The sequence below is a fragment of the Vicia villosa genome, linkage group LG3, assembly GCF_029867415.1.
Source record: "Vicia villosa cultivar HV-30 ecotype Madison, WI linkage group LG3, Vvil1.0, whole genome shotgun sequence".
In the NCBI taxonomy this organism is placed as follows: Eukaryota; Viridiplantae; Streptophyta; class Magnoliopsida; order Fabales; family Fabaceae; genus Vicia; species Vicia villosa.
This window is the reverse complement of record NC_081182.1, coordinates 94,214,707-94,356,190: the sequence shown is the minus strand read 5'-3', so window position 1 is coordinate 94,356,190 and position 141,484 is coordinate 94,214,707. Positions and strand designations below refer to the sequence as shown.

Below are 141,484 nucleotides of genomic sequence, written 5' to 3'. Positions count from 1 at the left end.
AAAAATACTGTTCATGCTATTTACTTCCTTTCACTATTTTATATGTTCTTAAATAGTATTTAGTTATGGAAGTGTCTTACGACTCGCCAGATCTAGACCCATTACGGGGAAAACATACACGTTAATGCACATTGATTTGGTGATTGCTAACTACAACAAATTAATATATCTTGAATTAACAGATGCTCATTAGAACGAACAAACATGAAAACCAAACAAGGTATCTAACATCATTCAATGCGCTAAGCCACAAATCACAAAGACTATTGTAAAAGCGACGAGGGTTTTCACACCCAATGTAGACGATACTTCGTTGATCCCAAGAAGCAAACTCATAGCTCACCGTTGAACACCGGCAGTACCTCTGTGGCAAAGAAGCTTTAAATTGGAGAGATAACAAGCTTCAATTAAACTCTGGTGTTGCAACAACTCGCTAGTCATAAAAAAGGCAACACAACAACAATAAAGCGAATCCAAATGCATAACTCAAAGTTAAATTATGCTCACAACGATGAGGTAAAACTACTTTTATAAATATCAATTGTTATATCCAAGGAACTACGACCTATAAAATATTACAAGAAAAGAAGATAATAATAAAGAAATAAGAAAATGAGAGCTTAAGCCGAGGCACCCGAAGTCGAGGTACCTAAACCATCCTCCTAAGCACCCTCAGGAACAACTTGAAAGGTGTTTAACCCTTCAATAGGAATTAGAGAAGCAGGGCAGAACCTCCCCGCATATTCCACAACCCAAACACAGACTCCATGTACGACTTACATAGTCTATTGAAGGGAACCATAAAGCGTCACCCTTAGCTTGACAACCTTATATTAAAGAGTATTCAGGGCCTTGACATGAGCCTTGGCCTCATGTTAATGAAATTAATGATCCTTCTCCTCTTGGCGGGTTACCTAAGAAATGGAATTAGAGGCCTCTTGACACTGCTTCTCCTCCACTACAAGAGCGACCTCTAAATCAGTTACCTAGATAGCAAGGGTTAAGAGAGAGTCGTAAGTCTGTGCATCCTCTTGTAGAGGGTAAGCTAGCTCGACCCCGAAGCACCTCCAACTCCTTTTGAATGTTTAAGAATCTATATTCCATAGCTTCACACCTCCCCATCCAAGTGTACTTTTCCTTGTATGGATTATTGATAACCAAGACATTTCCTCGGCCAATAGCAACCAGAGAAAACAAAGAAGAGGCTTGGTACATCCTGCGAGTGATCTCATAGATGAGGTTCATATTCCCACCTTAGAAAGGATTTGAACTTTAGATATATCCTCTATAGACACCACCGTGAAAACTTCCTTAGGAGTATGGGAAAGTCGGGAGGAGAAAATGACAGACATCCGCAGGAAGGTAGGTGGTCATCTTCCCCAAATTATCATTCTCAGAAAGACAAGTCTTTTTAGGAATAAATCCTTCCTAAGGGGAGCATTGGTCTTCATCATGGCCCCTTTTTTAGAAATTGGGGATGGGGGGGTTTGCTCTACAGTCAAAGTGGACACATTAGTAACAAGTTAGTCAACCCCAATTGCATCATTTGAGGTCTTACTGACCGAAGTCGCAGTGATGGTCGAAATAGAAGCAGTAATCGTCAGAGGAGGATCCACATCCTGAATACCTTGAGCACTTACAAGGTCATAAAACATCTACAACTTGTCCATATTATCTACAAAATGCATCATGCAAGTAAAAAAATACTTTAAGACTTCTTCCTCACCAAAAATATCTTTTATTTCTTCCTGTCTAACCACACTCGTGATGGCGTAAGTATCAATCAATCTCTTCCTTACCTTGGTATAAGGTACCTCGTCGGGACCAAACCCTTATTTGTAACCAAGCCCGTGAAACCATGCATGCAAGTCTTCATTCATAGCTGCCTCGTCAAGAGAAAATCTATGGTTTAGTTCGGTAGAAAAGGGCATCCTGATGCAAATGAGATGAAAACCAATACTTCAAAAATATGATCTTCCAGTACGAGAAGACTCAGTAGGGGAGTAGGAAAAAATGAGATAGGTATCGGGCGCGAGAGATTTCACCCACAAGAAATGCCTCATAAAACTCGCCTTGGTCCGGGGTGAAGAGTACTTTCTTTGATAGAGCTAGGTATGCAGGCTAGTCCATCCGGTTTAACCCACTCTACATAAATCTGCATATTAAATGGTTTTGGTTGCCTAGTCGACAAATATTAATGGATTCTGATATGTTTCCCGAGACTGGCCTGCGTTAGTCTACGGGTAACACACAAGCTTTAACAAAATAAATAAATTACTTTTGTTAAAAAATTATTTAAAATAGTAATACAAAAACTAAATATATGTTTAAAACAATTTTTTATGATTGATTATTTTAAATTAAAATTTATAAGATGTAACTAGTAACAACAAAAACCCTAAAGGATATTTAAAAATAATTTTAATAAATTCTTGAAACTAATCATTTGTAGTATTTATGTACTTGTAGCTTAACTTTTTTACCAATAAACTTTATCATGGACACAATTATAAGGAATTAAAGTGCACTTAAAATTAAAAAAGAATTTCAGACACTTAAAATTAAACCTGCATAACACACAATCTAAATGGGTAAACCCACACATAATACAATTTAAATGGGCTAAAAAACAATGGTAAAAAACCTGTGCGATCCACAGCTTAAACGAACTGGTTCGCGGACCTTGATCCATATACTCAATTAAAGAAAGATATATTTACTAAAAAAACACCTTCTAGAATGACATATAATTACTAAAAAAAATATAATTACTAAAAAGGTTACAAATACTAAAAAAAACACCTTCTAGAATGTGATATTAGCGCGTGTTGAATGTTGATATACTTGATTGAAAAAAAATATGACTAAATACATGTAATATAGTACATATAATATTTAAGGACAATATATGAGGAATCTAGAAGGCCAATTATAATAAAACATGGAATTCTAACATGTAGGCATAACATCTCCCACATTCGACTCCTATAAATACTCTATCCCGGTATTGTCTCATCCTCGTAAAATACACATCCCCAATAACGACAGACAATAATTTTGTCCTAACTTTTCACCCCAACCTCCAATATTAAATCTCTTGAAAAAACAACCATGTGAGATTTTCCACCCTTTCAAGTAACTCATCTGCCATAGTGGAAGCCAAGAGGGGACTCATGGTCTCTCACACTACCATTACCACAAACAATGACACCTTGTTGATTCCAACATCACCATCCTTTAACCGTCTTCTAATAGACTTGTTAATCTCCTTCAAAAACCAAGGAAGGATATTAGCGCATCATCCTCTGAAAAAATCCTTGGGATATGCATATAGGCTCTAATAAAAAAAACCAAATCACATGGTGTTTTCACGAAAAACACAAATATGAAAATTATTTTCATTCAGATCCTTGACGGAAAAGATGTTGTTGATGCTCTAATCTACTATGCAGGTAATGATGTTGGTACCATCACTATGTCCTTGTTTGTGGTTGTAGTGGTGTGAGAGATTATGTATCCTCTCTCGATTCCCACCATGACACAAGAGTTACTCGAGAGTGTGGAAATTCTCTAAAGGTTGTCCTGGGAAGATTAAGTATAAAAGTTTAAGGAGAAAGATGAGGGGACAAAAATTTTGTCTGCCATTATTGGGGATATTTATTTTACGAGGGATAGGTTAATAATGTGATAGAGTATTTATATTTGTATCAAATGTGGGAGTTGTGAGATCTACATGTTTGCGTTCCAAATCTGATTGTAATATCCCTTTTAAATTTACTATTCAGTATTTAAACTAGTTATTTAATGATAATAAATACTTTTACACTAGTATGGATATACTAATGTTTAAAATTCAAATCGTTTATTTTAATAATGAACCAATAATTTGAGCATGATTAGCTCTGATAAAAACTAAAAAACCAAAGGCCTGTTGGAATTGGAAATAAACAGGAAAATCGATTTTGAGTAACCCACCGAATCTAATTTTTTTTATCAATAAACACTTCTTTTCTTATTCTTTTTTAATTGATGAGAAACATTGTTTATTGAAAAAAATAACAACTTAGTTTCTTTTTCACGTGCATTTCCAAATTCTACTTTCTCGTCCATGTCTTTTTCATGAAAAATGTTTAACCTTCAATATTCACGTCGGCCATAAAAAGTCTCAACTTCGGCAGCATGTCACAATCACAAAAGATCCAAAGAAAAAAATTAGGAGATATGAGAAATTAAGATTAAATATAATGAGCATTATTGTGTTATGAAGTAACATAGACGAATCGCGTGTCTAGTGCATCTAAAGGAAATGATTTTATATTAATATTATTAAGAAAAATATCCTTTGTAGTCCCGTAACTATACGCTGAGGTTTATTTTGGTCCCTCAATTTTAAAAACAATAATTTTGATCCCTCAACTTTTCATAATTACGTTAGTCCTTTCCGTCCAACTTTCACTAACAACGTCATTTATTTTCTGACGTGTAACCTTAGCGACGGAAAAAATGAACACTATATTTTTTTTTGAGTTTTAATCTAATTCTTAATCTTCTTCTCCAAAACTATTTAAATCTAACACCTAATTTTGAAATCTATAAGTTCAATAAAAAAAATTCATAAAGGAAATGAGGTGGAGGTTGAGAGACGAATATAAAAAAAAGTGTTAAGAAAAAGCAATTATTCACAATGTTGAACATGAACATGTTGCTGTTAAAAATATCGTACTTTTCTTCAATACAACACCTTAATCAAATTCATCTTCTTCAATAACAATAACACAAATCAAGCTTCTCCAACCATATTCATTAAACTCCTCGTCAATATCACCTCTTCATCACCAAACATCACCTCAACAACAACCTTCATCTTCTACAAATCTAACCAACATTCACCACTCAACAACATCAAATAATCCACAAAAAAAACAAAACACAAAATAATAGAAGAGGAACAAAAATGAGACAAGTTTTTTTGTCGCACAATCGTTATGCTCTTCGTCGTTCATTCCCGCCTATAGTTTTCTCTTTTGCTTCCATATTTCCTTTTGATTGTTTTGAGTAATTGAGAGATAAAGGGAGAAAGTGTTGATTTTTGTGTGTTTTGGTTGCTGTGTTGTTTATCATTTAAGAAAGAAATGACAATTCTTTATCTCCAACTCAAAACCCATTTTTTTAAACTCAACAAAAATGTGATTTTACTGAATCCAACATTAATTCCAATGGTTGCCAAAGTGATAATAAAAATCTTTGGTGACTTTCTACCAGAAGCATGTTGATGAACCCACCGCACAATCACTAACAAAAGTTTCCAACTCTCAATTGCCTCTGTTTAGCGTTTATGCACAGTCACCAACAAAAGTTTCAACTTTTATAACATAATCAAGGACCCATCAACAACTAAAAAACCATAACCCTAACTGCTCTTACGGTATATGCGATGGCTAAGAGAGCAAGGTGGAACAAGTTTAATGCTTCGGTAAGAAGAAGAATACGACGACAATGACCCACTACAAGAGTGACCCGCTGCAAGATCAATGGCTCTCCGATTTAACTCGTCGAGCCTGAGATTCTCCATTTTTTGTTGAGTTGAAAAAAATAGGTTTGGATTTCAAGATTCAATAATTGCTGGTTTTGATGAATTGAAGAATTTGAGAAAAATAATGGGTTTTGAGTTCAAGATTCAAAAAGGGGTTTTAGTTTTGGGGAAGAAGACGAAGAATTAGGTTAAAATCCGGAAAAAAAATATAGTGTCCATTTTTTCTGTCGCTAAGGTTACACGTCAGCAAGTAATTGTAGTCATTAAGGAAATTTGGACGAAAAGGACTAACGTGACATGTTTTGAAAAGTTGAGGACCAAAATGGTCATTTTTAAAATTGAGGGACCAAAATGAATCACAACCTAAAGTTACGGGACTAAAAATAGTTTTTTTTCCTTATTATTATTATTATTATTATTATTATTTGGGTTACTTGCTTAATTTATTTATTTTTGAAAAAATTAGAGTTTGGATTTAAAAAAAGTAATGTATTATACCTTATTTTTAAGAGTAAACGATCCATTATACTTATTTTAAAAATATTATTTACTATTTGTGAATTTTGTATGCAATAGTTTTTGAATTTTGATGGTTTTAATTTATAAAATTGAGACAAAATTATTAATATATAAAACTTGACAATGTAATTATTTATATATTAGTGACATGGTTAAAACATAGTTCAACCGATTAAGGAGCCTATAATTTCTTTTCTTTTTCTCGGATTTGTCATTAATGACCATCTCAGACGTGAGTCAGGAGTCAATTAGTTCTTCAACTTTCATTGCGGAAATATTTTGAGCTCCTTCAATGGTTGTAAACTTCTTGTGAAACCTCTTGGTTAGTGATCTTATAATTATTCTTACAAGAGTTTCATCGGACATCTTTTCACCAAGAGCAAAGAAATTGTTTGCAATGTGACGAAGACAACATTGAATTCATAAATAGTTTCGTCCTTACACATTTTCAACTTATGTGGTAATTAGTTGAATTCTTAATATAATAACTTTGAAGGCACCTTCATGAGCAAATTCAGTATTTTCTAACGCCTCATTAGCAATAGTGCATGTATAATAATTTTGAAGATATTTGTGTTAACTCCATTATAAATAGCATTAAGAGCATGCGAGTTTTCAAGCGCATTTTCATCTTCAACATGTGTCCAATATTTTTCAGACTTCACATTTTCACAATTTTCTTCAGTTGTCATCTTTGGTCGAGTGCATCCACTGATGACTGGTTTACAAGTCTTGTTGTCCATGGACTTGAGAAAAGAAACCATCTAAGAATTCTAATAGTCATAACTTGTATCATCAATAATATATGATTGACTAACATATTGTCATTCTATAGCTTTGTCCATCTTGAATATAATAGAATAAATATCCTAGAACTCACCCAACCATAACATGGTGTCTGCTCTGATACCAATTGCAATTCGGTCCAATCAACAACAAGATATCACACACAATGTTAAAATATTGTGTGAGACAATATGATTTGAAAAGAGTTATGAACAAATAAAAAAGATTAATAACATAGATAATTGGTAACCCAGTTCACTGCAACTCCACCTACGTCTGAAGGGTTGTATCCCGATGAAATGAAATTCATTAATTCAAGTAGTCAACAGTACACAACACTCTCATCTGAACTCTACTAGTTCAACACCCTTTTCCTAATACTACACATGAATTTCAACTCAAACTCCCCCTAAATATGAGATCCCCTTTCTTTTGCCAAAACACTCTCTCAAGTGTTTGCAAGAAAACATTTATATGTGTAGTGATTCCAATCACAGATACAGACGAAATGCTCTATCAATCTAAAGTAAGAAAGACTTTCAAGATAGATTATTACACAAGAAAACACGATGACTCTACTAGAAAAAAATACTGCGCTCAAATAACAATTCTTCAAAACACATGTGAGTCTTCAAACTGGGAGAACCATCTTCTTAAAATGGCAAAAATGATCTAGTAGAAAAGCCCAGTATAGTTTGATAAAAAATGAGGTGAATCTGAAAACAACAAATAAAATCTTCTTCCATAAAACCAAATATGATTTAATCTTCAATCATATTTGATTTAAAATACTTTTTCAAACACAATCTTTAGAAACTCTTAGAAAAACTAAAACAAAAAATTGTAATAAATGCCGAAACGAATCAAACAGACAATAATGCACGACAGTGTCAATCAAAGACAACATGTCTCACAACAAATCGAGACATATTGCTTAACAAGTTGCCTTCAATCAGAGACAACATGTCTCACAACAAATCAAGACATATTGCTTAACAAGTTGCCTACAAAAATTGGTCAATCACTTATAATAACACCAAAAATATACTTAAATAGTTTTACTTTTCTTTAAAACGACTGCATATTTTTAATGTCAATTTAATATGTTAATTTTTTTTGAATGAAATGAAATATGAGAAAATATAGTATTTAAAAAGTCAATCTATTTAGTCTTATTTTTAAGCCGCACAATTTTTTATTATATATATTTTTTCTAAAATTCATTTTATAATTATTACTTATTTCTTATTGTTATTTGTAAAATAAAAAAATATTATTTATAAACAATGGCCAAAAAGTGCACTTTATATTATTTATAAACAATGGCTCATTCTTTTCCCTAGAAAATATGCTATTTATATTATTGTTTGATCAAATATTATTAACGGTTGAGATTTAGGGTAAGTCTTTTAGACTTACATCTGGTGTCAATGGATCCTGACTCTATATACGAGTCAGGATCCATTGACACCAAGTGCAAGTCTAAAAGACTTACACCAAATTTCAACCGTTAAAATGATTAATCAAACAATCATATTAAATAAAATAAAATAAAAAATATATATGATCCATTCTTTTCCCTAAAAAATAGGTTATTTATATGATCATTTGATCAAGTGTTATTAACGATTGAGATTTGGTGTGAGTCTTTTAGACATACACCTAGTGTCAATGGATCCCGACTCTCTCTCCTCTCTCTCTCTCTCTCTCTCTCTCTCTCTCTATATATATATATATATATATATATATATATATATATATATATATATATGTATGTATATGAGTTATAGTGAACATGTTGCTAGTTTTAGGAGTTACAGTCAGTGCAAGGTAAAAACAAAGTCAGCATTCTGATAGCGTTAGCCTGGATAATCCAATTAAGAGAAAGTAAAAAGCAAGTCACGTTGAGAAACTAATGAATGCTGGAAAGCATTTATGACAAACTTCGACAGGATTTATCACGTCGACAAAAGATGATTTGTGTCATACCCCAAAATTTTCCCACCACATTTTACACTCTGGCTCATTTGAATATGAGACGCTCAAGACATGACTGACTGTACTCTCTCCTAAATAACAGCCTCACAACTAGGGTTTTGCCTTTCTCAAAGGAAAGTCAGGTTCTGATACCTCTAATGGACTCCATGGCTTCTCATATGATTCAAATAATCCTCATTCCAAGTTTCAAGCCCTGATTCAAAAGATTGCTCAATCAGTAGCTCAAACGACCAACAATCGACTGGTTGACCCAAAAGTCAAACTATGGTCAAACCACAGTCAAAACTTCTGATTTTTGGTCAACATCAACATTTAGAAGTAAAATTCATAATTTGATCAGAGGTTGATCATGATTCATCAAGAAAAAGTTCAGAAATCAACAAAACCTAAAGTTTCTAAATTAGGGTTTTCTAGAAGAAAGTCAACTGAACTTTGACCAGCCATAACTTTCACATGGAACATTAGAAATTTCCCGTCCAAAGCTCAATTTGAAGGAAATTGAATCCTCTACAATTTTGTCTCTCACATGCCAAGGCTAAAAAGGCTTCATTTAAGAGATATGAGCCAAAACATTACAGGTCCTTCTAAAGGATCGCAAAAAGTCATTTTTTCTCAAAGCTCATAACATGAACATGGAAGACTCAATTGAGATGAAATCAAAAGGAGCCTTTAGGGGACTCTTTGAGCTTTCTAGAAAGTATAAGAATACCTCCATATGATTAAAAATGAGAGAGATATGATTGGCGCAAGTTGGTCGATTTTTAAGAAAAGGGCAAAAACTTAATTAGCAAATTTCCAACTTTTTGAGTATTGGGCCTTTATTATTGAAGTACCCACGTGAGTTTAAGCCCAATGAGAGTTTGTTGGCCAAATATTAATTATTTTATGAATTTATTTCATTCATATTTAATTTTATTCAAATAAATTCAAATAAAATCATCAAAATAATTATATAATTGGTGCATTAAACTTTTTATGTGATTCAATACAGTCAAATCTCATCCAAGGGCCATGATTAAAAAGAAAATATGCATGAATTAGAATTGGAACAAAATTAGAAAGTTTGCATACAAAATTCCAATCAAATTTCCAAAGATTGATTCAAGATATTTTGGCAAGTTTTCTAACCTAATTCCAACCATTATATATATGTGAAGACATCTAGAATAGGGGAGGACGAAATTTGGAGGCCAAGAGAGCTAGGGTTCAAGTTCTTAACATTCAAGAAAAAAACATAAATTTCGTATGCTTCAATGAATCAACTTCATAGCCTCTAACTGATTCCAACCTACTCCTGAGGCATGATAGGCTATTCCTGAGTCCAGGTAATACATGATAGGTAACTGAATCCAAAACTCATGCATTATGATCACTATTTTCGTTCATGTTTTTTTTCAAATTCGTTTTACAAATACCCTTGCGTTTTAACGTTATTTTTTGATGATGATGAGTTCCTGGAACATCGTGGAAGGGATTTGAAGTGTTGTTGCAGAGCTTTAACGTAGGAATGATAGAATGCCATGGTTAGGGCAAGATCCATACATGGCGTCGGATTCGTGATTACAAAGATTTTCAAACCAAACGGATCCCATATTCTTGATCAGGGAGTAATTTTAAGTCAATCTGGCCCTTTAGTTTATTTCTTCTCGATTGTTTTCATGAAATTCCATGGTTGCAGAATTTTCCTAGGAAACGCAGCATTTCCGCAGGTAAATCCATGGCTAGATGCACAGCTAAATCCGCAAGTGCATGTGAAAACGATGATGAACAGTAGTGAGCCAGGCGTGGAACGATCGCATTGGACGGTCAGCAGCGTGTGTCTCTCTCATCACACGTGGCGTGTTTCTGTTCGTGGGTCAACCATTGAGTTCTCTCTCCCCCCATTCCATTGGACGAAGCATGATACAGGATGTCCCACTTTGACTTTTGATTTCAATTTAAGCATTCAGTAAGAGTTTTTTTATTTATTTAATTAGTGATATCTTAAGTACGAATTAAACATGCAGCACACTTGGCAACGGAAAGAAGGTTGCAACCACCACAACTTGGGTTCTATCAAGGGAGAAGACAATATTTTTATTCTCATTTGAAACACACAAATCCCATGCTTCGCGCGCGTGCCTCCTCACTATAGACCATCACGCGTAGACCCTTGGATCTCCAGCGATCAAGATCTAAAGGCCACCAAGCTACAATCCCATCATGGACTCCCAAGATCCTCACGCACCAGATCCAGCGCCCCCTGGTATGTTTCCTTTTCTTCTCAGCTTTTGTGTTTTGATTGTTTTTTTACTTTCTTTTTAATAAATTAACCACAAAGTTTTTTTATTTAATAATTAGAATTAGGTTATTTAAATCAATAATTAGGTTTAGTCCTTTTTTATTATTTAGTAATTAGGATAATTAATTTAGATTAATAATATAATTCTAATTTAAGTTAGTTTTTTAGATAATAATTAATTTTTAACTAGGGGTGTTCATGGGTCGGTTTGGGTTGAATTTAGCCAAAACCATAACCCAACCCGTACATGGTACACTGGTTTGGGTGAGGAAAAATAACCACCCACAATATCATTGGGTTGGGTTGGGTAAAACCACAAATTTGTGGGTTGGATTGGGTTGGGTAATGGGTTACCCAATATTATTTTTCCTTATATAGATATTAATGATATGTTACATTTTTTCTTAATAAATAGTTTAATATATTACTGTTGTTTTTTTAAACATCAAATGTCAAAATGTATAATGAAATTTATCATAAACATATATTTGTAAAAAGCAAAGTTACATTACAGTAAAACCTAGAATTGCATAAAATACTTGCAATTTATTAGAATTGACATCAAAATAATCAAAATGTGACATCCTAAATAAGTTAAAATCATTATTTACTAAATAAAAGATGTTCAAAAAGTTGAAATTGAAGCAAGCAAAATTAAAAACATCAAAGTCATCACTTGTCAAATTACAAAAAAAGAGAAAAAATATAGTCACTCAATAACCCATGGGTTTTATGGGTTGGGTGTGGGTTTACCCATAACCCAATTATTTTGAATGGGTTTTCATTTTCGAAAACCATATTCACCTAATAACCCGACCCAACCCACTTTTTTGGATCGGTTTGGGTGGATTTTACTGGGTTTATTGGGTTTACCCAACCCATGAACACCCCTATTTTTAACTTAGGTTTAGTAATTTAAATTAGTTTTAATTTTAGGTTTGTTAAATAATAATTAATTTATAATTTTAGGTTAATTAATTTAGGTTAATTAGACAATTAGTTTTAATGGGTTTAGGCTAGCCTTTAATCAAGGACCTTAGGAATGTATCAACAATGTAAGAGTTGTCTATTCAAACTGTAGGCTAAGGTTTTACTCTTAGGGTTTTTTAGCCATAAAGTTTTTTTAGCCATGATTTTTCTAAACTGCATCCGCGAATTCTCTTCTCATCTCCCACTCCAGTGTATGTCGCATGCCTTTAATTTTTGTTCATTTAATTTCCGCCTTTATTTAATTTTTTATTTATTTAATTTATTTGTCTTCATTATTTTTTAATTTTGTCTTTATTTATGCCATTTATTTTAATTATTTTACATAATTTCCGTCATTTAAATTCTAGAAGGTGTATAGGTCGCAATTATTCATTTTTGATGTAATAGTAATTAGGACCTTTTATTTTCTGCACTTTACTTTCCGCATTCCCCGATTTTTGGTTATGTACCCCCCTAATCCCGAAGCTTTGTAATAGCGTAGAATTTAATTTCCGCAATTTATTTTCTGTCAATATTAACTGCGTGGTTAGTAAAATAGGGAGTGCAAGATAATTAATCAAACGTAGCTCATTAATTCAAGATAAATATAATCGAATACAACCACCTACTTGTTGCGCACACTCATCTTTAGGGTACCCCTCTAGTTGCCTGTTGCCTTCGATTTCGATCAAATAGTCAAGTCCCTTCGAGCGTAGGGATATCTTAGCTTGCTGCCTTCGACTCAAAAATCACCATGTCCCTCCGATAAAAGATCATAGTCCCTTTCGAGTTGCCTACGATAAATATGATCCCGTCCCTCGATTAAATGGTGATAGTCCCTTCGATTGCTAAGGTATCATTACTGTTGCCTAAATGACTATTATATCCTTCCCTTAGACTACCTGTCTCTTTATGGCAAGGGACAGCTTATGGCGAACGATAACTCTCGATGACCCTTCGATGACCCGAACATCCAATTGAAAGACTTCCTACCCTCTTATGGTATGGATAGACCCTTTCGCCCGAAAGACTTAAAGAACACGAAAGACGATCTTAGGGTAGGTAGTTCTTAATTGCTTGCTCATATTCAAATTAAACTTTCAAAATACTTTTCACACTTCCTTTCAAATACTTTCAAACAAGGCTACGCTTATTTACAAGCTAAAGTCCTTAACGAAATCTTTTTAATATTCACACACGACACTTCAAACTTTTCAAAAAAATAAGTGAGCTATGCAATTAAGAGCCCGTGGATAACCATGGATGCAAAGGGTGCCTTACACCTTCCCTTTGTATAACCTACCCCCGAACTCAAAATCTTTCAAAAGGTTTTTCCTGTTCTTTTAGCCTTTCCTAAAATTGGATAAAATAAAAGTCGGTGGCGACTCATGCTTAACCGCGACATTTCTTTAAAAGTCAATTCACCGTATTACAATTTGACTAGCATGTTGAGCAATGGTTTGGAAGAATCTCAAGAAGAGATCCACGAGATTAGGATCTCTTTCCTCTAAACATGTCCAAATTCTCGAAAAGGATTTTGATAAAATGATTGGTTTTAATAAAGTCGTCAATCATTTAATAATTAGAATATTTTTGAAGTCTAAGGATCTGTTAGAATAAGAGGTGCTTCGATGAGTACTTGATCAGATATTCTTGAGAAGCAATTAGTGACTTTTAGCATATACGAACACGGGATAATGGACTTTTTAGCATTTATAAAGTTTGACGACTTGGAATCATTTCAAAAGTTTAAACTGCATGTTTGTGATATGTGTCTTCCTATTGGAAGTATAATTGTCGGAGACGGTTATTTTTAGACTAGTATAAATAGCAGATTCATATATTGTAATAAAGGTTGCAAAATTCGCATAATTCTCTATAGAAATAGAGCACCCGAATCAATGAGTGAAACAATTTGTGAGAAAATATATGAGTTTGCGTTCTTTCTTTTCATTCTCTTTATGTATCCTTAATCGAAACATATTATTTAATGTCATTTGTTGCATTTTTTACCGAGTACTTTCATCCAAGCCTTTTTATTATTAAAGTTTATCATTACTTTGTCTTCATACGAGACTCTACATTCAACTCACACACACATTTTCTTGTCCACGTGTTTTGCACAGATTGCTCCCGATTATTTTTGAGTTTATCTCACAAGCAAAGTAAGCTCGTGATTGTTCACTAAAAACAACGGCGAACAAATTGGCTCACCCAGTGGAACATATTTGTGCAAGAAAATTTAATTTTTTTACAAGTTAGTGTTATAGTTTATTCTTGGCTATTGTTGTTTGACATGAAAAAAAATTCAATGCCTGAATTTTTATGTGCTTGAGAAGTGGTAGGACTTTACCTGCAATAGATCCTCCAAAAAAACTTCCCTTCCTCAAAATAATCCTCTAGACCCAGAACCACCAGTCACATCGACCATTGATGCAACAAGGACATAAAATCCCGTTGGGGCAACTGGTACAATCCTAAGTCCACTAATGACTTCAACGTCATTACAACTGGTGGTAGTTTCGTTACCCCCAGTATCGAATATCCCAACCCCCCAAGGATACTCATGGTATTGTAGGGGATTCTAGACCCCCTTATGTCCTTAGTTTTACACTATCTATAGTTGCTAGAGATTACCCTTATGGCATGCCGACTGCCATGATGCAGGGTTTACAGAGCCACACTTTGACGTTTGCAGACAAAGTTGCAACGATAACGTCACCGCTGAGTCCACATGTGGCATCAGGTTATGCCATAATTATTCTTGGTCGAGTTGCACAACCGTAAGAAGGGATTGGTTATGTCTCTCTAGGTAGAGATGGCAAAAGAATTCGTATTTGCGGATATCTGTGGATAAAATTTGTCACAGATGTGGGTGGATAATTTAATAGATACGCGAACAAGGACATAAAATCCCGTTGGGGTAACTGGTACAATCCTAAGTCCACTAATGACTTCAACGTCATTACAACTAGTGGTAGTTTCGTTACCCCTAGTATCGAATATCCCAACCCCCAAGGATACTCATGATATTTTAGGGGATTCTAGACCCCCCTTATGTCCTTAGTTTTACACTATCTATAGTTGCTAGAGATTACCCTATGGCGTGCCGACTGCCATGATGCAAGGTTTGCAGAGCCACGCTTTGACGTTTGCAGACAAAGTTGCAACGATAATGTCACCGCTGAGTCCACATGTGGCATCAGGTTATGCCATAATTATTCCTGGTCGAGTGGCACAACTGCAAGAAGGGATTGATTATGTCTCTCTAGGTAGGGATGGCAAAAGAATTCGTATTTGCGGATATTTGTGGATAAAATTTGTCACAGATGTGGGGTGGATAATTTAATGGATACGCGGATCAAATACATGGATATTTAAAATATTTGTATGTTAATGGATATGGATGTGGGTTTAATGATATGTGTATTCGCGGATATCTGTATCTGTTAATAAATTATAAAATTTATTTAAATATCAGTAGTTTATTGCACTTAGTATTTTCATCTTTTAAAAAAGTAATCTTCTTATTTTCTTTTCTTTTTTTAAATTTTCTTTGAAGAAAACATTTCACATTCAATACAAATCTTAATTGACCATTTCATATTTATGCTTTTTCAATACTCCACACTTCACATCAACTATTCCACCGTTCAACCAACTAGTACCTCCCTTCCTCTGTTTAACTAGTGCATTTGTTCCTACTCTTCACTCGTCCGCTCTATCACCATAATTCACAATCACAATATCTTTTATGGATATTATATTTGCTTGTTATTATGTTTTGGTGAAAAACAAGGAAACTAATATGTTGAAATTTGGTTGTTAATTTGAGAGCAAATTGCATGGATGTTATGTGATAATAACTTTTTAGGTTTTTAAAAGAAACTGGAAATATTTTTTAAAAAAACTAAATTTAGAGAAAAATGTTATCCATGGATATCTGTAAATATTCGTGGATATCTTAAAACCCGCGGATACCCGCACAAATATGGGGCGGATACAAATATCATATTTATCTAACAAGGTGGACACAAATATCGTGTTATCCGTCCTCGTGGATATCCATTTACATCCCTACCTACAAGTATTCTAAACTTAACTACAAATTCCATTTGGTCTATGAGACAACATATGGATGAAAGCAACCACAAGATGGTAAACATGCTAACAAAACAGATGTGCAATGTGTTCAATCCATTGATTCAAAACACAAACCAGAGTAACCAACAGTTAGCCCATCAGATGGATAGGATTGATGATTTATTTAGTGCGCCCCATGAATATCCAATTTTGTTTTAACAGAGGCATTATAGGAAACCTAGGCCCAAATGATTTTGACTTGCTTATAAATAACCAAGTTGTGAACCTGTTTACCTTGCCAAATCCTAAGACTAGTGTACATGACATAAACAATTGGTTGTTTGATTTGGAAATGCCCTAAAATGAACCTCCACCTTCACCGGAAACACCCCAAATCTATGAACACCTTGATGACTATCTCTATGAGGCTGAATCTGATCCTGAAACCCCTCCTCTCTACCACCATTTTCCTTCTCCAGAACACCCTATTCCTTCATGTGCCTCTGCTGCTCTAGTGAATTTTGCACCCCCCCTCTTAATCATGCTACTGCTCTTAATAATTTACATACTGATATTACTAACTTAAGAGAAGAACTAACCACTTTGTGATGGACTTTCATGGATTTATGGACATGGTGATTGAGCAATTGGATCACATATATTAACATCTTTACTCTTCACATAGAAGTGGCTAAATGATTTTGAAGATTTACTTCTTTTCTGTCTCCCACATATAGACAGTGAGGACACTGTTTATGTTAGTATGGGGGAAGGAACACTAGATTAGATTTCCATTGCTTTCTAGAATAGATTTCCTGCTTTCTGTTTTTCCTTTCTAGATTAGTTTTTATGCTTTTTGTTGGCTCCCAGATTATTGTTTGAGTACTTCCATTATTTCTCAGAATTTTACTGAGCAGACAATAAAATTTTATTATTCAGTTAAAATTTCTATCATTGTTTCTGATATTTATAATTATATACATGCTTTGTTTTAAATGTTACAAAATTTATTATATACGTACTTGTATAAATATATTTGTATGTGTATGAATGATTCCTCTGTATGTGCTTGAATGATTTATCTATACGTGCTTAATTAATTTTGGAAAGAAATTTTTAAACTTTAGAACTGTGCCCCTCGTCATGCCTACCATGGCACTCGTCATGGGCTTCTTTAAGGCATGACGCTCGCCACACACACCATGACATCCCTCCTAGTGTGTCGTCCATCACATATCATGTGCCCCTGGCACAGACTAAACCCCTCAACGTGTTTTTTTGATATGACACAAAATCCTTCAAACTTATTTTCTTATCTTCTTATAGTAACTTTTTCATAAAAACCCACTAAATCCTAATCTTCCATAACTGTCTCACTCCCTCCATTTTCAAGCCTCCTATTAAACCCCATAATTACCCACTTTATGCAATTTATTTTCTCTCCTATTTAAGTACTCGTGAAACCCAAGCCAAACCCACAAACTTAGCTTCTGTCAATTCCAAAAACCAGACCCATATCCTCCTTACTTGAGTATCCATTATGTCTCGTAGAGCTCAACATCAGAACCAAAGGGGAGAATCTGACCTATCAGCAATTGTTTTTAGAAATGGTGAAGCAGAAGAATGGCAGAGAAAGAAGTATCTGACATTCTATCAACGTTCAATTACATCCACAAGGTATGTGGATGTAGCATGTCTGACTGAGTTGGGGATGTTAGAAAGTGTTCAATGCATGCTTCGTAATTCAAGTCTTACACATATATGTACACTGAACCACCCCATATATGAGTCTTTAACCTTGGAATTTATGAGTTCCTTCTCCTACAACACCACTGCTGATGAAAACATGTACCTCATTGGAGCCGCCAAATTCAGAATATTCAACACTGAATATTCTTTGACTCAAGAAGCTTTGAGAGATATGCTACAATTCCCACGCGGAGATGATGTCATGTATTGAATCCCTTCAGAAGTAGATTGGGTGACAACTGCATTCGGAATATGGAAAACTTTAACTGGTGAGCAAACTTCTAGTTGGGAGGGACTTTATGCTTCCTATATTCATAATCCGGCTATCCTCTATTTTTACCGTGTTCTGTCAAACACTATTTTTGGGAGAATGAACAACAACAAGGTGAATTTTAAGGAGATGTTCTTCTTGCATTGTATCTTCACACCAAGGAAGATCAATGCTATCTCATTCTTCCTATCACATATACAATCCATTTGTTCAAGGGGGACCAACCCTTTCTGTATTGGGGGGTTAGTTACCTCCATAGCACTTGCTTTGAACCTGGGGGAAAGACTAGAGAATTTGCCTTCATTGTCGGCCCAATTTATCGATATCGACAATTGTCGCGCTGGACACCTGATTAAAGCTAGAGAAGATGGAAAGTATAATCTCATTGTTCGGAATAGAGAAGTTCAAAGTATCATTTTTCCAAATCGTGTGCGCACCGATGCATAAAATATAGAAAATTGGCTTTATGATCTGGCTACCCCTGAACCTAATGATGTTGCATAAGATGATCAACCCGATGATGAGTTTGATGAGATGGAGCGTGGTGCACCAAAAGCATTTTAACAACAACACACCACACATTCCCCCTTTGAAAATGTCACAGGTACATCCTCTAGACGTCAAAGAAGAGAGGCAACAACTGACGACATCTTTGTTGCAATACTGCAACGCAATGCACTAGATGCTCAGTATGACCAAAGAATCCAAAGTATACAATCCCAACAGACTTAAATGATGCAGCTCATGCATCATATGCACCAAGAAAAACTTGATTATGGTGAGAGAAATGAGTGCAGAATGTCCAGCATGATCGACGAGATGGTTGCTATGACCGTCCATATAGATGGCCTTCAGGAGTACATTCATCATGTAGGTATACCCTACCATCAGCCTGGATACAATGGACGTGGACGAGCACAAGGGAAAGCATGTGGACAAGGACCCCAGTAGTGCGGATCCTGTTTCTAGCTTCCTTTTTTGCATTATTTCAAAACATTGGGGACAATGTTAGATTTTAGTGTGGGAGAGGAAAGTTTTTCCGTTTTATTTATTTATCGCTTTCTAAGTAGTATTTCCTTTATTGTCATTTCCCTTCAATAAAACATTTATGTACCATCGAATTCCTATATGAATGAATTTCTTTTATTAGTTGACTTTCCTACTTTCTTGAGCCATAACGAATTTTTTTTCCGATTAGATACATAACGTGGAACACTAAAAAAGTATATAGGTTGTTCACTCTTAAGATATGTTAGAAATACGAAAGTAAATTCAACAAAATCGATACCGCCTTGACACCCTAAACTCCCCCGAATACGCTAGACAAATTTGAGTACCTATTATACTGAAACCTTAAGCTTTAGTTTTAAAGTAACCCCGAGTAGTTTATATTAGCAGTCAACACCGTCTTAAGCACAAACTACGTAGAGAGTCGATGAATATAAGTGAATGATCCCAAAAATTTAAAAAGTTACATGCTTCAGTATTAGAAATTAGGGAATGCGTCAATTAAGTTAGGTGGCCCTCACCCGGTCACTTAATCCAACAGATGAGGAACCTACAAAAATATAACAAATAAACGCGTTGTCAGTTGGTTCAGAGGTGTCTGGCACAAAACTTAGTAGGGTAAACTACGGTCTGATCCCCCACAACTTGCAATTGGGTAAATAAGAGGAGGTTACCACATATATGCGCCAGAACCCCCGAGCTTAAAAGGATCATATTCACTAACTGACTACTCTACTATATGCGTGTAAAGATAAAGGGCTTAATGTGATTGTGCTCGAATGAAAATGAGTAAAATGAAGCGAAAAGAATTAGGTTGATCTATAATAGAATGATTCGGACTGGTTTGCATAAGGTGGGATTGTTTAGTGTCATTATTGTATCTTTAATGTTGAAATTGAGCTTATATTACTCTAACAAAAATGCCTCGCAACCACGTACTATTTGAGTTGTGTCATGTATTTGTATTTACCCGTATTTTATATTGATTATCATGCTGAGTATTTGCTTGAGGACAAGCAAAGGTTCAAGTGTAGGGGAGTTTGATAACACGAAATTACATTGCATATTCGACTCGATTCCCATAAATTATGTTACCGTTTTAAGTTAATTATGTTATATTATGTTGGTATTTTAAGTATGTTTCAGGTATTTGTATTCCACCAAGTTTGCATGATAAAAGAGGAAGAAATGGCTAAGAAATGACATGGAAATGGCACTCTGGCAGAAAATAACAGAAACATTCAGCACAGAAGACCGTGACGCCCGTCACAGCCCCCATGCTGCTCGCCAGAAGCATCAAGCATGTGTGCCCCTCGGCACACATGGTGTTACATTCGCCACAGCTCAATTATAATTACTTAATTACATGGTTTTCTCCACGTCTGCAACCAACGAGTTTGAGCTTCCTATAATTCCTCTATCAACTGAGTCTCCCGTATTATGCTCCATGAAGCTACGATTCCTATGATTTCTCAACAAAAAAGGGTTACAACAAGGGTCTAATATAAAAGGGAGGCAATTGGCAAAAAGGGGTCTCTTCCTTCGTTTTCCTAATTTTTTAGAGTGCGGAGCTTTCCTTATTTCCTTAGTTTTTAAGCAGTAAATTTACCTTTAAACAGTAATAGTTTCCTACACTGGGGAGCTATTGAAATTTTAAATCATAGTTTTAGGCTTTAATTTTTGTTCAATTTATATTTCCAAGAAGCAAATCCTGGCGATATTCTGTGGAGGATTGCGTTTGGTACTTGAAGTTCAACATTAATTCCGGTTTAAATTTCTAATTCCAGGTTCCTATTTAATTTATATTTGCTTTTTTTATATTTAATAATCATGATTGAATCCATGTTTATTTACTGTTATTATGTGTTTATGCTCAAAAATATGTCCGACTAATTTCCTTGATACTGGTATGTAAAGTTATAGAACCAAAGGGGTTCGATAATAAATTGACATAAATACCTATAAAATACCTTTCCGATTTTGGTTTCCAAAATTAATATTAAAACTGTTTTGTTACGAGAGTAAAAGACAACCTAAGGTTAAAATCAACACAATGAGAGTTTGAGATTTTAACCGGATAGTGGTAATTGAACATTAATTTTAAACACAGCAAGAGCTCTTTAGGATTAATTAGGCTCTGTTTGTTTTTAAAAGTATTCTTAGATTTTTAATGAGACACCGAGAGCAAACATTTTAATTTGAGAATATAGTTTGAATCAATAAACACGAGAGTGTGAGACAAGGGCTTTTAAATTAATAGTTTATACTGAAAGGTGTTTTTAGTAATTAAAAGCTATGCAAATGACTCACTAAATCCCTAAAGTCTGACGTATTGCATACTGGTGTCTTACCTTTGAAAATTTAACTTAAACTAAATTTAATTCCCGTTTCCTTCTAAACCGAAAAATCATTAGCTATAGCTTACATAGTAACATTAGATATAGTACTAGTTGATTACCAGTCCTTGTGGGTTCGATATCTTTTAAAACTACGCGATTAGACTATACACTTGCAGTTAGTAACCCGATAGACTCTTAAAGTTGCGATCAGTATTAACAGGTAAAGATTAAAACTTGAATTCCAATTCATTCATCTAAAATTAAATTACAAAATCAACTCACACATAGCATAAACTTGAATTCCATTTCATTCATCTCAAATTACATTACCATTTTGTACATTAAAGCACTTATAGCTACAAAATATTAAAAAAAAAATCAGGAATTCTTCCACTTCACTGTGTTCTTGAGTGTCATTTTAAGGCTTTCTAACTTGCTTTTGTGCATCAAATTTGCTTCTTTGTCTTTCAATTCTTCCTTCACATTGAACTATTTTATGATGTTGATCTTCGTTTTCTTTTTGCTATAATTTTCAACCTCTTTTTTTGCTTCATGATAAATATGTCCTTATCATCTTTCACTTCATCATGATACCAAGCAAAATAGTCACATCCATTTTTACTAGTCCCTGCGTGAATTTATGAAAACATTACACATTGTGCCATATTAAAATTGAAAGATTAGAAGAGAAAGCATACATTATAGTGTGGACATCTCTAAAATTGATTTCCAGAATTCTTAATTATTGTTGTCCTTCTAAGTATAGCCAAATTTCCATTACTTCTTCGAAGAAGATGAATAACCCCTGGATTCAGAAATGTTACAGTCTTTTCCAATTTCCACCATTACCATAATCTTTTGAAAACATAAATGATTTGAAGACAACGTTCTTTTTCTTCGTTCTCGAAATGGAGATGCCCTAATTCGTAATATGAACCTTAATTCGTAAGGTTGCAGAAGATGTCCTTAATGGGGTTGAAGAAGAACTAATAACTCTAATTCGTAAGATTGAAGAAGAACTTCTAATAATTTCAAAAAGAAATGCTTATATTTATAACATATCATCTTACGTGGTTGTCATGTCCAACTAACTAGGACAAAATGTTAAAAATGTTAACATCGTTTAATAAAAATGATTGGAAGGGATAAACTTCAAACAATTAATTAGGATATATTTGGATTGATGGAATGAAATGGGATGGGATGAGATGGAATATAATAAACTTAAGTTTCATTGTTTAGATTAATTAAAAATAAATAAAATCATTATAAAATATCCCAACCATAAAATAATATCTTTATTTCATTCTGTTCCATTTCATTTCGCTTCTTTCCACTCCCTTCGTTTTACCATATCCAAATAGAACCTAAAGTTGTGAGACCAAACTATTGGTTTTTAAAATTAAGAAAAGAAACCAATAATATTAAACCTTTTTATAATCCATATCAAAATTCCCATGGTTGTCATTTGACTCTGTTCTATTCTTACCAATACAATGGAAGTCACCGGCGAACCCATCCGGGTGCAATCCCTACTCCAATCGGGTTTATCCCGGGTCCCATCCGAATACATCCAACCCCCTCAAAACCGACCCATTCAAACCGATCCCAATGCCACCATCCCCGTCGTCGACCTCTTCCATTTCAACACCAACCATCGCGATTCAATCCGGGAAGCAATCGCTCGAGCCTGCAATGAATGGGGCGCCTTCCACGTCACCAACCACGGCATCTCGGCAACCCTCCTCGATACCGTGCGCCGCGCAGGCCTTGCCTTCTTCAACGAATGTCCCATGCCAGAGAAACTCCGATACTCCTGCACCGCCGGCGCTGCCGCGTCAGAGGGATACGGTAGCCGTATGCTGGTTTCCTCCAAGGACGAAGGAAACGACTCCGTCTCAGAGATTCTCGATTGGAGAGACTACTTCGATCACCACACTTTTCCCCTTTCTCGACGGAACCCTAATCGTTGGCCGGATTTTACTACCGATTACAGGGAATCTGTAGCGAAGTACAGTGATGAGATGAAGAATCTGGCACAAAAGTTACTAGCTTTGATATCAGAGAGTCTTGGGTTGCGATCCTCTTGTATTGAAGATGCTGTTGGGGAATTTTATCAGAATATTACTATTAGTTATTACCCTCCATGTCCTCAACCGGACCTAACACTTGGTTTGCAATCACATTCTGATATGGGTGCTATTACCCTTTTGATCCAAGATGATGTTGGTGGTCTTCAGGCTCTGAAAAATGGTGGCGATAGTTGGGTTACTGTGCAGCCATTGTCAGATGCTATTCTTGTTCTTTTGGGTGACCAAACTGAGGTACATAAACAGATCTCATCTAAGGGAATTTAGTATTCTAGGATATGGTAGGTTATAGCATTGTGTTATGATGATTAGTGACTGGTTTATGTGTTTCTGATAAATGATTCATTTATGAAGTTGAAGTTGTTAACAAGTTTGGTTTTTACTTTGACACCAGATTATAACAAATGGAAAGTACAGGAGCTGTGTGCATAGAGCGGTTACAAATCCTGATAGACCAAGGCTCTCTGTGGCAACATTTCATGACCCAGCCAAGACAGTCAAGATCTCCCCTGCATCTGAACTCATCTCTGATTCTTCACCGGCTAAATACCGGGGTGTTGTTTATGGAGACTATGTATCATCATGGTATACCAAAGGCCCTGAAGGAAAACGAAACATTGATGCACTTCTTCTGGAATCTTAAGTGTTTTCTTTTGACCTCATAGCTCAACATTGTTTATAGCACAAACCTTATTTTAGTGTAGAAAAGTTTATGTGGGTGAAAGGTAGCACATTATCATTGGAGAGGCCAAGTATTGATCCACCTTTTATATGGATCTAGGAATGGGATCCAATTGAAACTGAGAATAAAGAAAATTTGTCAATTTGAACAATATACTATTTTGCTCAAAATCAAAATTCCATGTATTGATTGATTGTTGCATCTTGTTTCTTGTTCGACTGCAAACTTCAGTTAGTAATATATTGGCAATTAATCTGGATTAACATGGCATATTGTGTCTCAATCTCACTATGCTTCGACCTTTGCAAGTCTCTTTTTGTGGTTCCAACATTGAAACCAACTTGTGGAGGTGCAAAGTTATTGGAATCTAAAATTTTTGTGATTGATGATTTAGAGTAAGATTTACATGTTCAAAAAGTTTTTCAGGTTTGGTTTTACCCAAAATTTTCAATTTAAGAATTTGGGCCGGCATGCAATTTAAGAATTTGGGCCGTCATTTATGTAAACCTTTGCCCAAACTAAGCCATTGACTAACTAGGTAGCCCTGTCTCAAGTTTACATACTCATCCATCCTCTGCCTACTTGACATGGACCAACAATGCCTAAGACCACAATCCAAGCTACAGGATCACCCATATACTCGAATTAAAACATTTAGGCAACTGCTTAGTAATTTTTGATCATAATAATTCATTAATAACTTTAATCATAATAATTCATTAATAACACCTGTTTATATTCCTTTCAAAAAGTTAAATCACTTTAAAATATTGTCAAAGTAAAGAGTTCTACCATCTCAAAGATCAAATTATATATTTACAAATTAACTTAGAGATATGTATCACCAGCAGAACTCTTTGTGAACTCTTTGCGTAGTTTGTAACTGTAAGTAACAAAATAAAACAAAATAACTTGTAGTTGTATCAGATAATACTAATATTCTTGTAGATGTTAATAGCAGAGAATGTCTTCCTCAATACTGAAAAAAATAAAGGCTAACACTTTAAAACCCGAGTACAAACACATGTATAAAACCACTAAAATTAACCATTCTCTTCACTCATACTCAAACCCCAGTAGATCCAAAACCACCTTCACCCCTAACAGTAGAATCCAAATCCAGAACCTCAGAGACCTCAGGAGTAATAATCTTCTCAATAATCAACTGAGCAACCCTATCACCAACCTTCACTTCAAAATCAACATCGGAGTGGTTGAACAGTATAACCCCAACCGGACCTCTATAATCAGCATCAATAACTCCCGCACCAACATCGATTGAATGCTTCCAAGTTAACCCCGATCTCGGTGCTGCAAATTGTTTAATTCAATTCAAAACCCTAATATTCAAAATTCTAAACTTTAAAATCTAAATAATAGTTATAGAAATTGGAAAGGGGAAATTACCAACGCGGGCGTAGGTTCCTTCAGGGACGGCGATGGAGAGATCGGTGGGGATCAGAGCTTTTCCTCGAGCCGGAACCTTGGCATCGGTAGCACTGGAAAGATCGTATCCGGCGGAGAGAGGGGAGCCTCTTGAAGGTATAACAGCCTTATCAGATAGTTTCTTGACTCTTAGAAAATGGGATGTGGGAACAACGCCGCTCACGTTAGCCATTGTTGAAAACGTTGAAGATAGAAACTGAACAGTGAAAATTGAAAACGAAGATGATGACAAATTTATAGGTTATTCTTGATATATAGGGAAAAAGAGAGCATGAGAATGTGATCATGACCATGGCGCCAAACTTTCCCGCCATGTTTGCTCAGTTACTTCTTCGCTCAAATAGAAAATGTTATTATTTTATAATAATAATTTACAAAATAAAATGACTTCTTATTTAGCCAATGATTTAATTTTCCCAATACTATTTTTTTAGTTATGTTAAAAAACTATGTCTTTTGTTAATCATATTAAATATGTTTTTGGTCTCTATAAATATTTCAATTTTCACTTTTAGTTTCTATAAAAAATATATTGATTTTTAGTCTCTATAAAATTACTTTTGCATTCACTTTTGGTCTCTCTATTAAAACTAAGTGCAAAAGTAATTTTATAAGAATTAAAAATTAATATTTTTATAGTGACTAAAAATTATTTTAGATAATTTTATGTTAAATAATTTTATAAAAACTGAAAACATATTTAACCCTCCTATTAATAAAATTGGGTGATAAGAAAGTGTAATTTAATAGGTGGGTGGGATATGGTATTTTCCTAGGGTAGATAAATGGGTACGAGTTATTTATTGGTATTCAATTTCTTGACATTTTATTTTTTACTATCTAATAGTATTTAATAGATATTTCCAGACAGTATAAAAAAAATTATACTCTCATATAACAATTTACTATGGTATATGCCCTCTTACCCAAAAAAAAAAATACTATGGTATACAATTAATTAAAAAAATTTAGTCTGATTTAATGGAATAGTCGTCATTAACTGAAAATATAAATCTTTTTTACACGCGTCATTTTTTTACACGCGTCATTTTTTTTATAGATTTAATGAAAATATATCGACAGTGTAAATCAGTTTTACATTGTTGGTAAAATTCAAAAATATTTGACTTTTTCTTTAAATCATATATAAAGTATTTATTTTTAAGGGTTGTGATGCACTGACCGTGTAAAAAAATTTAGACTGACAATGCACTACCTTTAAACTCTTTTTTTATTATGTAATAATGTAAATAAATTATTTATAGTTATAATTGATAAATTTTATGATAAAAAGGTGGTTGTATTTTAAACATGATTAAAACTATTGTCGTGTTTATTCATAAATTTTCCTTTCATAGTATAAAGCATTTCTCTTCAATATTATTTGGAAAAAAAAAAAAACCAAACTTAATTTAGTGTGTTTGATTTTGGGATAAAAAGTAATTGATTTCCATAAAATTGATTTTGACTCAATAAATAGGAATGTATTTAATTAGTCGTGAATCTGAAAAATATATTAAAAAAAACACAAATTTTCTTTTTGCCTTTTAAAAATATTCTTATTTTAAATATTTATTGGAATTAATCAACAAAATCTGCTAGACATCTATAATAAGATCAACATTTTTATAAACCAAACTACAATAATTTTAAATATATAATTCCTATATTATATATTTATTAAAAGATTGCAAAATTAATTAGTTAAAACATACAAAATAAAATTTGGTCGAGAAGATATTCAAATCCTAGACTATTAGAGATAAAAAGCTGCATACGTTATTTTAGTGTAGATTTGTTAAAGAGTTTCTTAGTTATCAGTTAACTTTAGCCGTTGATTATAGTTAAGTTCGTCGTTAGGTGTTATGTTAAACTCTCTTGTATAAATATTATGTATACTGATATAACAGTAAAATGAAATATACCATTTTTTATCCTTTTCCATTTTCACTCTCTACTTCTTGCTTCCACAATACTGAAGTATGATGAACTTACAGGTTCATCTTCATCTTTAGTATGGTATCATTCTCATGTTTCGATCATTCTCGCTTCCTTAATCAGTCATCTCTGATTCGCAGGTTAGGTTTCACCTCTCTTATGTAGCACACTTTATGACTATTTATATATTATTGTGTCACATGTAACTTGCAGTTAAAATTTTTGTCCATGCTGCCTAAAATTCCTGACTCTGCCACTGCCTAAGGTTCTTGCTTGCAAACACACTTTTAAAGTTTGGGACAAAATCCATCAGTATTTCAACGTCCAGGCGAAGGCTAGGGTTCGACAACGGCGAGTAGAACTCAACTCCACAAAGAAGGGAAACAAATCAATCATAAAATATGTATTGAGGATGAAAGCCATTACAAATTGCCTGTTTGTTTTTGGTGACTCTATCATTGAACAGGATCAAATATATTCAATTATACAAGGGCTACATGAGGAATACAATCCATTTGTCATGGGAATGCACGGCTGCCCCACACCTCAAACTCTATGTGATGTTGAAGCATTGTTGCATGTGCAAGAAGCACAATTAGACAAATTTCGTGAAGAATTGACTGCATCAAACATAGCAGCATATGTGGCTCACACCAGTCAAGAACATAATAGTTCCATAAGAGCTTACTCTAGTAATCGAGGTAGAGAAAGGTTCAATCGTGGTCGTAGTTGAGGTTGAGGAAGGTACACCACATGCAATCGTTCAACCTTCAACTATGTGAGAAGTATGGACAGGAAGTTACAACCTGTTGGCATCGCTTTGATGAAACCTTCATGCCTCCAAACACAAACAATACTTCAACTAGATCTGCAAATAACTTCACTCTCAAGCAAGAAAATACTTCTAAAGCCTCGCACTCTTAGACTACGGCTATGATGGCTACCACAAGTCGACCCTTTGCTTACACTGAAGAATACACCTTACCTTCAGAGTTAGAGTCTTAGGCTTGGTTCACAAACTCAGGTGCTTCCCACCACTTAACTTCTTATGCCTTTCTTTTACAGAATAAAAAAGTCTTATGTACGTTCCAATAAGGTATATGTGGGAAATGGCCAAACCCTTACTATACAGTCTGTAAGTTAATCCTTGATAATATCTTTCATGCACCCTTAATAACTAGGAATTTGTTGTTTGTTTCAAAATTCTACAATGATAATAATGTTATTTTGTAGTTCATGCCTGACAGATGCTATATTAAATATTACGCTTCTAAACAAGTCATTATTGAAGGAGTTTTGGATGCTAGTGTCCTATATTGTTTCCCTCAGCTACCCTTGGAGCTCAAAAGCTTTCACAACCCAAATAACAGCCTGAGTACTTCCAGTGGTATTCAAAGTTATGTTGCTCTTCATTCCAACTCTCATATGTAAGATACTTGTAATACTAGTACACTCTGGCATCATAGGCGTGGCCATGCCAAATTTAAGTTTGTTGCTTCTATACTCAAATTGTGTAATATTTCTTCATCTAATAAACATAATAATAACACCTCTTGTAATCTTGATAAATTGCATAGGCTACATGCTCCCTTAAGTAACACAGTCTATCAAAAATATTTTAACATGATATACACTGACCAATGGGGTCCAACCCCTAGTCTATCTAGTTTAGGGTACAAATACTACATAACCTTATAGATGGTCATGCCAGATACACATGGTTGTACTTTCTTTAACACAAATTTGAAGCTCAACAAGCTTTTAAACTATTTCATGTGTTTGTCTAAACCCAGTTTAATGTTATCGTTAAGTTTGTTTAGTCTGACTTTGGAGGAGAATTTCGACTCTTAACCAAATTTTTGACAAAATTTGGGATATCACAGAGACTCACTTGCCCATACACCTCTCATCAAAATGGATTGATAGAGAGAAAGCATAGACACAAAGTTGAAATGGGACTTACCCTTGTAGCCCATACTTCCTTACATGTAACATATTGGGATTATAATTTATCCACCTCTTTCATGTCATTAATAGGCTTCCTTCTTCCACACTGACCAAGGCTAACTCTCTCTTTCATGCCTTGTATGGTAAACAACCTGATTACTCTACATTAAAGGTTTTTGGGTGTTCCTGTTTTCCCCTTCTTAAACCTTTTAACAAACATAAACTCCAACTGAGAAGTTGGGAATGTGTTTACCTTGGAGTATCTCCCCAAGATAAAGGCTTTAAGTGTTTAAACAAAGATGGGAAAATGTTCATTTCTAAGGATGTTACATTCAATGAGCAACATTTTTCTTTTCCTAAATTATTTTCAACTAAGAGTGTTCCCAGTAATTCTAAGTCCACATGGTATCTGTCTTGTCCCATTATCCTCACCACAGAGCCATAACCTCACAACCGGATCCACCTACATTCTTCCATTGGCTCAACCTTCACTACCGCCACTACATCATCACTATTGCTTGAAAGAGTGTGATTGAGATTTGTGGTGATGTTGTTGCATTGTGAATGGAGTGATTGAGAAGAGGAAATGATTTTCGAAAGAAGTATGTCACTGTTTTTTTTTTATGAATGATGCAGTACTTTCATTTTACTTTATTTCAAAATTTTCTTGGTTACTTTATGAATGTTGATATTTTAATATTTTAATTGTTCTTTTGTTTAGTTTTTGTTATATTATTAATAAATATGTATTAATTGGTATATAGTTAGATTTTGATTTGCAAATAAATCCAGGTTCGAGTTGCTGGATTTGTTTTCATTGTGTTGAATTTCGGGAGTCTTAGCTTAATATTAGCTCTAGAATATGTTTGGACGCATAGTTTGGTTTCCCGACTTCTTTTAGAGCGATTCCTATATGAATTAACTCTAAGTTAGCTTAATATAGAGATAAATTAAGTACTTCAAGTTTCAGCTTACTTTTTTCGATTACTTTTAGTATTGTATATAGTTTATCGGGTTGTTGGGTTTTTCATTATGTTGCAACTGTGGATTTTTCAATATTATTTTTGTTCGGCTTCTTATAGAGTGATTCCTACATGAGTTCACTTTAAGTTAACTTAACTTAGAGCTAAATTTGACACTCCAGGTTTAAGTCTTTTGGCTTTCTCTTGGGCCTTCTAACAATGAGCTCCTTGTTGTTTATATTTAATCGACTAATTAAATCTTGTTTTAGTTAGTTGATTATGTTAATTAAAATTGATTAGTCTTGCTAATTAATTTTTATTATCTTAATTAGTTGGTTAAATTATTATTTCACGTGATTATTTGGGTTTGTATTTTAATCACTTTATTATATCCCAATCCAACAAAATATACCCTCATTCCTATGACGTGTAATAATTTTTCTGCTTTCCTTTATTTTGGTCTTATTGTGTTAGTTAATTATTAATTCAAGATTAGCATAAAATAAACCATTTTTAAAAAGAACAAAAATACACTCGATCCAACAACGAGCCTTTTTCCCAAATCAAGTCATAAATCAATCGCATCGCAGTGCTTGATCCAACATCAAATACCTTTCTCTGATCATTCAAATCTTTTCATGATATTTAGCACTTGATCCAACGTCAAGTTGCTTTCAAATCCCTTTCATAATAAACGGATCGAATGGACAAGCGAGAAGTATTTCCTACCGTTTCCAAAATTAATCGGATACGAGTCGCATGGCTTGGTCATTCGAATAATTGCGATCCAATCAAAGCACTTTTAACTAAGTGAGTCTAGTTCAACTCAATAGACACCAAACGAACGAGCGGGAAGTATTTCCTACCTTTTTCACGAGTATCTGAATACAAGTTGAATAGCTTGGTCATTTGATCCTCATCCATTGCTAAAGAGTTTAAGACTAAACTTGTCTCATTCTTTTTTCAATAAAAGGATTAAACGGTCGACCTGTAAGTATTTCCAACCTTTCCCTAAGTGTTTAAATACAAGCTGAATAGCTCGGATATTTGACACTTATATCCAAATAAAACTAACTCAACTAATTCAAACCTTTTTGCCTTTTGGCTTTTCATATTCAAAACCTTTTCAAAAATGAAAGACACTTCTTCGATTCTGCGACGATGTAAACAACACTTCCACATGTGAAGATCAAACATTTTCTACTAAACATTTTCCACTAGGCCGTAATGTTTTCCGTTTAAACGTGATCAAGTATATCTCACTAGAATCAACCAACCCACAAACATTTGCTACCTGGAACTACATAGCCTTTAATTCTCCATTGTACCTGGAGATACATATGAGCGAGATCCAAAGTCTTGTCAGGCACAATAGTAAAAAATCCAAAAGCATTTTCATTTCCTTTCTTTCTTTTCTCGCATAATAAGTAGAAGATCACAAACGACATAGGCTAACACTCATTCACAATAGTAACTGAATGGGTACATTGAGTACAACATATGTGAGAGGTGCTAATACCTTCCCCTTGCATAACTGACTCCTGAACCCGCTCTTGGTTGTGACAACCACTTTCTTTTGTCTCGTAGGTTTTATCGATTTTTCCTTTTCCTTCTAAAATAAATAAAGTTCAGTGGCGACTCAGTTGTATTTCGAGCATGCAATATGCCCAAGTATTTATTCACGCCACGACCGATCTTAATCGAGAAAAGTATAAAATTCATCACAAATTTTAATACCATAATTCACACCCTCTTGTGCTTGAAGTCAATTGTCCAATAAGAGAATGCGTGCAAGCTATAAAAAGATTTCACATGAAAACTATGTTGATTATATTGTAGATCACACAAATGTAGGGCGGTACGTGATACTTCATCGTAACGAGCTTTGCATGTTTCAGCTAGCAGCGTCTTGCAAGAAGAGAAGTGATACTTATGAGATAAGTTCGACAGATCCACCTCACAGTTGCACTATCACCAATCTTCTATAGGATCATGGTAAGATAAGCTTTTAATTAATATGTCGATATATTTTGCATCTTATAGGAAAGAACACATTTGTGAAGGTGATCATAATAATCTCTCATATCATTACACGATTCAACTACACTCCACCATACATGAAAGAATGGATTGGGAAGACTAAGGCAGTTGGACATGTATACGAAAATTGGGAAAAATCTTACAATGAACTTCCACAATACTTGATAGCACTTCAGAAATATGTTTTTAGAACAGTTGTAGTTTTAGAGACACTACCAACATATATGTAGGATGGAACTTGTGTTAATTGAAGTATAATATTCCATTGAATCTTCTGGGAGTTTCAACCATACATCAAAGGTGTTACGTTCTGCAAACCTATTATCCATATTGATGGAACATAATTGTGTGGGAAATACAAGGGGACACTACTAATGGCAGTTGAACAAGATGGAAGCAATAACATATTTCCAATTGTCTTTGCTCTAGTTGAAGGTGGGACAAGTGGAGGTTGAAGTTTCTTTCTCAAGAATATCAAAACACATGTTGCTCCACAACCCAACACATGTTTGATTTCAAACAGACCTGCATCTTTTGAGAACGCGTACAATAATTTTGTTAATGGTTGGAAAAATCCTTCTTCTGTGCATGTTTTCTACATAACTCATTGCACAAAACTTCATGCGGGAAATCAAAGACATAAATCTTTAGAAAAAAGTTGTGAATGCAGAGTATGCTTTAAACTAACCACCATTCATACACTACCATGAGGAAATACGATTAACAATTGCGATGACATTAAGATGGGTGGATAACATTGCAATAGAGAAGTGGACAAGGGAATTTGATAAAGGACGTCGATGGAGCCACATGAAAAAAAACTGGTGAAATCCATGAATGGCTTCTTTAGTGGCACTAGAAACCTACCCATAACAGTGTTAGTGAGAGCATAGGTTGGGATCACTGTTTTCTATCAGAGATAAAAAGTGGAGCTAAATGGTAACATCAGGGCAATTATTCAGTGAAACCTTCATGAAATTTATGAAGGGGGAACTAGGAAAGCTAACATACACATTGTCACAACATTTGATCGTCACGATTACAACTTCAATGTCAAGGAGACAAAGGACCACAATGAGGGGCGACTAATGAGATACTACCCGGTCAAAATACATAAAGGTTGTTGCAACTGCGAAAACTTTTAAGCCTTTTGTGTGCCTTGTTCCCATGTCATTGCAACATGTTCCAGTGTTTTTCAAGACTTACTCTTGCATCCATCCAGAATTTACAGGGTCGTTAACTTATTTAGTATCTACAACAATAGTTTCCAAGTGGTAACTAGTCAGAAATATTGGCCTACCTATCAAGGGGGCGTAATTTACCACAACAAAAATATTAGAAGGAACAAAAAAGTTTTCCCCATCAGCACACATATTATAAGCGAAATGGATAAACTAAGAAAATGGAAAGATTGTGTGGAATATGTCGTCTTCCCGATCACACGGAAACATTACCCCAATGTTGGAAACAAATTCTAGATGAGATTTAATTATATTGTTAAGTTTTTTGTAACCCTCGAATTTAATATGGATAATAACTTTTGGTTACAAGATAACGAGCACCAACACGTCTAAAACAACAACACAAACAACAAATAAAAACAACAAAACATTGCAAAATAACTAAGAGATTACAACAATCAAAATAATACCATCTGATGCAAACATCGCATCCTTAACATAATTATCATATTTAACTCGCACCTAAATACACTGGGTATTATTATCTTCGTCTGCAATAGAGATGTATGAAACAAGTCTACCAATATTTTTAATTCTTTCACCACCATTAATCTCCCCGTCTAAGCAACAGTTCAAGTGTCTCTCAAGTTGCTCTGAACTTTGGATGTTCAAAAACGCATCTTCATCGAATGCTCAGTACTCGAATAAATAACATGCCCATTTCTTTTATTATACATGTTAGAACAAATGAAGAAAATATTTTTAAAAAAATGAGTAGAGATGTACAGAAAATGGTAGAATGCACGTCTTTAAACAAAAATTCCTACTAAAAAATAATATTAAATATTACACAATTATATTATATAATAGATATTAAAAATTCAATAAGAGAAACTTACATTCTATTCTCTTAAATTCAAAGAGGCAACTTTAATTTAATTGGCGCTTTCCTTTCAAAATTAGATACAAACATCAATATGTTTTAAGTTCCCTCCACCTTTTATGAGAAACTCTTAATCCACCCCTTGGCCTTCTTAGCCACTCTTAATACACCCCTTGGCCTTCTTAGCCACCTCTAAAATCAATCTTCCACCAAACTTCGTTGTTTTGTCACGAGTTCGTCAGTGACCATCAACATCAACGATCAACAGACTCTAACTCCTTCAAAACTCAATTTAATCGGTAATTTTTTGAGTTATTTTAGAGTATTTCTTGTAATATAGTTAGAATATAATTTTAGGTGTAGAAATCATTAGATAGTTTTAGAAACATAGTTTAGAGACAATGTAGATAATTTTGTATGTGTAAAACAGGTGATCAAACCACCAAAAATGGGTTTTTCAATGGGTGGAACAGTAATAGACGTCATTGTTGTGTTTTGAAGCTTCATAATGTTCTGTATGTGCATCTACAGAACAAATGAAATGTTAGGTAGTTCCATAGATGCAGCTACAGAAAAAACCCAGTATTTTAGAATGTTGGGCATTTCTGTAGATGTATCTACGTAAATTTTCTATATTTGCACCTACAGAGTTAAAATTGATTTTTTTTATTTATTTTTACTTTTGTTTTTATAATTTAACTGTATCTAATTCGACTTTATTTGTAATACAATACAAACATTATGGACGACCAATCAGACTGGCTTATATCTGGGAGGAATACACAACATGCCTCTGTGCGACGTGCACGAATGCATATAGCCTCACAGGTGACATATGGCATATTCGTTCCAGCAGATGTAGCTGACACCTCTGTTCTAACATAAGTGATAGATGGGGCCACGACACAGACTCACCCGGAGCATAGTGGATAAATGCCTTCCACTTTTACTTCTTCATCTCGGGGGCGTAAGGATGACAATGAGGGTACTTCACAAGCGCCCTCCACCCGCATACATCGAGATACTTCTGCTCCTCTTGTGCCACCTCTAGGCGATGTTGGATCTCCTATGCTACCTCCTGATGGTGTGGACCCATTGCACGGGGAGGTTAGTGTTGATGCTAATGTTAGTGCTCTTGTTTCACCTCCAAAGGCTTATCCAGTGAGTCCTTTTGATTTATCCATGTTGACAGGGTATGCAAATCATACTGCCAGACATGTCTGGAACATAGAAGTAAAATTTCTTGGACTTATTACATTTTTAGTCCTTAGTGGAAATTTATTATTTCTAACTTTGCTTGTTATTAACCGTGTTTTCTTTGGAACTTTTCAAGATAGAGCTTCCCATGAGTTCTACAAGCACGGCGAAAGATTTTATCTATGCAGCAGCCTACAAAGTCGTGGTTCCACGATGTCCTCAGAGCTTCTGGGATGAAGGACCTATGTCAGATCGGGTACTCCATTATACAGAACAAAATGATGATGGAATATCCAGAGAGATAACACCCATAGACGTGCTCATTCTATCTACCTCATGGTGAGATTACTATTACTTTGGACAACATTACATGCCTCCTACATGTACCTATTTGGGGTATCCTCCTTTGTCACGGTAGGATCACGAAGGAGGAAGTAAGAGAGGCTTTAATTGAGGAGCTCGAGGCTGAGCCAGAGGATGCGCTTGAGGAGGTGGAGAGGACGCGCGGCGGACACGTGAGGTTTTCCTTCTTAACACGGAGATATGATGACGAGCTACTTGCAGTACAGCAGGCTGTTGGTGACCCAGTTGAGGTGGAGACACACAGAAAGCGAGTGCTTAGGTGTTACTTCTTATTTTTGATCGGCACTCAACTGTTTGTGGACACAAGCTTCACGTACACAGATGTCGCTTACTTGAGGTACTTTTTGGATCCCACACGGATCCATGAGTACAACTGTGGAGCGGCAACACCGGGGTACAACTACTCAAGACTCAGAGAGGGATGCATGTGGAAAACAAGTTATGTGGCAGGCAGCTGTTCACTCTTATTGGTAACGATTTTATACCCTTATACTTTTATTTTATAAGTTGTTCATTCTATATTTGTGATAATGTTTGATCCTCGTGTTTTTTATTTTCATTTAAGGATTTAATATTATAACACTTCCCAATAATCATTGGTTGGGGAGAGGTGGATGGCTACACTAAGGCCATGCCACATGCTCGTGCCTTTATCCCCCTTAGAGGGAACCAAGTTTCGGAGGACTGCATAGCTGCCGAGGACACCCGCTACGAGTGCTACGCTGCTCACTGTGAGAGGGTCTCGTGGGATGATGTTGCACTATATTCTCGAGTGTTCGCTATCTTTCGAAGCGCGTCATACGGCAGTTCGACTAGTGTCAGACGACACCTTGCTACCCTTTTGCCTCCGCTCCTATCAGGATGACCCTTCGACAGATAGATGAGGCCTTTGCAGACTTTGAGCATTACATGGTTCCAGACGAGGCTCGAGCGCCCATAGCAGATATAGACTGGAGCTACGCCGAGAGGTACATCACTTGGTACTTCACTGTGTCACACCCTTACATGATCGGCCTTGCAGAGGGATCACCGCCCAGACCAGATCATCAGGAGATATTGCAGACTCATCAGTCTCAGTTGGACCATTTAACACCCCTTACTAACCCCGCGGCAAATTAAAACAAGCATTCAGAGTACATGAAATAAGGGTGCCACAATTCATAATAAATAAACACCATCCAGTCATGTCATGCATTCACTGGGGTAATCATCATTAATTAAAAACGTTTCATGTTAACACAGGGGAAATTAAATCAAATGGACTAAGTTTAACATCTTTAAAACTTATCCTTCAACACATCAAAACATAACTAGAGTCATAAAACATAAACTCTAAAACGTCGCATCCCCAGTGTTACAACTATCAGAGCATGACACTTGACGCTAACTAAAAAACTGACTCATGAGCTAATCCTCACCGAGTCGTGTTAGAACAAGATTTGTTCTGATCAATTATCTTAGTTTTGATGATAACAATAATATGAATTTTGCTTAAGATAATATGGTACTCTAATCCAATGCAATTTCCTTTTCAGGAAATATATATAAAGAGTATGCATAATTCAGCGCTCAGAAGCTTTGTCTCAAAGGGTTCAGCATGCAACATCAGAACATGGTCTGGCAAGACATCAGAAGATGGTCGAAGCAGAATCAGAACATGGGTCTATGGAAGCATCAGAAGAACATGAGATCAGAAGCACTGAAGTTCTGATGGTATCACGCTCAGAAGCACTTCAAGGTCAGAAGATCAGAAGATGCTTTGCACCAAGCTGTTTGACTCTGATGATATTCAAACGTTGTATTCACAAACATCAGATCAGAAGGAAGTACATGTGGCAGGCTACGCTGACTGACAAAAGGAACGTTAGAAGCTATTAAAGGCAACGTCAGTAGACACAGCGTGAACAAGGCTCGAGGTAGTTGACAAAAGCGTATAACATTAAATGCGATGCTGTACGGAACACGCAAAGCATTAAATGCACTCAACAGTCATCTTCTCCAACGCCTATAAAATATGAAGTTCTGATGAGAAGCAATGCTAACGATTCTGAACAAAACAACTCATATTAACTTGCTGAAACTCTGTTCTATTCAAAGCTCAGAATCTTCATCTTCATCAAAGCTCACTACATTGCTGTTGTAATATATTAGTGAGATTAAGCTTAAACGTTAAGAGAAATATCACAGTTTGTGATTATAGCTTTTAAGAAGCAATTGTAATACTCTTAGAATTGATTACATTAAGTTGTAAGGAACTAGAGTGATCGTGTGGATCAGAATACTCTAGGAAGTCTTAGAGGTTATCTAAGCAGGTTGTAACTAGAGTGATCGTGTGGATCAGAATACTCTAGGAAGTCTTAGAGGTTATCTAAGCAGGTTGTAACTAGAGTGATCGTGTGGATCAGAATACTCTAGAAAGTCTTAGAGGGTATCTAAGCAGTTGTTCCTGGAGTGATCAGTGTGTGATCAGAAGACTCTGGAAGACTTAGTTGCTGACTAAGTGGAGAACCATTGTAATCCGTGCGATTAGTGGATTAAATCCTCAGTTGAGGTAAATCATCTCTGCGGGGGTGGACTGGAGTAGTTTAGTTAACAACGAACCAGGATAAAAATAACTGTGCAATTTATTTTTATCGGTCAAGTTTTTAAAGCTACACTTATTCAAACCCCCCCTTTCTAAGTGTTTTTCTATCCTTCAATTGGCATCAGAGCGCCGGTTCTAAGGTGCAAGCACTTAACCGTGTTTAGAAAAGATTCAGGAAGAGAAAAACGCTTCAGTAAAAGATGGCTGATGAAACTGCAAAGTCTACATCTACATCTGGCTCTGCTGAGCAACACAACGGTAACAATGGTTATACTAGACCGCCGGTATTTGATGGTGAAAACTTTGAATACTGGAAAGATAAACTGGAAAGTTACTTTCTTTGTTTAGATGGTGATCTATGGGATCTTCTGATGGATGGTTACAAACATCCGGTAAATGCCAGTGGCGTAAAGCTGACAAGGCAAGAAATGAGTGATGATCAGAAGAAGCTTTTCAGGAATCATCATAAATGCAGAACTGTTTTGCTGAATGCTATCTCTCATGCTGAGTATGAGAAGATATCTAACAGGGAAACGGCCTATGACATATATGAGTCCTTGAAAATGACTCATGAAGGAAATGCTCAAGTCAAGGAGACTAAAGCTCTTGCTCTAATCCAGAAATATGAAGCCTTCAAGATGGAGGATGATGAAGACATTGAAAAGATGTTTTCAAGATTTCAAACTCTTACTGCTGGATTGAGAGTTCTTGACAAGGGATACACCAAGGCTGATCACGTAAAGAAGATCATCAGAAGCTTACCCAGAAGATGGGGTCCTATGGTGACTGCATTTAAGATTGCGAAGAATCTAAATGAAGTCTCTTTGGAAGAGCTGATCAGTGCCCTGAGGAGTCATGAAATTGAACTGGATGCAAACGAGCCTCAAAAGAAAGGTAAGTCTATTGCATTAAAATCCAATATCAAGAAATGCACTAACGCTTTTCAGGCTAGAGAAGAAGATCCTGAAGAATCAGAATCTGAAGAAGAAGATGAACTGTCCTTGATCTCCAGAAGGCTAAATCAACTCTGGAAGAACAAGCAAAGGAAGTTCAGAGGCGTCAGAAGTTCAAAGAAATTTGAACGTGGAGAATCTTCTGATGACAGAAGATTTGACAAGAAGAAGGTCATGTGCTATGAATGCAATGAGCCTGGACACTTCAAGAATGAATGTCCAAAACTTCTGAAAGAAAATCCCAAGAAGAAGTTTCATAAGAAGAAAGGTCTTATGGCAACCTGGGATGAGTCAGAAGATGATTCAGACTCTGAAGATGAGCAGGCTAACTGTGCGCTGATGGCGACAGAAGATGACGGATCAGAATCTACATCAGAATCAGATTCTGAAGAGGTATTTTCTGAACTTACTAGAGATGAGTTAGTTTCCAGTCTAACAGAACTTCTGGAATTCAAGTCTCAGATTAGTCTCAAATACAAAAAGCTGAAAAAGCTATTTGAATTTGAAACAAAGAAGCTTGAGTTGGAGAATTCTGAATTAAAAGAAAAACTTTTAAAATTATCCAATAATGTTGGATCTTCTTCTGATTCAGAAAAATCCACTCCTAGTCTAAACCATATTCTGAAAGAATATGATTTAAGTTTCAGGAAGTTCTTATCTAGAAGTATTGGCAGAAGTCAGCTAGCTTCTATGATATATGCTGTGTCTGGAAACAAAAGAGTCGGCATTGGTTTTGAGGGTGAAACCCCATACAAACTTGAACCTGTTGATGAAATGAAAATCACATACAAGCCATTGTATGATCAGTTCAAGTATGGCCACTCACATGATATTAGGCACACTTCACATGCTCAAAGTTTTCACATAACACACACCAAAAAGCATGTGACACAACCTAGGAAATATCATGAAACTCACATTAAGAATTATCATGCTGTTCCTCCTATTGCTTACAATGTTAAACCCAAGTTCAATCAGAACTTGAGAAAATCTAACAAGAAAGGACCCAAGAAAATGTGGGTACCTAAGGATAAGATTATTCCTATTGCAGATATCCTTGGCTGCAAAAAGGACAAAGCACAACATGTCGTGGTACCTGGACTCTGGATGCTCACGACACATGACAGGAAGAAGGTCTATGTTCCAAGACCTGGTGCTTAAGTCTGGAGGAGAAGTCAAGTTTGGAGGAGATCAGAAGGGCAAGATAATTGGCTCTGGAACTATAAAGTCTGGTAACTCTCCTTCCATTTCTAATGTACTTCTTGTAGAAGGATTAACACATAACCTCTTATCTATCAGTCAATTGAGTGACAATAGTTATGATATAATCTTTAATCAAAAGTCTTGCAAGGCTGTAAATCAGAAGGATGGCTCAATCCTATTTACAGGCAAGAGGAAGAACAACATTTATAAGACAGATCTGCAAGATCTTATGAGTCAGAAGGTGACTTGTCTTATGTCTGTTTCTGAAGAGCAGTGGGTCTGGCACAGAAGATTAGGTCATGCTAGTTTGAGAAAGATTTCTCAGATTAACAAACTGGATCTTGTCAGAGGACTCCCTAATCTGAAATTCAAATCAGATGCTCTTTGTGAAGCATGTCAGAAGGGCAAGTTCTCCAAACCTGCATTCAAGTCCAAGAATGTTGTTTCTACCTCAAGGCCATTAGAACTCTTGCACATTGATCTGTTTGGCCCAGTCAAAACAGCATCTGTCAGAGGGAAGAAATATGGATTAGTCATCGTAGATGATTATAGCCGCTGGACGTGGGTAAAATTCTTGAAACACAAGGATGAGTCTCATTCAGTGTTCTTTGATTTCTGCATTCAGATTCAATCTGAAAAAGAGTGTAAAATCATAAAGGTCAGAAGTGATCATGGTGGTGAATTTGAGAACAGATTCTTTGAAGAGTTCTTCAAAGAAAATGGTATTGCCCATGATTTCTCTTGTCCTAGAACTCCACAGCAAAATGGAGTTGTAGAACGAAAGAATAGGACTCTGCAAGAAATGGCCAGAACCATGATCAATGAAACCAATATGGCTAAGCATTTCTGGGCAGAAGCAATAAACACTGCATGCTATATTCAGAATAGAATCTCTATCAGACCTATTCTAAATAAGACTCCTTATGAATTGTGGAAGAATATAAAGCCCAACATTTCATATTTCCATCCTTTTGGATGTGTATGCTTTATTCTGAACACTAAAGATCATCTTGGTAAGTTTGATTCCAAAGCACAAAAATGTTTCCTTCTTGGATATTCTGAACGCTCAAAAGGCTACAGAGTATACAATACTGAAACATTGATTGTAGAAGAATCAATCAATATCAGGTTTGATGATAAGCTTGGTTCTGAAAAACCAAAGCAGTTTGATAATTTTGCAGATTGTGATATTGATATATCAGAAGTTGTTGAGCCAAGAAGCAACGCATCAGAAGCAGAGCTTCTCAGAAGCAAAGAATCTGAAGATCAAGTATCAGCTTCTCTGGAGAATCTAAGCATTTCTGAAGAACCATCTGTCAGAAGATCATCCAGACTCATTTCTGGTCATTCAGAAGATGTCATTCTTGGAAAGAAGGATGATCCAATCAGAACAAGAGCATTCCTTAAGAACAATGCAGACTGTCAATTAGGTCTTGTATCTTTGATCGAGCCAACTTCTGTTGATCATGCTCTAGAAGATCCAGACTGGATAATTGCTATGCAAGAAGAACTGAATCAGTTTACAAGGAATGATGTTTGGGATCTTGTTCCTAGACCAGATGGATTCAATATAATCGGTACAAAATGGGTCTTCAGAAACAAGCTCAGTGAGAAAGGTGAAGTGGTAAGGAACAAAGCCAGACTGGTGGCTCAGGGTTATAGTCAGCAAGAAAGGATTGATTATACAGAAACCTTTGCACCAGTGGCCAGGTTAGAATCTATTCGTCTATTAATTTCATTTGCCACTCAACATAACATCACTCTCTATCAGATGGATGTTAAGAGTGCCTTCTTAAATGGTTATATAGATGAAGAAGTTTATGTCCATCAACCTCCTGGTTTTGAAGACTCTATGTCTCCTAATCATGTTTTTAAACTAAAGAAATCATTGTACGGATTGAAACAAGCTCCCAGAGCTTGGTATGAACGCTTAAGTTCTTTCCTTCTGGATAATGGTTTCACTAGAGGAAAAGTGGACACTACTCTCTTTTGTAAAACTTTTAAAAGGGATATTTTAGTTTGTCAAATATATGTAGATGATATTATTTTTGGAACATCTAATGCTACACTTGGAAAGGAGTTTGCTGAGTCTATGCAGGCTGAGTTTGAAATGAGCATGATGGGAGAACTCAAGTATTTCCTTGGAATACAAATAAATCAAACATCAGAAGGAACGTATGTTCACCAAACCAAGTATGTGAAGGAACTTCTGAAGAAGTTTAATCTTCTAGACTGCAAAGAAGCCAAAACTCCTATGCATCCAACATGCATCCTAGGTAAGGATGAGGTAAGTAAGAAGGTAGATCAGAAGTTATACAGAGGTATGATTGGATCTCTTCTATATTTGACTGCTTCTAGACCTGACATTCTGTTCAGTGTTTGTTTGTGTGCTAGATTCCAATCAGATCCTAGAGAATCTCATTTAACTGCTGTTAAGAGAATTCTAAGGTATCTGAAAGGTACTACTAATGTTGGCTTAGTTTACAGAAAATCTAAAGAATACAACTTAGTAGGATTCTGCGATGCTGACTATGCTGGAGACAGAATTGAAAGAAAGAGTACTTCAGGAAGTTGCCAATTTCTTGGAAGTCATTTGATCTCCTGGTATAGCAAGAAGCAAGCAACTATTGCTCTATCAACAACAGAAGCAGAATATGTCGCTGCTGCTGGTTGCAGTACACAGATGCTCTGGATGAAGAGTCAGCTAGAAGATTATCAGATATATGAGAGTAACATTCATATATTCTGTGATAATACTTCTGCTATATGTTTATCTAAGAATCCTATTCTTCATTCAAAAGCTAAACATATTGAGATTAAACATCATTTCATAAGGGACTATGTTCAGAAGGGTGTTATATCTTTAAACTTTGTGGATACAGACCATCAATGGGCTGATATCTTTACAAAACCCCTGGCTGAAGATAGGTTTAAGTTCATTCTGAAGAACATCAGTATGGATTTATGCCCAGAATGAGAAGATGAGAAGTTCTTATGTATGAGTATCTTCTGGAATGAAAGTGGATTATTTTTTAATCAGAAGTTCTGATTGAGATCTTTTAGAAATTATGATTCGGTTATTACTAACGTTTCATTGTCTAAGTTGATTCAGAACCTCTTTTAAAACAAAACAGCTGTAACGTTTTATCTCGGATGGTAAACCTGTCTTTACTGTTCATGGATAAGCGCGCGTGCAGTTGAGGGGACGTCTACTTAGGTAATTGTGCAAATCACGTCTTTTGTCATTATTATCTCTCCTCACGTCACGTAACATTAAATGCTTTTCATCATTTACTCTCTTTCAGTTTTCTTTTTATATTCTTCAAACGTTTCTTTTCCCTCTTATATTTCTCTCACTTTGCATCTGAATCTTTTATGCTTTTTGATGTTATGACAAAAAGGGGGAGAAAATATATGATAAATGATCTGATTAATATTATCAGTTACCGAGTAAAAAGACCCCACATTTACTAACAGAAGCTGCAAGCTTCATATGTTTTTAAGTTGTGTTGTTGCAGGAATCATTCAAGACCAACATGAGGAGCAACAAGATGAATCAAGTTCTTGGATTCTTGAAGCAAGCTGAGTGCTATGAAGCTTCAGAATGAATCAGAAGCAAGAAGAAATGATCAGAGATAGCTCTTGGAAACTGAAGCAAGCTGAGTGCTGTCAAGCTTCAGAATCAGAAGCACTGATAATAGAATTTGATCCAAAATTTGTCTATTTGCTCTGACAAAATTCTATTTGCTCTGATACATTATTTTAGCCTATATGGCTCTGATACATATCATGTGTTCTAATATACATTTTATGTTCTGACTCGTTCATGCTGACTTTTGTCGTTTAGTTTTTGTTCTGTAACATTTCAGGATGTAGAGATGCTCTGATGATGCTCTGGTACATTCAATAATGTTCTGATACAAATCTAGCATGAAGTGATGTTGGTAGAAATTCAAAGCTCTGAAGCTATCCGAGGGAAGCAGAAATCAGAAGCTGTGAATGTTCTAAAGATCCAGAAAACTCAAGTTCTGAAGCTGTCCTAAATGGAAGCAGAAATCAGAAGCTGTGAATGTTCTGAAGATCAAAGAAATTCAAGTTCTGAAGCTGTCCTAGATGGAAGCAGGAATCAGAAGTTGTGAATGTTCTGATGATCAAAGAAATTCAAGTTCTGAAGCTGTCCTAAACGGAAGTAGGAATCAGAAGCTGTGAGTGTTCTAAGGATCTAAAGAAATTCTAGTTCTGAAGCTGTCCAATGGAAGTAGAAGTCAGAAGCTATGAATTCTCTGAAGACAGAAGCTTATGTGATCGTCTCTACCGAAATAATCAGGGAAGTCTTTTATTAAAGTTCTTCGAGTATTTATTTCAGGGGGAGATTATTTATCTCAGGGGGAGATTGTTAATCTCAGGGGGAGACATATTCACATGCTTATGCTATAGCTGTGTAATTTGTCTTTTGCCGTCTGCTCTTTCTGATCGCAAATTCATATCATTTATATATGTTTTTGTCATCATCAAAAAGGGGGAGATTGTTAGAACAAGATTTGTTCTGATCAATTATCTTAGTTTTGATGATAACAATAATATGAATTTTGCTTAAGATAATATGGTACTCTAATCCAATGCAATTTCCTTTTCAGGAAATATATATAAAGAGTATGCATAATTCAGCGCTCAGAAGCTTTGTCTCAAAGGGTTCAGCATGCAACATCAGAACATGGTCTGGCAAGACATCAGAAGATGGTCGAAGCAGAATCAGAACATGGGTCTATGGAAGCATCAGAAGAACATGAGATCAGAAGCACTGAAGTTCTGATGGTATCACGCTCAGAAGCACTTCAAGGTCAGAAGATCAGAAGATGCTTTGCACCAAGCTGTTTGACTCTGATGATATTCAAACGTTGTATTCACAAACATCAGATCAGAAGGAAGTACATGTGGCAGGCTACGCTGACTGACAAAAGGAACGTTAGAAGCTATTAAAGGCAACGTCAGTAGACACAACGTGAACAAGGCTCGAGGTAGTTGACAAAAGCGTATAACATTAAATGCGATGCTGTACGGAACACGCAAAGCATTAAATGCACTCAACGGTCATCTTCTCCAACGCCTATAAAATATGAAGTTCTGATGAGAAGCAAGGTTAACGATTCTGAACAAAACAACTCATATTAACTTGCTGAAACTCTGTTCTATTCAAAGTTCAGAATCTTCATCTTCATCAAAGCTCACTACATTGCTGTTGTAATATATTAGTGAGATTAAGCTTAAACGTTAAGAGAAATATCACAGTTTGTGATTATAGCTTTTAAGAAGCAATTGTAATACTCTTAGAATTGATTACATTAAGTTGTAAGGAACTAGAGTGATCGTGTGGATCAGAATACTCTAGGAAGTCTTAGAGGTTATCTAAGCAGGTTGTAACTAGAGTGATCGTGTGGATCAGAATACTCTAGGAAGTCTTAGAGGTTATCTAAGCAGGTTGTAACTAGAGTGATCGTGTGGATCAGAATACTCTAGAAAGTCTTAGAGGGTATCTAAGCAGTTGTTCCTGGAGTGATCAGTGTGTGATCAGAAGACTCTGGAAGACTTAGTTGCTGACTAAGTGGAGAACCATTGTAATCCGTGCGATTAGTGGATTAAATCCTCAGTTGAGGTAAATCATCTCTGCGGGGGTGGACTGGAGTAGTTTAGTTAACAACGAACCAGGATAAAAATAACTGTGCAATTTATTTTTATCGGTCAAGTTTTTAAAGCTACACTTATTCAAACCCCCCCCCCTTTCTAAGTGTTTTTCTATCCTTCAAGTCGAACAACCGCTATCCTCAATCTGAAAATGATAACATGTATGGGTGAATCTCATCATAATTAACAAATGTTATAAGGTCATAAAGTAATAACATATCACAGTTGCATCGTTCACCCAATTGTTTCATAGACAGACATTTCAAAACAAGTCTCGCCATCACAAACAACAACCAACCCAACATCAACATTTACAACACTGGAATACACCCAATCATGTTATAAAATTATGCATATGTATGAACTGACACTATGCATGTGGTACCAACATCGTCAAATGGGAATAACCCATGATCGATCCAACATCATCAAGATACGGCGTTGCCAACACAGATTCCACACAATGAGAATCATGCCCTTTACTGATCCAACACTCATCATGGATACAACATCATCAATGACTATGAATGAATGCAACATATAAAACATACTTATACCATCATCATCATCATCAATATCATCATCATCATCAAGTATGTTTATATATATTAACATCATTCAAATACAATCTCATCATCATCATATAGAAAACATACACGTATTTGCACCCATCATCATCATCAATAAGAAATAGCATACATGTATTCTCATTATTCTAAAACCAATCAATCATCATCATATAGATTATTTTATAAGGTTCGTTTAGCTCGAAACGACACATCAAACGGACCAACAGTTAAAAAGTTATGTATCTTCGAACTTTTTAAAATATCCCAACATCAACAGCACGCGGCGCCATCTTGGTTCGCGACGCGAACTGAGCGTCTCAAAAATCCTTGGCTCGCTGCCAAGCTATTCGCGACGCAAACCTATGCACGCGGCGCGAAACGAGAAAAAGTCACGCCTTCGCGGCGCCAACACGGGTACGCGGCGCGACCTGTGCGTATCACAACTTCCTGGCATTCTGCTCATCTGCTCGCGACACAATCTATGTACGCGGCGCGAACCGGTGATTTCAGAAATCCCAACCTGCAAAAAAACAGCATTCTACACATCCAAAATGCCCTAAAAAACATACCAACACAAATTGCACATCAGGATACACAATTCAAGCATCAATTAACTCCATAACATCATACACATCACGAATTCAACAAAGGATTAAAAGTCACACAATTTAACCCAATCCATAAACCTATCTTATGACTCAATTGATACGAATTCCACATCCGTTATATGCTATTAACCCCTAACCCGATAATAGATGCTAATCAGATAAGTCCCCCTTACCTTAGCCAAATTCTTGAATTGGGTCTTCTTCCTCTTTGGTTCTCCTTCACGTTCTTCAGCTCCTCTTCTCACAACTTCTGGTTTTCACGTTCTAATTTTTTCTTCTCTTCTTGTTTTCCCTTATTTTATGAAAAACATAAAATTAGGAATGGGCTCCTTCACAATTAAACCCTCACTTTACTAATTCCACCGCATGACCCAATAACTTAACATTTTATATTTCTCCACATAATTCGATAAAATGTTAATTTCCAATAATTAATTTAAAACTCAATTAAATTAATTAAATAAGAATTTTCGGGATGTTACAACTATCCCCCACTAAAAGAGTTTTCGTCCTCGAAAACATACCTTAAGCAAAGAGTTCCGAATAGGAATCTTTCATCTGGCTTTCTAACTCCCAGGTAACGTTCCCTTCAGCTGGTCCTCCCCAAGCTACTCTGACTAAAGCTATTTCCTTACCCCGTAATTGCTCCAGTCTTCTATCTTCAATCCTCACAGGAAACGTTTCAACCGTTAAGTTGTCTTTCACCTGCACATCATCCACTTGGATCACGTGGGACGGATCCGAAATGTATTTCCTCAATTGAGACACATGAAATACATCATGCAAATTTGCAAGCATCGGCGGTAAAGCGACACGGTATGCCACCTCTCCCACTTTTTTAGAAATTTGGAACGACCCAATAAAGCGCGGAATCAACTTCTTTGACTTCAAAGCTCGACCAATAACTGTCATAGGAGTAACCTTCATAAACACATGATCTCCCTCTTGAAACTCAAGTGTCTTCCTCCTTTTATCATAATAACTCTTCTGGCGACTCTGAGAAGCTTTCATCTTCTCTTGGATCATCTTAATCTTCTCCGTAGTCTGTTGTACAATGTCTGGTCCAATCACAACACTCTCACCAGCTTCGTACCAACATAATGGAGTTCTACATCTCCTACCATAAAATGCCTCAAACGGAGCCATACCTATACTCGAATGAAAACTGTTGTTGTAGGTAAATTCAATCAAAGGCGGATAACTATCTCAAGCACCTCCTTTTTACAACACGCAAGCACGTAACAAATCTTCTAACGACTGAATTATCCTCTTAGTTTGTCCATCCGTCTGCGGATGATAAGTAGAACTCAATCTCAGCTTAGTACCCAAAGCCTTCTGCAAACCTTCCCAGAACTTAGACGTAAATCTCGGATCTCTGTCTGACACGATACTCGAAAGAATACCATGTAGACTAACTATCTTATCAATATATAATTGAGCTAGATTTTCCATCGGATAATCCATTCTTACCGGTATGAAATGTGCAGACTTCGTCAACCTGTCCACAACAACCCAGATAGCTTCACAATTCTTAACAGTTCTCGACAAACCTGAAACAAAATCCATCGATATACTATCCCATTTCCACTCAGGAATAAACATCGGTTGTATAAATCCATATGGCTTTTGATGTTCAACCTTTGACTTTTGACACGTCAAACAAGAATACACAAACTCAGCAATCTCTTTCTTCATTCCAGGCCACCAAAACAGCTTTCTCAAATCATGATACATCTTGGTAGCACCAGGATGAATACTTAATCCACTACGGTGTCCTTCTTCTAAAATACTTCTTCGAAGTTCAGCAACGTCAGGAACACAAAATCTGTCACCAAACCTCAGTAAACCATTCTTGTCAACTCTGAATTCACCACCCTTGTCTTGGTTAATCAAAGTCAACTTGTCGACTAATTCGACATCAGCCTTCTGACCCTTTCTGATCTCTTCAAGAATACCACTGGTCAGCTTCAGCATACCCAACTTAACACTAGTAGGAGTACCTTCACATACTAAACTCAAGTCTCTGAATTGTTCAATCAAATCCAATTCCTTCACCATTAGCATAGACATATGCAAAGTCTTCCTACTTAAAGCATCAGCAACCACGTTTTCCTTACCCGGATGGTAATTCAAACTAAAATCATAGTCTTTAAGGAATTCCAACCACCTTCTCTGCCTCATATTCAGTTCTTTCTGGTCGAAGAGATACTTCAGACTCTTATGATCACTGAACACCTCAAATCTCGACCCATATAAATAATGTCGCCACAACTTCAAAACAAAAACCACCGCTGCCAACTCTAAATCATGAGTCGGGTAATTCCTTTCATGCACTTTGAGTTGTCTTGACGCATACACAACCACTTGTTGATTTTGCATTAATACACCACCCAGACCCATCAACGAAGCATCGCAATAAACCACAACTGATTCTGTCGGATTCGGCAAAATCAAAATAGGAGCACTAGTCAACCTCTTCTTCAGCTCTTGGAATCCTTCCTCACACTTTACATCCCAAATAAAAAGTCTGGCCCTTCCTGGTTAGTTTAGTTAACGGCAATGCTAACTTTGAAAATCCTTCAATGAACTTCCTGTAATAACCCGCAAGACCAGGAAAACTACGGATTTCATAAACTGACTTCGGAGCTTCCCACTGAGATACCGCTTTTATCTTCGTAGGGTCAACAACAATACCATTCTTAGAAATTACGTGTCCTAGAAAACCGAATTCTTCCAACCAAAATTCACACTTTGACAGTTTGGCAAAAAGTTGCTTCTCTTTTAACAACTCCAACACAGTTCTGAGATGTTCCGCATGTTCTTCCTCACTCTTAGAATATATTAGGATATCATCTATAAATACCACCACGAACTTATCGAGATAAGGATGAAATATCCTATTCATATACTCCATAAATACACCAGGTGCATTGGTAACCCCAAACAGCATTACCGAATACTCATAATGCCCATACCTTGTTTTGAAAGCAATCTTCTGAATATCGTCATCCTTCAGACGAATTTGGTGATACCCAGACCTCAAATCAATCTTACTAAACACACATGCCCCAACCAGTTGATCCATCGAATCATCAATCCTCGGCAAGGGATACCGATTCTTGATAAAAACCTTGTTCAATTGTCTGTAATCCACACACAACCTCATTGAACCCTCTTTCTTCTTTACTAGCAACCGGTGATTTCAGAAATCCCAACCTGCAGAAAACAACATTCTACACATCCCAAATGCCCTAAAAAACATACCAGTACGAGTTTCAGAAAACGAACCACACATACAACACAAATTGCACATCAGGATACATAATTCAAGCATCAATTAACACCATAACATCATACACATCACGGATTCAACAAAGGATTAAAAGTCACACAATTTAACCCAATCCCTAAACCTATCATATGACTCAATTGATACGAATTCCACATCTGTTCTATGCTATTAACCCCTAACCCGATAATAGATGCTAATTAGATAAGTCCCCCTTACCTTAGCCAAATTCTTGAATTGAGACTTCTTCCTCTTTGGTTCTCCTTCACGTTCTTCAACTCCTCTTCTCACAACTTATGGTTTTCACGTTCTAATTTTTCCTTCTCTTATTGTTTTCCCTTATTTTATGAAAAACATAAAATTAGGAATGGGCTCCTTCACAATTACACCCCCACTTTACTAATTCCACCGCATGACCCAATAACTTAACATTTTACATTTCTCCACATAATTCGATAAAATGTTAATTTCTAATAATTAATTTAAAACTCAATTAAATTAATTAAATAAGAATTATCGGGATGTTACAGACCATACTCAGGATGTTCTTCCTCGTTGTCATGAGATACTTAAGATAGCGTGTGCAGACATTGATGATGGTTTCTTCCCTGAGGGGTCTGATCGCATGCGTATACTGGATACTATCATGAGGGTGGCAAATGGAGTATTTTTTACCGTAGATATCATGCCAAGACATGTGAGACACTTGACGATAGAGGCAGAGTGGCCAGTAAACGACGTGGTGGACGCAGATGTGGCGCGAAAGGCAGAGGAGAGGATAATGATGTTGTCCGGCATACACAATAGTGATCGTGGTGATTATTTTGATGTATTTTTATTACATTGATGTACTTTATTTTGATTATGTATATGACACTATTTGGATGATTTATACGATGTATTCTTTTAGTGTATTGTATACCATTGACTCTACATTACACTATCTTGATGTACTATATTTTTATTCATTATTTTGTTGTTGCACAAAAAATTTGAAATTTTGGAGTGAAATATAGTTGATTTAAAATATAACAGAATGTTCCGTAGATACATCTACCAAACATTCTATTTTTAAGACGTTCCGTAAATATACCTACGGAAGATTCTCTAAACACAAATTAATTTAAATTTTCTCAACGTTCATTATTTTATAATGCTTCCGTAGATAAAACTCTCGGAAAAAAAATTTGGCAAAAAAAATACTTCCTAATGTATATCTTCAAAATCATAGAGTAAAAATGAAATTTCGTCTAATACTTAAAACCTAAAAAAAAAAATAAGGGATTGAATTCATATATTCCCATCTTAAAGATTATGCAGATGGTCAATACATTTTAGATCTGTGTACGAGTTTGATTTTTTTATTGATTTTTAAAACATAAGTATATTGAAAATGATAGGCGAAAACCCATTAATTTGGTATTAAACCTGAATAACTATGTTATTTGGATAAAATTTTCTTCTGAGTGAGGTATTTGGCAGGTAGTAACAAAAAGTATCTCAGTATCAAAAAGGACAGATAAAAGGATTAATCAATCATTCATTCATTCATTCATTATAGTCAGACTTGAATATATTAATTAATTCAAATGCCTTAACAACACGCTCTTTCACCCTTTTCCCCTTCCCTTCATTTTCTCCCCAGGTCAGTTCTCACTCTCTTTCTCTCTATCCCTTTACTTTCTCAACCTTCAACTTCCACCATAAAAACCTCAACTCAATGGTGAAAGAGGGGTGCATTTAGTCCTTATCGGTACACCCCTATTTCTTCCATTCTATGCATTTCTCAAACCTAGTACCACTACTCGTTAGTTTTAATCAAGCGCTTTTTACTTTTCATGAATTTTGATGTATCAATTATCATGTCATGTGGGCGTATGGTTTGGTTCACAAGCTATTTGTGAAAAGTCTTGTGAAAATGAAATGGCCAAAGTATAATTAATGAATAACCACTTTTTGGTAGACACGTTTCCTAATTCAAACAGTCATTCAATTTTTAATTTCGTAAAGATAATTTTATAGTTTATTTATTTATTTATTCAGATTCCAATTTCCACCCTCTATTATTGTATATGCTTCCATAACCATTTTTTTTTAAAAAATTTTTATGCCTCTCATGTCTTTGATGCAGTTTGGTTTGATTTTGTGATTTTCAACAAGGGGATTGGATGGGAATTCCTTATTCTTTTGGGTTTTTCTCTGGTTCTGCTGCTGATGTTGTTCTGAGCAAAGAAATTCAATGGCTGGTGTCTGTTTTCGCGGGTATTATCTTCAGTTTTATTGTAAGTAATATGGCTTGTTCATCAATTTGTTTTATGCAGGAATTAGAAACTAATGAACTGAATTAGGATTTTGATGTTTTTTATGGTGGAGGAGCAGAAATGTTTTATATCATTTCAGAAATGCAGTCTCTTGATTGATGTAAGATGAGTGATAAATCAGATGAAGGAATTAATATTTGTCAATCATGTTTATGTACTGGAGTAATTAGTAATTACTGCTACTCGTTTGACATCAGTTATATGCTATGAAGCACGGACACGCCGAATTTGACCCTGACACGGCGATACCGATAATAATTTGAAAAAATGAATAAATTACATGTAATCACAAGTGTCGGTGCAGGTGTCCGACCCCGACACAAACACGGACACGCCTTTTTTTCGAAATGTCGGCGCTACATAGGTTATATGCCATTTTTTAATGTAGTTTGTAGAGTAGGTATAACTTCATAATGATGCTATCTATAATGTAACTCGGTATCATGTGGTTTACGGCGAAAAACATAAAGATATAATAAAATAATTGGAAGAGATTTGCACTGCTGTGCATTTTCTCATGAAATTACTGGTAAACATTTTCTACTTGATGGAGGGCCAATTAAGTAGTTGTGGGATATCTATGGACTGAAATTGCAATTGTGCTTGTTTTACAATTGAAAAGGGTATTTGGCAATTAAAATCTAGTGCCTTTGATTACATCAACATATTTTTTGTCTGCACTTTATATTCGGAACTTCAAATGAGTTAGTAAATATTCCTTTATGGCTTTTATGTCCAATTGGATTGGGCTTAATAGACGCCTGTAAAGTCACTCTGAGTGTAACTTTTTATTGATTGTGTCTTGGTCTAGGTAGAGTTGAGCTCTGACTATTTTGTTTTTACAGATTCAGTTTCTGAAGCTGTGGTAATATGAGTTAGAGTTTGAATTGTTAGGTCGAGATGCACATGGTGTTCTTTCATTTCCTTTTCTAGTCTGTTCTTGTTAAATATATGTCCCCTTTATCTCAATTTGCAGATAATGCGGAAATATTTCTAATCATATTAAGGTCATTTTATTTAATTATTTTGAAATTTGATCCTTTTTAACTATCTTCTTGAAGGTTTATAGATTGACTGCTACTTTTAGTTCTCGGTTGTTCGCGGGATACAGAAAATTGACCAGTGCTGGGAAAGTTGAATGGAACAACAGGTAATTCCTTTTGTATAATGAGTTCTGTTTTAATTGATTTTGTCCATAATTGACATTTACATTAACTTTAGTAAAATTTTCAATGCAGGGGATTCTCAACATTTCATGCTATTTTTGCATCTTTTGCGTCATTTTACCTCTTGGTCTTATCAGATCTCTTCAAGGATGATTCACAAGAAGAGAAGCTTGTTGTTAATAGATCATCTACTTTCTCAAATTCAGTATTGTCGGTAGGTTGATAAAGATAATGCAAAGTTTGATTTGGCAGAAAGCGACATTTTTAGTTCTTTTACTCTTTAACTAGTTTAGGAAAAAATGGTACACATGAGAGAAGTCATAAATTATGCAAGCCTAAAAGGTAATTGTATTTTAATTTTGAAAATGATATTGTTTGCTGTATCTTTTTTCTCAGAAAAGAAGTAGCTTGTAGTGAATATTAAACCAGTCATTATGCGGATAAACCCATCATATTCTGGTGGTGCATTCATAATGTCATGTTTCTGTTATATTTCAATCTTGCAGTTTCTTTTTGTTAGATATCTTTTATCTCTGTTATTTTCTTTAGTAATATTATTTTTAGGAATGATTAAAACAACGATTATTCAGTTGGCTTATTTGTTTTTTTCACCTCTCTTTGTACAGTTTTCTACTGGCTATTTTCTAGCGGATCTGGCAATGGTGATTTGGCAGTTTCCAGCTTTGGGAGGTCTGGAATATGTAAGTCAAAAAGATATTGTGGCCCATTTACTTTGTGAAAATGTGTTAACATTTTAATTTCCTGTTTTCACTTTTAATTTCAAAATTGCATCAATATTTTCATTTTCCTGCTTTCAAAGTTTTGTATAGGATACAGAAAACAATGCAAAAATGTCACCTTATTTTCATTTTACTTATTGTTTTCAAAATCTGTTTAGCAAACAATGAAAACAGAAGTCATTTTGGCCTATTGATTTCACGACTTTTTATCAAAACATAAAGCAGGAATCAAAATGAAAAAAGGTGGTGCTTCTGTAATTAAGAGTGAAACATGAAATCAAAGTAGAGAACACTATCTCAAACCAAACACGTCATTAAATTGTTTTTTCTTTCATGATACATTGTATTCTATATCTTAGTTATGTGAGCTAACTTCATTCATTTAAGGTTCTGCACCACGGACTGTCAATGTTTTCAATCATCCAATCTTTGCTAAGTGGTCAAGCACAGATCTACATCTTAATGGTTCTTTTCTCCGAGAGCACAACTCCTTTTGTAAACCTAAGATGGTAAGTCTGTTGTCAAGACATCCATTCGCTTCCATGTACTGTTGTCAACATTGATTTATTACATTAGTTACATATATACAGGTATTTGGATACCACTGGTCTTAAAAGCTCAAAACTTTACATCTGGAATGGCGTTGCATTGTTCTTCGGGTGGTTGGTACTGTCTATTATACTCTTGCTCTCAATTCTAATTCCATTATAGCACCTGCATTAGTTGCTTATGGCCATGCTTTTATTGTGATAGTTTCTTCATTTAGTTTTCTCTTGGTTCTTGACGTGCTATGTTCTTGCAAAAGGCGCTTGCAAGTAGCAAAGTGGCAAAGATAATTATAAAGGATTATCAAAAGTGCTCTGACAAAACGAATACCGCATGTTGCATACTTGGATAGGAAGTGTTAACAGAGATTCTTTATACTGTGCAGATAGCAAGGATTTTTCTGTTCATGTACTTGTTTACTCACATGTGGATCCATTTTGATGAGGTGTGTATGTTCTCTGTGATTATTCAACACATACATATATAACTTAGCAGTTTCCCTGTGATTGTAATGCAATGGTTAAGTTCAAACTTTTTCTCCCCGATTTCAGGTGAAGGAGGTCTTTCCATTAGGTTTCTACAGCTTACTGGTGGTGCCTCCAGTGTTGGCAATGATGAATTTGTTTTGGTTCTGGAAGATTGCCAAGGGTATGGTCAAAACTCTTACAAAATCAAAACATAGCAAGTGACGATCCTGCTACATTTTCTGCTGCTTTCTACTTGATGCATGAAATGGTCATTGCATTGCTTCAGTACAGATACAAATTACAATACTTGTAAGATTTGTTAGAATTGTATATTTGCTCTTACTGAATTGAATAATTTTTTTCATGATTGAATTTATTCTTCAATGACTATATTCTATAAATTGTCTGCATCAACGGGGTGAATGTCATGTGAAAAAGAAAATGACTTAATTTTTCAACTTTAACTATTACATACATAAGTGTGTTATCACTATACTAATGTATTTTACTACATAAGCAAATTAAAAATTATACACAAACGCATAGGCAAATTAAAAATACTAAGTTCTTAACAAATTAATAACAAGACAACTATGAAGTTTCCCAAGACAGAAATATCAAGATATAATCTTGCAATTATTCATTTGGTTATATGATTCTTTATTTTCAAATTGTAGTTGTGATGGAAAGTACTATAGTACTTTACTAAAGGTCCTATCAATTGCCCTCTTTTGTAACTAGTGTTCTATTATTTTAATATGTGAATTGAATGTGTTCAGTGAGTGAGTGGTGATGATTGTGTTGTCGGTGAAGTCTGAGAAAATCTTTGTAGTACAAGAAAACATTTACCGACGTGAAGATGTTTTGTAAGCAAATAGAATACAAGGCTATGTGGCTTTCTTGTTTTTATGTCACCTTTTTAGACTGAGACGATGTCAATTGCAAAAAATGAAAATACAGAATTTCAAGGACAATATAAAAAATTGCTCATATTATCGAAAGACTAGTTGTCCGGTTAAAGATATACTATTTTTGTTCTTAAAAATACAATGTTAAATAAATCATGAGTGGGCACTTCCTTTAGCAAGAAATATGCTCGATTTGAATTACTAAGCGAGGTTATTTTCTGGGTTTTCTAACATGGGTGTTTCCGCCTTGACGTTTCTCTAGAACGTTGCCAATAGCTAGGTTGTTAATCTCAGATAGCGGCGTGTAGCGCCGGACCTCTCAAATGCTATAGCGGCATAGCAGATAGCGGGATGACCGCTATTGTGAGCTTTTAAAAATCAAGGTAAATACTTAATATGAAAACATAAATACTAAAATAGGTTCCAACAACATACATAAATACTAAAAATAGGTTCCAACAAAATACATAATGAATAACTTAAAAACAAAAGTTGCAACATAGATAAACCAAAAGTTGCAACATAGATAAACCAAGCATAATGACTCAAATTAGGAATGTACTCAAAATAACTAAATCAAATTCTAAACGTAAACAAAATGACTAAATCACATCGATCTCATCTTCCCTTCAGAAGGAGAACTTGCTGTGAAGAGCAAAAGTGGAAGCGTGATATAAAAACAATAAGGGAGAAGGAGAACGACTGTTGATTTGAGTGAAGAGAGAGAATGTAAATGACCTAATGTCTCACTTTTAGCTTTTATATTAGTGAAATAAAAGGGAAAAATACAAATTTTCCTTTAAAATAAATTCAAAATTACAGTGTTGATCTCATCTTCACAATAGCGGTTTGTAAAGCGCTATTGCGCCGCTATTCCACCGCTACGCTTACACAAATCGCGGCTGTTATTTCCGCTATTTCATATAGCGGTTAGCAGCCCAAAAGCGTCGCGGCGAGGTCCTCTACCGCTACGCTACACCGCTATAGCACCGTTATAGCATGCTATTGACAACCTAGGCCAATAGGTTATTGACACTAGAGAATGACAAGGGTGAAAATCAAGTTTGGAGAAGTTGTCTAAAGTCGAGCAAAGGGTGAAAACCCTGACGTCTAAAAATGAGAAGTTGAAATTGAAAAATACCTTGCCGATACAACCAATAAGAGTCTAGAGGTAAAAGGATTGATGGTGAGAGATTGAAGAATAATGTAGAAGAAACTATTGAAAGTATTGGAGTAGAGATCATGAATCTTCGACTAAAGGTTGAGGAGTTTGAAGCTCCCATGGTGGTGAAGCTGCAAGGGGGAGTGAAGATGATGTGGTCCATCAACTACTCTATGTTAAGGAAGGTCGATGACCTAGACTCTACTACAACTTTTTAGTTTGTCGTCGGGCTTTCTGAGGTTGTTGTTCAAGTAAAGTTGATCGCTCATGAGATTGATGTGTCTTAGATGAGCTTCACAAAAGATATCAAAGACGGCCTAATGGTTGACGTCACTGATGAGGACGGGGTTGAGGAGAAAGATGAAGTTACTGTTGAAGAGAAGTTCAATGTTGTAGGTGAAGATGGTGATCCGCACCAACCTGAGGAAGGGGTTGAGGTGATTGGTGAAATAGGTTATCAACCAACTCATTGCCATGAGTCTGAGATGTTGGTAGCAAATTGAAAACCATATTTGAATGATGTAGGGCATGTCACTTGGGTTTCATGCAAACAAGTTTGATATTTACCTCAACATTTGAATGATGTAGGGGAGAGGGGAAGCAATTCCAAACACAAAATGAGGTGAATTTTGATATTTAGTTTTTAAAAACTTTTTGTAAAATATTGCTCTTTAGTTAATTGATTTAATAAAAAGGTTAGAAGGAGAGATTTAGGTAGTGGAAAAAGTAAAAAGATAGAGTTAGAAAGGTCACATTAGATATCATATTAGTTTTGCCTAAAATCACGCGTCATACTCCAATCGCAAGAGTTTTCTTTTGAGATTTTCACTATCAACAGATTAAGCTTTTACATAGGTTCAACCCAACAACTTTCCTTACAACAAGATTTTTACAAATTTAGTTTGCAACCTCCAAGCCAATTATAAGTCCATAAGAGGACTAAGCTTTTGAATAAACAAATTAAGCAAAAATAAATAAAATCACGCAACTCTAAATGTGAGGTTTTCACTCTCTCAGCACTAAGATAATGTGAAGTTAATAAGACAATTTTTAGAAGGAGAATGAGTGATATTAGAAGAGTAGATAAGAAAATATTTGCTTTAGAAGTGAGCTCATCACTTCTTTATATAGGAAATATTTAGCTAAAAAAATCAACAATCCATGGGTCTGATAACTATCTAATCGATTAAAAGCGAAAAGTTAATTGATTAATTTAAGTCACAAAAGGAAACCCTAATTAAAGTTCACTCCTTAATCGGTTAATTGGCCTGCTAATCAATTATGAGGCCAATTCGCTTCTTAATGGATTTGAAGAAATCACTAATCAATTATACAACTAATTTAACTTTCCTAATTGATTAAAATTGCTTCTTAATCGACTAAGCATGTACCACAATTGGTTTTTAATGAAAAATGGATTAAGAGATTAAAAAGGTTTTAATGCGTGTGTGCAAGCCCTAAGTACTTTAGGACTTACTCTTGCTTATTTTACATTTAACTGATAAGAATGACTAAAAAATATTTTTCCCTCTATCTATTTCTATAGCTCCTAATTCATCTGGTACAACTCCAAAAAAAATTTTAAAGAAGTTTTTTCTTTGATAAAGCTATTCAAAAAAAGGTTTTAGTGTGTGTGTGTGTGCTTATAGCCATATACTTTTACGGAAAAGTCTTTTGCTTACATAAGATCACTAACTAACCTAGGAGATTAAATCCTTCTACAAGCCTTTTGCCAGATATTATCTTTCGTGTTGAAACTGCTTGAGATCACTTGAGACTTTAGATAATATACTTTATTTGCCTTCCTTGAATAGTCAAGTTCCTCAAACCATAACACTTGGGTTTGCATCTTTAACCGCTTAAGCACCATGCTTGACTTTTCATCAATTGTCCTTCTTGTTGACCTTATGATTGACCTCATGGTTGTCATTTACAGTTGTCCTTTATAGTTGTCATCATCAAAGAAGATGCCTTGGTTAAAGGTATGTTACCTGCAAAACATGGTTTCACATTCTTCCCTTTTTTTGATGATGACAACGCATCTCTCAGGAGAGGTGGTAAAAGAAACAATACATATATTTGGAGTGATAAAGCTCCCCCTGAGCTAGATAGAAATATACCCCTATGAGATTATACTCCTTCCCCTTTGTCAAAAAATGCAGGTAAAGATGTATTGCGAAAATGAATATGCAAAACAAGGGCAATTTAGGCATTTATGAAGGGAAAGCATCACACTCATATTATTTTTGAATTTGAAATTAAAAGCACATGAAAGAAAATAAATGTGAAATTAAAACATAATCTTTTGCTATAAGTGTCATAATTCTTTTTCGGTTTTTGACTTAATTTCTTTCACATCTTTGGCTATTATTTGGAAAATTTCCTAAACTTGCTTAAAGTATATGTTTTCAGTCTCCTCTATTTCTTCTCCTTCTTCTACCCAATCATCTCTGAGTTTAGAACACTTGATATTAATCTTCATATGTCTGATGTTGGTGTTATTTATCATGTTATTTGATGAAATTAACTTTTCCCCTAGGAAGTCAACCTTGAAGACTTTTAGGATTGTGGTGATCATTGTCCATATGGTAGATATGTTGATGATTCTTCTTTCAAAAAGTTTGTGTGATGAAACACTCATTCCACCTAATTTGTTGGTATGTTTTGTGTTAGAAGCCAAAGAGAAGTAATGTCACTTTTGATGACATGGTTGTTGTTTGTGTTCCTTGAGAGCAAGATTCTTGTCAAGAGGTAATGAAGGATTTTGACTTTTGATTTTAGGAGGGTTGTTCTAAAAGGAAGTTTTCTCTTTTTCATAGGATTCGTTACCATAAAGTTTAGAGCTACACTTTGTTTGAAATTTTTAGTCTTGTGGGTTTCTCTGTTTTGTAAGAAGCTCTTAAGTTAATTCAAAGATTTTTCTGAAGCGTTCTTGCGAATGACAATCTCTACTCCTTTGACTGAAGTTTATAAGGAGGTTCCTATGAATTTCAGGTTAAGATAGAATTCTCTTACCAAGTTTGGGAATTTTTCTGAAATTTGGGTAAAATGTTTCTTGAGTGAGATGCAAGAAGAGTTAGGGAATGATACATATTTATAGCGTGACTTTCTGAAGCATTTGAGCATGTGAAATTAAAGATTTTGATGGGAAGATTGTTTTGTCTAAAATTTATATCCAAAGTTTCCTTATTTGAGTCTTCTAATGAATTATATTTTTCTTCGAATTGATTAGATTTGTAAATCTTTCTGTTTTTTGCGAGATCTCCATAAATGTTGAGATTTGATTTACTCGGAGCACAAGATGTGCTTGGATTTGATATGAAAATACGACTTCCAAGCTTTTCTAATTGATTGTTCTAATCAATTAAGACCTCCCTTTTCAGCTTACTTGGTGCTTTTTGGGCCTTGTGCTGGATTTCTGTCTTTATGTTCCCCTATTTATCTTTATTTGTACCTTTTGCTATAGAACACTAAAGAATCTCATTTTTATGGGTTAGAAATATTTTAATTTAAATAAGAAGATAAATAAAATAGTTATTTTAAGGGGTTAATTAGATTTTTCTGATTATTTCAACCTTAGAATAATTTTATCTCTTTTTACCAAGTACTCTTGATAAATATTTCCCTAAAGGGGAGGACACCATATGGTGTATCCTTCATCACACATCATTGGATGTGAGAGTTGGTAAATTCACATGATCGATAAGTCCATTACAGACGTACTCCTTCAACTGATCATTTCAGATTGTCAATTTTGAGATGCTTTCAAAATATACTGCTTTGATCACAAAGGTTGACATTCATCATCATCATTTATCTTTGGGATCAAAGTCTTCAAATCCTGTATACTCCCAAAGTATATTGATACTTTGTACAACTTCTTTTAAACAACCATTTAGACTTCAAGTTGCAAAGCATTCTTACAAAACACTTAAAGTTTCACCTTTGGTGTCCATATCATTTTCTTAGGCCCAGGTGCATTAGTTACAGAAGATCTAAGGTGATTACCTTTAGATCTTTTCAATTTAAAACAAAATGGTTTCAAGTGTCCAGTTTTCTTACAGTGAGTGCGTTTATATACTAGATACTTCTTTTTCTAAGATCTTCATTTTCAGATCTCGAGATCGCATTTTCATCGTTTGGTGCCTTTGAGCATATTCTATCTTTTGAAGATGATTCTTTCATGATTATCCCTGAGGCTGATGTATCTTCTCCTCTTCTTTGTTGAAATGTTGAAGAGATTACTTCATCTTCTTTTTCATTCCTTGAACAAAAGGATCATTCGCCTGATATTGATCGTTCAATGATTGAGTATGTTCTTTTGAAGAATTGAACCAGAGTTGTTTGATAGAAGCAAGTTGCAAACGATGATTCTCCGGTTTGGATTTGTTCATCTTTAACCATTTGAATAAACTTGTTCATCTTATCTATGATTTCCTTCTTTCTTGATTCTTCCTGAAATTCGTGAAGGTTTCCATCTATAAATTTTATAATTGGATTAATTCTCCAATTCTTAATTCTTAGAAATTTTTTAGTGAAACAATTTCTAACACAAATTCCTATATTTCTAAAAATAGAAGATCATCCAAGACTTGTATATGTATCTTTTTCACCTCTTATGTTCATCTTCTCTAGCTTGATACTTGGAGAAACTCCATATATCTTTTCCATAGTATTATCATCTAAAGACATTATTATGAAATTCTTGATTTTGAGATCTATATCTATCTTTTTATTTTCTTCTTCTACCCAGAGAGAATATGGTTTATCCACTATTTCTTCATTAATTTGATGAGAGGGGTAAACCGAACCTTTTATAATTGTTCCCCAAAATTTTTAATATAAACTTTCAAGAAAAAGTTTGAATCTAGCTTGTTAAATAAAAAATTGCTATTTTCAAAAGATGGTGGTGAATTTAAAAAAGATTTTGTGTAGGAAGTCATCTTCCTCACGAAAGGATTAGTCTTTAAAGAGCAATTAGGCTCTGATGTCACTTGTTGGACTTAAGACTTCACTCACAAGAGGGGGGGGGGGGGGGTGGTGGCTGAATTGTGTGGTTTGGAAAAACATGGTTTTGAAAACTTATGGCATTTCAAATCAAAGTTTAAAAATATTTTTAAAAGTTTAAGCAGCGAAAATTAAATAACATAAATTAAATAGTTAAGGGGAGAAGAAGAACACACAAAATTATAGAGGTTCGGTCAAATCAAAAGGACCTACCCCTCTCTCCAAGACTTGGTCTTGAGAGTTTCCATTAATGCTTGAGATCTTTTATTAGGAAAGACTCACGAACCCCCTTATACAAGAAAATAATGGTTGTCCTTGAGCCAAAATATTACAAGACGGTAGATATGTGCGTTTATGTCTCTTCTCCAAAATATTGGTGAAAATGAAGTGGCCAAGCTTCATTCCCAACCGCGAATTGAAGCGGTTAGTCTATTTTCCACGAACACGAAACTTGTAGCGATTAGTCTTCAAGTTCCAAAAATCCGAGCTCAATAACTTTGACTTTAACAGGATAAACCATAACCTCTGAGATTTTAACTAGACTAATCTCAAACTTAGAAATATTTTACTATCGGCTAATCTTCAACCAATCTTGATTTTAACCGGCTAACCAAGAACCAAAGGAAGATTTTTATAACGGCTAATCTTTAACCAAAATAGAAACTTATCACACAATCTCCAACCAAAACTTTTATCGGGTTCAATTTCTAACCACAAATAATCTCTAAATGGACATTATTCAACCAAGGTTCATATAAACGATATCCTTGGTGAACTTTTACAATCATACCCTTCCAAAATTACACAGATAACCTCACTCACAAAGAGATTTTCTTCACTAAAGCATTTGGTTATAACATGTAGTGAGAGAAAGTAAAAAATAAAACGTTGAGAGAGAGAGGGGGGGTGTGTGTCAAAACACGATTCTGGATAATTTGAAATGAAAAATGAAGCATCTATTTATAGGCAAGCGGTGTGCCAAAAACAGAAAAAAGTTTTTGTATGTGTGCTTATAGCCATATACTTTTATAGAAAAACACTTTGCTTACATAAGATCACTCACTTAATAACTTAAGAGATTAATTCCTACAAACCTTTTGTGATATTATCTTCTGCGTTGACACAACTTTAAATCAGTCGAGGCTTTACATTATGCACTTTATTTGTCTTCCTTAAATAGTTTATCAAACCATATCACTTAAATTTACATCTTTAACTGCTTAAGCATTATGCTTAACCTCATGATTATCCTTTAGACCATTTACAATGGTGGGTTTATTTAAACTCAACACCACAAAAACAAGTGCAATGGGGTGCGTAGTGTAGTGTTGAGTGTGTGTTGGAGGAGAGAGATGTTGAGAAAACTCAACACCATGTAAACTGACCAAGGGGATGACGTGGCAGCAATTGGTTGGTTGAAGGCTGGCGCGTGTGGGCCACGCGCTGGAGTGAGAGTGGGCTAGATCATGCACGCGGAGAGAGAAAGGGAAAGGTGATAAGTGCAGCCACGTGGCTGGTCTTGATTGGCTGGCCAGATTTTTATCCATTTAATACTTTGAACTCAATTATTTCGTTGCAAATTAATTTTTTTTTTATACCAAAATTCATGATTTTTTTTCTCTATAAATAGAGACTTGGTTCATTTGATTTGGACACAGAAAAAAAAACTAAGTTTTTCACTATCTTTCTCTATTATTATCTTTCTATTAGTGTTTTTTTTAAGTTAAGTGTCTTTTTTTAGTGAAATGGATCCCAATAATCATTTTAACACTCAAAATTCTGCTAATTTTCCATTTAACCAAAATTCCAACAATTTTCAAAATCCCAACAATTATCAAAATCCCAACTATTATCAAAATCCAAATCAATTTTCCAACCAACATCCTCAAAACATACCTAGTTTTGGTTTTCCACCAAATTTCAACCAGTCATCCTCTGTTCCAAACTTTCAACCATATTATGGATCTATGCCGAGAAATCCATCTCAAACACCCCCGTTTAATGGTTATGTGACAATGGCGAATGCAAATTTTCTAAGTGGTGGTGTACCTGAATTTCCCGAGTTTTCAACACAACTAACTATTGGTGGCATGATAGTTTCTAATGAAGTCGCTCCAAATTCAGAGGATTCAACTCCTAAGAGCAGGAAAACTCAGCAACCAGCATGGAACACTGAACAAAATTTGGTGCTAATTAGTGGGTGGATTAAATTTGGAACAAGCAGTGTTGTCGGGAGAAACCAGAAAGGTGAAACATATTGGGGTAAAATTGCTGAGTATTGTAATGAGCATTGCTCATTCGATCCTCCGCGTGATGGACCTGCATGCCAAAACCGTTTTAATTATATGAACAAAGTGTTGGGTAAATGGATTGGCGCTTATGATGGCGCTAAGCGTATGCAAGGAAGTGGTTGGTCGGAGAATGATGTTTTGGCAAAAGCGCAGGAATTATATGCATGTGGGAAGAATGTTAGATTCACTTTAATGGAAGAATGGCACGCTCTCCGTGATCAACCACGTTATGTTAGTCAAGTAGGAGGAAATATTGGCTCAGGAAGTAGTGGATCTAAGAGATCTTGCGAGAGTGATGCATGTGGATCAAACACTGTAGAATCCAGTGCTCGTCCTATAGGAAGGGAGGCAGCTAAAAAAAGGGTAAAAAGAAAAGCAAGGAATATGCCTCGGAGGTGGTGGACAAAGAATGGGATGAATACAAAGAATTCAAGACGAAAGAGCTTGAACGATTGGACAACATAGCCTTGATGCAACAGCAGGCTAACAATATAGCCTTGGAAAAGACTAAAACCAAGAAAATGAAGATGTATCTAAAGCTAACTTCCGAAAAGCATCTAGATGACCGGAAGAACCAGCTGTTGAAAAAGTTGGAGGCAGAACTGTTTGATAATTAATTTCAATGAAGTATTTGTCAGTGTAGTGTTTGCTTTAATTATTGTTGTTTCAATATGTCAGTGTAGTGTTTGCTTTAATTATTGTTGTTTCAATATGTCAGTGTAGTGTTTGCTTTAATTATTGTTGTTTCAATATGTCAGTGTAGTGTTTGCTTTAATTATTGTCGAATCTATATGTCAGTGTAGTGTTTGCTTTAATTATTGTTGTTTCAATATGCCAGTGTAGTGTTTGCTTTAATTATTGTCGAATCTATTCCTTATCTGATAATTAACTCTATACAATAAATTATTTCGAATCCGTCAGTGGTCCACCACCCAATTCGAATCTATTCCTTATCTGATAATTAACTCTATACAATAAATTATTTCGAATCCGTCAGTGGTCCACCACCCAATTCGAATCTATTCCTTATCTGATAATTAACTCTATACAATAAATTATTTCGAATCCGTCAGTGGTCCACCACCCAATTCGAATCTATTCCTTATCTGATAATTAACTCTATACAATAAATTATTTCGAATCCGTTAGTGGTCCACCACCCAATTCGAATCTATTCCTTATCTGATAATTAACTCTATACAATAAATTATTTCGAATCCGTCAGTGGTCCACCACCCAATTCGAATCTATTCCTTATCTGATAATTAACTCTATACAATAAATTATTTCAAATCCGTCAGTGGTCCACCACCCAATTCGAATCTATTCCTTATCTGATAATTAACTCTATACAATAAATTATTTTGAATCCGTCAGTGGTCCACCACCCAATTTGAATCTATTCCTTATCTGATAATTAACTCTATACAATAAATTATTTCGAATCCGTCAGTGGTCCACCACCCAATTCGAATCTATTCCTTATCTGATAATTAACTCTATACAATAAATTATTTCGAATCCGTCAGTGGTCCACCACCCACATCCATTTATATATAGGGACTCATACATCCATTTATGTACCAATATCCCAAATCCCATCCAATCTACCTCCAATATCACAAAAAAATGGATCCATCACAATATCATTTTGATATCGCAGCCTACAATCAAAATCGTGAAATTGAAGAAAATTATATAGTCAATCGATTTAGAGAGCGTAGAAACAAAATATCGGAAGATAATGCACCTCGTAGTAGAAAATATCTCAATAGAGATCATGCAGCGGCAAACCAAAGACTAATTGACGACTACTTTGCCAATGAGCCTACATATGACGATGCAATGTTTCGTCGTCGGTACCGGATGAAAAAAAATGTTTTCCTTCGAATCGTTGGGGACCTTTCAAGTAGTGATAACTACTTCACCCAGCGAGTTGATGCAGCCAATAAAGAAGGTATATCACCCTTAGCAAAATGTACCACAACAATGCGAATGTTAGCATATGGTGTGGCAGCAGATGCGGTCGATGAGTACATCAAAATAGGAGGTACTACAGCATTGGAGTGCTTACGTAGATTCTGTAAAGGAATCATACGCTTGTACGAGCAAGTGTATCTGAGAGCACCAACCCAAGATGACTTGCAAAGAATACTGCATGTTAGTGAAATGCGGGGGTTCCCAGGGATGATTGGGAGTATTGACTGCATGCAGTGGGAGTGGAAAAATTGTCCTAAAGCATGGGAAGGACAATTTACTAGAGGGGATAAGGGAACCACCACAGTTATTCTTGAAGCAGTTGCATCTCATGACCTATGGATCTGGCATGCCTTTTTTGGATGTCCGGGAACGTTGAACGATATAAACGTTCTAGACCGGTCACCAGTGTTTGATGACGTGGAACAGGGAAAGGCTCCAAGTGTGAATTTCTTTGTGAATCAACGTCCATATAATATGGCATACTATCTAGCTGATGGTATCTACCCTTCTTATCCAACTTTCGTCAAATCGATTAGACTTCCTCAAAGTGAACCCGATAAATTATTTGCAAAATTTCAGGAGGGATGTCGGAAGGACATCGAACGTGCATTTGGAGTGCTCCAAGCTCGATTTAAAATCATCCGTGAACCAGCTCGCTTGTGGGACATAGCTGATTTGGGTATCATCATGAGGTCATGCATCATATTACATAATATGATTGTTGAGGATGAACGAGATTCATATTCTCAATGTTGGACCGATTTTGAGCAATCTGGGGAAAGTGGATCTAGTGCACCACAACCATACTCGACCGAGGTGTTACCCGCTTTTGCAAATCATGTGCGTGCTAGATCAGAGTTCCGTGATCCAAATGTTCATCAAGAATTGCAAGCCGATCTAGTGAAGCACATATGGACAAAGTTTGGAATGTTCCGTGATTGAATTATTTGTGTGTTGTATTGGATTTTAAATTATTTGTATCGTACTAATTACGTTACTTGTGTGTTGTATTGCATTTTAAATTATTTGTAACGTACTAATTACGTTAATTGTGTGTTGTATTTTAAATTAATTTAAGATGATTTGTATCGTATCCAATTATTTAAATAAATTTTGTTTTTATTACAAAAAATTAAAAAATAAATTATTAAGTATTTATTATTTTAATTTAATTTTAATCGATAATTGTAATTTTATGTAATCATAAAAATAAAAATAAAATTTAAATAAAAATATGAAAATAAAAAGTGGTGGGGTAGAGTGTTGAGTGAAAAACCATTGGAGAGGATAAAAGTTGAATGGATGTTGAGTTATTAGGTGGAAGAAAGAGAAAGTGATGTGGAGTGTTGGGAGTTGAAAAAGTCGGTGTTGAGTTTTTCAACCATTGTAAATGGTCTTACAATTGTCATCATCAAAAGAAGATTAATTAACATGTGACAAGCTTGCTTTATATAACCGTTATCCAATCAAAATCATTCCGTTAAAACAAATCTATTCTTCTCTCTCAAACTCCACCTTTCTTGATTCCATTTCTTTCTCATGACATTCTAAAACTAACTTATCGGTAAAGTTTTCAAGCTAGCTCATAGAACTAGAAAAGTAACTAAAATAAGACCATCTTCTAGAAAGAAAATGCGTGTATTTTATTTTCGCGTTGTCGACGTGGGTGGTCAATTCAATTCAATTCAATTCAATTTGTTGGACCCATCCACGTAACTAACACGTACTATCGCCGTTAATTAAATGCCGTCAACTTCCATTTCTCTCATTAGTTAGTGTTAGTGTCCCACTCGCATTCACCACCCACCCACTCACCCACTTAACGGAATTCTAACTCCGTCAACTTCCCCCACCTCCTCTTCCCATGCTTTATCTTCTCTCTCTTTCCCTTTTATTATTCCATCTATTTTAATATCATTTTTTGTATTATGTTATAAAAACGTTTCACAAAGATTCTTCTCCTTTTTTTTTTTGAAGTTGCTACCTTTAACATCGATTTCAGTGCCCGGTGGCTTTTCAGTGTTCTAAACGAAAAAATAGAACAAGGGTTTTTGATTTATTGGATTAGCATTACTGGGTTGGTTTTGATTTTCTGTTTTGTTCAACATTTTGGATAAAGTTTCAATTTTTACTTTTTGTGAAAATAATGTGGGGTAGGTGGCGGTGTTCCAGTGGGGGGTTTAGATCATTGAGCAAAAGGGTATCTTCTATTGTGAATCTAAGTCATGGTTATGAGGAAAAGGTTCATCCTTTTGGATTTGGTCCTCATTTGTTAGGTTTAAGGGGTGCTGTTACAGTGACATGTGGAAGGGGAAAAGGAGTTGAATATTTGTCAGGTATGATGAACCAGATGAAGAGGGGTTTTTCATCATCTTCCAATGTTGGAAATGGAACTGAGGAAACTATAACATTCTCTGAGGCTAAGAAGCTTATGAGATTGGTGAATGTGGAGTCACTTAAGATGAAACTTGGGATGGAAGGGAAGGAAGTTATTTCGTATGGTGAGCTTCTTCAAGCTTGTGAGAGTTTTGGTATTGCCAGGAATCATGATGAGGCTGCTACGTTTGCTAAGGTTCTTGATGAGGCTGGGGTTGTTTTGCTCTTCAGGGATAAGGTTTATCTGCATCCTGATAAGGTGTCTCCTTTAACTCTTTCAATTGTAGTATCTTTTCTTGTTTTTTTTCTTTAGTTAGAATTTTATTTATGTGTTCGTTTATGATTGATATAAGAATACAATTTGTATTATTCCGTTGGCCTGTCGAAGGCTTGAGTTCTGAGAGTGTGCTTCTCTGGAGGTCTGATGTTAGAAATCTACGAGGTGCTAACAACTCTCAATGTCTCATATTTGAAATCTGCTAGGGGCTAACAATTTATGTGTTAGGTTAGTGCATAACGAGTTTTACTCTGGTTTTAAATAAGTCCCCCAAATGAACACTGGGATTGGTCTTCTTAGATTAGTCGGTCGCTAGGCCATATACCAAGCTTTCAAAATAAATACAATTTATGTTTGTGGGGCTCATGAGAAGATCTAATCTATTACTCATTAGTATTTTTTATCGACACTTGATGTCATTTTATTGTTCCCTTTCTTGCTTTTAAGTGAGAGGGTCCATTATGGCCCTTATGACACAACCCTTTTTGAATTGGGAAATAATTGGATTAGCATTGGACAATTTCAATACCTTTGAGACCAAACACGTTTGAGGTTTTTTAACCTTAAACAAAACATTCACTACATGGTTGGATTATGTTATGTAGGGCATTCTGTTAAAAAGGGTTTGGCAAAAGGTTTCAACCTTGATAATTTCATGAATCACCCTTTAGCTTAACTCCATGATAATGCCTCATTCTGCATCTTTGTGTCTGCTTCAATTTTCAAAACTACATATATTTCTTTATGGTTTGTTTGGTAGGTTGTCCGACATGAAGTATTTACAAGGAATCTGTCTATTATGTTAAGTCCTAGAAATTGTTTGAATAGAATCTTATTTTCCTTATCAGCATTTTCTTAAATTTTCATGTTTCTAAACTTCAGTGTTTCTGTCTGTTTGGCTATTTTCTGTGTTTAGGTGGTGGATCTGATTCGAAGAGCCGTTCCACTGGCACTAACTTCCGACGATGATCCTATGAGGGACGAGTTAAAGAAACTGCAAGACAAGAAAATAGAAATTGACATGTTGGCACATAAACAGGTGCGACGCGTCCTTTGGTCTGGACTAGGATTTGGCGTATTTACCGTCGGGCTCTTCTTCCGGCTAACATTCTGGGAATTCTCATGGGATGTAATGGAACCTATTGCGTTTTTTGCGACCACCGCCGGATTGGTTACCGGCTACGCCTACTTTTTATTCACTTCAAGAGACCCAACTTACCAAGACTTGATGAAGAGGCTGTTTCTTTCAAGGCAGAGGAAGCTTTGTAAGAAACATAATTTTGATGCAGAGAGATTCATGGAGCTCCAGTGCAAGTGCAAAACACATATACATTCTAGTACTGTTTTGAAAAATAGCACAGGGTTTGATGTTGATCTTGATGATGCTTTACATAGAGATTAACATTTTGAGAGTTAACCTTGTTCCACCTGTTTTAACATTGGTGGAAGAATGATTAATCTAACCATAGTTTTGGGTTATTAGTTAATACACAGATCTTTCATTTTCATGACCGTGCATAATAATATATTAATGCCATATGCAACCATTACTTTTCTTCAATTTCTTGATATACTCGTTAAAGAAGTAATTGTTTTGTCTATTCTTTGAGGGTCACTGTGGTAATTCTGACCTGTTGCGGGTGCAACTATTTAGAATCTTTGAAATATTATTATATCTTGGAGATTTATGTTTTCATTTACTTATTGCCATTAAAGAACAGTTTTTCTAAAATCTTAAGATCACAAGAATAGATTTTATAACTCTTGCTTTTATATTAAAAGTAATGTCATCAATAAGAGGTCTCTAACTAATCTCGACCATCATCACTCTGACAACTTTTGATCACCATTTTCGTCACATTTGGCCAACCTTGTCCATCACTATGATGCCTACTTTGACCTTCTGATCACCATTTTCGTCACATTTGGCCAACCTTGTCCATAACTATGATGCCATCTTTGATAGGGATGACAATGATATGAGCCTAAAACCTTTGTCCATCATGAAGAAAAAGTGCAAGAAAAACGGAACCACCCATAATTATTATAAACCACCAGGCAGGACCCATTTTGTCACTCATAATTATTATCAATAGTTATCTCCTGTCACCACTCTAGTTATCTTCTATCACCAATTCTCTAGTTGCGGCAACCTGCGATTAGAATTCCGACCACTATGAAGCACCACTCTAGACACCTTCAATGTCATTCTAACCAACCACTTTGGCTATTGCAGCCAACATTTAAGCCACTAGTCTGTTTGGTACCTCCGACTATATCAGTTATCTGTTGACCATCACCACTTATATATACCCTTGCTACCTTCTTTAGACCACCACAACTTTCAACCAGGACAAATTTGGTGCTTTAACTCAGAGAAAGAGTACTAAGTTTCAACTTATAACTTAAATATAGAATCAACTCAAATTTTAAATAATTTGTTTTCAAATTATAAAACAGAAAATCAAGGATCATTGAGATTATCATAGTGTTAACTAGGTGACAACAGCTTTTACAAAAAGAAAGTATTACACATTTTTAAGATGAACCAGGATGAAACATATGGTCGAATCAAGATAACCTTACCAAACTGTTGAACCGTAAATTTTGGTTACTAGAAGCATTTAAACTGATAATTCGCCTAACGTTTTAGTAACAATGCAAGGAACCATTGAAAAACACCACTTTCTACTAGCATGGTTACTATAAAGCCTATGCATCAAATTCTTTACATAGCCCTGTACACGTTACGTTTCTTATATATCGAAAAGTCACACTCAAGGGAACTTAGCAGTTCAACAATGGAATCTTCATTGGACCCATTGAAGTGCTCCAACATATCAGTCAAAGTAGCCTGAAACCAATAAATTACATATATATTACTACAAAACAAAGGATATAAACAGATATCATAAAGCTTTTAATCTGAAATATGAACAAATTCTCACTAACCCCTTCATCAAGGTTCTTCAGCCACTCTACAACAGAACTCTCTGTAGCTTTCAATTTAATTATTTTTACTTCCTCTGTTTCGCTGACTTTCAGTCGTTTGCTTGTTGGAAACTCTTGTACCTGGCAAACATTGACTGGTCCAGAAGGTACCACTTCATCAGTTTCCTTTATACTTTCGGTAACAACGTTAGCTTCAAGATGATTTTCTGTGTCGCGTGTTACTGAAGATGGTTCTGACAAATTTGATGCATTGTTTACAGCTTCACCATCTTTCCCAGACTGGTTACTTTCTAAGGATACTCCACAGGTTTGCATTGTTAAGTAAGCCTTGATGTGCGGATACGTTATCTGCACCATGGAAAATTGTTCAATCTCAACCTCATCAAATAATAAATCCAAAATCAGAAAATTGATGTCTAGATTGAAATGCATTGGCCATATTTGCACATCAATGATCAAGAGATGTAATGAAATCAAGAAGGCCGTAGACTTTAACTCACTTCTTCTGGCAATTCATTTTTTATAGGCTTCATCTTATCAGCAGATCCAACTTTTGCAATAGCACCCCGAATTGCTGATATGAAATCTTGTTTCAGCCCTATCGCCTCGCAGAATCTTGTCCAATCAATCGGTAATCCTTCTAGGGCAGCGTCCAACAGATACTGAACAACAGTTTGTTCTTGAATAGGAGCTGCTCTAGCTGGAAAGTTCTGAGATTACAAATACAGGGGAGGGAAAAGGAAGAAGTTATGCATAATAAATGTGAAGCATAGATTTTTAATAGTAACAACAGATTAGTAAGACATACCGCAATCCTCTGAATAGAAAGACCTTCCTCATGCCACATTTTCCATGCGTCTAACTTTGCTCCTGACAACTTGGTTGATTTGATTGATACTACCGGAGATACTTTCCGTACTTCATTAGTTTGGAATACCGGTTCACCATCCAATGATAGTTTTAATTCTTGTGATAGTTTCCGAATGGCTTGAAGAAAATGGTCTCCATATGTTGTTACTAAGTGCTGTACAAAATGGCTCAATGTTTAGTATTTCAAATGTCAGAATTGATGAGATACTGTTTTTTGCTGCAGTTATATCAAGACATGTTTACAGGCCAAAAGTATTTGACAGTGCAGCCTGCTCCTAGATGTGATTAACGATCATTAGAATGACAAATATGATCAAGAGATAGCTTATTCAGAGATCTAACTCATGTTCATACTGCACAGTACCATAACAACTTCTCTTCTGTGAAATCTATGGAGTACAGTAATTTTACTAAGTATCTCAAGCTATAATTACTGACAAGAACTCGAGTATTTAGCACAATAGGAGTTTGATACACAGGAGCATTCAAGGGAATGACTCACGGAGCAGTTCCATAATATGAGTATTTACCAACCATATTCACAATTCCAGTCTTAGTTCTGTATTTTTCCTCTTTATCGAAAACACAAAAACTTCAATGTACCTGATTCACACCATCAATATTTGCTAGCCGTGCTTTTGTAGATGGTCTTGTCAAGGCAATTTTTCTGATTGTTTGATCACCACATAGAGCATATCTACAAAGGTATAACAGCTTCATGAAGAAATTACGGATCAAAGAAAATGTAGTAGGACAAAAATGCAGTAGGACTGGCTTTCCTGAAAGTGTTGTTAAAAGATAAAATAAAACTTACGGAGCTGTTCCAACACTTCGTGCAAGATTTAATCTTTCTTCTAAAAGCATTTGGTAGAGCTGCCCCTCAGCCTGAGTAGAGAAGTACAACACAGAATTAGAGTGGACATAGGGATAACTAGGGTAGCGGTGCAACTTGTTGCTTGTTGGCCTTCTATTTCTGTATAAACTTTAATATAAATTGAAACAATAAAACTCATGTCACTTATTCAAGAAGCTTCATGGACGTGCATAGCATGGATTGCATGAGTTTTGGTCCACGAAGGAGCCACTTCTATTAACCATTAATGTATAATAAAATTAAAAATAATAATAATAATAATAATAATAATAATAATAATAATAATAATAATGATGATGATAATAATAATAATAATAAGTGATTATGTCACATTATATCAATGGTTATTGTGTATTAGAAATTGATCCATGGTAAATCAAAAGTCGTGTAGTCCATACTACTATGCTCTCTCAAGCTTCATTGAGGAGAAAAGGAGTTGAAAAAACATAGCACCACTTCATTACAACCTCTGAAAAACCTCCAGATTCTGAAGCAGACAAAATTTTGATTTCTTCTGCGCTTCTAGTTTCCTCTTCTGCGAGCTCACCAACCAATGGCAAAACCAAAGGAGGTTGATAGTCTGGTCTACATGTGGCCAAAAATTGTTCTCCTTTTGAACTGACACTGGTTCATAAAAGAACAAGGTTTATGTTTGATTGTAGTTTCGGTTATGAAACATTACATATACAAAGAAACTAAAGGAACATATTAGATGGGTTTAGACACTGGAAAACTAATAATAACAATGAAGTGCAGAGACTTCAAATAATTGTTATGATCTACCCAATAACTGGCGTACCTTACATTTCTGTACACGTCACTAACAAACTCCTTCAAATAACCTGTAGAATATTAGTCAAGTCAATCACATTTTGATCTCACAAATTCCTTCCACACAATAGTTCAAATTACAAGGCAAAAACATAGGTTATTTAGATGAAGCAGTAGTAAATGCAATTGCTCCAGAGAATTCAACTATTCCAGAAGCATAGCAAGATCGTCAATTGATGAAACTGTTTGACCATAAGCTATGACTGCAACTGAGTAAATTATTTCCACTCAAAATACCTAGAGAAATCAATTGATGTCCAAGTGCTTTCCACCAATTTGCTTGGTATGCTTTCCCAAGTCCATGAAGTGGAAGCTGGTCATATTGAGCTTCCATTATTTTCTTTGCCTACAAGCCATGAGTAAATACAACTATCAACCGTTGGAAGGAAATGAGGAAATTTAAATTTTAAAGGCAACAATCATTGTTGAATGGAAACCTAAATAAAAAGCCTAGTGATATGTTCTTGTAGAGTACACCAACTAGAAGATTAAATAAAGCTGTGATAACATACAACGCCACATTTGACAAGGCTTTTTAAGTACATCAACTAGATAAAAAGTCTTTGTTTCAATAACTAAGGATTTGAATATGGTCATCTACATGGTGTATGTAAATCAATAAGAACTTTGGCTTCAACTGTCACTTAGAATAACAGGATGTAGGATTTATAGTTTGTTGGTCCCTGTATATCATGTGATCTTGAGCTAAGAGAGCCTTTTTGTGCAGTGGAATGATTGTAATCTTCGTTTAAATAGGACTACTAGAGTTTTTTGCACCAAATATCATGTGATTTAAAGAAACCCTTTTTGTGCAGTGGATAATTGCAATCTTCATTATATTTTAACGTTTTCTCAATCATGATATGCTAAAAGACAAAATTGAGAGTGCATAATGAAAAGAGCAAGAAAGTAGAAACTAATGCCACCAAAAAATAACTCAACTGGATAAATTAGTTTTAAATGATCCTGAAACACTTCCTACTTTTAATTTTGAACAACTTACTCGAGAACCGCGCAGGATGTCAATTGGCATATTAAGGCCCCATCTTCCCTTGCATGAATGAATGCAAGCCATTAGAAGAAAGGCTTCTTTTGACATGTCGCGATGTTGCTTCAAGACTGTGCAGTTATCACAGTTTCCTACAGGCAAGATATAAAAGAAAATGAAACAGAGTAAACTAACAAAGCGGAGAGTTTTTCCCAGGTGAGATTGCTACTGGATTTTGAAAACTCCAATAACTAGCTAATATATTTATCAGGGGGTTTCAAGTTGACTTTTATAGTAACAACTTTGGTGCATGAAATATGTGTACTTTGACTTGAGAGACTGTTGGAATTAAACACACTATTCCCTATTTCTATAAGGTCAATTGTAGAATTTGTGTAATTCAACTTGAGTTCTTATTTTACAATTGTAGAATAGTATCAAAGGATCCAAGAGAAATGCAAACCACATCTATCAGCTGCAAATTTTTCTCCAAAGTGTTCTAGCAAGAACTTTCTTCTGCAAGTTGCCGACAAACAATAGTGTTGAGCGTTAAGCAATGACTCCATAACAGCTTTTTTTTGGTTTTCCTGGTACATTGGAAATCCAAAAAAATTACGAAGAGAATAGGGACAACTCGTACACAGGAAATATGCACATAGTCAGCAAGTTCAAAGCTCACACACACATACACACACCCACCGATTTTAAATCTCCAGCATAAAAATCGCCCTTTGAAAAGTCACTTCTTGTGTAGTAAAGCCAACAAGCAGAAGCTATACCATCTCTACCACATCTCCCGCTTTCCTGGTAGTAGGACTCTAGATTTTTAGGGCAGCCATAATGAATCACTTTTCTTATATTAGGTTTATCTATGCCCATGCCAAAGGCAATTGTAGCCACCATGACTTGCTTTTCGTCTCTAACAAATAATCTGAAAAAGTTAACAGTCAGTTATGATAAAAACGCATCAAGCCTCCACACCACAATGATCAAAGCAGGAAACCGATTTATATTCTTAAAATATTTAAGACAAAATACTTGCCTGTGAGACTCCTCTCGTGATTTTCCATCCATTTGACCGTGGTACATTCCAGCATTAATACCAACGTCCATAAGTGACTTATATATCTATATAAAAAATATCAATATCAAATTAATACAAAAGTAAAAGCTACAGTTCATACACAACAGAATTTAGACAATGGAAAATCCAAATAGTGATGGCCAGAAACCCATAAAATATAGACAGAAGAGCAATTGAACAAAACAAGGTGTATACTGAAATATTGTGTAAGGTCCGGAACAAATAATACTTGCTTGGCAATTTTATTCAACAATAACTTTTTTACAGATGTTAGAATGAATTTTACAAATAGACTGAAATGATGAACAATATCTCCCATATAATACCATGCAAGACTGCTTTAAACTATTGTGCCTAAAAACAAAACAAAATCTTGAGCTACATAGTTCATTAATGTGCACAGAACTCAAGATATACGCAATCGGCAATAATACATGATTTCTTTTTTATTAAAATTGAAAGTCGACTAGTATTATTTTCAATACAAGAACAAGATAAACAATTATCTAATTTTAGGGTTCAAGTGAACGGTGACATGATAGCATGGTAACACTACTTTTGGTTTCACCTCTAACATTTCTAGCATATTACCTGTTCTACATCTTTGATTGTTGTGCAGTAAATTATAGTTGAACAACCATTAGCAACTTCTTTTGAAATTTCTTCCACAAGCTCATCAATAAAATATTGTCCTTTGTTAAATTGCTTGACACCATAGAAAAGATTCGGGCGATCAAATGAACCAACAACAATATAAGGATTATTCAACTTCAAGGAATTGGTGATGTCAAACCGAACCCTGGCAATATGGCACATAAATGAACACAGGTGAAAAGTTTATTTATCCAATTACACTAGTTCACTAGTACATGTAAAGAAAAAACATCACGTAAGCTCATTGACTCAATTTTGAATGTAGAAGTATCAATATATCTAATTCTTTTTTATAGCAATGCTAATTCTTTTCCTGTAATATATGGATAAAATTGTCTAGTAAAACAGCAATGATATGTTTTGCTAACAGTCAAAACAAATATACTTACTTTTCAGTAGCCGTTGCAGTTAGACCAACATAAGGAACATCTAACAGAACACCACGTAACTTGTCTAACTGCTTGTATTCTACCCTAAAGTCATGCCCCCATTCTGATATACAATGTGCTTCATCAACAGCAAAAAGACTAATCCCTTCCTTTAGCAAGTTGGACCAGAAACTGCATAAATAAATGACATAAGCTTAACAACGGATCATAATTAAACAAGGCCCGGTGTGGAGTAAGATCAATGAGTGAATCCTGAAAAGATACACCCAACTAACAATTATAGTTAATCATTGACATACTTGAGCACTATCATTTTAACCACAAGTAAACACCACCACACCAAAAGCATTCGACTCATGAATCAATTGAAATGTCATTATAGAGTCATTGTAAAATACAGACATCCATGTGCATGTGTCAAAAGGGATGGACAACAACAGGAAAACAAGAAAGGAAACTCCAGGTCAAAAACTTCAGCTCCAGCAACTGATAAACTCAAAACACTATGGTCCCTAATTTCTTAGCAAAAATAGCATTTCTTCATAAAAGAAGGAAATTTACTTTAGTCTGATTAGAATTTTGAAGCAACTTTACCGTTTTCTAGAGTTATTCCTAACACTTTGCTCTACCGATAGGCTACTTTATTAATAAAAGCACTATGGTAATTCAAAATAAGGTCATAAACTACACAGATGAAGGATTATTCCATACTATACCTGGTAGGAATTGTGCATGCCTTCTCAGGAGTCATAAACAGAATATCAAATTGGCCACGCTCAGCTTTACCCTGAATAGTATAATCCTTCTGAGCACTTGAAAGATATTCAGCTTTGATACCTCGCTGTTTCAAAGCCATTACCTGTTTTCCCATTTTTACCATATTAGACAATCACACTAATCGTATTCAAAGCTACATATCGCCATTGAAACCATAGAAATGCAAAACAGAAAGATCAATCCAGAAGAATGAATCAACTCACCTGATCTTGCATCAATGATATTAAAGGGCTTACAACTATCCCAGTCTTTTTCACAACCAACGGAGGCACTTGATAACTGCTCAAAATGAAAAGTGTCAACTCTCCAATTTAAGCAATTAGCTTCAAGAAAAAAAGAAAACACATAGCAAGGGAGTGATGATGCATTTTGCTTACCATAATGACTTGCCACTACCAGTAGCCATAACTACCAAACAATCCCTTTTCTCAATAATTTTCTCAATAACCTCTTGCTGATAAGGTCGAAAACTCATAAACCCGAAGTAATCCTGAAAACAAGATGCAAATATATCAGCATTGAACAATCTCATAACACTCAAATACTCAAAATTGATGGGCCAAAATAACAACTTTTTCAGTGCGCATTCAAAAATAAATCCCTAAAAATCTAAAAAAAAAAAAAAAAACTAAACTTTTTTGAATACCCGCCTAATAAAGTGGAAACTAAAACGAGGGTATGAAAGCATTGTAGCAACAAATAGAAAGGTGTAATGGAAGTGACGTTGAAAGGTTTGTGTGATCATTTTTTATTAAGAAAAAGAGAAAAATGGGTAATGAAGTTGAGAAATAAAGAGGGGTTGAGTAATAGGGTTACCTTGAGAACGGAGAGAGTGGTGTTCATGGTGGTGGATGAAGGAGGAAGACAACGAGTCCGAAATCGAGGGCGTTCAATTATCAAGTACTGTCACTGATACGGTTTATTAGAGTACACACACTCATACTCCCGCCAATTCGTGTCTTGGGCCTGGGCCTTGTTGAAGCTGAATACGGGCCAAATTTACCTACTTGATTTTAGGGAATTTCTCTTTGCCCCCTTTTAGAGCGGGACACACTTCTGAAAATTTTAAAATCTCTTTGAATTTATTCGGAGATGCATCTCTGAACGCATTAAATATCATTCTTTAACAAAATTTAGTTCGGAGATGCAACTCCGAATTTTTATGAGGTTAGTTCGGAGATACATCTCCGAATAGGCCCCTAAAGTCATTTCACAGCAACTTGATTTAAATGATTTATCATTTAACCACTCAATGATATTTTCGGAGATGTATCTCTGAAATTTCCAGCGAGAAATTGAATATATGATCACCTTGCATGATCATCTCTCCCACATTGTCCTCATATTGATTCAACGTATAAAACCGACAAGTATAGGCTTCTTGAAACTGTTGGTGTTACTTCTACGAAAGAGACTTTTCAGTGAGATTGCCTATCTGAAAACCACAAATTTAAAACCTCCTTCGGAACCAGTTAAAATTAAAGGTGCCCTTAAAAAGGTAAAACCGACTCAAGATGACAATTCAATAAAGCGATCCCAACATAATTTGAACATGTTGATTCACATTTCCCGAATTCTCCAACTTCGAAATCTCTAAAAAATATGCACAAGGATGATTGAATTAGCAAACCACCTCCTTCACCACTGATGTTGAAGATTCAATTCATTGAAGAAATGCCACTTTTTTATGCGCAAACACATTGAGCGGATTGTGAATGTTATGGATGATGGTACCTGGCTTGTTCGCTAAATGAGATGAGAATCAACAACTTGTCCGCATAGCCCTTTTGAAAAAGTTGACGACGCATAGGAAATTCTATAAAAAGTTATACCAGACAAAAAATTAATTCAATTCAAGATGCTTGTATTCCTTGTGTTAGCGGTCCCGCACCGTCTTCAAATGCATATGATAGAGTGTGCATAGATCTGACAAGATATGGATTCTCAGAGACATTTTTTCATTTCGAAGTGGTCCACTTAAAGACCCTTTCGGATGCAGCATGTGTATAGGGTGGTTTTCAAAATCGCTACATTTTGTTTAGGTTTATTTGAAACCTGGGTGTCCAATACCAGCTACATCGTTGGAGTGGACGACACATTCAACAAAAGAGGATGGTAGAGCTCACCAAATTGAAAGAGCTTGAAAGAGAATCAAATCATGAAAAATCGAAGGCAAAAACAATTGTAGAATTATGCGATATTGGATCTTTTGATACATTTTAGTTTGTAATCGATACACTTTTTGAATGTATAATCGTCAACGATGTAATCTTGATACGACTTAATACATAATTAAAATATAACCTCATCAATGATGGTCTAATTCTAAATTTTCTGGTTTGCTTATGGTTTACATTGTATGCGCTAGTATACTAAGTATCTGGTTTAATTCTGGTACATATATATTTTGGATATACATATATGAATTAACCTCGCGTACTTAGAAAATACAATCAGCGACGTTTTCGGATATTCATCCCTGAAATCACCATTTTTGTAAAAAAAAAAGTTGTGGTTTATTCAGAGATACATATCTGAAATGTAACATGATGACATGATAAGGTTTCTAAGGTCCAAAGTGATCCAATACTTGTATAAATAAGGTGTCTCTCAACCAATTTTTTTTACACAATACACAAAAACCAGAGAATGAGTTCATATCCCCACATTGCATTTGTGTATTTCAATGGCGAGAAGCCGCCACTTTCATTTAGGGTTACTGAGGAAACGTCCCTCGGATATATGATATCCAAATTGAATACTCTCATGCGCTTTCCAGAATATTGCAGAGTTGTCAAACTCGAGTATTGGTCACCCTCGTTTGACAACGAAAGGGAGATACATTTCACCAACTTTGAACTGAAGAGGGATGAAGATTTAAAGGTTATATGGTGTGTTTTCCCCCGTTATATATCAAAGGGTCTGATTGAAGTGGATGCGAAGATTCAAAGATTCATTGTGGATATAATCATTATGTTACAACGTCCCGGTTATAACAATATGTAATGTTGAATTTATTTTAATGACTATCTATGTAATGTTGAGTGTTTTAATTTAATGTCAAGTTGATGTTGGTGTTTGCTTCGTTTTCAATTCGATGATACTATCGTGTTTTTGGACTTTGTTTGATTTATAATATCAGACAATTTCAGAGATACATCTCTGAAATATACCTTCGCAGATGCATCTCTGAATTAATTAAAATTATGAAATGGTAAATTTAGAAATGTATCTCCGAACTTAGGGGGACGTCTTTGACTTTTCGTCAGGGGTCTGGGAGAAGGTGACAGGGTGTAAAGAGAAAATTTCAAATTTTACCTCATACCCACAACAAATATACCTCACCCCCATGATTGACACAATTTTTCTATATTGTCCGTATATGTATTTATAGTTGAGATTAATTTACATTCTGTGTCAAACTTAACACACTTAAATATTTCAATATTTTTTTTTTAAAATGATGAATTAAATCAATTTGACAATTGAATTAAGACTTATTATCAAGTAAATCAAGTTTATAAGATTTTATAGAATTTAAAAACTAATCGGTTATGAGACATTACTCTTGTTTTAATCGGTTAGACGAAGTGTCTAATTTATTAGACAATTGAGTTTTGTTTTTTTTAATTGATTAGAAAGCTTTTTAACTGTTTAAATACTTGACCGAATTGGTATTTTTTAGAAGTTTTAAGTAAAAATAAGTGTTCGAAATACATTTAGTGTATGTGTGCACCACTTTAGTACTTCAAGAACTATTTTTGCTTAAATTACATTCAGTTGATTAAACACCGGATAAAATGTTAAGCGCGTGATGAGGCAGACTTTCACCATTTCACAATTTTAGTTCCTTTCAATTACTTGATTTAATTTTGTTTAATTCTTTAACTGAAATTTTGAACACTTTGTATTGTGCTTGCTTCTTGACTGATGGTACTTTTAATTTATTCTTCCTTAATCCGTTATCATCATGAAAATCTTTGAAAAAACATTTACATGGAAAAGCACAAAACATATTATTAAAAAAAAAAAAATTTAAGAATTTATAGTATATATATAAATTAATTATAATTATAATATTATTTTGATATAAATTTACAAATTGAATTAACTTTTCGATTGAAAAATGCTACCCAAACAAAACACAATAACTTTAGTTTATTTTACCGTAAAAAAAAAAAAAAAACAACTTTAGTTTATTTTCACAACCATCCACACATCATGAACTTCATATTACTTGATTTCACCCATGACAGAGCAATACCAAAACTAGCCTAAGAAGAAACACACCAATTCCAATTTCTTGAGTTTTAAACTTTCATAATCTATATTCAAATGACATAAACAATTACTATCAATATTTTCTTATGTCAATTTTCCAAACAATTTTATTCCTTTATTATCAATATTTTCTTATCCAGATTTACTAACTCTTCATATATTTTCTCTTGCCACTTTCAAAGTACAAATTTCCTATATTCATCAGCCTCTTTTGCCATTTCTTCAAGGCTCCTATCTTTCCTCTCTATATCCACCTCTAACTTCTTTTTCAATTCCTTCTCCTTTTCATTTATCTGCATCATTCACACACAAACATTAACATCAAATAAAACTCACAAAAAAAAAATCAAACTATTAAAAACACATAAAAGTAATCTCAAATTCTCAATCTTACCTCATCATAAATATCATCATTGTTTTCATAATCACTATTTTTCCTAGGAAGAATATGAATATGAACATGAGGAACTGATTGTCCAGCATGAGGTCCATCCTATGGTTTGAAAAATTGGATCAGTCATAAAATCAACACACATGTCATAAATTATTTTTCAAAATTTCTTACTTGGATACAAAATGTAAGTGAGGATGCATTATGATAACTCTCAAGTTGTCTACCAAGTTTATGCGCTATACGCCATAACTCAATATTCTCATCATCAGTAAGATCAGCAACGCGCTTCACTTCACGCTTTGGACATATAAGAACATGTATAGCTATTGTTAACTCAAACAAATTCAGCTTCACAGAAGATATTTTATGCCAAATATATACACATAAATTTTTATACTATAGATTAAAAAGGATATGACCAGTGACTGCGGGACGAAGGTTGACAAAAGCAAAAGAAAGATCAGTTGTATGAAACACTGAACTATGATGGATCTTGTAAGATCCAAAATCATAGAATTCAACAGCCATATCTGTGTATATTTACCATGAAACTAAGATTATTTTTCAACAAGGATGAAGAAAATAACATTTGATGATTACAAAGTTGATGTTAGTTATTTGTTTACCTTAATGGAGTGAGCAATAAAGGAGATATACAAGAACAACCAGTAGCTAGATGAAGAGAAATTTGGATTTGGCTTTGGAACTTATAGAAATTCTATGTTTTTCTTGTTTGACCATTCTTTTAGAAAGAAATAATTTCTTGCTACTTACTCCATTGTCTTATCCTATGAATGAGATTATTAAAATTTAAGAAGTCTTGTTAATAATATTTAAAAATGTATGAATGATAAATTACAGGAGTTGTTAATTAGGTCAACATTCAACAATTGTTTATATAGTCTTACTATTTGAGGTTGTTTACCTTCCACTTAAAATAAGTCTGAAAATGTGAAAACTAATCCCACAGTAATATCATGAAATTGGGAGATTTTAGTTTCTTGTAATGGAAGACACTTGACTTTTTATAGTGTTATAGGTTATAGGCATCATTTTCTTAGTCTGCATTTTCTTAGCTATTGAGGTTACTTCGAAATTAAGTTTCACAGAAGATTGTTTCTTGTAAAAAGTCTGAGACTAAGTTCCACAGAAGATTAGTTTTTGTATGACATGTAAGGTCAAGTACAATTCAAAGTTCTAAACTAATGGGATAAGTTTTTCTGTGGCCATAACACAAGGAAGTGCATCAAATTGTCTATACTGAGAAAATCGGAAGTTTGCACTAAACAGACAGAATTCTAATTCTATTGCTATCTATCTATAATGTTTACAAGAAAAGTTTTCTGTATTCCTCTGCCTCTTGTGACATCTCTTCGGCACTCCTGTCTTTCCTCTCCTTGTCCAAATCGAGCTTTTCCTTCAATTCCTTCTCCTTTTCGTCCATCTGAATCAATTTCAAAACGGAAAATAAAGAATAAGTAATGAGATAGAGACCAGATTAGAATCAACAGCATGGCATTTGAGAGAAAACAATTATCTTACTGCATCGTATATCTCGTCATTCTTCTCAAAATCACCACCTTTCCGTGGGACAACGTGAATGTGAACATGAGGTACTGTCTGTCCTGCTTGGGGCCCATCCTGAAGTGCAGAAAAATCAGTAAGCCAAAGTGACTGAAATTGTTAAAGCAGAATGAACTTAAAACAGTTGGTGAAAGAAAAGGTTAAATGGGCATATTTCACTTCAATCTTACTTGGATGGCCAAAGTGAGTGACGAAGCCTTGTGGTAGCTCTCAAGCTGCCTGCCAACTTTTTGTGCAGTGAGCCATAAATCAGAAGTCTCCTCAGCAGTTAGATCAAGAAAACGCTTAACTTCGCGCTTTGGACAGATAAGCACATGTGAAAACTGTTAAGGCAGACGTTTCCATACTCCTCTAGATTCAAGCTTACAATTTTACACTGAAAAATAAAAATAATTTTACGCCTAATCCTAAAGGCTCTTAAGCACTTAACTGGGAACAGAAAACAAATAAACTTATATGCACAACAAATGTATCTGCAATTCCAACAATATATGCAAGACACAAACGGATCCTTTATACTTCATATCAAACAATCAACTACATGCATACATCCCATTAAGTATCAACAGCTGAATGTATTCTGCAGACCTTTATGAAACCATAAATCAAAATCAACATTGATAATATGAAAAGGCTTCATAGAAGAATCGCTAATAGCATGTTTGGGAACTCATTTTCAACCTTTAAACTAAGTTCGACTGAAGCATGTGTAGTCTATTGTAAAATAAAGGTGTTTGGTTTGGTAGTTTCAAATTAAAATTGATTTTGAATCCAAACTTTGATTTGATAATAATTGATAAAGAGTAGTGGACCGATAAACACTTAAAAGACCATGAATCCAGTCTCACATAAATATCGACCCTAGCCCCAATACAAACGGCTCACAACACCAACGCTACCCTCTAATGAGCCTAAAATCTGGCCAAGGCCCCTGATCCAAACCTCAACAGGCACTAAGATTTAATATGGTTGTCCTAACCCAAAAGGAAACCCGGATGCCTCCACGTCTTTGCTCGTCAAGGAGAGAGCGCGACTAATAGCAATCCACTGCCATGTCCTCGCTTATTATGAGGGAGGCATTACAAATTATATTCCGCAATCACAGGCCAAAAAACAAGTCTCAGAGCAACTAAAAATAGAGAGCTCAACATGAATCCCAAATCATCTCATTCTTACTCTAACATTTAGAGTTCTAACAATGGTGCAAAGCCATATAACCCCCTCATCCCTCAAACCCATACACCACCTGTCCTTGATTATAGCACATTGCTAGCAGGGTCCCTTACCCTGAGTTGAGCGGGAACACTAAAATTTACACCAAAGTTAAACTACAAGTGCCAGAACACGGGGTTGGATTTCTTAGTCTTAGCACATGTTTGTGATAGTTAAAAATTACTATTTTTCCAACCAAAACAGTAACACAATACGAAATAAACCCAAATAAAAGATTGATTCAGTCTTTAACTATGAAAAACAACATCAACCATACAACACCAGCAGTGTATTATTGAAAGTTGAAACCCATAAAAAAGGATATGACCTGCAAAGATACAAAACCGAATGACATATCAAAATGGGTCATTTTTAATCTCATAAAAGACAACAATTTCATAAAGAACACAATAAAAAAGACACTTTTTTTAATGTTGCACATGAGTGGCCAAACCTAGTTAACTGTCTTAGAGTGAATCAATGACATAAAAGATGAAGAAAAGTTTGATTTGAATAAGCAATGAGATAGATTGTTACCAGGGAGAAGAGGACGCAGGTTAACCATAGCATAAGAGAGATTGGTTGAGTAGAAGACTTCAGTGTGGTGTATCTTGTAGGGTCCAAAAGTGTAGTCTTGTGAAGCCATCTGCATAGAGAGAGAAAAGGGAGTGAGAGGAGAACAAGGAAGGAGAGAGAAAGTGGTGAATCGATAGTTACCTTGATTGAGGAAGAGGAGATTGGTCGGATTCGTTGGGATGTTGAAGAATGTAGAAGTAACAAACGAGGAATTTGGCCGAGGGTGTGCAATAACATTTGTACTTTCAGAAACTCTGAAACTGACTTCAACAAAAAAATAAAATAAAAACACTAAGGGTGTGTTTGGTTGAGGGAAGAAGTTGTAAAAAGAGAAATAGGTGAGAAAGAATGTGATAAGAGTACAAGAGAAATAAAATAGATTTGATATATTGTTTGGTAGAAGAGAAAGAAGTGAGAAATAGAAGAGAAAGAGATGTGTTTAATTTATAAAATGACAAAAACACCCTTCATATAATTTTATGTTATTTAAATGTTATTTTTTATTTTAATTTAGTTAATATAATCTTAAATAATTAAATAAGATAAACTATTTGAATATATATATATATATATATATATATATATATATATATATATATATATATATATATTTGATACTGTTAAATAGATATTGTTAAATAATAATTTTAATATAAATAAATTTAATATTTAAAATTATGATACAGCTCATTTAATTTAATTTATATTTTAATATTCATAAAATAGTGCATTGCAATTAAATAAATATAAACATGTGCTAGCTATATAACTGAAAAAAATTAATGTACTGTGGCATCATGAAGAATTTTCATTTTTCTGTATTAATTGAAAGGATATAATTATTTTAATTAAATAAATAAATTATTTTTTATTTTTTAAATTAATTATAACTGTACAATATTTAATTAAATTAAATCTTCTATTCCCCACTTAGGATAGAGCGGAAATGATTTTAGACAAAACCATATTTCTATTAATTATAAATTAGATTTAAAACCATGTTTTATATTGTATTAGACAAATAAATGATATAAAAAAATGTGGCACAAAACACAAATAGGCTTTTTAAATTAGAAGAAGGGTATTATAGATAAGTTAATAAGAGAAGTTAACGTGATGACTTTCTTCGCATTACAGGAGTGAAATAGAAATCTTGTGGGCCTCATGAATTTTAGATCTCTCTTCCCTCTTTCTTTTCTAACCAAACAGGAGAAGTATGACACTTCTCTCATACTTCTCTCTTCTCTAACTCTCTCATCTCCAATTCTCTCATACCAAACAAGTCCTAAATCATTTTCTTTTCCAAATTCCAATATACTCCTTAGATCTTAGGTAATAATTAAACTCGTTTTATTTATTTTTTTTGATTAAATTTAAAATACACTTATTTATTATATATCAATCTCAATTCACTTAATTACTTAATTATTTATTATTAACCCCACTCTTATGTTTGGATAGACTAAAATGAACGGAGCTGAATGGAGTAGAGCAGAATAGAGCGGAACGGAACAAAATAAAGATGGCGTTCCATTGTTTGAGTATTTCATGACGGAATATATATATATTTTGTTATTTCCCCCAAATCGGAGGGTATAAAAAATGATGGAAAGTGGTGGAATTGGATGGAATGCATTCCATCCGGTTCCGCTCCATTCCATCCGTTTTTAATCAATCCAAATAATGGAATTTAAGTTAATATCATTCCGCTCCATTCCATTCCACTCTGTTCCATAAATCCAAACGCACTCATTCGCCATGCGCGTTGTCAAATATGCCCCCATTATTCCGTAGATGTATTTTTGGAAACACTTTTTATGTTTCAAAGTTGTTTTGTTCCGTAGGTGCATCTACGAAAGACTTTCATATATGCATCTACGGAAGCATTTGATGTTATATTCGTGTCAGACTCTTCTCCTCCCTCATTCTTCACTATTCATATTCTCAAACTCTCAATCTCTCTCAACATCAAAAATCAAAATCCACCAAAGTTGTTTTTTTTCCTCTCGAGTACGACAGTGAACATCAACATCAACAATCAACACATTCCAACATCTTCAAAACTCAATTTAATCAGTAAATTTTTGAGTTATTTTTTAGTTTTCCCGTAATAGAGTTAGAATTCAATTTTTAGGTGTAGAGATGATTGAATAGTTTTAAAAACATAATTTACAATGTAGGTATTTTTTTGATGTGTAAAACGAACGATCATGCCACCAAAATGAGGTTTTGAAGTGGCTGGAACAGTGACAGACGTCATTGTTGCGTTCTTTGTGTTTCAGAATGTTCTGTAGATACATCTACGGAACAAGTGAAACGTTAGGTAGTTCCGTAGATGCATCTACAAAACAAACCCAATTTTTTGAAATGTTAGCTTGTTCTGTAGATACATCTACGAAAGAGTTTTGTATTTGCATCCATGAAAGTAAATTTGTTTTTTCTTTTCTTTTTAATAACCAACTTATATCTAATTCGATTTTATTTATAATATAATACAGACATTATGGCCGACCATCCAAACCGCATTATATCTAGGAGGACTGTACAACATGCCTCTGTGCGACGTGCATGGATGAAAATGTTGTCACAGGTGACATATGGAGCCTTCGTTCCAACAGATGCACCTGATACATCCGTTCCAACAGAGGTACATGTTACATCTGTCCCAGCTGAGGGGCCTTCCACATCTACTACCTTAGCTCAGAGGCCTCAAGATGATGGTGAGGGTTCCTCACAGACGCTCTCCATCCGCAGATGTCGCTGAGACACTTCTTCTACTCCTGTGCCACCTTCGACCGATGCTGGATCTCCGGTGCCACCTCCTGAGTTGCACTAGGAGGTTGATGCGCATGAGGAGCCTGTAGGCTACCCAAGGGGTCCTTCAGATGGATCCATGTGGACAGGGTATGTTGATCAATCAGCCAGACATATCTAGACAACGAGGTAAAATTTCTAAGATTTATTACTTTTTTTTTGTCCTTAGTTTCTGATTAATTATTTATAACTTTGCTTATTACTAACAATGTTTTCTTTGGAAAATTTCAGGATAGGGGTCCCTAGAAGTTCTACAACCATGGCCAAAAGATTGCCCCTCTCGTGCAGCCTACTAAGTCGTGGTTCCAGGATGTCCCCGCAGCTTCTGAGCTAAAGGACATGTGTCAGATTAGGTACCACACGGTACATAATGGGATGCCGATGGTATTTGTAGATAGGTGGTACCCAGAGACTTCGTCATTCCATCTGCCACATGGTGAGATTAGCATCACGCTTGATGACATTGCCTGCCTTATGCATATACCTATCAAGGGAATCCTTCTTGGTCACAATAGGCTAACCAAGGAGGAAGCGAGGGAGGTTCTTATTTCTGAGCTCGGGGATGATCTTGAAGGTGCGCTTGAGGAGGTGGAGAGGACCCACGACGCACACATGAGGTTTTCCTTCTTGATGCGACAGTACGAGGTCGAGCTCCTTGCAACACAGTAGGCTGCTGGTGACCCAGTAGAGGAGGACATACACAGGCAGCGGATGCTGAGATGTTACTTCTTATTTTTTTAGGCACTGAGCTATTCGTGGACACCAGCTCCTCGTACACAGATGTTGTTTACCTAAGGTACTTTTCAGATACTGCACGTATCCATGAATACAACTGGGGAGTGGCTACACTGGCGTACAACTACCATATACCGGGAGGGCTGCCTGTGGAAGGCAATGACTGTGGCTGGCAGTTGTTCCCTCTTAGTAGTAACAATTTTATACCATTTTACTTTTTCTCAAAGTTGTTCATTATATATTTGTGATAATGTTTGATCACGAAGAGTTATTTCATACTCACTAAGGGGTTTGTCAGACATATCATTTATTAGGGCAATGCAATCTCTTTATAATTTGTCAATATTATTTTTGGAAGAGTCTAATTCAACTTTCATGAGATCATAATCCATTTTTAAACTTTTCATATATCTGAATTTATCTTGACAATAACCCATAAGTTCTTGAATAAAATAAAATAAAATTTGAACGAGATAGTTTAGAAAATACTTCATCTTCTTCTTCAGAATCTGAGCCAGAACCTGAGTAAGATCATGTGTCTGAAGATGTTGAAGAAGCTTGACTTCTTCTTCATCTTTGTCATATTTTTCTTCTTTGTCAAGTTCATCTCATGTTGCCATGAATTTTTTTTTGACCTTATTTCTTAAGCTATTTTTTTCTGAAAGCTTCCTTTCTTTGGTTGTTCCTTTTGTAACTCTAGAATTCAGCTATAAAATGACCAAGCTTCTTGCAAATGTAACATCCCTTTTGATCATATTTCTCAACTTTGGAGCTTATTCTTATGAAACCATTTCCTATGCTTAAGAATCTCATGTTCTTCTAATTGGCCAAATACTGAAATCTCTTGATTATGAATGTCATTTCTTTATCTTCTGATTCTTCTTCAGAACCTCCTTCAAGAGTAGGTTCTTCAGATTTCCAATCTTGATAAGATTTGGCAGAATGATCAACTGACTTCAAAGCAAGAGATTTTAACTTCTTGACAAGTTCATCTCCAATCAACTCCATCTCATGACTCTGGAGATTGCTGATTAAGCTTTCTATACTCATCTTGTTCAAGTCTCTAGCTTCTTGTATTGTAGTCACCTTTGACCTATACTTGGCAAGAAGACACCTAGTAATCTTCTTCGACCAATGAGATAATGACCCAATACTCTCGCAGATTCGACGAGCGGTCCGATTTTTAAAACATTGTCTTAATTAAAAAAAATAAGAAGCATGGGAAGCAAACGAAGGAAGTGTGAATAGTAAGAACAAACAAATTTCACTGGGCTATTAGTGTTTTTTAATTGTAAAAACGGCCCAATTCGAAATTGTTGCTACTCTATCTCTCTCCAATCTCTATCCGAGTCTCTCTCCAATCTCTATCCACTTTTCTTTTATCTTGTAAAACCAAAGCACTGGTTCTGTAGTTGCAGTTCTTCCTCAACCAAGAATGGCAAACGTAGCAGTTATGGCTACCACCACCAACACAACCACCACCAGCCGCTGGAACATGTCTTCTCTCCGCTCCGCCTTACCTTCCATTACTCCTCCTTCCGCTTCATTAGTCCGCTTCACCGCATTTCCTCCTCCTTCTCCGGCAAAACTCCGAATTTCCAAAATCAAACCCAAATCCCTACTTCCTCCATTCACCGGTCTTCGTCCTCTTCCTCTCTTCGGTTCAGGTATACAATTGATTGATTACAGGGGAAATTGAAATTCTATTATCATTATATGTTTACTCTATAAATGTAGTCTGTATGCCAATTACATTCTACTATTAATCTATGTAGCATGTACACTTAAAATGGAAGGTGTTTTTGCCTTTCCCTTGTCTGATGACATTTAATATCCATATCAGATGTGTTCTTAGAGTCTACTAATTGCAAAATTTTGTTTTTATATCCATATCAGATGTGGAAATTGTACTGTAACATTTCTGCTGAAGTTGTTTCTTAGTTAGTTTAGTGTGTGAATGAAATCTGATTTCCCATAGTACCCATTATCTTTTGAAATTCTGCATTGAGTTAACTACTTATTATATGCTATTTGAGCAGAATTTACTGGCTTTGATCAAGGTTTCACTGTTATTAGCAACGGTGGTCGAGTCTATGCCATGAGACATGGAAGGAAAGTGCCAAAACTCAACAGGCCTCCTGATCAGCGTAAGGCACTCATTCGAGGCCTGACAACTCAACTCCTTAAATATGGCCGCATCAAGACCACCAGAGCAAGAGCTGATGCAATTAGGAAATATGTTGATAAAATGATCACTCTTGCAAAGGATGGATCTCTTCATAAAAGGAGACAAGCCCTTGGTTTCATCTATGAGAAGCAGGTTGTTCATGCTTTATTTGCAGAGGCTGAAGAACGTTACGGCGAAAGAAATGGTGGGTATACCAAAATTAGAAGAACTTTTTCAAGGCGGGGTGATAATGCACCTATGGCAGTCATTGAACTTGTGTAATTATTAGTCACTGCGTTTATGAGTTGCAATTATTAGCATCTGCACTGCAATATTGAGATTTGTAATGCTTCCAATGTCCAACAATTGATTCTACAGTTTTTCCTATGTTTAGTTTTTTTTGTATCTGTAAGTTTTATGTATGGACAAACATTGGTTCATAGATTCACTTAATTGTATGAGCTCGACATAAATGTGTCTGCGAAAAGTTTACAAATATGACAAACATAGTGTTATCATATTATTTAGAACTTGACAATCCATAACACAATTCAAATGAGAAACTAGAAGTGAATTCGGTGAATAAGTGACTAAAATGGATCTGATTTCTTTGGTATAGTGGAATTATTGAAAGCTTCATCAGTTCATCTTAATGGTGAAATTGATAAAAATTATTTTCAAAAGACTGAAATGAGAAGAAAAAAAAAGAGCACAATTGTCAAGGACAAAACAGTAAGCACTCATTTATTATATACAATTTTTTTAAGTGAAAAAAAACATTATTAAATTATTTAAAATTAAGAATAGAAGTTAGATTTTAGATAACTAGATAAGGTTGTTCCTGATATCTTCCAACTTTTGACCCATTCTCTCTTTGCCAATTGCCATCCTTTCTATACTGTCATTACTTCTTCTCCTAACTCTCTCTCTACATATTAAGTAACAGAAAAAACCTTAGTGGGGTTATCTCATCACAACAACAACAACAGTAACAAGAAGAAGAACATCACGATGCTGGGTATGGGAACTCTAACGTTCAGTTCATCAACTGCAATGCTAGCTCAATCCACTCTCACTTCTTCCAACAGAAACCACATCCTTTCCAACAAAACCCACTCTTTGCCAACCAGTTTGGTCTCTTCCACCAACCAAAAAAATTTCACCTTACTCTCTTCCTTCAAGAAACAAACACCTTTTACCACTGCTGTTGCATCTCTTCAATCTGATAACGTTAGCTCTTCTGATGCTCCTGCTACCAAGGTTTTTTTTCTCTCTAATATAATCCCACATTATTACTATGTCTTGTCTTGTGTTCAATATTTATTTATTTTTCTTACTAAGTTGTTGATTTTGATTAATGATGCTGCAAAGTAGTAACATTTGTAACTTATTTCTCTAAATGTTTGATGTATTATGAGTAGGGCTTGAAATTAGAATGTCATTTCATTCTTTCAAAATGTTACTTCAAAACCCCTCACGGCGTTGTCATTTAAAGACGCATCATTGGGTTGAAGTGAATGAGTGTTGTATATAAATTATCCATAGCCTTAATTTCCAAGCAATGCGAGACTATTTTGCCCAGACCTAAACTGTTGCCCCCTAGTCGTGGCTAAGAGGCATGGTCTGAACTTCAAGTTCCTACAGACGACACCACTGTTCTACCAGGGAACTAGAAATAATCGGTGAAATGATGAAGTAGGATCTTGATGCGGCTTAAGAAAAATCATTAACATCATTCATGATTTATAATGTAATTTTCCTATAATCTACTAACTACGAAATTCCTGATTTGAACCCAAGTGTGAGTAGAAGGTCTAACTATATGTGTCAATCACAATTGGTTGATCACATGATGCTTTCAATCAATTTAATACCTAAAGTTGTCTGACAATGACTAATGTGATTGAGTATTTTCAATTTTAGAAATCGTTATAGAATTTAGTTCATTTTAGCATCGGATTGCGCAACTACTAATTTGGTGATTCAATCGTTTATGAGCTATGCAGTTAACTCTTGTTCTTGATGATTTATAAACATTGGATTCATGTAGCAATTATTGAGCTGGTTATTTATGGTAGTAATTCTTATATTTTGTTGTTGTTGTCGTTGAGAAGGGGTTCAACAAGTACTATTTTATTATTGCAAATGCAAAATTTATGCTGGATGAGGAGGAGCATTTCCAAGAGCAACTATTTGAACGCCGTCGCTACTACGGAGAGCGTAATAAAGAACAGGATTACTGGCTTGTCATTGAGCCTAAATTCTTGGACAGTTTCCCTGACATTACCAAGAGATTACGGAGACCTGCTGTTGCGCTCGTGTCAACCAATGGTCCATGGATCACGTAAGAACATCAATCAATTCTTCATTTTTCAGATGCTAGCTTTTGATGTTTCAAACAAGTTGTAACTCTGCCGTTGTTTGTGTTTTGGCAGATTCATGAGGTTAAGACTGGATCGAGTTTTATCAGGAAGTTTTGAAGCTGACAGCCTAGAAGAAGCATTGGCCTCCAACCCCACTAAGCTGGAATTTGAGAAGCCTGCAAAATGGGTGGCGCCCTATCGTAAATATGAATCTGGATGGTGGGAAAGTTTCTTGCCCTCCGGACAGAAAGAGGTGACATCGTCGTAAGACTTTTTTTCCATTCTGTTTCAGAAACGAGTACTCATATCATAGATCTTTTTTACCAAGGGTTTTCGCTAATGTAAAACTGGATGTAGTTTATTTCGGTTAAATTTTTTTTAGTTTTGTAATTTTTGGAAGGCAGTATAATCATTTGATGTTGAAGTGTGATTCTTAGAATATAAGTTCTAGGTATTGTTTTTATGCCTCAAATGAGTGAAATATAGACATTGATTTTGCTTGAAAGCCCCCAAAGCATGTTAGATATTGCATGTTTTGAACAAACTGACTTCAAAGGTGTTATTTCGATTATATAAAGCTTGTGTAAGGGATGGATACTTGATGTGAATCTATAAAATGTACTGGTTTACACTTTTTATTCATCGGCATATTGAAATCATACAAGCTTTCGTCATATCATTATACAATGCCCCTAAGAACTCAGGAATCGAGTCAACCTATTGATAGGGACTTGAGTCTTTGGCTTTCTTAATACAGATGTACATTGTAGTTCATTTTCTACATTCTTGCGCCCTTTTTGATGAACACGGGTTCGAGGTAGAACTGTGTAGCAACATCGCTGTGGTGTATTAATTTGAATCCACACCATATATTGTGTTACGGTGTTACCTCTATTCTAGATGGCCATCTTGCAAGTGCCAGGACTTCCCAAAAATTTTCTTCGTCACCTCTGCATATCGATTATTTAATTCAATAAGCGCCTTCTCAGAAATGATATCTATAATTTCTTGATTTCTTTCATACACTGCTGGTACTGTCATCAATGTCACAGTTGCTACATCAACAAAGCAAAAGAGAAAAAAATATTAGTACTAACTAGGATTGATTGTCAGTATTATCTTTATGTGGAATCACACAGTTAAGGAATTACTCAATTGCCCCAGTTAAGAGATTGATACTGTTGAATCAAGTTAAGGTTTTGTTTCAATGATATTGATCTCTTTACTGTGGCAACTGTGGTTTCCCTAACTGCACAGAAACCGAATTTGGCTTGTAAGGTGACAACCCTGTAGGTAGCTAGCTGACCTATGTAGAAGATTGTTGAAGCAGCGAACCAAGTGCCAAGAAGGGAAACAACTCCTAATGTCCATGTAACCTGGCGATAATTTTCTTGTCAGGTAAAACCGAACGATACTGTAACAAGATGTCTAGTAAAACTTAAAAGAATGCTGAAAAGTGCACCATAAGAAACTTCTTGAAATCTCGTCCGGAAGCTAGGAACCCGAATGTTATGAGTTGTTTGTTAAGTATTTTTGTCATTGAAATAGCTGTATTAACAAGCAACCCTTCTGGTAAGATGAGTGCTGATAATTTAGGTGGAGTTCTGCATTAAAAAGAAAATAACATCATTCATTGGAGTAATTGAGATCGCCTTTGCATACATAGTTAAAAAGAGAGGGGGAGAGAAAGAGAAACACTTCAATACTATTTGAGTATATGTATAGTGATCTCGATAGTACCGACACATGAAAAAAGCAGTGTTTGTCGGTGTCTGGATCCGTGTCAAACACTAAGATTGACATGTAGTATGTTAAATTTGTTTATTTTTTCAAACTATTACAGATGTCAACATGTCAGTGTCAGTGTCAGATGCCTAGGCTTTGTTTGGATTGATGGAATTGGATGGAGCGGAGCGGAATGGAACGAAATAAAATGATATTCCATTGTTTGGATAATTAAAAACGGATGGAGCGGAGGGGAAATGAGTGGTATGGATTCCATTCCATTCCATCACTTAACACCATATTCCTTCCCCTCCGATTTGGGCGGAATGAACAATTTGCCTTATTCCGTCATAAAATTTCCAAACAATGGAATGGTATCTTCGTTCCGCTCCGTTCCATTCCGCTCCATCCCACTCCGCTCCGCTCCATTCCGCTCCGTTTATTTTGTGATATCCAAACATAGCTAGTGTCCGTGCTTCATATATACTGATTGATAGGGTGAATTAAACTCACATGTCAATGAAGGAAGTTAGATGGGTCCAGAGGAATAGCATTGCCAATAGGATTACGAGAGAGTCACAAATGAAACTAATTAAAGTGTATTCCATCCTCTTGAAAATAATCCATATGACAGTTACACCAGCTAGAATGCTTGCTGTGATCCTCTTCTTTCTCCACAGTATAATATCAGCAACTATAAGAAACAGAAACTAAAGTTTACCGTAAATTTCATCGCAACCAAGACAGTTGCTGATTCACTTTAATTTGCAACGGTTAGAAAGGCGAATCCAGTTCTAAAGAAAACAGACAGATAAACACAGATAGACAAACACAGGAACACAATAATGTAGAAGCATGCAAAGCGAACATACCTATTCCAGAACCTAGGACAAAATGAAGAGGCAATTTCCGGGCAAAGAAGCGGTTCTTAGCAGCAGAGAATACAAAATATTTCTCAAACACAGTCTCAAATTCTGAGTCATCATCATCAAGTTCTCTATTATGACCAAGAAAATCAGAGTCTGCTACATCCATGAATTCAACATGATGAACCATTATTTATATCTTTCTTTTTCTTCTATTTACGTTAGATCTTTCTCTAATGCTATAAATATAAGTAAAACCTGTATATACAACAACATTTCTATTAAAAACACTGACATTTCTAACAAAAACAATGTTACAACAGTATATACCACAAGCATTTAGAAACGAAAAATGTAAAATCATATTGATGTAGAACACGCACACTGGATTAATCAATGAAGAATGTGACCTTAATAAGAGATTTCTCTTTTTCTGGATTCGTGGTTTCCTTGTCTCTAAGCTATAAGCTACAAATCTCAGGGGCCTGCACAATGAAACAGACCCCTCAAAATTCGCATGAAGGCATGCATGTCTTACTCTAATCTAATTATATAATAGGATTTTTTTTTTTTGACAAATATATAATAGGATTTTAATTATACTTTTTCAATTATGTAAAGAAGTAATTTAAAAAAAAATATAAATTGATAGATAATGGTGGATAAGTTATGACAATTTCTTTGTAGACCCTCTGAGGGGGAGAACCCCGCTAAAAACTCCAAAGTTTTTTTTTTTTTTTAAATTTTTTTCAGAATTCAGAGATACATCTTCGAAAATACTTATTTTGTGGTGTTTTCGGAGATGCATCTCCGAAAGCACTTAAATTTCAAATTAAACGTTGGATTTTAACATTCAGGTGTTTTTTCGGAGATGCATCTCCGAAAAAAACTGCTCTTACAAATTTTTCCTCCACTATTTCATCATTTTCATCCAAACCAAAACATAAACCCTCTCCAAAACCTCCATCATTCTCAATCAATTTTTCGTCTCCAAATCAAGTTTCAAGCGGTTAATCATACTATAGGGAGCATAGTAAGCTACAATTTAAGGTAAACATCATTCATTTAATCTCTTATTCCACTACATTGTTGCTGATTTAGGATGAAGAAAACTGCGTCAGTTCGGAAGTACATTTCCGAAATAAAAAAACAGCTTTAACATCATTTTTGTATTTTAGCATATGTTAGGTATGGAGCATTCGGACAACATTGTCGCCGATGAGTTAGAAGTTCCGGAAGAGGTCAACATTGATAAAGAGTCGGTTAACGATGTTAAAACCATTACCGTTGCGGTGGATGTTCAACAACAATTTACAAATGATATGAGTTTCGCTTGTCGTGAACAATTACTTGATTGGGTTCGAAGTGAAGCTAGTAGACTTGGATTTGACATTGTGACATTAAGGCCCAACAATAGAACTAGTAGACGGAAAGCTTTTGTCGTGTTGAATTGCGAGAGGGGTGAGAAGTATGTACCAACAAACCGGGTGTTAAAACACGATGACACGAGATCGAGAAAGTGTGCGTGTCCGTTTAAGTTGCGTGTGACTCGTAGGATTGATGATTTGTGGCGTTTTAGCGTCATTTGTGGAGTTCATAATCATGCCTTGGAAACTAAGCTACACGGACATCCAGTTGCGTGTCGGTTGTCCCGCGAAGAGAAGGATGTTATTTCGAAATTATCGACAATCAAAATGGCGCCGACAAACATACTTGCCGATTTGAAGCGAAAAAAACCGGATAGTGTTTAAAATATCAAGCAAGTATACAATGAACGACACAATCTTAAAATCATGAAAATGGGCCCGAGGTCGAAAATGCAACACCTTTTGAAACTTTTGGGTGATAACCATATTTTGGACTCATCCCGAAAGTATCAAATTGTTCAAGATATTCCCAACCGTTCTTGTAATGGATTCGACGTACAAGACCAACAAGTATAGGCTTCCGCTTCTAGAAATTGTTGGTGTAACCTCCACGGACAAGACATATTCGATTAAATTTTCTTTTTTGGAATGTGAGAAAGAAGATAACTTTACATGGGCTTTGGGAATATGTAAGTCTTTGTTGGTTGATCAAAAGAATATGCCTAGTGTCATTGTTACCGATCGAGATAATGCTTTGATGAATGGGGTCGATACCGTCTTCCCGACATCGACCACATTACTTTGTCGGTATCACATAACGTGCAATGTGAGAAGTAAGCTCAAACCCGCGGTTGGCACGAAAGAAAGAAAGGATGACAACAGTAACATTATCAAAGCTGGTGTTGTGGTGGACAAGATTATGGCCGCTTGGAGGGAGATTTTAGATGCGCTTTCCGAAGAGTTGTATACCGAGAAAGTGGTAGAATTCCGTACTTTGTGCGTTTCTTTGAACACTTTTTTGTCATTACGTCGAAAGTACGATCCTTGACAAAGTAAAAAAAAAGTTGCTTGTGCTTGGACGGATCGAGTAAGACATCTTGGTTGCAGTACAACTAACCGAGTTGAATCTGCACATGCGGCGTTGAAGAAATGGTTGGGTGATAGCAAGGGAGATTTGTGTAGGGGATGGGACACCGTGAACTAAATGCTTCAAAATCAACATAATGAAATTCAAACATCGTTTGGTCGGAGCAAGACGGTTATGGAACACCGGTTTAAGGGAAAAAATCTATACTCGCAATTGATTTACAACATATCCCGTTCGTGATTGAATTTTATTTTTCATGAGAGGAAGCGGGCGGAGACAACGAGTCCAGATAGTTCAAAATGCGGGTGCACAATTAGAAAAACCTACAGGCTTCCATGTGTTTGTATACTTTCTAAAAAGTTGAAGTTAAATTCCCCGATACGCACGGATGAAGTAATTGATCATTGGAAAAAACTCCATTTTGATGATTTCGAGCCGACGAAAGAGGGTGGATCCAAAATTACCATCTCCGACGAGTTGGAAGAGATAATGGATAAGTTTTCTAAAGCGGATGACACCATGAAATTGCACATAAAAGAACAATTGCAAAAAATTGTATTTTTCGGAAACCACCGATATGAAACCGCCATCTCAACTGGTGAAAACCAAAGGTGTGCCTAAAAAGCCGAAAAGTACCCAAGAGGACACATCAACTAAACGAGATCCTTTTTACTTTAAACATGTTGATACATTGATCCCGGATTCACCAACACCAAAGTCCAAATGTAGTGCTAACAAATGAGTCCGTATTTCGACGTCGCCGCGCACACCTCCGATCAAAAAACCTCCGATGATCTACATTGATGAGATGCCGCTTTTTATGCACAAATATATTGATAACATAGTTGATGTTGGCACCGATGGTAATTGTGGGTATCAAGTCGTTGCCGGTTTGCTTGGAAGAGGAGAAGAAAATCACACACTTATTCGACGGACACTTATCTCGGAGTTGACTTCGCATATGGACATCTACGGCCGACTTTATGAAAATCAAGAAAACTTTGATAAAATTCATGACTCCCTTGTTCCATCACTAAGCGGCCACGCCCCGGTTTCAAAGTGGATGTCATTCCCTGAAATGGGCCATCTTATAGCAAGTGCGTACGAACGGGTGTGTGTGTGTCAATTTGACGAGATTTGGATTATCGGAGACATTTTTTCCGCTTCATAGTCGCCTGCCTATGGACGCGTCTAGCCGCATCATTTGTATCGGGTATCTAAGATCACACCACTTTGTGCAAGTTTTTTTGAAACCGAGGTGTCCTATTCCGGCTACTTCTTGTCAGTGGATGGCACATCATACAAAAGAGGCGGAAACTTGGCCGAATCCTTTTATTGAAAGAATGGCGGAGTTTGAAGATATGATGAAGCAAGAGCGTGAGGAAAATAGAGAGCGGTCTAAGAAGTTACCGGTTTTAGAACTAAGCGGCGAGGATTGGTTCAGAGCATTTTAGATTTTACCGGATATTTTTTGTAATGATCGAATGTGTGTCATTTTTTGTATATATTGACGTATAGAATGTAAAATTAAATCAATTCAATATGTATATAATATACCTATATTTAATGTTGTCATTGTTTATGTTATGCTCATTACATGTGCTTGTATTGGTTCAATTTGTGGAACAAGTCAAAACAGACTGCACACATCAAAAATCAATTTTCTGTTCTGTCTTTGCTAAATTTGGAAGTACATTTCCGAAAATTTAATTCTTCAGGACTGTTTTCGGAAGCGCATTTCCGAAACATCCACTGAAAGCAAGATAAGGTTTGTTGGGTCATTATTACTCCAATAAGTCTATAAATAATACACCATACCTTTTCATCAACATCAAGCCACAAACAACAATGACACAAACCTACCCCCACCTAGCTTTTGTCTACTTCAGCAGTGGTTACCCGATGCCGTTCCAATTTCGCTTCTCTCGCGACACTCCATTCGCGGAATTGTTTATTCTTGAATTTCTATGGTTTAAATGTTTGTGAAATACAATATTTACCTCTTAATCCAACTCTATCATCTATCAAACATTAAGCCTAGACATGAAATTAATGGTTGATATTCACTTTGTATCGGTTTATAAATGTTATTTGTGTTCTTCAATCGGTTGAGAAATTATCGGTTGAACAATACGGTAAAACTTGCTATAACGTTGCGGAAACGAACGGTATAGATGAACGATACGTGATATTATTGATTGATAACGAATTCATATGCATAATCATAGGAAGACATACAATTTAGGTTGATGAAATCAAGTCTTGATACTTCTTTAAAACCTTAGAACTTTCCTAATTTTAATCTTTGCTACTAAAACTTGTGAATAAACTTTGACAAAACCAAACTCAAAGTAACTCTAGCTCACGACACTATAAACTGTAGAACGGCGGTAATATCACACCAATATCTGTGAAAACGATAAACTAAAAGTACTCCAATATACTTTCAACACATATTCACTTACGTTTTCTCGCAACCCATAATATACCAAAGGAACTCTGTTTCCAATATAAAACTAGTACAAAAACATTATGAAACCAGGTTCAAGTCTCTGTAATTATTTTATAGACTAAAACCATAGATAAAGTGCTTTAGACACTATTTTCACTAATAACATAACATCCAATAGTGAACCTATGTTTTGTCCATAGTTTATAGTTTCTTTACTAGGAGCTGGACTCCATGGTCAGGCTTCATTAGAAGACCCTGAACAGGTGAGTGCACATATCTAGGAGAGAGTGAGAAAGAGAATTTAGATAAAATGAGAGCCATGAGCATCTTAAGTTCAAGAATGGCCAAATTCTGTCCAAGACAAACTCTTGGGCCAACTCCAAATGGCATATACACATGTGGATGTTTACAAGCACCTACAACACCATTAGCAAATCTTTCCGGGTTGAATTCGTATGCATCATCTCCCCATATATCAGGATTCGTATGCAAACTTATTATCATTATCCAAATGTTAGTGCCATTAGGGACATCAATGTTCCCAAATTTCCTGTCATTGAAGACGTGCCTTGACACTAAAGGTACAGGTGGATAAAGTCGCAAGGATTCTTGCACAACCATTGTTAGCTGCATTACATGTCACAAAAACAAGTTCAATTAGTTATCATCCATTTTGAGCATAATGATGGACTGAAATAATATCGAGAATGAAAATTTTCCTTACCTGTTTCATATTTGAAAGCATATTAAAATCAGGTATTCTACCCTCGCAAATTTGTAGTACCTCAGCACGAACACGATCTTGCCAATTTTGATTTGAGGCCAACAACATAAGACACCATGTAGCTGCAACTGCAGTTGTTTCAAAGGCTGCCAGATATATATTCTTACAGTTGTCTATAACAATATTTTCACATGCATCTTGAGTGAGATTACTTTTCTCAATACCTTCAATAAGCATTTGCAACATGTCCTTTTCATAACTAGTTTTTTCCTTTCTTTTTTTCACTACTTCGAGTATCAAACTTTTCACCTCTTTTTCTAATTTCCATGCTTTTATATTAGTCTTTGTAGGAATGTACCTGTCATATTATATGTATACACAAGTGAATTTAATTGCATTATTTAAAATTTTTTCTCAAAAGAAATAGTTTTATGGCTACCTCATGCCAGGAATTGCTGAAGCGCGATTTTTCCAAGAAAAAACTACTTCTTCGAGAGCTCCAAGTTTTAAGAAAATCTCTTCCCCCTTGGAATAATCGCTTCCAAAACACGCTCTTGAAATAACATTCCCAGAGAATCTTCTCATGTTCGCATCAATATCTATATCTGCAACTCCACCTTCTGCCTCTATTTTACTACTCCATAAGTTTAGCATTGATTCGCAAGACTCACTAACGATATTCACCATTTCCTTTGGACGATATAAGTAGTAAAATTTAATACAAATCCATTAAAAGAACAATGTAAGTATAAATAACTAAGACAATATTATTATTGTTATTTACCTTAACCTTCTCCATGTATAATTCTGGAGCTAAGATCTTTCTATGATTTGCCCATGTAGTTCCACTTGCTGTTAAAATACCATCACCTAACAAAGGCTTAAGTAGTTTCTTGCGAGTCGAAGGCATCCCCAAATCGAAAGAAGTGCATGTGGTGAGTTCTTTCACTATGTCTGTTTCGTTCACACACAATACTTGTATGGTTCCAAGAGAAAACATGAACAATTTACCTGTTTATACAACATATAAGAACTAGGTGATTAATTCTAAGATAACCATCACAATGTTACACAACAAAAGCCATATTCAAACGTACCATATTGCTCCCTCCATTCTTCAAATTTTGGAAAGACAAGAGAAGCAGTGTTGTGAGTGACAATAGATGGAGAATTTGGAGTGGTAGTAGGAGTAGAACGAGGACGAGCTTTCATTACATCCAATAGATTTCCAAGAAGTATAGTTGGAGGTGGACCACTTATACCTTGTTTGCTTAGCTTAGAACGTAGCACGTTTGGCTTATGCACCAAACTGGTGTACAAACGAAATAACAATGCAACAAAACCAATAAACAAGATGGATGTTAAAAACTGAGAGTCAAATTGGAGCTTCATTGCTAGAAATATAATTTGCTCTAATGTTGGTATATGAATTTGGAAAATGTGGATGCAGTGGGCTAGTTATATAGTATATGTGGATCTAGCCAATGCTAACATATACTAAGAAATAAAAATAGACATGTTAGTTTAGTGTTTAATTTCTTCATATTTAATATAAGCCACATGTAAGTTAAGATGATTAGATTAATAGACGTTGATCCATATATTGTGCATACCATCTATATATTATAGTTTATGTATTTAAATGGTTGTTTTTAAACAAGAACATGCTCCCATACGAACACTAGAACAACAAACGTTAAAGACACTCTATATAATATAAGCAAGTACAGACTAATATTTTTTTCTCATCTAGATATGTTACCATTGTTTAATTTTCATATTTAATATAAGCCACAATGTAAACAAGGATGATTAGATTAATAGATATTGACCTTCTATTGCGCACATATACACTTATATAAGGAAGAACAGAATATTTTTTTTGGTCTCATCTAGATCTGTTACAATTGTTTAATTCCTTCATATTTATTATAAGCCACAAGGAAAGCAAGGATCATAAGATTAATAGACATTGACCCATCTATAGCGCTGACCCATCTATGCATTGTAGTTTCTGTATTTAAGTCATTAAATTATATTCAAATGCATGTACAACTGTTTGATAATTAGTATTTGGAGCATATAATTAATCATATAAACAAACAAATGTATGTTTATATAGTAGATGTTGTTTCTTTGGGGTACATTCCAAGAATTATAAATTTTTTGGAAACGAATGAGCGATTTGATTAATAAATACAGCACGTGGTTCGTTTTACTTTGAGTTTGGATTTTTTTCTTTTCTTTTTTTTTTTTTGCACTATGAAACTTTGATTTTATAAATAAAATAATTTTAAAATTTACACATCATCACTAATGGTCAGCTTTGAATGTGGAGACACCATTTAGGATAGGGCTAGACAATCCGTCAGTTCGGATTTTGGGTTTAAAATAAAAATATGATGCAAATTGTAGTTTTATTTATAAGGTTAAATATGTTTTTGGTCCATATAGCTGCCCACTCTAATCTCTCTCCCACATTTTTTGTCCATATAGCTGTCCACTTTGTTAATAGTCAGGTGATATAGTCTATGTTTGAAATTTATTAAAAATCACGGTAAAAAATTACGGTGGGTAAAAACTACCAATAATAGTTTTTAAAAATTACGATGGGAGGGTTCCAAACGTGCGGTGACGGCAATGAACCGTGTTTCGAAACACATCAATAGTATGTTTTTTTACAGGTTAATTCAAAACTTTTATTATAAATAGCAATTTTTAGTCACTTTTCAAATTAAACTTTTATTATAAATAGCAATTTTTAGTCACCTTTTAAGTTAAACCAAACCTAGTTTTCTTCCTCGCTCTCTTTTCCGCTCTTTGAATTTAAGGAGCTTCATCTTTTCATTTTTTGCTCGTTGATCTTTTCAAATATTTCTTGAAATTGTTTTTGAATATTTATCCCTTTTGAAAAAAAAATTCCCTCGTTCGAAAAATAATTATAATTTATCTAATGCTCATTATTTGAGGGTGTATTTTTGAATGGTATCTAGCAACATTTTAAAATTTAGACAGGTGATTAACCTGATCATAATACTGGATTGATGGATCATTGGTCAAATCAGTGGGTCACTGGTCGAACCGTATGATTATTAATCTGGTCATTATTAAAACATATGATATAATTTAATCATTTAAAAATCATGTATATAATATTTGATTATTTAATTTTAAATATTATATATATATATATATATATATATATATATATATATATATATATATATATATATATATATATATATATATTTGTGTGCTCGCGCGCGTGGTTTTTAATTTTATTTTAAATAAATTCTATTTTAAAATATAATAATTATAATGAGGTTGCTAGTTTTGACATCAAATTGCATGTAGTCTAGCGGCAATGTCTGCCACAATCTTTTTAGGCATGCCACATATTATATACTTATTCCAATATCCAATCTATGTTGGACACTTTGATTTGGGTGACGTAAATTAATCACCCGTTACATTAATAAGCCGATTTGACTTATCTTTCAATTTTAAAGCATAATCGGGTCATTGGTATGTCTGGTTCAGTACCGATTTAATGATGTCATACCGAATTCGACGATCCGATTCTAGTTTTAAAACACTGGTGTTTAGAGTGCAATAGGATAACACATAGTTTGACTGAGCTATTTTATTTTTGGGATTATATAAAAAAATTTGTTGAGGTAGCTGTTATTAATATTATATAAGAGAAATAAGAATATTACAAAATTAATTTTACAAATGATACGGGAAAGATAAATGAAAGAATAGAGATTAAAATTGTAATTAGTAATTAATAAATATTGTAAAACGACTTATAAATTATCTAAAGTGACATATAAAACAATTGAGGAAATAGTAATTAATTTTCTCAACAATAATCAGCCATTAACTATAAAACCAATGTGTATCCAGTGGACTATTTATGTAGTATACGTGGATCTAGGGAGAACTAACATATACTAAAAATAAAAAAACAAACATGTTCGTATGGAAGCAAGGATGATTAGTAGGACTCTTTAAAAAAAAAATATAAGAATTGAATTGAGCCGTCAAACTGAAACAAACTAAAGTTTAAATAATCCAACGGTTATGTTTGGTTAGTGAATTAAACTATAATGCATAAATAATTTAAAACCGAACCAAAAGTGAAATAAATCGAATTGAGATTGAATCCGAATCGAACCAAAATTAAAAATAAAAAAATCTTTCAAACAAGTAAAAAAAAATTAAAAAATTTGAAAAATAGCTTAACGGTTCAGTTCGGGAAAAATTATATTTTAACAGTTCGGTCTGGTTCAAAATTTAAAAATGCTATATCAAACCAATAATTTTGGTTCAATTCGGTTCTTAATATATTAAAATGGTTCAGTTCAGTTCGAGTGAATTTTTACTATAGTTTGGTTGATTTTTCTCACAAATTCGTTTCAACTGTTTAATAATTATTTGGAGCATAATTAATCTATATAAGCAGGAACAGATTCATTATTTTTGTCTCATCTAGATGTACACTAAAAATTTGTTACAAAACTTTTGAAGAAGTAGAATTCCTTAATATCATCTTTGCTTACAATGTTTGTGCATGCCATAACAAAATTAAACCTTGAGAATCTACATATATATCACTCATGGTTGTGACAGATGTAACTATTTACAATGAACATCCTTTATCCTTATATCTTCAAGCTTCTTGACTAGTGGTTAGTCCAGCAATTTCACTCAGTGGCTTCCACATAAACTTTCTCCTGATCATTCACATAAACACCACAATGATATCTTATATATCAACACCAAAATCATTTTGGATAAACTTTTCACCAAAAAAAAAAAAAATCAAAAAACAGAAACATGCATGATATATAGAAAATTTAGCACCCTACCAATTTCCACATTCAGCAATGACTCTCACATTAGGCCTTAGTGTAGGTAGCAAAGCAAGGAATTGCAATTCTGCCTTGGAGAGAACCTAAAGAAAACCCAATATAACATTTACACAAGTACAATTTTTTTATTCTAATGTAATAAAAGTAATGGCCTAATCCGCACCTTGGCTTCAATGATCCACACCACCAATCCTTTGGCATTTGGTGGTAATGCTTCCAATCTGTAATCAACTTCCGGCGGAAAATACCACCTTGCTATCGGTTGTTTTCCTAAATGAGGCTGAAATTCACGACAAAATTATATCAATGAATCTCGATAACAAAAACACCAGACACGACACTCACAGGTATACCACAAGAGTAATTTGACACTTAAATATGTTAGTTCCGTGAGCAAACCGTTTTTAAGAACATGTAGGACGGACTACCGCACATGGCCTAAATTTTGTCACGATGAAACCTAGCTATATAAGGCCTCATAAGACGTTTGTCACGTTCAAACTGTCGTTAAATAGAACCTCTATTTATTCTGTCATGGCATATCGAACACATATATTGGCGCTATATTGCTACATCAGTAATAGCAGCCATCATTCATGCAGAAATAGTAAAGAAGTTTTAAAGCTACAAAGAAGGACAAAAAAACTTACAGGACAAACGGGGTGAACCTTGGTGAGAGTGGTTTCAGGATCACCAAGACCCCGGGCAGTAAGGTCAAGAAAATAGTAACCTTGACGTTGAAGACGTGACAAGTAACGTCCTTCATAACCACCTTCATGAGGAGTATATATTGCAAGTGCTTTATGCTCCTCAACATCTGAAAGCCAACGTCCAATATCCAATTTAACCAAATCACCTCCAATGAAATCTCCCAACCCAATTCCACCACCGCATTTCACTACCCTACTACTTTTCTTACTGTTACATTGTTTTCCTCTCCAATCCGCCATCATCAATTTGTCATTATTGTTCTGTGTTTTAGCCATGAAGTTGTTCCTTGTTTGTTGATGAACATTGCAGCATGTTGGTGTTCTACAACCTAAGCTAGCAGAGGCTAACATTTTTGTTGTTTATGTTTATTTATTGGTGAATGTGGTACATGTTTTTTTTCTTCATGAGTGGAAAGATAAAGAAATATTGGTTTGCTTGGAAATTAGAGAAGGGATGAATGGTGTAAGATGTATGGTGGAGAAATAAGATAAAGTTATCATTTGTGAATAGTGTCTTTTTTTGCTTATAGATTTTTCTGTCCGAATTCAAGAAAAACTGTTTTTCTCTTTCCAGATTATAAATCTGGGGTGTAATTGAAAATAATAATAAAGAAAAAAAACAAAATTATCAAGCCAAATGTTCCGGCCCAAATAAACAACCTTTATCCTGGAGATTTTATCTTGCCACCTTTTTGAATGTACACCAAACCCCCCAACTTTTTATAATATCAAAAATACTTTTGCTAATTTTCTAGTTAAAAATATTGTATGACAAATCTGATAGTTAAACTTAAAAATGTGATATGAATGAAAAAATTTGGTAGGCCACAATAAAAGTACGGTTGTTTGCCGTGAAATTTGGTAAACAACCGTTAGTCTCTTATAAAATTTACTTGCAGAATCGACTAATAAATCCTATGACATAGGCTTAAAAGTTCTCTTGGAAATTGTATGGATTGGTGTGAAAAAGTAAGGATCTCGATGTAGGCGAAATCCTGATGGTAAAGTTCAAAAATAAAGTAAAGTGCGTTGGAAAAACGGTAGAAGGTTTTGACATTGGTTGAAATCGTAATAACTGGAAGTAAATAAAACTTGAATTTAAATGAAAAAGAATTTGAATGCAGGAAAGTAACTTTAATGTAAAAGACTTTGCATTGAATGAAAATAGTGTTTGAATACATACATTGCACTCGATCAACTTGTTTCTCGTTTTGCTTAGGTACTTTGAGTATAGTGAATTTTTGTAGTAAATTTAACACACTGAATGCTAACACTAAGATTCCTATTTATACTAGTATCTAAGTAACTGCTAAGAACGATCCTTTCTTCACTAATTGACACGTCTTTGATGCATGCATTTCGCTTCTAATCTTGTCTCCACGTGTCCTCGAAATGCAGATAAGGCCAAAAGATTATTTAGCCACACTACACATACCACTTTCCTCTGTCGAAAGACTCCTCATGTTGCTCTGAAAATCAATAAGTCCCAAACAATATTGCGCACCCAGGGATTTCACACCTTTCTCTGAATGTTGTAATGTCGAAAAGTATTCCCAACATGTCCGTTGAAACCACCTCTAAAATCATCCAAAATCCACTAAGTGTTTACTCACTCTTCTTCTTGCTATGCTGAGATTTGAGAGTGTCAAAAATCCCAGCTAACAGTTGAAGGTGCGAGAAACACAAGAATGAGGGTTTGAATTGGGTTGCACAAAATATAATCTTTTCGCAACTCAAAACACAAAGCTAACAAGTGAATAAAAATAAATGAACACAATTATTTTTATCCTGGTTCAATGTTAACGAAGTTACTCCAGTCCACCCACCTAGGTGATTTTTCCTTATCAACTAGGACTTAATCCACTATAACCAAACATATTACAGACAACCACAATAAGTCCAATCAACCTTGATGACAAGTCTAACAAGTCCGCTGATCCTTAATGTCAAGCTACAGAAGGCCACACTAAGTCCTATCAACCTTGTTGACAACCACAACAAGTTCAACTAATTCTTAATGTCAAGCTGCAGAAAACCACACTAAGTCCGATCAACCTTGTTGACAACCCCAACAGGTCCGCTGATCCTTATTGCCAAACAACTATGACCGCAACCAAAGTCTTCTTGAGAATTCTAACTAAACCTAGTCCCCCAAGAAATCTATCAACCACCATTGAGTACAAAAGTGTGTATACAGAGATGCTTCTAATAAGCAGATTACACAATGTTTAAGTACAACAACATAATAGTGTTAAAAGCAAGATACGAACAAAAAATCCTTGCTAAAAATACAAAACTATACAAAGAATATCTCAACAGAGTTTGTGCAACGCTTTGATGTAGTTTTGTAGAAATGATTAGTTGATTTCAAATTCATCCAAATCTTCCTTTTATAGATGAAGAAATATATTTGTTGAAGGGTAGAATAGGAAACACAAACCCAACTGTAAAGTTCCCGACGATCATGGTATGAATGGTAGATAACTGGTACAGATAGAACCGTCCTTACGCCACCCTATAAGAGTAGAGGTCACACTTTACGTTTGTACTTTTATGCTCACCATCTCACGCAAGCCATTCTTGATCTTTGTCTTTTATGTCTTCAAAGGTTTATGATTGTATGTTGACTAAAGCATGTTGTAGAAGGATCCGAACTTGAGTCTTCTTAACCTAAGTCTTTAAGTCTTCAGAACCTGTTCAACAAAATCTTGTCTTCAGAGTCTTCAACACTTGGTCTTTAGAAGTAATGTTTTCAGATCCCCAACACCTGTTCAATAGAACATTGTCTTCAGCATCTTCAGAACTTGGAACAACATGAGCAAAGCTTTAGAAGGCCTCCAAAGCTTCCTTGCAAAAGTCACGATCAGAAGCTCTTGTACTAACTTTCGTTATAACCGATGCAGAAGAAGCATTCCAAAATCTTGACTTCCTTTGTAACACATCATAGTTATTCTTCCAGAGTGTTGAGTTTAGAATTTGATGACATCACACGCCTTCTTACTAGAGTCAGAACCTGTTTAGCAAAAGCTACACACTATACAGAAACCATTATAGTACACAATTGTTTTTTAAGATACCATGTAAAGTTATTATCAAAACTCAATACTAGATGCAGAACCAATCATGTTATTACAACAGCCTGATAACACGATTTTATATCATATATTTAGCTTGAAATCCATAAATATTATTAGCATTTTCCTTTAATTATATTGTTTTATTGTGATATTATGCGGGTATTTGCGATATTTCAGGTTTTACGCTCATATTGAGACTATTTGTGAAAAGGAAAGAAATGGAGCTAAAATCACTACTATTTGTGCCTAAAAGATGAAAAAGGGGTGCTGAAGCAAGAAAGGGGTGCAAAGAAGGCCCAATTGTGCAAAGTACAAGTCCAGCCCACGAAGAAACCAATTGCGCGTGGCCCAACTCAATCCAGCACGTGGAGACGCACGTCTCCAACGTCTCTATGCCACCTCACCAAAAGGAGACGCACGTCTCCAACTGCCTCCTAGATCTTCTCCATTTGAGACGCACGTCTCAAGTCGTTCAAAGGCCCCTCCCCAAAAAGTGGAGACGCACGTCTCCAAGTCCAAGTCAAGAAGAGCTCCTCCTTTCACGCATTCCAACTGCAGACCCTCAGCTATAAATAGAGGCTGATACTTCAGTGTAAAGGGTCCGAATTTCTGCTAACGAAGTGCTGCCGAATTATTTCTTCAAGCATTTATTTTCCCTGCCTTTCATTTAACCGCTTTATTTTTCTCGCAACAATTTCTACACCGGAAATTGTTGTGAACCTTTCGTAGATCTAACCTTACGTTAGATTTATTTTTATATTCCTTGTTTTTAAATTCCTGCCCAATAATTTCCGAAGAACGATCCAGCCAACCTGTGGTGGAAGTTCGAGTACTTCAAGATTCAATCCATTGCAATTTATTTTATTCAGGTTTATCATTTACCGCTTTAATTATTATTATTGCATGATATATTATATGCCAATTAATATGCCTAATATTATGAACCGAATTTATTTATGCATGTTTAACCATATTAATATGTCTGGCTAATTAATTAAGATATCGGTATGTAAAGTAAGTTAACCGTGGGGTCCTAAATAAATTGGCTTAATTATGTTTTATTAAATATCATTTGTTTTTGGTTTGTATGTCTAATTTAATTAGTATGTCTTAAAACCAATAGAGCGAAAGTTTGAGGGGTTAAGACGGTCAAAGGTTAAAATCAATAGAGCGAAATTTTGAGATCTTTAACTGGATAGTAGACATAGGACATTAGTTTTAAGGATGGCGAAAGCGTACTAAAACTAATTAGAACTTATTTATTTTCAAAAAATGTTTTTACACCCGCGCGGGATGGCGAAAGCGTACGTTAGGGATATTAGCATGTTCCGAGTCAACAGAGCGAGAGTTTGAGATTAGGAGATTTAAGTAGATAACGACTTCATAAAACAAGCATTTTATTAATTACGTTGCTTCCAAAAAGCTTTTCTAAATCTAATGGGATGGTGAGAGCGTACATTACGAGTTTGGACAGTAGTCTGAATCAACAGAGCGAGAGTTTGAGAGGAGGACTTTTAATCAATAGAATTAATTAAGATTTTTAATCGAATTAATACATTAGCCAATGTACCTTCGGATCACCTAAGTTAGACGAAATACATATTGATATCCGCCTATTATTATATTTCCTAGAATTCACAATCACTTCCCCTTAGAAACAATCAAAATATTAGTAGCCTTAGCTTTACATAGTACCCTTAGATAACGGTAGGTCGATTCATAGTCCCTGTGGATTCGATATCTTTTAAAACTACACGACACGACTGTGCACTTGCAGTCATCAGATTAATAGACACGTAAAGTCGCGATCAAGTTTTTGGCGCCGTTGCCGGGGACTATTTAAGTCGATATCGTAACTCACTGTTACACCGTAGAGACTAGGGCAATTCTTTCCTTTCTTTTTGAACGATTGTATGCAAAATACTCGTTCACAAGGAGGAGATTTAATACAATGAATTAACGAGATCGAAAGTTTTATTAACGTCAAACGTCGAGCTCGCAATCTTCCTGAAGTAGCACCAATTCCGATTAATCAGGAATTGATCTTTACTGATCAAATCAATCAAATTACCCCGAAGTTAGAGATGGCTGCTATTCGTCCTCTTAGAGACTATGTCGCTCCTTCACGTGCTGAACCGCACTCAAGTATCGCACCACCTACAATTGAGGCGAACAATTTCGAACTGAAACCTTCGTTGGTACAAGCTGTTCAACAGAACCAATTCTCTGGAAGCCCTGTAGACGATCCCAACCTCCATTTATCCGTGTTCGTGCAATATGCCGACACTGTCAAAGCTAACAACGTTAGTTCCGAAGCTATCCGATGACGCCTCTTTCCTTTCTCCTTGAGAGATAGAGCTAGAGCGTGGCTTCAATCCCTGCCTTCTAATTCCATAACTACATGGGACGAGTTGAAGAGAGTATTCTTAGCTAGATATTTTCCGCCTAGCAAAACCGCTATGCTAAGAGGTCAAATCAACGGATTTACCCAAAAAGATAACGAATCACTCTTCGAATACAAAGACATGCTTAGACTATGCCCTCATCATGGACTCGAACCATGGCTGATCATCCATACTTTCTATGGTGGTCTACTTTATAACACTAAAATGACTATAGATGCCGCTGCTGGCGGAGCATTAATGGACAAACCCCATGATGAAGCATACAACCTCATAGAAAACATGGCACAAAACCATTATCAATGAGGAGGAGAACGAGCTGCTCTAGAGAAAACCCAAACCAAAGGAGGGATGTACGAAGTAAGTGGTATAGACCGTGTTAACGCTAAAGTAGACGCTTTAACTCAAAAAATCGAAAACTTAACCATCACTCCTTCAGCCACTGCGGCTGCTGTAGCACCTAACTGCGAAATTTGTGGATTAACTGGACACGTAGTTGCCGAATGTCAACTCTTGACTGGTATCCCATCTGATCAAGTAAACTACGCTCAAGGAAACCCTTATTCTAACACGTACAACCCTGGATGGAAGAACCACCCAAACTTTTTGTATAAGAACAACAATGTGTTAGAACAAGATTTGTTCTGATCAATATTCTTAGTTTTGATGATAACAAGGATATGAATTTTGTGTGAGATAATGTGGTACTCTAATACATTGCAATTTCCCTTTCAGGAAATATATAAAGAGTATGCACAAATCAGCGCTCAGAAGCTTTGTCTCAGAAGGTTCAGCATGCAACATCAGAACATGGTCTGGCAAGACATCAGAAGATGGTCAAGGCAGAATCAGAACATGGGTCTATGGAAGCATCAGAAGAACTTGAGATCAGAAGCAGAAGCACTGAAGTTCTCATGGTATCACGCTCAGAAGCACTTCAAGGTCAGAAGACAAGAAGATGCTATGCACTAAGCTCTTTGACTATGATGATATTCAAATGCTGTATACACAAACATCAGATCAGAAGAAAGTACAGGTGGCAGGCTACGCTGACTGACAAAAGGAACGTTGGAAGCTATTAAAGGCAACGTCAGTAGACACAGCGTGAACAAGGCTCGAGATAGTTGACAAAAGCGTGAAACATTAAATGCAATGCTGTACGGAATACGCAAAGCATTAAATGCTCCCAACGGTCATCTTCTCAAGTGCCTATAAATACGAAGTTCTAATGAGAAGCAAGGTTACCAACTCTTGACGATTTCTGTGAATATTAACTTGCTGAAACGCTGTTCAAATTAAAGCTCAGAAACTTCATCTTCATCAAAGCTCACTACATTGCTGTTGTAATATATTAGTGAGATTAAGCTTAAACGTTAAGAGAAATATCACTATTGTGATTATAGCTTTTCAGAAGCATTTGTAATACTCTTAGAATTGATTACATTAATTTGTAAGTAACTAGAGTGATCAAGTGTTGATCAGGATACTCTAGGAAGTCTTAGCTTGTGTCTAAGCAGTTGTAATTAGAGTGATCACGTGGTGGTCAGGATACTCTAAGAAAGTCTTAGCTTGTGTCTAAGCATTTGTTCCTAGAGTGATCAGGTTGTGATCAGGATACTCTAGAAGACTTAGTCGTGGGCTAAGTGGAAAACCATTGTAATCTGTTGCGATTAGTGGATTAAATTCTCAGGTGAGGTAAATCACTCCGTGGGGGTGGACTGGAGTAGTTTAGTTAACAACGAACCAGGATAAAAATAACTGTGCAATTTGTTTTTATCGTTCAAGTTTTTAAGACTACACTTATTCAAACCCCCCCTTTCTAAGTGTTTTTCTATCCTTCAATTGGTATCAGAGCGCCGGTTCTAAGGTGCAAGCACTTAACCGTGTTTAGAAAAGATTCAGGAAGAGAAAAATGCTTCAGTAAAAGATGGCTGGTGAAATTCCAACAGATCCACCTGCATCTACATCTGGCTCTGCTGAGCAATACAATGGTAACAATGGTTATACTAGACCACCAGTATTTGATGGTGAAAACTTTGAATACTGGAAAGATAAACTGGAAAGTTACTTTCTTGGTCTAGATGGTGAACTATGGGATCTTCTGATGGATGGTTACAAACATCCAATGAAAGCTAGTGGCGTAAGGCTTACAAGGCAAGAAATGAATGATGATCAGAAGAAGCTTTTCAAGAATCATCATAAATGTAGAACTGTTTTGCTGAATGCTATCTCTCATGCTGAGTATGAGAAGATATCTAACAGGGAAACGGCCTATGATATATATGAGTCATTGAAAATGACCCATGAGGGAAATGCTCAAGTCAAGGAGACTAAAGCTCTTGCTCTAATCCAGAGATATGAAGCCTTCAAGATGGAGGATGATGAAAACATTGAGAAGATGTTCTCAAGATTTCAAACGCTAACTGCTGGATTAAGAGTTCTGGATAAAGGCTACACCAAGGCTGATCATGTAAAGAAGATTATCAGAAGCTTACCCAGAAGATGGGGTCCAATGGTGACTGCATTCAAGATTGCCAAGAATCTGAATGAAGTTTCGTTGGAAGAGCTTATCAGTGCCTTGAGAAGCCATGAAATAGAGCTGGACGCAAACGAGCCTCAAAAGAAAGGTAAGTCTATTGCATTAAAATCTAATGTTAAAAAATGCACTAACGCTTTTCAGGCTAGAGAAGAAGATCCTGAAGAATCAGAATCTGAAGAAGAAGATGAACTGTCCATGATCTCCAGAAGGGTAAACCAACTCTGGAAGAGCAAGCAAAGGAAGTTCAGAGGCTTCAGAAGTTCAAAGAGATTTGAACGAGGAGAATCTTCTGGTGACAAAAGATCTGACAAGAAGAAGGCTGTCTGCTATGAGTGCAATGAGCCTGGACATTACAAGAACGAGTGTCCAAAACTTCAGAAGGAGAATCCCAAGAAGAAGTTTCATAAGAAGAAAGGTCTTATGGCAACATGGGATGATTCTGAATCAGAATCAGAATCAGACTCTGAAGGAGAGCAAGCCAACTTCGCGCTGATGGCTACAGAAGATGATGGATCAGAATCTACATCAGAATCAGATTCTGAAGAGGTATTTTCTGAACTATCTAGAGAAGAGTTAGTTTCCAGTTTAACAGAACTTCTGGAACTCAAGGCTCATCTTAGTATCAAATACAAAAAGCTGAAAAAGCAGTTTGAATTTGAAACTAAGAGGCTGGAATTGGAAAATTCTGAACAGAAGGAAAAAGTTCTAAATTTATCCAAAGATAGTGGATCTCCTTCTGAAACAGAAAAATCCATCCCTAGCATGAATCATATTCTGAAAGAATATGACTCGAGCTTCAGAAAGTTCTTATCTAGAAGTATTGGCAGAAGTCATCTTGCTTTTATGATATATGGTGTTTCTGGAAACAGAAGGTTTGGCTTTGGCTATGAGGGTGATACCTCACATAAATTTGAACCTATTGATGATCTGAAGATCACATACAAGCCATTGTATGATCAGTTCAAATATGGCCATGCACATGATATTAGGCTCACTTCACATGCACAGAGTTTTAACACTGTTCACACCAAGAAGCATGTGACACATCCTAAGAAATATCATGCTGACAAACCTAAAGAATATCATGCTGTTCCTCCTGTTAAATATTATGCTAAACCCAAGTTCAATCAGAACTTGAGGAGAACTAACAAGAAAGGACCCAAGAAATTGTGGGTACCTAAGGAGAAGATAATTTCTGTTGCAGATATCCTTGGCGGCAAAGAGGACAAAAAGCAAAATGTCATGGTACCTGGACTCTGGGTGCTCGCGACACATGACGGGAAGAAGGTCTACATTCCAAGACCTGGTGCTTAAGCCAGGTGGAGAAGTCAAGTTTGGAGGAGATCAGAAGGGCAAAATCATTGGCTCTGGAACCATAAGTCTTGGTAACTCTCCTTCCATAACTAATGTACTTCTTGTAGAAGGATTAACGCATAACTTATTGTCCATAAGTCAATTAAGTGACAATGGTTATGATATAATCTTCAATCAAAAGTCTTGCAAGGCTGTAAGTCAGAAGGATGGCTCAATCCTATTTACAGGCAAGAGAAAGAACAACATTTATAAGACAGATCTTCAGGATCTTAAGAATCAGAAGGTGACTTGTCTTATGTCTGTTTCTGAAGAGCAATGGGTCTGGAACAGAAGATTAGGACATGCTAGTTTGAGAAAGATTTCTCAGATTAACAAACTAAATCTGGTCAGAGGACTCCCTAATCTGAAATACAAATCAGATGCTCTTTGTGAAGCATGTCAGAAGGGCAAGTTCTCCAGACCTGCATTCAAGTCTAAGAATGTTGTTTCTTCCTCAAGGCCGTTAGAACTTTTGCACATTGATCTGTTTGGCCCAGTCAAAACAGCATCTGTCAAAGGGAAGAAATATGGATTAGTCATCGTTGATGATTATAGCCGTTGGACATGGGTAAAGTTCTTGAAACACAAGGATGAGTCTCATTCAGTGTTCTTTGAATTCTGCACTCAGATCCAATCTGAGAAAGAGTGCAAAATCATAAAGGTTAGAAGTGATCATGGTGGTGAATTTGAGAACAAATTCTTTGAGGAGTTCTTCAAAGAAAATAGCATTGCCCATGATTTCTCTTGTCCTAGAACTCCACAGCAAAATGGAGTTGTAGAGCGAAAGAATAGGACTCTACAAGAAATGGCCAGAACCATGATCAATGAGACCAATATGGCTAAGCACTTCTGGGAAGAAGCAATAAACACTGCATGCTATATTCAGAATAAAATCTCTATAAGACCTATTCTAAATAAGACTCCTTATGAATTGTGGAAGAACAGAAAGCCCAACATTTCATATTTTCATCCTTTTGGATGTGTGTGTTTTATTCTGAATACTTAAGATTATCTTGGTAAATTTGATTCTAAAGCACAAAAGTGTTTCCTTCTTGGATATTCTGAACGCTCTAAAGGCTACAGAGTATACAATACTGAAACATTGATTGTAGAAGAATCAATTAATATCAGGTTTGATGATAAGCTTGGTCTTGAAAAACCAAAGTAGCTTGAGAATTTTGCAGATATAGATATTGATATATCAGAAGCTGTAGAACCAAGAAGCAATGTTGCAGAAGCTGGAAGTCTCAGAAGCAATGGATCAGAAGATCAAGTTACTGCTTCTTTAGAGAATCTTAGGATTTCTGAAGAACCAACAGTCAGAAGATTACCTAGACTTGCTTCAGCTCATTCAAAAGATGTGATCCTTGGAAAGAAAGATGATCCAATCAGAACAAGATCATTTCTTAAGAATGACAATCAGAAGCAGTGATCAGATTTTGAAGGCGTAAAGTCTTTCAGAAAAATACAGCTGTCATCTACTTTCTGATGATGAACATGTGTCTATACGGTTGGTACAAAGCCTGCAGTTGAAAAGACGCCGACCTAGGTAACTGTGTTAAATCATTTCATTTACCACGTTCTCTCACCTAACGTCACTTATCATTTAATGTAAATTGATTTCTTTTGATTCTGTAACTGTTCTTTTTTCTAATCTTATTGCATTTTTTTTAAAATCCGTCTCTATATATTCCTTTCAAATCATCTCATATTTTTTTTCGCTCCCTGTCTCTTTCTCTTCTTGCATACTCTCTTTTGAAAACTTCTTAGTCTCTTCTAAACCCTAACCAAAACCCAGAATTTGTTCTTCTCATTTGTTCATTCTGTTTCAATGGCTGCCTCTTCATCTCAAAACGTTGGTTCATCTGTTCCTCTCCATATTCAATATGAAGTAAACCAGGAACTTACTCCAGTTGTTGCGTGCTCCATTCCTAAGGATGAATTGGAAGTTTTTTGTGAACTCATGGTTGATTTTGATAACATTGAAGAACACCAATTTCATCTCAAAGAAGATATAATTTTTCAAGGATGGACTTCGTTGTTCGCAGAGTTCTGTGGACCAGTCTACCCAGATCTTGTCAAGGAATTCTGGATACATGCAGTTGTCGCCCCTAAATCCATCCTGTCTTTCGTCCATGGAAAGTTTGTGGTAGTGACTGAGAACATCCTAAGGATGATGTTTGATCTGAAAAACCCTGAGGGAGTTTTTGAAATCGATCAAAGGGCTGATTGGAAAGATGTTTTATCCACTCTCTACACAGACGTAAATGAAACAAAGAATGTCAAGGACATGAGACACCTCTACAAAATCTGGACCAAGATTCTTCTTGGGTGTTTTTATCACAGGAAAGGGACACATGCTTCTGACTTCGTCAGCAATGAGCAAAAATACATTATGTATTGCATTGCCACTAAGAAGAAGGTTGATGCTATCTACATTATCTTCAACCATATGTGGAAGGCTGTGAAGGATTCCAGAAATGCCTTCAGAGAAAAAAGTTGTACTACCATTCCTTTTGGTAGAATTATCACAAATCTTCTGGTTCATTCCAAGATTGTTGAGAACCTGGAAACTGAAGGTATTATCAAAGACCTTGCTGTCACCTCTGGGGCCTGCTTGAATGCTTTCACTTTAAAGAAGATGAAGGTGATTAAGACTATCATCAAGACTCCCCAACCTCTTGCTGGAACAAGAATCAGAAGAGAACCTGTTCTAGCTGAATTTGAAACCTTCTTCAATAGTGAGGTACCAGAAGTCAGAACTAGGTATCTGAAGTCACAAAAAGAGGATAAAAGTCTTAAAGATCAAGAGAAAGGTGCTCCTATTAAAGTAAATCGCAAGAAGGAAGAAAGGACCAAAAGAAAGTATGATCATCCTTCTGTTAATCAGGTGAAGGTAGTTCAGAAAGTTGCTGCTACCACTGAGAAAGAAGTAGTTCCGGAAGAAATCATTGCGAAGGTTGTTAAAGCTGTTTCTGTTGATTTTGAGAAGAATAAGAAGGAAGCTGAGAAGAAGAAGAAGTCAAATAACAACGCTGAGATTGTTGAAGTTGTTGAGAAGGAGAAAACCAGAAAAAGGAAGCTGATAATTAAAGACTCCGATGAAGAAAATGATGTTCAAGAGGCTGTGAATCAGCAGGAAGTTCTGGCGAGCGTCAGAAGGAAAGAGATCTCTAGCGGCAAAACAAAGATTGTTGAAGAGCCGAAGAGTAAGAAACAGAAGAAGACTGAGGCTGTGGTCAAAGCTGTTCAGAAAGCATCCAAAGGTATATGTATTTCTGAACCTGATTCTACTCCTGCTGGTATTTCAGAAGTTGCACCAATCGCGGTTGCCCCTATCCTTGAACCAGAAAAAGCCCCATCAGAATCACCTATAAATGTCCATGTTCTTACACCTCCATATTCTCCTGTAACCATTCCTTCTTCTCCACCCACCATCAATCCTGTTTTGGATATACCACCTCTTCAAACTCTCTTTCCACCTCACTCAAATATCTCCATCTCTCAACCTCCTCCCCATGCCATCTTTGAACACATTCCTTCCACCTCTCAAAACAATCATAGTGGTTCTGATCTTCCAACCTCTGCATCACATGAGCAACTGCTCAGTGACTGCAACTACACTCCAAAGCCTCGTCCTGAAGCTGAACTGGTTGTGTTAGAATCTGACAATGAAGAAGAATCTTCTTATAGGCTGGATAGAGAACCTCAACCATATTTCATCCCCAACCCTGGCTTTTCAAAAACCAAAATAAAATCCCGCCTTGTCTACCCTATTGGTGTAATTTTTGAAAAGGTAAAGAGGAATCTCAGAAGTATCTTTGACACCCTCAGAATTACCGAAAGCTCTGGCCTGAATGACGTCGCTATGAGGAAGTTTTGGAGGATCTTATGTAGAGAGTCAGATGCTCTGTTTTTAGAACTTCAGGAAGCCTGTGTAGAAGCTGCTCCACGGCCTCGTGGAATTCTGAGAAGTTATGAAGATTTCTGGTTTGCACGTCTCGGAGGGAGATATACCCTGGAAGAGAAGCAGTTTGTGGATGAATTGGAAGAAGCAAGACCGGCTGCTGCATTAGAAGCTAACCCTTGCAGAAAGATTATGGTCTGGATACCTCAATATCCTGTTCTGCTCGGAGATTTCAAGACTCTCTTTGACTTTTTGAGGGAAAACCCTTCTAAGAAAGACCCAAGCTTGGTCATTCCAGAAGTTGTTGACCCACCAGAAGTTGAAGGTCCCTCTGCCCCCAGGAATCTGGCTGCCATTCTTCAGGCACTTGAGAATGGAGATTCTGAGATTCCAGCTGCAGAATATGAAGATGCTTCTATGCAAGAAGCAGATGTAGAAGATCATGTTGCTGAATCAGTTCCTGTTGAGGAAATCCCTGCAAATGATCTATCAATGGAAGCTACAGATCACAATGCCATCCCGTTGGATAGAAGCTGTGAAGCTCCTTCTGATGAACCTTCCCATCTTGCAAGGACTATGGAAGTTCTTCAGAAGAACCAGGATGAGCAAAGCTCAGTCAATGATGAGTTTAGAGCTTTCATGGAGAGGCAGAATGAGCACAACAATGGGGTTCAAGATATGCTGGCCAAGATCTTGTCGAAGCTAGGGTCATCTTAGATTGAGTCTTAGTTGTTTTGTTTTTGCTTTTGCTGCATCTGTTTTGTGCATCCTCTCTTCCTTATCTTCTTGTACTTCTGTACTTTTGTCTGCTTGAACTTCAATGAAAATTATCTTTTTTTTTCATGTGTTTCTTTTTGTTTTTCATCTGAATCTTTTATGTTTTTGATGTTATGACAAAAAGGGGGAGAAATATGTGATAAATGATCTGATTTAATCAGTTGCTTTACTAACAGAACTTGCAAAGTTCTATGCTTTAAGTTGTGTTTTTGCAGGATTGAAAGCTCAACATTAGAAGCAAAATCATGAGGAATCGCAAATTGTGTAAAAGGAATATGCTCATGGAAACTGAAGCAAGCTGAGTGCTATGAAGCTTCAGAATCAGAAGCAAGAAGGAAGAATGTTCAGATATTCTGATGATAGAATATGATCTGAAACATTATGTCTATTTGTTCTGATACATTCTATATGGCTCTGATACATATTATGTGTTCAGAAACATATTCTATGTTCTGACTCATTCATGCTGACTTTTGTCGTTTAGTTTTGTTCTGTAACATTTCAGGATGTAGAGATGCTCTGATGATGCTCTGGTACATTCAACAATGTCCTGATACATTCTAGCATGAAGTGATGAAAGAAGAAATTCAAGCTCTGAAGCTGTCCGCTGGAAGCAAGAATCAGAAGCTGTGACTGTTCCGAGGATCAAAGAAATTCAAGTTCTGAAGCTGTCCGATGGAAGCAGGAATCAGAAGCTGTGAATGTTCTGAGGATCTAAAGAAATTCAATGTTCTGAAGCTGTCCTATGGAAGCAGAAATCAGAAGCAGTGAATGTTCTGAAGTTCAAGCACTGTGAACGTCTCTACTGAAATACTCAGGGAAGTCTTTTATTATTAAAATTCTTCTAGTATTAATTTCAGAGGGAGATTATTCATCTCAGGGGGAGATTGTTAATCTCAGGGGGAGACACATTCACATTATGTTTATATGCTTATGTTATAGCTGTGTAATTGTCTTTAGCTGTCTGCTCTTTCTGATCGCAAATTCATATCATTTATATATGTTTTTGTCATCATCAAAAAGGGGGAGATTGTTAGAACAAGATTTGTCCTGATCAATATTCTTAGTTTTGATGATAACAAGGATATGAATTTTGTGTGAGATAATGTGGTACACTAATACATTGCAATTTCCCTTTCAGGAAATATATAAAGAGTATGCACAAATCAGCGCTCAGAAGCTTTGTCTCAGAAGGTTCAGCATGCAACATCAGAACATGGTCTGGCAAGACATCAAAAGATGGTCAAGGCAGAATCAGAACATGGGTCTATGGAAGCATCAGAAGAACTTGAGATCAGAAGCAGAAGCACTGAAGTTCTCATGGTATCACGCTCAGAAGCACTTCAAGGTCAGAAGACAAGAAGATGCTATGCACCAAGCTGTTTGACTCTGATGATATTTAAACGCTGTATACACAAACATCAGATCAGAAGAAAGTACAGGTGGCAGGCTACGCTGACTGACAAAAGGAACGTTGGAAGCTATTAAAGGCAACGTCAGTAGACACAGCGTGAACAAGGCTCAAGGTAGTTGACAAAAGCGTGAAACATTAAATGCAATGCTGTACGGAATACGCAAAGCATTAAATGCTCCCAACGGTCATCTTCTCAAGTGCCTATAAATATGAAGTTCTGATGAGAAGCAAGGTTACCAACTCTTGACGATTTCTGTGAATATTAACTTGCTGAAACGCTGTTCAAATTAAAGCTCAGAAACTTCATCTTCATCAAAGCTCACTACATTGCTGTTGTAATATATTAGTGAGATTAAGCTTAAACGTTAAGAGAAATATCACTGTTGTGATTATAGCTTTTCAGAAGCATTTGTAATACTCTTAGAATTGATTACATTAATTTGTAAGTAACTAGAGTGATCAAGTGTTGATCAGGATACTCTAGGAAGTCTTAGCTTGTGTCTAAGCAGTTGTAATTAGAGTGATCACGTGGTGGTCAGGATACTCTAAGAAAGTCTTAGCTTGTGTCTAAGCATTTGTTCCTAGAGTGATCAGGTTGTGATCAGGATACTCTAGAAGACTTAGTCGTGGGCTAAGTGGAAAACCATTGTAATCTGTTGCGATTAGTGGATTAAATCCTCAGGTGAGGTAAATCACTCCGTGGGGGTGGACTGGAGTAGTTTAGTTAACAACGAACCAGGATAAAAATAACTGTGCAATTTGTTTTTATCGTTCAAGTTTTTAAGACTACACTTATTCAAACCCCCCCTTTCTAAGTGTTTTTCTATCCTTCACAATGCGTTGTACGCGCCTGGACAAGCACCTGCTGTCCCACCTGGCTATCAAAAAGCGCCTGTAGCTGCTCAAAACGCCCCTAGGAAGTCGAACCTAGAAATCATGATGGAAAACTTTATAGCTTCCCAACAACAAACCAACAAAGACTTCCTGAATCAAAACATCCATAATAGTGAGCAACTAAAACAATTATCAAACAAATTAGATGCTTTAGCTACACATAACAAAATGTTAGAAACAAAAATCTCACAAGTAGCTCAACACCAAGCTCCTACTGCTGTCCCTGCTGGCACGTTTCCTGCTCAACCACAACCTAATCCTAAGGGACATGCGAACGCGATAACACTACGAAGTGGAACGAACTACGATGGACCTATCGATCCTAGAACTTAAAACGCACCCATGTCACAACAAGAGCCAAGGGAAACCAAAAAGACATCAACTGATGATCAAACTGCTAAGACCAATGAGAACAACACCGAAGTGGAACCTGAAAAAGAAAAACCTTACGTTCCACCACCACCTTATAAGCCACCAATTCCTTACCCTCAGAGATTAGCTAAATCCAAAATCGAAGCGCAATTTAAAAAATTTGTAGAACTTCTGAAACAATTAAACATAACCATACCTTTCACAGAAGCTATAATCCAGATGCCTTCGTACGCTAAATTCTTAAAAGAAATTCTATCAAACAAAAAGAAACTCGATGATAACGAAAATGTAACGCTTACCGCTGAATGTAGTACTATCATCCAAAATAACATGCCTCCCAAACTAAAAGATCCTGGTAGCTTTTCCATACCCTGCGTAATAGGAAAGACTATTATAGAAAAAGCCTTGTGCGACTTAGGAGCCAGTGTTAGTTTGATGCCTCTTTCAACCTGTAAGAAACTAAATCTGGGTGAGCTTAAGACAACGAGAATGTCTCTTCAACTAGCTGACCGTTCAGTTAAATACCCTGTAGGAATGTTAGAAAATATCCCTGTGCGTGTAGGCCAATTCTACATCCCAACTGACTTCATCATAATGGATATCCAAGAAGATTCTAACATCCCGATCATATTAGGAAGACCATTCTTAGCAACTGCTGGTGCAATTATAGACATTAAACGAGGAAAGCTTACCTTCGAAGTCGGAGAAGAGAAGATTGAATCCATTCTTTCTCAATTCCTGAAAGCACCTTCTATAGTTGACACATGCTGCTCTACTGACATCATCGATTAGTGTGTGGATGAAATAAAATCCGAACCACATAAGGAAACTGAGATCCTAAGAATTCCTATACCGCCTATTTTTGAAGATGACAACTGGCGTGGGGAATATCAAGATAACCACTTGAGTGAATGTCTAGCATTAACTCCTGATCCTATACCTGGACCTAAGAAACCTGCTCTAGAACTTAAAACACTACCTACTGACCTAAGGTACGAATTCCTAGACGAAGAACTTAACCGACCCGTCATAGTTAATGCCGATTTAGGACAAACCGAGACCGAAAAACTACTCACTGTTCTAAGAAAATACCCAACCGCTCTAGGATATAACATATCAGATCTGAAAGGAATAAGTCCTTCCCTCTGTATGCATCGCATTATGCTCGAAGAAGATTGCAAAACCTCTAGGGAGCATCAAAGACGAATCAATCCCATCTTGAGCGATGTCGTTAAAAAGGAAATTCAAAAACTATTAGAAGTCGGAATCATATACCCAATATCTGATAGTAAATGGGTTAGTCCTGTTCATGTCGTACCTAAGAAAGGAGGAGTTACCGTAATCACTAACGCAAAAGGCGAATCTGTAGCACAACGTACCCAAACTGGATGGAGGATGTGCATTGACTATAGGAAGCTAAACAAAGCCACTCGCAAGGATCACTTCCCTTTACCATTCATAGATCAAATGCTCGAACGCCTAGCTAAACACTCACATTTCTGTTATCTGGATGGATACTCCGGATTTTTCCAAATTCCTATTCACCCTGACGACCAAGAAAAGACCACATTTACATGTCCTTATGGTACGTTCGCTTATAGATGAATGCCTTTCGGACTTTGCAATGCACCCGCAAACTTCCAAAGATGCATGATGGCAATATTTGCCGATTTCCTGGATGGGATAATGGAAGTCTTTATGGACGACTTCTCTGTCTATGGAGGAAGCTTTGAAACATGCTTAGAAAACCTTGAATTAGTGCTCAAACGATGTGTAAGCGTCAACCTAGTACTCAATTGGGAAAAATGCCATTTCATGGTTCGACAAGGAATCGTACTTGGACACATCGTATCCGATAGAGGAATCGAAGTAGATAAAGCAAAAATCGAAATCATTGAAAACCTTCAACCTCCCAAAACAGTTAGAGAAATAAGAAGCTTTCTAGGACACGCCGGTTTTTACCGACGTTTTATTAAGGATTTCTCTAAAATAACCAAGCCCTTAACAGAATTACTGATGAAAGATGTCGAATTCATCTTTGACGACAAATGCGCTGAAGCATTCCGAACACTTAAACAAGCATTAATCTCTACGCCGATTATGCAACCTCCCGACTGGAGTGAATCTTTCGAAATAATGTGCGACGCAAGCGATTATGCTGTAGGAGCTGTTCTAGGCCAACGAAAAGATAAGAAACTACATGTCATATACTATGCGAGTAGAACCCTAGACGAAGCTCAAATGAAATACGCCACGACAGAAAAGGAACTATTAGCTGTCGTATTCGCGTTAGATAAATTCCGTTCCTACTTGGTAGGAGCCAAAATCATCATATACACTGACCACGCCGCTATTAGGTACCTCCTAACTAAGAAAGACGCTAAGCCTAGATTGTTAAGATGGATCCTTTTATTACAAGAATTCGACTTAGAAATTAAAGATAAAAAGGGAACCGAAAATGTCGTAGCAGATCATCTCTCTCGACTCGAAAATCTGAAACCCGAACAAGTACCAATCGATGATGATTTCCCTTACGAAAGACTCATCGCTCAGTTGGAAGCTAACGAAATAGAACCATACCATCCAACCATTGAGTCCAACAAATTCATAGAAGTAGCTTTAGCCCGCTCTGCCACACCTTGGTATGCGGATTTTGTAAATTACTTAGCTGCTGGTGTACTTCCCCCTGATCTAAGCTACCAACAGAAGAAGAAATTCTTCCATGACCTCAAACACTACTATTGGGACGACCCCCTCCTTTTCAAAAGGGCCCCCGATGGAATCTTTAGACGTTGTGTACCCGAGGAAGAAATAGGAAGTATAATAACACATTGCCATTCAGCACCTTGTGGAGGACACCATAGCACATCTAGAACCTGCGCCAAAATCCTCCAATCTGGACTATATTGGCCTAACCTATGGAAAGACGTTTACTTTGCCGTATTAAATTGTGATAGATGCCAACGAACCGGAAATATCTCGAGACGTGACGAAATGCCTCAAAAGGCATCCTAGAAGTAGAAATATTTGACGTCTGGGGCATAGACTTTATGGGTCCGTTTCCATCATCATTCAGAAATAAATATATACTCGTAGCTGTCGATTACGTTTCGAAATGGATAGAAGCTATCGCTTCTCCTACAAACGACACACGAGTAGTGATCAAACTCTTCAAAAACGTTATCTTTCCTAGGTTCGGTGTACTAAGACTGGTAATTAGCGATGGTGGATCTCATTTCATTTCGAGAATCCTTGAAAAACTCCTTCGAAAATATGGAGTAAATCATCGAATAGCTACACCATACCATCCACAAACAAGCGGACAAGTAGAAGTATCTAACCGAGAAATAAAGCAAATATTGGAGAAAACCGTTGCTATATCTAGAAAGGATTGGTCATCCAAGTTAAATGAAGCTTTACGGGCTTATAGAACAACTTTCAAAACTCCAATTGGAACCACCCCATTCAAACTCGTTTATGAAAAATCATGTCACCTTCCGGTAGAATTAGAACATAAAGCCTATTGGGCCATTAAGAATTTAAATTTAAATTACACTACTGCTGGTGAAAAACGAATTCTAGACATAAACGAATTAGATGAACTTAGACAAGACGCTTACGAAAACGCCAAAATCTATAAAGAAAGAACGAAAAAATGGCACGACAAGCGTATATCTAGGAAAATTTTTAGCATAGGCGATAAAGTACTATTATTTAATTCTAGACTGAAATTATTTCCTGGAAAGTTACAATCTAGATGGTCTGGCCCATTCGAAATTACTAACATACTTTCGAGCGGAGCGATAGAAATTAAAGGAGAAACCGTGGAACCTTTTGTCGTAAATGGGCAACGTCTTAAGTATTACCATCATCTCGAACACGATGAAAACATTCAGATTTTAAAACTTGACGAGCTGCCCGCTCATTCGGAAAAATGATTTTCATTTATATCGTCGAGCTTACGACATAAAACAAAGCGCTTGGTGGGAGACAACCCACATTTTTATTTTTTCTTATTTATTTATTTATTTAAAATATTCTATTTTATTATTGAATTATTTTAATTTTCTATTTTTAGTTTTTATGCCTTTTCTACCTCTTATAATAATTATTATAATTATAACCGCAATTTAAATCGTAAAAATCTCTCCTTTTTATAATTATAATTATTATTATAATTTGTTACATCTTTTAATTTTAATTTTCTTTTTAATTTTCCTTTAAAAAAAACACTAGCCTATTTCTAACTAATTTTCATACTTTTCGACTTATAGGCATATTTAGTTACTAACTCATCAAGATGCAAGAAGTCGACAATATGGAAGTTGTTTTCCGTGGGAGAGGACAAGAAGCGAGATTTGCTAATCTAGCTGAGAGACAAATGGATTTGACTCGCTATCCTCACCACCCGACTATGATAAGATTAGGTATCGAAGAAAGCGTCATGTACTTGCTGAACCAAATCGGTTGGATCGGTTCTCACCTATTCCGAAAGTTTAATACCTACCGAAAGCTCACTCTGGAATTCTTGAGCTCTTTGACCTACCTGCCTAACTGTGGACAAGGATTGAGGAAATGAATTATCCTCTTTCGACTCTTTGGATTAGAATATCAGTTTTGTGTCCGTGATTTTGCCGAAATGTTAGAAATCCCTCATGGATCGGATGCATACACCACAGTTCCTGAGGAAAGTCTTGCTTACTGGGAGTTGGAAAAATTCTGGGGTAAGATTACTGGTAACGATAACCCTGAGGAGTTCGAGTTTCAATCTGAGAACATTCATAACCCTGCCTTCAGATACCTGCATAAGATCATCGCTCACTACATCTTCGGTAAACCCGAAAATGTCACTGAAGTTTCCAGAGAAGAGTTATTCATCATGTTCTGCACCTCTCAGAATCGTCCGATCAATGCTATCACATTTATGCTAGCAAACTTCGAGCGCATCATGCAAGACGAAGTTTCACCTATTCTGATCGGCGGATTCGTCACTATGATTGCAAATGCTATAGGTCTGAGAACACCACTGCTTAGATTGACACATTTTGGTTCCTATAACTCTATGAACATTCGCTTCTAATTTCATCGAGGTATCATTGGAAACCTTGGACCTGATCAGTTTGATTTACTCATTGATAATAAAGTGCAAGATCAGTTCACCTTACCGAATCCAAGGACGAGTGTGCATAACCCTGCTAATTGGCTTTACTATGATCAGATTCCTGAAAGAGAGTCATCTCCAGAAACCCCACAAGCCTATGAACATTTAGATGATGACATGTATGTAGCAGAACAAGACTCTGAACCTGACACTCCTCCTGGGTACTATGAGTATGGACCTATGCCCGAAGACGATCCCGAGGCTGAATATGAACCTATGCCCGAAGATGATCCTGTGCCTGAATATGAGCCTCTACCTGAAGATGAACCCATTCCTGAGTATGAGCCCGAGACTCCTACTGGTTCAGAAGAAGTTCAATCTGAGGACATGACTGATGTCGAGCCTGAACAACAACAACCTGCTGCATCCGCTGAATCAGTAGCCCCAAGAAATGCTCCTTCGAGGATCGAGCATGCTCATAATCCGAACACACAAGGCCAAGCAATAGATGCACTACAACATGAAGTTCAACATATGCGCAACGAGTTACACACTCTGCAAATGCACTTCTTCAATTTCATCGACACTGTCAATGCCCAATTCGACGAAGTCTTCAAACACATTTATTCTAATGTGCACAACAACAGACGTGGCTAGATGTTAACTTTTAGGATATTAGATTTTATTTCTAGTTTTAGCAATTTCCAATTCCTAGTTTGGAATTTAATTTTCTGCATTTTTACATTCTGCTTCTATCAACACTCAGTACCAGTTTTAATCTGAAATGAATTATTTTTATTCATTACTGCTACTGTGTTATATTATGCTGCTATTAACTGCTATATATTTATGAATGCATATAATGTACTCAGCCTGGTCACTGTTATTTTTGCTTTTTATAGTATTAAAACATGACACTGTTCTGAACTATTATTCACTTCTTTACTGTACCTGTCAGAACTTGTCCAAATTTGTGCATGCGAGCCAACCACCTCCCTAGGCTTGGAGACGCACGTCCCCACCTCTGTGGGACCCCAACTCTGCATGCAAGGGACAGGAGACGTCCGTCTCCACGGACTGTCCCCCAGCAGACTGCCTGCCTGAGACGCGCGTCTCCCAGGGGCAGCAGCTGCTCTGCTTCGTTGACCACGCAGACCATCATTTCTCCCTCTTTTAATTTTGAATTTTGAATTTCAAAATTCATCATTCAATTCTCTTCCTTCTCCCCATAATTCCTTCCATTTAAACACCATAAACCACATTCATCCTCCATCACCACCTCTTTAACTCTACATCATTTCCCATTTCTCCATTCCATTCAAAATTCAAACACCACCATAAATCTCTTTCAATTCTATATTTACTCCACCACCTTCAAACCTCACTATAAAACCATACCACCATCATTCCTTTTTCTTCACAACCTCCAAACCATTTTCTATTGTTCTACTCTCTACACTATCTCCTTCCAAACACACGATGCCTCCGCGTTCAGTCATCCGAAGTGTACGCCCTGAGAGACCTCCTCCCAACCTTGAACATATTATCTTTCGAGAGGAAGACGACAACACTCAACGAACTAAATATCTTGCCTTCTACGAACGTTCAGTTGTCCCCACGAAATTCGTGAACACTGAATGTTTAGAAACTCTGGGTCTTATAGATGGTGTCACCCGTTTACTCACAAAATCTAGTCTACACCATCTCTGTACCGAACCCGTGCCCACTTATGAGCCGCTCGTCTTAGTGTTCTTAAGCTCTTTCCACAACAACACTCCTTCTGATCAACCACTCTTAACCGGTAACATCCAATTTCGGATGTTTAACCGTGACTTTAATTTGGATCAAGAAGAAGTCGCTACGCATTTGCATTTTAACAATGCACCAAATGCTCATCGCACAATCTTTCAAGAACTCAATGGCCGACCTTGGGAGAAACTCGCTTTTGAATTTTGGTTTAATCTGACTGGCAAAAATGCTACCGGTTGGAGGAATCTTCATGCTTCTCATATTCAAAATCCCGCTATACGTTATTTTCAACGTGTTTTGGGTAACACTATTTTTGCAAGATCCAACAACCACAAGGTAAACCAAAATGAGTTATTTTTCTTATACTGTGTGCTAAATAATATCCGTTTCAATGCTGCACCATTTATGCTCCAACACATCCAAGGCTGCATCAACGCTCCAGCTACAAACCCTTCCTGTTTGGTGGTATTATTACCACCTTGGCATGTGCCTTAGGTCTCGCTGACGACCTCATCTCCCTTTCTCATCTCATGATGCCTGCTCAATCCCTCGATCTCACTTACTGCCGTGACTCTCACTTGGTTTCAGCCCGTCATGATGGCCGTTTCACTCTGGTCGTCAACAAAGTTCCGATTCCAAATGTCATTCTGCCATGCCCCGAGCAAATCAACATCTGTTATATTTAGCGTTGGAGGCTTATTAATGAAGTTCCTCAAGAAAACCAACCTGAACATCCTAATGAGCCAGTGGATGACATGGAACAAGAGTTCAACCAAGCAGATGCAGATTTCAACCAACCTCCTCAAAATAATCCTCCGCCTATTACTCTCGATGCCATGTATGCTGCAATTCAACGTCAAGATCAACTTTTTCAAGCTATGCAGACAAATCAAAACGAAACATTAAGGCTTATTCGAGAAATGCAACAAGAGCACCGTGACTACGCTATTAGGACCGAAGGCCAATACACTGAAATTGCTACACACTTGAATGATCTTAACATTCGTGCAAATGGATCTCCTACTAATAGACGTCGACGTGTTCGTACAAGAGGAGCAAGCAGTTCTCGCAACCGCAACAACGAGGAGTAGTTCACATGCATTGAGGACACTGCATCATTTAAGTCTGAGGGAGTCGTATTACTCGCTTTAGTATCATTTCCTTTTATTTTATTTCCTTTCCTTGTAATGTTTCTTTTCAAATTCAATAAAGCATATTTATGGAATTTTAAGTCTTATATGTATATTTCCGTGGCTATTACAATTTTTTCCATTTTCTTGAGCCATAACAAAATTTTTATTCCAAAACGATAAACGCATAACCCCACACGTTCGAGAAGTACGAAGCTATCTACCTTATATTGAAACCAAAGAAAAGATTCGAGACAATACCCTTATCGTCCCGACACTCTAAAACCCCCGAGTATGCGTAACCGATTTAAATACCCTTTGTACCGAAACCATCGACTTTAATTTTGAAGTAACCCTTATTAGTTTATTCTAGCAGTCGGCACCGTCTTGGACACCAACTACGCAGAGAGTCGATGAATATAAGTGTATGATCCATATAATTATAATTATGTGCTTAACCACCAATAGAAATGTACCTACCGGTCACAAATCTCAAATACTAAAAACTAAAACTCATTGTTGATTGGTTCAGAAGTTACCTGGTACTGAACTCGGTAGGAAAGACTATGGTCCGATTCCCCACAATCCACAAATGAGCACTAAGGAGTATACCACGTAAATGTGCCAGAACTCCATTAAAAGGATCATAGTCATTAACCGGCTACTCTGCTATGTGCGTGTCAAGATAATGGGCTTAATGTGATTGCGCGCGAATGAAAAGGGTAAAACAAGATGAAGAGTCAAGGTCAAGCTATGACGGCATGATTCGGATTGGTATGCACGTTGGGAGTTGTCTAGTGTCGCTACTGTAAGTTTATTGCTAGGGTCTACCGCATAAGTTTCGAATAGAAACAATCTGTAGCTGAGTACGACCCGCACGACGTGGTGGAAATGTATTTCATTTCACTGTCCTCTGATTTTCTATCTTATTATTTGCTTGAGGACAAGCAAAGGTTCAAGTCTGGGGGAATTTGATAACACGATTTTACATCATATATTTAGCTTGAAATCCATAAATATTATTAGAATTTTCCTTTGATTATATTGTTTTATGGGTTAATAAACTTTTTGGTCCCTCTAAATATTGCGGATTTCGTTTTTAGTCCCTCCAAAATTTTCTTTTAAGAAATCGTCCTTTCAAAATTTTTCGTCTAAACTATTGGTCCCTAACGTCAAATTTGCTAGAGATTAGCTACGACTTTAGCCACCGATTAGCTACAAAATTTGACTTTAGGGACCAATAGTTCAAAAGAAAATTTTTGAAGGGACGATTTCTTGAAGGAAAATTTTGGAGGGACTAAAAACGAAATTTAAAATATTTAAAGGGACGAAAAAGTTCATTAACCCTTGTTTTATTGTGATATTATGCGGGTATTTGCGATATTTCAGGTTTTACGCTCATATTGAGACTATTTGTGAAAAGGAAAGAAATGGAGTTAAAATCACTACTATTTGTGCCTAAAAGATGAAAAAGGGGTGCTGAAGTAAGAAAGGGGTGCAAAGAAGGCCCAATTGTGCAAAGTACAAGTCCAGCCCACGAAGAAGCCAATTGCGCGTGGCCCAACTCAATCCAGCACGTGGAGACGCACGTCTCCAACGTCTCTATGCCACCTCACCAAAAGGAGACGCACGTCTCCAACTGCCTCCTAGATCTTCTCCACTTGAGACGCACGTCTCAAGTCGTTCAAAGGCCCCTCCCCAAAAAGTGGAGACGCACGTCTCCAAGTCCAAGTCAAGAAGAGCTCCTCCTTTCACGCATTCCAACTGCAGACCCTCAGCTATAAATAGAGGCTGATACTTCAGTGTAAATGGTCCGAATTTCTGCTAACGAAGTGCTGCCGAATTATTTCTTCAAGCATTTATTTTCCCTGCCTTTCATTGAACCGCTTTATTTTTCTCGCAACAATTTCTACACCGGAAATCGTTGTGAACCTTTCGTAGATCTAACCTTACGTTAGATTTACTTTTATATTCCTTGTTTTTAAATTCCTGCCCAATAATTTCCGAAGAACGATCCAGCCAACCTGTGGTGGAAGTTCGAGTACTTCAAGATTCAATCCATTGCAATTTATTTTATTCAGGTTTATCATTTACTGATTTAATTATTATTATTATTGCATGATATATTATATGCCAATTAATATGCCTAATATTATGAACCGAATTTATTTATGCATGTTTAACCATATTAATATGTCTGGCTAATTAATTAAGATATCGGTATGTAAAGTAAGTTAACCGTGGGGTCCGAAATAAATTGGCTTAATTATGTTTTATTAAATATCACTTGTTTTTGGTTTGTATGTCTAATTTAATTAGTATGTCTTAAAACCAATAGAGCGAAAGTTTGAGGCGTTAAGACGGTCAAAGGTTAAAACCAATAGAGCGAAAGTTTGAGATCTTTAACTGGATAGTAGACATAGGACATTAGTTTTAAGGATGGCGAAAGCGTATTAAAACTAATTAGAACTTATTTATTTTCAAAAAATGTTTTTACACCCGCGCGGGTGTTTACCCAGAAAAATGGTAAACAAGCGCTAGTTTCCTTTTTAAAGGTTACTTTTGCGGAATCAACTAGAATATTCCAGGACTAATTGCTTTAATTTGTTTATTACGTGTATCTGGTTTGTATTAAATGCAGCAATAACTTTAAAGTAAAAGTAAACACTGAAACTAAAGGCTTTAAAGTAAATAAAAGCAGTAAAAGAGCAGTAAATGTGCACTGAAAATGAGATTTAACGTAAAATGATTGCATAAATCAAACTGGTACGCATACGTACATTCCAAAGTTGCACTCGTCACTCATTATTGCACAGAGATTTGAGTTTACTTGTGTTTTGTAGAAAATGCGGACCCTAAACTGTTCCTATTGAACTTGCTTAAATAGTAAAAATAAAATAACTACTACTAACGGTCGACTGATTATCAGTCAACACGTGTCTTCGACATGCAAGATCTTCAACTGTGGGACCTCCACGCGTCCTGTGAAAACTGCCAGAAAACTGCTTGAAACTGCCTCTTAACTTCTGATGCCTTCCGACCTCAATGCCTAACTTAAACAAAACGTCTAAGTTTTTTTTTGTTTGTTCTAGTCGAACCTCCATCTTGACTAAATCTAGTCGAACCTTGGTCAATGATGGTTTGTAGATAGTCGAACGACAGCTTTGACTAAACAAGACCTTTCAGTCAGATTTTCCTCTTTAGATTTAATAATCTCAACTGTTTTAAAGATTATTTACCATTATTTAATAAGTCGAAATCCTAGGGTAACAAATTGCCCCCCAAGCGACTTCTTTCGACTGACTTTAGGAAAGAGAAAAGATGGCGTTTCAGTTCTTTCTTGGGTTTCGACTTTTGTTCTCTTCTGACGCCATGATTACTTTGCACATCCCTAGGTACTAATTATTACCTAATTCTTAGGTAGTGGGCTATAACTACTCCCCACTTTCTGAAAACAGTTTCCAAAGCGTTTCTCTGACATGACCTTTGATTTCACAACTTCTTTTTCGCACGATTTCTGCTGACGTCATTATCAGTTTATATATATATGTGCAACTCTCTTCTCCTTTTTCTTTCTTTCTCGTTTTACTTCTCTTCTCAAACGTTTCAGAAAGAACCATCTCTTTTCCTCTAACCTTTACCCATTTTCTTCTTCTCCTTTCATACACAACAATGGCAGCTACAACCACCAACACCATTGTGTACGCTACGGGTGCAAACCCTTTAGGGTTTATTATGTCCCGTGAAGAAGAAGAACAAGGATTCGATTTCATTCCTCAACCCAACCTTACTGAAGCCAAAGCCATCATTTGGCAAAACCAGATGTTAATCCCTTTTCAGATTACTGATAAATTAATGGCTTTCTCAGGGCCATTACCAGACCATCGTTACCACCCAGAGCAAACCACTGGTTTCTTTCCTTGCTTCCAAACCACCATGCCTGTAGCTTTCGACAAACCACGTCCCCTCGACTTGAAGTTTATGGACCCTTCGCTTAGGGTGTTTCGTTCGACTCCAGCTCCTGGCAACAAGGAATACTTGGCTTGGCTTAACAAAGTTCAAGCGAAAAAACAACAAAGATGGGAGGAATTGGGCATCTTCGACGCCATACAATTATCCAGAACTGGTCATAGAGTTTGTCCTCCCATGCTACTTGCTTCGATCTTCTTCTGGGAAGGTTCGACTAACACCTTCCACCTTCCTTGTGGAATGATGACTCCCACTCTCTTCGACGTGACTGCCATCATAGGGCTTTCGCCATTGGGTGAAATCTTCGACCCAACTCTTCCCACAGAAATGAATTTCAATTTCACCAACGCTACCATCACTAAGTATACGCAAGATCATTATGACAAGTCGACAGAAGAAGTCTATGACGAAGAGCATGTTGCCTTCCTCACCTACTGGCTCTCATACTATCTGTTTTGTCCAGGATCAGTTCAGATTGCTAAAGCTTACATACCTTTGGCTATTCAGATTCATGAAGGTCGAAAAGGTCTCTTTAGGTAAGCTTCTCCTAGCTTATCTCTATCATACCTTAGGTATAGCATCTTTAAGGATCAAACGCCTACACGAGACTCCAAAACAAGTCTCTCTGTCGGGACCTTATTGGCTCTTGCAACACTGGTTGAATGCCACCTTCGAGTCACTTATAGGTTACACTGTTTGCAGATCCATTCTAGAGGTCATGTATGACAGGAGGGTCGAAGGCATCAAACTTGCCTTTCAAACTCCTCAAGATGAGTCTAACAGGCCCAACCTTCTCAAAATATGTGAGATTGTTTTCTGAATGTAAAACATTCATAGCTTCTATGGCCCCTTTTTCCAATCGATGTTTTGGGCTGACTTGGTTCAAAGCTATTTTCCCTGGGAACACTCCAATCCTTCGAGCTCAACTGAATGCTATTTGGGCTGCTTTTCTGACCCCAACACTTCTCTCTCATCGTATTGAGTCGACAGGCAAGTGCTATGGGTTTGTAAGTTATCAACCAAATTTGGTCTCTCGACAATTTGGTTTGAGCCAGATGCTGCCCAAAAGCCTATATTCTCATGACAATGACATTTGTTACTCCGGTCGACCGTTTACATCTCGTCAACACCTTGACTGTTTAAAGTTTCATAACAAACAATCTCTGGAACACCCAATTTTCACCTTTCAAAACTCCTATTTTACAACTAAAGAGTTTAGTAAGTGGTGGTCTGAATACTACCAACTATTTGATCGAGATTCTTTTATCAAGAAACTGAATACTGCGTTCGACAAGTTGGAGGATCAACTTACCATAAGTAAGTATTTTATATCTGCTTTCGTTTTCTTTTCATTGTCAACAGCAATATTCTAATATCAATTTTAGACCTTTCAGGGCCTGATCTTACCAATCAAATCGAAGCTCCTGCTCCTAAGCCAGGTCGAAAGCGCCCCAGCACGTCGAACAACACCACCACCAAGAAAAACAAAACTGTTAGAAAGGTACTTAACTTGATCTTTAATCTTGTCAAATCTACCTTAACATTCATTAATTGTTATTCTTCCTTTTCAGTTGGTAGTTCCTACTGAATCAGACGAAACTACATCTCCACCAAATCAGGAAAGTGAGATCTTTTCACGACCCCCGCCTCCGACTCCACCAAAAAGATGAAAAGTTGTAAAGAACATTCCCAAAGTGGTTCTCAAGCCTCAAACAGCTCCAACAATTTCTTCGTCTCAAACTCTTCCTGAGGTAACTTAACATTCTCTTCCAATAAATCTCTCAATATCTCTGTTTTCTAACACTTTTCTTGAACAGAATGCACCAACCGTCGACCACACTCAGGAGAAAGTTGTCGAGGTTGCTGAAAAGATTGCTGAAGCTACTCCTGACTCCAACCCTTTTAGCCCTCAGAGGACTGATGCTTTTGGAAGTAACACTGACTCGGCTAACACTCCAGGTCGAAGTCGAACAGATCCTCAGGATAAACCCATTGTCGAAAAAACACCTGTCACAAAAAATGTTGAAGACGTCCCTCGACCAGAACACAATGCAGCTTCTCAGTCCAGACAACATCCTATTGCTGATGATACTAACTCCAACAGTTCTCTTAGTCAGGAGGAAATTATGGACTTGAAGAAGACTAATCCTTTAGAAGCTCTCTTTCGACTTCAGAAGCTGCGACCAAGTTCTTTTGAGATTCCTGCTCAATCGACCAATCTTGATGCTGAGATTGATGCTTCTCTTGTCGAAGCTATATGTCAGCTAAAAACCCATCTGAATGAACCTGAGTTTCTCGCTGTTCTTGAGAGTTCTGAACATCTTGGTGGAGAAATTCGTAAGATCTTAGACTTACTAATCAAAGCTTCTCTTCCAGCAGTTGTTGTTCAATTCTTCTTTGATTTTGAGGCGTACTTCGACCAGCTTTGGAGGGATCTTATGACGAAGAAGAACATTACTCGTCAGGAAAAGAACAAAGAGCGTGAACTGGAGAGGAAATGGGATGCCAGTGCAGCTTCGACCAAAAAGGTTGAAGAATTTCGGGAGAAAACTTTAAAGTTTTCTGATAAGAAGGGAGAGATCGACAACAAGATTGCTGATTACAAGGCTCAAATTGAAGACCTCAACAAGAAGATTCAAGATCTTGAACAAGAGAAAATCAGTTTGGCTCAAACTGAAGAGGTCCCTTCGCCTGAAATTATTAACCAAGAAGTCTTGAAAGGACTTAGTCATGGTGAAAATGCCCTTAAGTTGGAAAGCAACATTCGACAACTTAAGCAAAACTTGTCTCGACTTGATTCTAAGATCGACTTTGAGTCAACCAAGCTAGCTTATTTTAGGAACAACTTTCCAACTTTGTAATTTTGTTTTCGACTAACTGGCTATATTTTGTAATGTCTGCCAATGCTCTTTATAAGGAACTTTTTGTAATGATTGGCCAAATTTTTAGCCATTTTAATATAATCTTTTGGTTTTATTCTATTATGCGAATTTCTTGAAGTATAGGTTTATATTTCTTCAAATATTTACCGTTTATCCTCAAGATTCGACCAT

The 141,484-nt window shown here is 35.9% G+C and overlaps 14 protein-coding genes across 18 annotated transcripts; 7 read left to right on the top strand and 7 right to left on the bottom strand.

Moving 5' to 3' along the window:
* The first annotated feature begins 22,943 nt into the window (after positions 1–22,943).
* LOC131662176 (jasmonate-induced oxygenase 4) lies at positions 22,944–24,578 on the top strand. The gene is made up of 2 exons (XM_058931886.1): positions 22,944–23,860; positions 24,021–24,578. Exons 1-2 carry the CDS (start codon positions 23,033–23,035, stop codon positions 24,267–24,269), a joined length of 1,077 nt encoding a protein of 358 aa, XP_058787869.1. The 5' UTR covers positions 22,944–23,032; the 3' UTR covers positions 24,270–24,578.
* Positions 24,579–25,205: 627 nt separating this feature from the next.
* Positions 25,206–26,001, bottom strand: LOC131662177 (deoxyuridine 5'-triphosphate nucleotidohydrolase). Its single transcript, XM_058931887.1, has 2 exons — positions 25,716–26,001; positions 25,206–25,619 (listed from the first exon to the last, which is right to left on the bottom strand). The coding sequence occupies exons 1-2, from the start codon at positions 25,924–25,926 to the stop codon at positions 25,375–25,377; spliced, it is 456 nt and encodes a 151-aa protein (XP_058787870.1). The 5' UTR covers positions 25,927–26,001; the 3' UTR covers positions 25,206–25,374.
* A 26,640-nt stretch (positions 26,002–52,641) lies between these two features.
* LOC131662174 (uncharacterized) lies at positions 52,642–56,794 on the top strand. 2 transcript variants are annotated; one of them, XM_058931884.1, is made up of 9 exons: positions 52,642–52,798; positions 53,285–53,435; positions 54,536–54,624; positions 54,713–54,854; positions 55,267–55,341; positions 55,768–55,889; positions 55,971–56,046; positions 56,312–56,371; positions 56,478–56,794. In XM_058931884.1, the coding sequence occupies exons 2-9, from the start codon at positions 53,322–53,324 to the stop codon at positions 56,613–56,615; spliced, it is 816 nt and encodes a 271-aa protein (XP_058787867.1). In that variant the 5' UTR covers positions 52,642–52,798; positions 53,285–53,321; the 3' UTR covers positions 56,616–56,794. The 2 variants fall into 2 exon arrangements, with proteins under 2 accessions (XP_058787867.1, XP_058787868.1); XM_058931885.1 differs by having other exon boundaries at positions 52,749–52,906.
* Positions 56,795–65,437: 8,643 nt separating this feature from the next.
* Positions 65,438–66,226, top strand: LOC131658589 (uncharacterized). Its single transcript, XM_058927867.1, has one exon. The coding sequence runs from the start codon at positions 65,438–65,440 to the stop codon at positions 66,224–66,226; it is 789 nt and encodes a 262-aa protein (XP_058783850.1).
* A 1,067-nt stretch (positions 66,227–67,293) lies between these two features.
* Positions 67,294–68,683, top strand: LOC131656364 (uncharacterized). The gene is made up of 2 exons (XM_058926097.1): positions 67,294–67,967; positions 68,136–68,683. Exons 1-2 carry the CDS (start codon positions 67,340–67,342, stop codon positions 68,681–68,683), a joined length of 1,176 nt encoding a protein of 391 aa, XP_058782080.1. The 5' UTR covers positions 67,294–67,339.
* Positions 68,684–69,546: 863 nt separating this feature from the next.
* Positions 69,547–72,090, top strand: LOC131662173 (calcium uniporter protein 5, mitochondrial-like). The gene is made up of 2 exons (XM_058931883.1): positions 69,547–70,376; positions 71,311–72,090. The coding sequence occupies exons 1-2, from the start codon at positions 69,888–69,890 to the stop codon at positions 71,794–71,796; spliced, it is 975 nt and encodes a 324-aa protein (XP_058787866.1). The 5' UTR covers positions 69,547–69,887; the 3' UTR covers positions 71,797–72,090.
* A 778-nt stretch (positions 72,091–72,868) lies between these two features.
* On the bottom strand, positions 72,869–80,765 carry LOC131662172 (uncharacterized). The gene is made up of 19 exons (XM_058931882.1): positions 80,630–80,765; positions 80,191–80,303; positions 80,017–80,092; positions 79,753–79,895; positions 79,037–79,207; positions 78,585–78,792; positions 77,952–78,037; positions 77,609–77,840; positions 77,373–77,496; positions 76,925–77,061; positions 76,159–76,267; positions 75,890–75,932; positions 75,558–75,714; positions 75,031–75,101; positions 74,820–74,913; positions 74,155–74,370; positions 73,847–74,056; positions 73,347–73,694; positions 72,869–73,248 (listed from the first exon to the last, which is right to left on the bottom strand). The coding sequence occupies exons 1-19, from the start codon at positions 80,654–80,656 to the stop codon at positions 73,123–73,125; spliced, it is 2,691 nt and encodes an 896-aa protein (XP_058787865.1). The 5' UTR covers positions 80,657–80,765; the 3' UTR covers positions 72,869–73,122.
* A 3,048-nt stretch (positions 80,766–83,813) lies between these two features.
* LOC131662171 (bifunctional bis(5'-adenosyl)-triphosphatase/adenylylsulfatase FHIT-like) lies at positions 83,814–85,273 on the bottom strand. 2 transcript variants are annotated; one of them, XM_058931881.1, is made up of 5 exons: positions 85,115–85,273; positions 84,906–85,039; positions 84,660–84,806; positions 84,489–84,587; positions 83,814–84,387 (listed from the first exon to the last, which is right to left on the bottom strand). In XM_058931881.1, the coding sequence occupies exons 2-5, from the start codon at positions 85,014–85,016 to the stop codon at positions 84,271–84,273; spliced, it is 474 nt and encodes a 157-aa protein (XP_058787864.1). In that variant the 5' UTR covers positions 85,017–85,039; positions 85,115–85,273; the 3' UTR covers positions 83,814–84,270. The 2 variants fall into 2 exon arrangements, with proteins under 2 accessions (XP_058787864.1, XP_058787863.1); XM_058931880.1 differs by having other exon boundaries at positions 83,819–84,387; positions 84,906–85,018; positions 85,115–85,267.
* Positions 85,274–85,666: 393 nt separating this feature from the next.
* LOC131662170 (bifunctional bis(5'-adenosyl)-triphosphatase/adenylylsulfatase FHIT) lies at positions 85,667–88,159 on the bottom strand. Its single transcript, XM_058931879.1, has 5 exons — positions 88,002–88,159; positions 87,820–87,930; positions 86,243–86,389; positions 86,031–86,129; positions 85,667–85,932 (listed from the first exon to the last, which is right to left on the bottom strand). The coding sequence occupies exons 1-5, from the start codon at positions 88,095–88,097 to the stop codon at positions 85,816–85,818; spliced, it is 570 nt and encodes a 189-aa protein (XP_058787862.1). The 5' UTR covers positions 88,098–88,159; the 3' UTR covers positions 85,667–85,815.
* A 4,607-nt stretch (positions 88,160–92,766) lies between these two features.
* On the top strand, positions 92,767–94,081 carry LOC131662169 (large ribosomal subunit protein bL17c). The gene is made up of 2 exons (XM_058931878.1): positions 92,767–93,076; positions 93,449–94,081. The coding sequence occupies exons 1-2, from the start codon at positions 92,845–92,847 to the stop codon at positions 93,856–93,858; spliced, it is 642 nt and encodes a 213-aa protein (XP_058787861.1). The 5' UTR covers positions 92,767–92,844; the 3' UTR covers positions 93,859–94,081.
* A 343-nt stretch (positions 94,082–94,424) lies between these two features.
* On the top strand, positions 94,425–96,577 carry LOC131662168 (uncharacterized). The gene is made up of 3 exons (XM_058931876.1): positions 94,425–94,836; positions 95,691–95,920; positions 96,012–96,577. The coding sequence occupies exons 1-3, from the start codon at positions 94,588–94,590 to the stop codon at positions 96,205–96,207; spliced, it is 675 nt and encodes a 224-aa protein (XP_058787859.1). The 5' UTR covers positions 94,425–94,587; the 3' UTR covers positions 96,208–96,577.
* Positions 96,578–96,590: 13 nt separating this feature from the next.
* On the bottom strand, positions 96,591–99,058 carry LOC131662167 (reticulon-like protein B1). 3 transcript variants are annotated; one of them, XM_058931873.1, is made up of 6 exons: positions 98,914–99,058; positions 98,537–98,788; positions 98,178–98,358; positions 97,402–97,543; positions 97,246–97,315; positions 96,591–96,994 (listed from the first exon to the last, which is right to left on the bottom strand). In XM_058931873.1, exons 2-6 carry the CDS (start codon positions 98,718–98,720, stop codon positions 96,831–96,833), a joined length of 741 nt encoding a protein of 246 aa, XP_058787856.1. In that variant the 5' UTR covers positions 98,721–98,788; positions 98,914–99,058; the 3' UTR covers positions 96,591–96,830. The 3 variants fall into 3 exon arrangements, with proteins under 3 accessions (XP_058787856.1, XP_058787857.1, XP_058787858.1); XM_058931874.1 differs by having other exon boundaries at positions 98,941–99,046; XM_058931875.1 differs by having other exon boundaries at positions 96,965–96,994; positions 97,226–97,315.
* A 4,470-nt stretch (positions 99,059–103,528) lies between these two features.
* LOC131656363 (cytochrome P450 714C2-like) lies at positions 103,529–105,554 on the bottom strand. Its single transcript, XM_058926096.1, has 5 exons — positions 105,258–105,554; positions 104,945–105,171; positions 104,600–104,850; positions 104,161–104,518; positions 103,529–104,063 (listed from the first exon to the last, which is right to left on the bottom strand). The coding sequence occupies exons 1-5, from the start codon at positions 105,550–105,552 to the stop codon at positions 103,638–103,640; spliced, it is 1,557 nt and encodes a 518-aa protein (XP_058782079.1). The 5' UTR covers positions 105,553–105,554; the 3' UTR covers positions 103,529–103,637.
* Positions 105,555–108,672: 3,118 nt separating this feature from the next.
* LOC131656362 (NAD(P)H-quinone oxidoreductase subunit N, chloroplastic) lies at positions 108,673–110,226 on the bottom strand. The gene is made up of 4 exons (XM_058926095.1): positions 109,688–110,226; positions 109,201–109,317; positions 109,035–109,120; positions 108,673–108,899 (listed from the first exon to the last, which is right to left on the bottom strand). The coding sequence occupies exons 1-4, from the start codon at positions 110,096–110,098 to the stop codon at positions 108,836–108,838; spliced, it is 678 nt and encodes a 225-aa protein (XP_058782078.1). The 5' UTR covers positions 110,099–110,226; the 3' UTR covers positions 108,673–108,835.
* Between the last annotated feature and the right edge of the window lie 31,258 nt (positions 110,227–141,484).

What these genes read in the sequence shown, in the direction of transcription:
- LOC131656364 (XM_058926097.1), top strand. Translation starts at nt 67,340, where the DNA reads ATGTACCAATATCCCAAATCCCATCCAATCTACCTCCAATATCACAAA. An exon ending in GATGATTGGGAGTATTGACT is followed by an intron (nt 67,968 to 68,135) that starts GCATGCAGTGGG and finishes TAAACGTTCTAG; the next exon opens with ACCGGTCACCAGTGTTTGAT.
- LOC131662176 (XM_058931886.1), top strand. Translation starts at nt 23,033, where the DNA reads ATGGAAGTCACCGGCGAACCCATCCGGGTGCAATCCCTACTCCAATCG. An exon ending in TTTTGGGTGACCAAACTGAG is followed by an intron (nt 23,861 to 24,020) that starts GTACATAAACAG and finishes CTTTGACACCAG; the next exon opens with ATTATAACAAATGGAAAGTA.
- LOC131662170 (XM_058931879.1), bottom strand. Translation starts at nt 88,097, where the DNA reads ATGTTATTGCACACCCTCGGCCAAATTCCTCGTTTGTTACTTCTACAT. An exon ending in TCTCCTCTTCCTCAATCAAG is followed by an intron (nt 87,931 to 88,001) that starts GTAACTATCGAT and finishes CTCTCTATGCAG; the next exon opens with ATGGCTTCACAAGACTACAC. An exon ending in CACTCACTTTGGCCATCCAA is followed by an intron (nt 86,130 to 86,242) that starts GTAAGATTGAAG and finishes TCTGCACTTCAG; the next exon opens with GATGGGCCCCAAGCAGGACA.
- LOC131656362 (XM_058926095.1), bottom strand. Translation starts at nt 110,098, where the DNA reads ATGTTAGCCTCTGCTAGCTTAGGTTGTAGAACACCAACATGCTGCAAT. An exon ending in TGTGGATCATTGAAGCCAAG is followed by an intron (nt 109,121 to 109,200) that starts GTGCGGATTAGG and finishes GGTTTTCTTTAG; the next exon opens with GTTCTCTCCAAGGCAGAATT. An exon ending in ATTGCTGAATGTGGAAATTG is followed by an intron (nt 108,900 to 109,034) that starts GTAGGGTGCTAA and finishes GTGAATGATCAG; the next exon opens with GAGAAAGTTTATGTGGAAGC.
- LOC131662172 (XM_058931882.1), bottom strand. Translation starts at nt 80,656, where the DNA reads ATGAACACCACTCTCTCCGTTCTCAAG. An exon ending in GGTAGTGGCAAGTCATTATG is followed by an intron (nt 80,093 to 80,190) that starts GTAAGCAAAATG and finishes CATTTTGAGCAG; the next exon opens with TTATCAAGTGCCTCCGTTGG. An exon ending in ATTTGCAGCTGATAGATGTG is followed by an intron (nt 77,062 to 77,372) that starts GTTTGCATTTCT and finishes TCTTGCCTGTAG; the next exon opens with GAAACTGTGATAACTGCACA.
- LOC131662171 (XM_058931881.1), bottom strand. Translation starts at nt 85,016, where the DNA reads ATGGCTGTTGAATTCTATGATTTTGGATCTTACAAGATCCATCATAGT. An exon ending in CACTTACATTTTGTATCCAA is followed by an intron (nt 84,588 to 84,659) that starts GTAAGAAATTTT and finishes TTCAAACCATAG; the next exon opens with GATGGACCTCATGCTGGACA. An exon ending in ATGATGATATTTATGATGAG is followed by an intron (nt 84,388 to 84,488) that starts GTAAGATTGAGA and finishes TGAATGATGCAG; the next exon opens with ATAAATGAAAAGGAGAAGGA.
- LOC131662169 (XM_058931878.1), top strand. Translation starts at nt 92,845, where the DNA reads ATGGCAAACGTAGCAGTTATGGCTACCACCACCAACACAACCACCACC. An exon ending in TCTTCCTCTCTTCGGTTCAG is followed by an intron (nt 93,077 to 93,448) that starts GTATACAATTGA and finishes CTATTTGAGCAG; the next exon opens with AATTTACTGGCTTTGATCAA.
- LOC131658589 (XM_058927867.1), top strand. Translation starts at nt 65,438, where the DNA reads ATGCCGAGAAATCCATCTCAAACACCCCCGTTTAATGGTTATGTGACA.
- LOC131662177 (XM_058931887.1), bottom strand. Translation starts at nt 25,926, where the DNA reads ATGGCTAACGTGAGCGGCGTTGTTCCCACATCCCATTTTCTAAGAGTC. An exon ending in AGGAACCTACGCCCGCGTTG is followed by an intron (nt 25,620 to 25,715) that starts GTAATTTCCCCT and finishes AACAATTTGCAG; the next exon opens with CACCGAGATCGGGGTTAACT.
- LOC131662173 (XM_058931883.1), top strand. Translation starts at nt 69,888, where the DNA reads ATGTGGGGTAGGTGGCGGTGTTCCAGTGGGGGGTTTAGATCATTGAGC. An exon ending in TTTATCTGCATCCTGATAAG is followed by an intron (nt 70,377 to 71,310) that starts GTGTCTCCTTTA and finishes TTCTGTGTTTAG; the next exon opens with GTGGTGGATCTGATTCGAAG.
- LOC131662167 (XM_058931873.1), bottom strand. Translation starts at nt 98,720, where the DNA reads ATGGTTCATCATGTTGAATTCATGGATGTAGCAGACTCTGATTTTCTT. An exon ending in CTAACTTCCTTCATTGACAT is followed by an intron (nt 97,544 to 98,177) that starts GTGAGTTTAATT and finishes TTTTTAATGCAG; the next exon opens with AACTCCACCTAAATTATCAG. An exon ending in ATTTCAAGAAGTTTCTTATG is followed by an intron (nt 97,316 to 97,401) that starts GTGCACTTTTCA and finishes AATTATCGCCAG; the next exon opens with GTTACATGGACATTAGGAGT.
- LOC131656363 (XM_058926096.1), bottom strand. Translation starts at nt 105,552, where the DNA reads ATGAAGCTCCAATTTGACTCTCAGTTTTTAACATCCATCTTGTTTATT. An exon ending in AGAATGGAGGGAGCAATATG is followed by an intron (nt 105,172 to 105,257) that starts GTACGTTTGAAT and finishes TTGTATAAACAG; the next exon opens with GTAAATTGTTCATGTTTTCT. An exon ending in TATACATGGAGAAGGTTAAG is followed by an intron (nt 104,851 to 104,944) that starts GTAAATAACAAT and finishes TATCGTCCAAAG; the next exon opens with GAAATGGTGAATATCGTTAG.
- LOC131662174 (XM_058931884.1), top strand. Translation starts at nt 53,322, where the DNA reads ATGGGAATTCCTTATTCTTTTGGGTTTTTCTCTGGTTCTGCTGCTGAT. An exon ending in AAAGTTGAATGGAACAACAG is followed by an intron (nt 54,625 to 54,712) that starts GTAATTCCTTTT and finishes TTTTCAATGCAG; the next exon opens with GGGATTCTCAACATTTCATG. An exon ending in CTTTGGGAGGTCTGGAATAT is followed by an intron (nt 55,342 to 55,767) that starts GTAAGTCAAAAA and finishes CATTCATTTAAG; the next exon opens with GTTCTGCACCACGGACTGTC.
- LOC131662168 (XM_058931876.1), top strand. Translation starts at nt 94,588, where the DNA reads ATGCTGGGTATGGGAACTCTAACGTTCAGTTCATCAACTGCAATGCTA. An exon ending in CTGATGCTCCTGCTACCAAG is followed by an intron (nt 94,837 to 95,690) that starts GTTTTTTTTCTC and finishes GTCGTTGAGAAG; the next exon opens with GGGTTCAACAAGTACTATTT. An exon ending in ACCAATGGTCCATGGATCAC is followed by an intron (nt 95,921 to 96,011) that starts GTAAGAACATCA and finishes GTGTTTTGGCAG; the next exon opens with ATTCATGAGGTTAAGACTGG.